This window comes from Phoca vitulina, unplaced genomic scaffold (genome assembly GCF_004348235.1).
Source record: "Phoca vitulina isolate PV1807 unplaced genomic scaffold, GSC_HSeal_1.0 scaffold47, whole genome shotgun sequence".
NCBI lineage: Eukaryota > Metazoa > Chordata > Mammalia > Carnivora > Phocidae > Phoca > Phoca vitulina.
The window spans coordinates 8,698,279-8,842,457 of NW_022589750.1; the positions used below are offsets into that span (position 1 = coordinate 8,698,279).

General features: G+C 43.5%; 2 protein-coding genes and 1 non-coding gene across 3 annotated transcripts; all 3 read right to left on the reverse strand.

The window, feature by feature from the left end:
* Positions 1-619: 619 nt before the first annotated feature.
* On the reverse strand, positions 620-28,269 carry PMP22 (peripheral myelin protein 22). The gene is made up of 5 exons (XM_032431984.1): positions 28,105-28,269; positions 26,303-26,414; positions 25,091-25,190; positions 9,362-9,502; positions 620-1,954 (listed from the first exon to the last, which is right to left on the reverse strand). The coding sequence occupies exons 2-5, from the start codon at positions 26,378-26,380 to the stop codon at positions 1,791-1,793; spliced, it is 483 nt and encodes a 160-aa protein (XP_032287875.1). The 5' UTR covers positions 26,381-26,414; positions 28,105-28,269; the 3' UTR covers positions 620-1,790.
* A 40,286-nt stretch (positions 28,270-68,555) lies between these two features.
* TEKT3 (tektin 3) lies at positions 68,556-106,281 on the reverse strand. The gene is made up of 8 exons (XM_032432120.1): positions 106,217-106,281; positions 97,814-98,421; positions 95,281-95,364; positions 87,183-87,253; positions 83,197-83,340; positions 79,673-79,895; positions 76,488-76,642; positions 68,556-68,772 (listed from the first exon to the last, which is right to left on the reverse strand). Exons 2-8 carry the CDS (start codon positions 98,390-98,392, stop codon positions 68,556-68,558), a joined length of 1,473 nt encoding a protein of 490 aa, XP_032288011.1. The 5' UTR covers positions 98,393-98,421; positions 106,217-106,281.
* LOC116649416 lies at positions 80,713-80,815 on the reverse strand. The gene has a single exon (XR_004302678.1). It is a non-coding gene; the product is annotated as a U6 spliceosomal RNA (small nuclear RNA).
* Positions 106,282-144,179: the final 37,898 nt, after the last annotated feature.

A 144,179-nucleotide genomic window follows, 5' to 3' on the forward strand; every position in this document is an offset into this window, starting at 1 on the left:
GATGTTTTGCACCTGTGCAACGTAACGTCAATGGGTAAAAATATCTATGGGTGAGACGCGGCCCAGAACCCTGGCCCTAGATGACACATGCCCGTGCCCTCCCTCGGGACCCCATCAGGAACTTAGTTGATGCCTACTCATGTTTTATCTGAAAGCCTGGCCTCCCATCATCATCATGGAGACTTTCCGCCATAACATACCTCCTCTTCTTTGACAGGTTAGGGGTCTGTTCCGCTCATGCCAACATTCCCCATATGTTAGGTGAACGCATGACATGCTTCCGCGGCCCCCCATGTGGTTCATCAGAGAAGAGAGCACGAGAGAGGGTTGAGCTAAACAAACACTCAAGTCCCCTCCGGCCCCATTTACGGTTTCTGTTTCAACTGTAATTCCTGGTCCTCTCCAGTGAGCAGACATCTGCGTCCTCCCCAATGAGCAGACATCTGCACAGGCTTATGGAAGGCATGATGTGTTCCCCGTCGCCTGTAAGAAAGCCAAAACGCAACCTAGACCACAAGTTCAAACTTGCTCTCCGTCAAAGCGCTTATTCCCTCCTCTCTGAAAGGCACCTCCCCACCCACGTCGAGGTCCCCACAAAATCCCAAGAGAGATCAGTGAGTTACTCTGATGTTTATTTTAATGCATCTTAGTCCACACAGTTGGTATAAAATCAGAAAAAGCAAAGCCAAAAAAAAAAAAAAAAAAAAAGGTCTGGAGTCTTAGCATCAGAAGGGCACCGTATATACATCTACAGTTGGTGGCCAGTACGAGTCATTGCCAGACAGTCCTTGGAAGCAGAGAACAGTCTAGACCCAGCTGAGCCCTGGGAATGCACAGTCCCAGGCAGGGGGGCGTCTAGAGGCTTGTCCCTATGCTCCGACCGTAAGAAGAATGTGGGAGCGATAAAGGCTGTGTTTATTATTTCTTTATTATTGTAATAACTGCAGCCTAGCTAGGTACAAAAGCAGTTATAAACCATTTATAGTACAGAGAATTATTCAGGTCTCCATTCTACTTTATGTCGTAAAATCGTTAATTGAATTTCCAGTGAGTAGTTTAGATGATTAGTGATAATAAGGAATGGTAAATACATAGCACCATTTCATAGGTTTGTTGTCACCGATTTCTCATCTCGACGTGTGACTGAGACACCCACCGTCAAGGGCAAGTATTCCAAGGCCACAAGCCATGTTTTTGCCGAGGGCTCCAGTTTGGGGGTTTTGTCCATGTGAGTGTGAGGCTTCACACGGAAGTGTGGGCGGTGCTCGTCTCTGTGCGAGATGCACTGGGTCACCCACAATTTAAGGGCTTTTGGCCATTCGGGGTTTCTACCCATACTTTGGTTTTCTAATGAGGTGGCGTGGAAGGGAGGTATCTTCTTTCAGATAAAAGGGAAGGGGCAAGACGGAGTTATTTCGTGTCCGGGCAAAACAAAAAGAACGAAAAACAGAACAAAAATACTGAGCTCGATTACACGGTTAGGACGTAAAGTTCCTTAGCTACTTCTTTAGGATTCAACACAAGGCTGATGGTCAACATAAAAAGCAAACAATACTATGTACATATATGTAAAAAGTGTTATAAATAGGTTTATAAACCATAGATATTATATACATCTTCAGTCAACACTAACCCCCCCTTCAACTGCTTTCTGTTTGGTTTGGTTTGAGTTTGGGTTTTTTGACTAGCTCTTTTTTTTTGTCTTTTCTTCTTTTTTTCTTCTGGTTTCTGGTTTCCTTCCTCCCTTCCCCTATGTATGCTCAGTGCCTCAGACCAGCTGTCTGGGCGCCTCATTCGCGTTTCCGCAAGATCACGTATATGACGCCGCTGAGCAGGGCCAGGGGGAAGGCCACCCAGGCCAGGATGTAGGCGAAGCCATAGGAGTACTCAGAGTTGAAATGCCATTCCGGGTGCCTCACCGTGTAGATGGATGCTGCGCTCATCACGCACAGACCTGGGGAAAGAGAGGGACAAGTAGGGGGAGGGGGAGGTGACAGTGAGGGGTCCCCTGTCCACCACCCCCAGTGCGGATCCCGTAGGACCCTGGGTACCTGCTCTTGACTCACACACACTCACACACACACCCCCCAGGTCACCCAATCTTTGGCAGACAACACTGTGCAAGAAGAGTATTATCTGATTCTGGAAGGAATCCGCTGCCAGATTGAGAGGAAGGGTCTCAAAGATCTAGAAACACAGGAAGCGATCTGCTCTCTGGTTCTGATCTATGTGACCCAGACAAGCATTTCCACAGTCCCTTGTCATCTTTTCTGCCCCATCTCTGTTCCTTTAACTGTCACCAATTCCTAGTCGACAGCAAGAATTTGGGCTGCAAGATAAACCTGGCTAGCTCTTTCCAAGGAGGGTTGGGTGTAGGAGCCCCTGGAAATCCGTGAATGGCTCTACAAATGGGTGGTGGCATCATCTGAACCAGGAAATTGAAATGACACTTTGCCATTACCTGAGTCGTGCGAGGACCAGAGCACTGGGCTCCAGGCAGAACCCGGGGCCCCTTAGCAGGACTGCCATGTAACAGGTCAAGTGTGGGCATCGCTTAGGCATACAAAGGAATGGAGAGAGAGGAAAAAGAAGAGGAGGAGGAAGGACAGGATATGAGTGGGAAGCAGAGGGAGGAGGAAACTATCATTGCACTTGGTCCCTTCCAACAGTTCTAGGTGCCCCCAAGGCTGGGGCTGAAGCCCAAAGAGGAGAGAAAGGTTATTGGATACACAGATAAATCCCCTGCCCACCTCTGCAGCCCTTTGGTGTGGGGAAGACAAGAAAAACCTCCACGTAGGGGCTCTTGAAGCAGGCAAGTTCAAGAGTGATGGCCAATGCCCACAATGGCAGTTGGCATCCCCCTACAGGGAGGGGTCCAGTGATGTCAGCACCCCAGCCCAGAGCTGCACAAAGCCCGCTCTGTTCCCTCTGTTCCCTCCTGAAAACAGGGTCTGTGAGAGGCTCTGAGTGACTCTATTATAAATCCAGCATGCTCTGCGGGATTCCTGTGGTTCCAAAACTCCCAATGCCCCAGACCACCTACACCTAACCTCACTGCTATTTGGGCTGCCATTCTGCAGGACACTGCAACTTTGTTTGAACAAAGTGCATTAAGTGGGAATACGTTACATTCACCACCCTGATAAGACTGTCCTTCTCCAAGTCAAGAGAAGAAAACTCCCACGCGGTTGGCCCCCGCTGAGAACACGCTTTATTTGCCCTGAGGCCGTGATCCCCAATTCTCTTCCCCCCTCCCCACGCCCCCATGGCTCATCTCGGCGAAGTGCAAATTCGTGTCTTTAAGAATGACTGAGGTTGGGGCGCCTGGGTGGCTCAGTCGTTAAGCGGCTGCCTTCGGCTCGGGTCATGATCCCGGGGTCCTGGGATCGAGCCCCGCATCGGGCTCCCTGCTCAGCCGGAAGCCTGTTTCTCCCTCTCCCACTCCCCATGCTTGTGTTCCCGCTCTCGCTGTGTCTCTCTCTGTCAAATAAATAAATAAAATCTTAAAAAAAAAAAAAAGAAAGAAAGACTGAGGTTGTCTCTGGGGCGATACTAACCTACCTAATGAGGGCAGGGCTATGAGAAGAGAAATGTGACCGAGGGAACAGCGTGCAAAAAAAGGCCAGGCCGAGGCTTGGCACGCTGGGAAGGCTTCTAAATGGGCCATGCGTCTACCTGGCCACCGCATGAAAAAAGGCCACGGGGAGCTGTGTAGACCAGCCATGCCCCGATTTCACTGGCAAAGGGCGAACATTCTGTGACCAAGAGGGACAGAGGAGGCAGGATTCACAAGTATAGTGACTACGTAGATGGCCTAGTTTATATGAAACTTGCCTGAGGAGCATCTCAGAAGCCAATGAACCAGAGCTTCGCCACGATCAGCAATGAGTGGAGATATTTTACAAAGCCCGAGAGTGGATACGCGCTTTGTAATTACTGTCGTCGGGAGACTGATGTTTTAGGGAATATGTTATTACAAGGCTGCCTGGCTGTAGAGCATTATAGGTACCCTGGGATACAGGGTAGTTGATGCCACACGGTAGTCCCGAAACAGGTCCCCGTAAGTGGGTGGGAACTTGCTTCCTCACCCACCAGTAGGTGGGGGCGCAGGGATGAAGGCCCCCCATGGGGAAGGTGAGTGAGGTTGCTGCCGCACCAGCAGCCTTGTACCTTCCTTCCCCACGGACGAGCAGTCTGTGCTCTGGAAGTGACGGGGACGCCCTGGTAGGAGCCTGAGTCCGGGAGGGTAGTCAGCAGTCAGTGGCGGCCCCGGACCCCGTCCAGACAACATTCGAGAGTTTCTCCCTGTCAGGACGGCTGGATCTGCAACCAGCCCTTTAAAGCCCCCTTGAAGAGGAGGCCTCAAGCTCCCTTCACAGCAACAACAACCACAGGCGAGCGATCAGAGCCCAGAACCTTTAGAAGGGAGCAACGAAGCAAGAAATGGAGAGAAGTCTCGAAACTTCCTTATCTCCATTCTGCTTGGCTCCGAACACATGTAATGAGCCCCTAGTGTGTGCGGGCACTGTTCTGGCTACTGAGGGCACCAAAATGGATAAGACATGGCCCCTAGCTTCAGGGGGGAGTGTCATTCAGGAGCGGACATGTCCGTAGAAACTTCTGATGTGGTCTGACATGATTGCAAGAGAGGGAGATGCTCTGACAGGATGGACGGGCATGGAGTCCAAACTGGGGGGCCCAGGGAAGCCTGACGGGGCAGACGGCGCTTGACCCGAGTCTACAGGGTGTGGACAAGGTAGTCAGGAGAAGCGGGTCCTGACAAGGATCTCCCTTGACGGGGAGGGGCAGTGTGCGGGGAGGCTGGGAGCCCTGAATGGCACGCTGAGGAAGTTGTGGTGGGAAGCACACCTTCAGCAGAGGGGACACATGATCCGGGGTGTGTTTTAGAAAGATCTCTCTGGCAGCAGCATGGGAAATGGATTTAGGGGTGGCGACAAGGCAGGGGACGGGAAGGCGCCCGAGCTGGCTTTTGCATGAGGGTAGTGGTGCTCATGAGGGCAGGAGGAGAACGGAAGTGGACACAACGTCCACACAAGGGTGGACTGGGTCTGGGGTGAGGGAGAGAGGGGACACCGCCCCCCCCCTGCCCCGGCATGGTCCCCTGGTGGGCTAACATAGCTCACTGGGAAAACAGGGATGTCCGGAGAGCCGGGAGGAGCGAGCAGTCAACAGAATTGAAAGGAGTGGAGGGACTCCGCCAGTGACATCAGGGAGTTATATCAGTGACCTCCGCAGAAGCCGCTCATTCGAGAACCTGGAGCGGAAGCCAGAGGGAAGTTGGCCAGAAAGTCAACGGTGGGTACAAGGTGCCTCATGGCGTTGGTTGGAGGAGTGAGTGACTCTGACTCATTCCCCACCTGGTCCTGAGCGTCATGAGGTGGGGCAGAAAGAGGCTGGAAGTTCCCTTCCTCTGAAAGCATTGGGCTCTCTGTCTGACCTACGCAGAACCTTCTCTGTGCTGCTGGTCTGGTTTCCGATTTCAGCATCCAAGTGACCCTCACTGCCTCGAAAGCCACTCACTGCACTCCTGGATTCCGACCTGGGCTCGGCCAGTGCAACGTCTGGAACGGTTCGCTGCAAGGGGGGTCCCTAAATGTGGCATCTGGCTGCCAACGGCCTTTGAGCCACTCAGAAGAGGGAGGGCACTGTGCTTTTTTATTCATCCCCCAAAGTCTTTCATTCTAAAGCCCTACGTCTGTATCAGTCTGTTTCACAGAAGAAACAGAACAAACAGAAACACTCAGGAGTCTCCTTTTACCGTCTTCTCTGTTCTCGGTAATCACAATAAATAGTAACTACACATGTGACCCGCGTTTGATTCTGCCAAGGGAATACAATTACCCAGTCATCCAACAAGTGGGTTATTCAGGGACTTCTACGTGGTGTGCCCGGAGCTCAGTGCTGGGTGTTAAGTAGTGAAACATAAATCCAAACACGGGGCTCTGTCTTTCAGGTCGGTATCTCTATGAATTTCTCGATGCTTTCTCATCAAGTGCAACCCAGGCCGGCAGACGTAGGATCACGGTAACCACTGTCTGAGAACAGAGCGGTACCAGTTCTGAAAATAAAAAAGACTCCAAAATCCAGGGAGAGGATCAGAATAGCTCTTCTCTAAGAAGGGCGTTTAGAAGAATCTGTGGCTCACGAGTGGGATAAGTCTGTGGCAGAGAAATTCCTAGAAGACCTTACGGTGGGATTAGGGATAGTGTGATGGTTACACCAACAGTTCCCAACCCTGGATGAACATCAGAGTCACCCAGGGAGCAGCCCCACCCAAGAGCTTTCCAGGGATGAAGACTGAGCACTGGCATTTCTTTTAAAGCACCCTCTTTTTAAAAAGGTGATTAAAAAAAGATTTAATTATTTATTTGAGGGGGAGGGGCAGAAGAAGCAGGAGAGAGAATCCCAAGCAGAATCCCCGCTGAGCACAGAGCCTGACACGGGGCTCGATCCCACGCCCCTGAGATCAGGACCTGAGCCGAAACCAAGAGTCAGACGCTCAACCGACTGAGCCACCCAGGTGCCCCTAAAGAGGTGATTCTGATGTACAGCTAAGATTGAAAAGCAATGAACTGGATGGAGCCTCTTGACACATCTCCAGGAAGCAGCCAACCTAAGAAGTATGTAATCAAGGGAAGACAGCTCTTCATTGTGAGACTTGTGGCTTATTATGAAAAGCAGAAGGGGATGAGGCAGCAAAGCAGGCGGACTGATAAGCACCCGCAGAGGTGTAATCTAGATCAAGCAGAGACGGCTCCTAAAGCTACAGTCAGCCCCGAGAGCCCCCCACACCTTGTACCTGCCTTTCCCACACGCTCATGTGTGTGGTCTATGAAGACCGCAGCTGGGCCCTCCAAAGGGGAGCGAGGCAAAGACAGTGCAGCCGAAAACAGCCACCTGGGAGACTCTGAAGATTTTCCAGGGGCTTCCACTTAAAATGCTTCAGTGTGGGGCACCTGGGTGGCTCAGTCGGTTAAGCGTCTGCCTTCGCCTCAGGTCATGATCCCGGGGTCCTGGGATCGAGCCCCGCAGGGAGCCCGCTTCTCCTTCTCCTCCCTGCTTGTGCTCTCTGTCTCTCTCTCTCTCAAATAAATAAATAAAATCTTTTAAAAAGATAATAAAAAATTAAAAAAATAAAATGCTTTGGTTCTTTGAAGAAGCAAGGGAATCTCTAAGGGAAGCCCCTTCCTCTTTTAGTCCTCAACTTGAGTGGCAAAACCCTACAGAGCAAGTTCAAATGCAACATTCTGGAGAGTCTGTGGTTACCAGAGGACTCACTTTCAGCTCAGGTGAACTGGAGTTCAAGTTAGGAACAGAACATTCTTTGGGCTTATAGATCACGACCACTCCTGTGGCTCGACATGGCTAATTCAAGACAACTTGTTCTTGAAATAGGGGCCGCCAGGCTGACAAACTGATAAACTGAAAACTGGATCCCATGAGAGATAAGAAGCTACATGCAAAGAGGAAGAATGAAGAACAAATCATGTGCTTTTAGATTTAGTGGGGTTTTTTTATAGCAGAATTCTAACGGGCTTGCATTGAGTTCAGAGGAGATTCAAAACAGGACGGGTTAGCAAATACATGTTGGAAAAGCAGAGTTTCTGCCTTGGATTTTGGGTTCTGTGGCGATTTTGGTGGATTCTGCATCTCTAACGATCAGGAGGTTCTTAACTAAATATTGAGTCCATGCAGAATGCATTCTGTTGTTCTTGCGTGAGCTGGGCAACCTTGGGTACTCATGACACTCTCCTGGTCTCAGTTTATTTATCAGTAAAGTAACACGCTGGGGCAGGTCAAATATAAACATTTGATGAAAGTTCTGGTTCCTAAGTCTGGATTGTTTTATCTCGAGGACACATCCATTGATGGAACAGGTATGATCATCATTTGACTTGATATCAAACTGTAAATGGTGAGCCGAAAAAGAAATCCCAGAATACATTCTAGTTTTGCGTATGAATTCCGGAAGCGGAGTGACTAATGATAACTCTGCTTCTAACATACCTAGGGATGATATCTTACTCCATAATTCGTGATTTAACAAAACTGGCAACACTCCAGTATATCAAACCTGGCTTGGTATAAAAAAAACTATGCAAGTAGCAAAGCACTATTTGGTTTTGAAATCCTCAAATGGTACATAATGAAATGAAATGCTGTGTTTGAGGATTTAATGAGAAGTAGGTGTCCAGTCTAATTCCTTCTTCCGGGAAAGGGTAACTCTCTGGCTTCTAGAAAAGGTCATCAACATTCAACCTCAGGCTGTGCCTTACAATACAGCCACGTGTAAGCCATTATATCCCCACATCCATCCATCCATCCATCCATCAAGGACATGTGGGCTGTTCTCAACCCTCCAGTGATGCTCCTGAGCACAGCGTGGTGATTCAGCACCATGGACATTCCAACAACCAACCAAGAGATAGCATAGTCCTTTGCCTACTCAGCCAGATACTAAAACATCTCACAGTACATATGGCATATATGGAGTTTGTGACTTATTAACATGGACTCTAGGAGCCACCACCCCATCTGCCTCTTACTTCTCTCTAGTGCTTGCTGACTCAGTCAACTGGTAGTCAACAGACAGAAGAAGGGTAAGTGTCAGTGAAGGAAGACATTGCTCACAATCTAGAGACAAAGTTGGAAGATGTCACCCTCTATAATAGAAGCTTCTCGGCCTCTGCATATTGTACACATGGATAACCCCGCTGGAGGAGTTGAAGGAGACCTCTCATGTGTTGTCATGGCCCCATGTTTGGAAATGATGGCATATTACACAGGGGTGCCAAAATGAAGACACCTGAGGATGACAATAGTAAATCAAAGCCCACCGGAACTCTGGAGGGGGAGTAAAGGAGAGTAAGAATTCACCGTGGCTTCATCACTGTTTAGAGGGAGGAGACACAAGGTCAGCAGCACATCAGGGACCCTTTCCATGCCAAAGCAGGGATAGCTCCTCGGGGCATAACATAACGTACGGCGATACGCCCTCAAGACTGGCCTTGGTCCTACTGATACTCTTGGCATTCACCTCTGATTATGTGTCCAGATTGTAGCTTCGTTCCTGGTGACAGGTCTGGCTGGGTTAGGGACCTTCCTTCCAGAGCCCCTAAGTCTTATTTCCTATGGACCTTGTTCCATGGCATAGTGGAGAGTTCCCAAATTCTAAGGTGTAGGTACACACACACACATACACACACACTTTCCAAAACCATCCAAGGTACAGACTCACAAACATCAGTCCTTCCGGGGCTATGTCCCTCTACTGACTGATCATTCCCCAGCCTTGGACAGGCACAGTCTCCACAGGAACTGGATATCATCTCCAACTTACCGGCAAGGATTTGGAAGACTCCGGTGATGTAAAACCGGCCCCCTTTGGTGAGGGTGAAGAGCTGGCAGAAGAACAGGAACAGGGACAGAATACTGAAGATGATGGACAGGATCATGGTGGCCTGGACAGACTGCAGCCATTCTGGAGGGGAGAGACACCAGGTTAGGAAAAACCCGCCAGGGCTGGGGGAGGGGCTGTGCCATGAGGAACATGGCGCCCAGCGCACCGTGACCCCTAAAACCCACAGTCCTCCAGGTGGCAGAAGCCCTCTTTTATAAGCAGAACTCACTTGTATAATTCACTTGTATAATACCTACGTAATTGTGGTCCTTTTAAGAAAGGGCTGTACGAACACCACGCCCAAGAGTTAAACTCAAGTTAAAATATATTGAACTCCTTCCCAGGCTTTTTGCCAAATGTGTTACTCCCACATAAGTACGCGTGTTAAAGAGGGTCTGAGCCCCGCCCACTGCCTTCTCTCTTCTTGCCCTCAAAGGGCTTTCAAGGGCTTGCTTATTGGAACCCCTGTATTCCAAGAATAATTTAAAACCACTGTTCAAAATATCAGCATCCCCCAAGGAGAGATAGGGATCGTGAGGATGGCTGGGAAGAACAAACAGTATTGATGCCAAAACCAATTTTGTAGTAAATTGGAAGAAAATGCTGATGGAGAAGAGCGAGCTATGAAAATCCATTTGCTCGGCCAAGGTGTATCTTGGTCAGTCTCAACCCCAGTCATGAGCCTCAGCACAGAGCGCTCTGTGCTCAGTCAAATCGCCAGGTGGGATGCTGGGATTCTACTTCCGCAGCTTCGCTGAAACCCCAGCTTGGATCAAATCCCCAAGCTGCCAACTGAAATGCGGGCAGAAAAGGGAATTCTGTAGTTCACTGTCTACTGCAAAATGTCGTCTCAGGAGGGAAGGGAGAAGAGGACACAGTGTGGGCTCAGAACTACAGAGGGAACCTAAGGTGTCCCCCCTAGGAGAGCTGCATTTGGCTTTGCCCACCTGTCACCTGCGTCCTTTCCTCCAAGTGCCAAAGAATCATTGGGGTGGGTGCTGCTCTAAACAAGGCAAAGCAACTGCAGAAGCCACAGGGCTTTATCCTCTCAGCCCAGTAACTGGGTAGTGTGCAAAAGCTTCGAGAAACGCATCGATGCTTAACACAGTACTCCAAGCTATGAAATCTGCATGACTCATAATCAATCACTGAATACGATGAACGTCATTTGAGTCACAAGGAGATCACGGCAGAATTTTAAGGGCGCTGGCAGGGTTAACTGAAGAAATGTCGGAGATCCGCTAATCCAGCGCCTTTGTACTGAAAGAGACTTCCGGAGATGTTCTGATGAGCCCAACAGGCACGGCCCACTCTGGGAGGCCCTTGATTCCAGCCTAGTATTCTTTCCACTGTGACAGAACATTTGCTCCTTTTATGTTTTCAACGTCTTTGTCAATTAAGGTAAGAAAATGATGTCCCGGGTATCGAGCCATCCTGACTTCATTTTTTATATACCTCTTAATTAAATCTGTTTGTCTTTCTCCAGCCCTAGTAATTCCTCTAGGGGAGCAGTCTGCAATAAAGTTAATGTTTCCGTAATGTTATTTTTTCAAAAGTAAACCAATTATCCGGCGCTTTGGTAGGTGAGGCTGGGAACATAAAGATACATGAGACCCAGATCCAGAACGAAAACAGTGATTGAGTTTTTTGGCTGGGAAATGTTCTTCCGGGTACACCCTCCCGGGCAGAGTGGCTGGGGCAGATGACAATTTGGATTTCCTCCTCCAACTCTGAAACCTTTACCTTACTCTTTACCTCCCCTACCACTAACAACAGACCTCACATTTAGAGAAAACTCAAAATCTTTGATGCTAAATCTACAGGAATAAGAAAAATCCCTTAAGACTTAGAAATGCAACTAAAGCCTTCTTGAAACTTCCTTTACCAATAATTTAAACTTGAGTCCCAACCCCATTACAATGGAGTTATTTTGCCATAAGGTGTCAAATCAGATGAGAATTAGGGGGTCAAGGAAGTTTTTATTCAATGGGCATTTATTTGCTGAACACTTACTGTTTTGAGGCCGGCTCTCTGGTAAGCTCTGGGAATACAACGTTGAAGAACTTTTTCAACCATAAGTACAATAAATAAAATACATACATGAAGAGAGTAAATCCAACTACATCATCGATCACAATATATGTAAGTGGGTTCAAGTCACTTGTGAGAAGATGAAGAATTTCACCTTGAATTACATAATTCCCACTGATAGTCTGATACAAGAGATACACCTAAAACAAACGACAGTCAAAAATCGAAAGATTTTAAGAAGAGGTGGCAGGCAAATATTAACAAAAAAGAAAGTAAGCATAGTAATAATAGCATCAGACAACACAGAATTTAAATTGAAAAAGATGAAAGGAGCCAAAGAGGGATACTTCATAGTGAGGAAAGACCCAGTTGACCATGAAGAAATGGTAGTCGTAAACCTTTATGCCTATAAAATAACATGGCCCAGAAAAAGTATAAAGTAAAAGATAATTGGGAGAAGAAACTGACAAAGTCACAATCATAGTGAAAGGTCTTAGCATACCTCTCTCAGAATAAAAAAATCAAGTAACTAAAAAAAAATACAGTAGCAGAGAGATTATTGATAACAGGATCAACCACTTCAATTTAGTAGATATACAGAAAATTTGTGTCCATATAACAAAGACCATGAATTATTTTCAAACGTACAAGGAACAGTCTTACACACTATGTATTAGGCGACAAGTAAGTCTCAATAAATTTCAAAGGAAGCAAAAATGATACAGGCATAAATCGAGGCAAACAGAAAGTAGGAATGAAAAACAAACTGGCCAAAATAAGATTGGAAATTTAAAAATAGTATTTGGACAAAGAAATCAAGATGAGAACTAAAACTTTCTTCAGCAGAGGTTGTGATTCAGAAAGTAGTCAACGTCAAATCTATGGGCGGTGGTCCAAGCCGTACTCTCAGTGGAAAATGTATGCCCTTAGAGCATTTACTAAAAAATACAAGTATTGGCAAAGAATGAGCTAAACTTTCCACTTAAGAAGTTAGAAAAGGAATAATTAAATGAATCCAAAATGAATTGACTCATTACTGATGAGAGCAATTGTTAATAAAATTTAAAAAGGACAAAAATACAATTAATTAAAGAATCATGTTCTTTGGTGGGGGGGCTCAATAAGGCAGACAAATTTTATTAAAGCACATAAAAGAAGTACTAAAGACATAGAAACATACTATGTTTCCAGATAGAAATACTCAAAGTCTTAAAGATGCCGCTTTCCCCCAAAGTAATGTACAAATTCGATGATATCCTAAATAATATCCCAACCGGAACTTGACAAATGCTTTAAAAACTTATCTGAGGGCCACTGGGTGGCTCAGTCGCTTAAGCGTTTGCCTTCGGCTCAGGTCATGACCCCGGGGTCCTGGGATTGAGCCCTGCATCGGGGCTCCCTGCTCAGCAGGGAGTCTGCTTCTCCCTCTCCCTCTGCTCCTCCCCCTGCTCGTGCTCTCTCTCTCTCTCAAATAAATAAATAAAATCTTTAAAGAAGTAAAATAAAAAAATAAAAACTTATCTGAAAGACAATAAGCAATAATAGCCAAAAAAATTTTTGAACCAAACACAAGAAGAAAAGACAAAAATACACAAACAAAAACAATGAGTCAGAACATCACCTACCAGATATCCAAATATAGATATGCAAAGCATGTATTTATATTATAAAGTTCTAGCAGTTCAAAGAGTGTGGTATTAGCCATGAACGAAAAATAAAACAATGGCACAGAGCTAAGACTTTGGGAGCATATTTGTGAATTCAGTATATAACAAACAAAACATATAAATCAGTAGAGAAAAAATACAACAGATACCAAGTGCGGATGGCTATCCATTTGACGAAAAAATAAAAGATCTCTAACTCACATCATTCACAAAGTTCAATTCCAGATGCATCGAAAAGCTCAGTGTAGAATTATTAAGTCATACAGACACATGATTCACAAACGAGAAATAGGAATAGCCAATAAACATCTTTAATGGTGCTCAACCTCATTAGTATCCAGGAAAATGCAAGTGAAATCCAGAAGGAATGTGATGTCAATGTTTATCTATCAAATTTGCAAAAATCAAAAAGGTTGATAATGTCAACAGAGTACATGTATGAGAGATACCGCTGAACACCGTTCAGAGGGATGATTAATATAATCATCCTTCTGTGACTGGCAATTTGGCAGAATATCTTTAAATTGTTAAATGCCAATAACTTGACTCCACAATTTAATCACTACATCGTGGATAAATACTTAAACATATCCTCAAAGAGAAATGAATAAGGATTGCTCACTATACCATCACTCCCATGAGTGGAAATAAATTAGGGTAAATCCCTACAATGGAATATTTTTGCAACAGTTAAAAAGTCACGAGTTAGAAAATGAACAACCTCTGAAAGATCTCCAAGACAACGAAAAGACTAAGGTGCCCACACAACATGATGTCATTATGTAAATACACACCAAAAAAAACTTTATAAATACATGCAAATGTGCAAATACACGCATGAATATGCGTGTGCATGTTCACTGGAAAAAGAGCCAAAGACGTGCCAACTGATATCCACGGTTGCCCCTCAGGAGCTGCACCTAGATGGAGGAGAGTTTGGTCTTTGGTCAATATCTGCATCATCAGATTTATTTTTAATACGGTGAATACTTTCCTATAACATCTGAATAATTAAAACTAACTTAAAAGATCACAAGGCAAAGCAGACAGGGCAGCCCACAAGAAGGATTCCAAAGCTCAAAGAACAGTTGGAATCTGGACGGGACTGGTGTTCCACTCGCCGATAGTCAAGGGACTTCTCCTGCCCTCAAACGCTATCAGATCAGAAGCTACATATGGGAAGGGCAGGGAGATAAAGAACGGAGCCTGGAGGGAGCAGACTCCATCCCAGCTCCGACAGGCTGGCGGAATTATTCAGAAGGGAGCCCACAAGGTCCTGAGGAGATTCTGAAGTGCAGAGGACATTGCTCCAGAGCCAGAATCCCTCACCTGGATTGGACTCGACCAGGAGCTTGGGGCATGGCAGGTGTTTGATCCCATATGAGGACTCGAGCCAAGCCTAAGTGCTGGGCAGCCAGGCACTCTACTCACCACAGCCCAGGGGATGGTTCTGCCACCTACTTCTGCTCACCACCGGCTTCACTTGCCACTTAGCATGTGTTCGGCCTTGAATTTCTCTCCTCTGACAGTGACATACCAACCATCTCGTAGGGCTATCGCAATGATCAAACAAGCTGATAGGAAAGCTCTGTCGGAGGATGATACGAATCACCCCATTTAAAAAGCTGATGTTGAGGACCGGGGCAAATAAGCGTTTACGGACTGTTGCAGGGTACGGTTTCTCCGGGGTAGATTTGGCTGGGTCACTCGGGTAATGATACGTGGGGACCACAGCGTTCGCGCAAGCCACATGATTAGGGCACCAACCAGAGCTCCGAAAGCATTTGCAAGTATTTGCAAATTATCTGGAAAGAGGCAGATTGTGACCATGTTCGGCTTTGCAGGTCAAGGTAGGGTCTCCGTGGCCTTTCCTTGGTCTTGGCATCTTAGCACAAAATCGGTCTTAGTCAATATGTAAATGAACGGGTGGGGCCCACTCATCCAATAACGCCTGACTTACAAAATCAGTAGAGAGACATCTGATGTAAGGGACGGAGCTCTCAATGACAAACCTGTTTTATATGGAGCAAACCTAACACGACACCAACATTCCAAGGGGCAAATCTGAGCTCCTATCCAAGCCCCAGGGCAGGGAGACACTTTCTCTCCAATTGCAAGTTTGTGATCATTCGCTGAGCCAGTAATGAGCACCCACGGTCATCCTCCAGGCCCCACTCAGTGGCTGGCCCCAGGTGGATGCCTGGGTAAATATTTGTGGAATTCCCCGTGGCAACGTTTTAATCTCCAACCTTGGTGCAGAGCATGGGAATTAAACGCCCTAAAACTCTCTGCAGGCTCGGTTTTAATGAGAGTGCCAGGTCCAGGGGCTGCTGACAGCTTTTCTGACATGGGCTGTGGCTGCAGGGAGACCCAGCTCGCCCAGCAGATAAGGGCAAGCTTGAGTTACTCAATGATCAAAGCTCGCCTCAAGGTCAGATGCCTGCTGCCGTGGCAGCTAAGCGGTGAAGGAAGGACATCTGCCCCCTCAGTTGTATTCTTAGCCCAGGCCTGCAGTCCAGTGAGCTACAGGCTCAGAGAGGATGAAGCTACTTTGAAATGAGCCAGATCATCCGAGGCCTTCCGCATCCTTCATTACCAGCGCAGAGCCACCTGCCCCTCCCGTCCCCGGCCCCGCGGGGACTCCGAGTCACTCCTAAAAGCTTTCTGACTCAATCAAGAGAACGGGTTTTCTTGGAAAGGAGAGGAAGGACAGGTGCGGGAAAGTTGGCACACATCGGGAAGGCCAGGAGAGAATAAAGCCTCGAAGAAAGAGACCATTGGAGGGGACGACCGAAAAAAAAAAAAAATCATAATTTAAAAAAATTAAAATTAAAAAAAAAAAGCACGGGACCAACAGGGCCTGGCTCCCCACCCTCAAACCGCCCCACCCACCTGCTATCACACACTGCCATTTTCCTTACTTCTGAGTAGGAATGTCATTCCAGGAATAGCTGACTTACCAAGAGGCCTCCATCCTCAACAATGTGGCCTTTAAAAGGCACTTACGCTTCTCCCACCAGCTGAAGCACGTGCAGGGCCCAGCGTGGGTCCCCCGCCCTGGGGGCTTCAGTTTCATCCTCATCCAGACAAAGCTGACAGCTCTGAAGGGAGGTTCAGGTCTCAGGCTGGATGCAAACCAGAGGGGGAAAGCTGCGTGTGGGCGCTCAGCCCACAGACCGTGGCCCGGAGCTCAGAGAGCCGAGGAAAGCCACATGGGAGGAAGCTCTTCCAACACATATTCGTAGAGGGCATATTAACCAGAGCAAAACCCACGGAAAGAAACTTCACGTCAAGGTGTTTCAGCTAAACCTGACAGAATCAGTCAATTAACCGCACTCCTAATTAAAAGGCTCAGTGGTAGACAGAGGAAGGAGTCTTTCAGAGTCTAACTTACATGTGTGGTTTGAAACCTACAGTCTTACTCTGCTAACTAGTCCTGGGGCTTGAAAAGGAAATATAATATATAATATAGGACGGAAGGTACCTGAAAATAGGAAGCTGCTGGAGGTTTCCTTTATTTTCCGGTTAGAAAACTCTAGTAACTAGAGGATCGGGTTAGGCTAGGCTGTGTTTCTCAAAGAATTTGTTGCGGGACCGCTCAACCCACCGGCTGATTAAAAAAAAAACAAAAGCAGAGGGACTGGGTTGCATGGTCAAGTCCATTATCATCCCTCCTTAGATGTTAATTATAATGTGCAATGAAATACTAAAGGCTAAGGGAATTCTTGCCATATAAGAAGAAGCCTTCTTAACTTTCGAATTTTTGTATTTTTCAAACTGACTCATCAGAAAACTTTTTTGTTTTGTTTTAAGAACAGACCTCTTGGAACCACCGGGTTTGGCAGGAAAAATGGCAGCTGAGGACAGAAAGGCATTGTTTAAGAGCTGTATTATCCGAGAGACTACAGGGGATGAGGGGGATGCCTGCATTATTCTCAGGATCTTTGGGTTTGAAAGGCATTCTCCATATAATAATCACCATATAATCTCCATCTCCATATAATAATCAGAAGCCCCCTCTCCTTTTAATCCTGGAAGTGTTTTCGAAAAGGCCAAGCATCACGGCGATTAAGAGCTAGAATGGAGTCCCTACCCCACCAGGCACAGTAACCCACCTTCCCTTCCCCTAGCACAACGCCCTACTCTCCCCTGCACAGCTACTGAAATTCTACCTAATTCCCAAGGCCCAGCTCAGAGGCCACCCCAACTCAGGACACTCCCCCACCATGTCACAATTATATCCTGAATATGAAGAGGCCCCAGGACATGATGTGGTAGGTGCCAAATCCAGGCCTTACCTCCATGCTCGCTCTGCTAGATAACCAAGGCACGTGCCCCAGGTTCTCAGTTTGCTAGAGGCAGGCCCGGGGCAAAAAAAAAAAAAGCAAGGACTCCTGAGGTCTACTCTACTGGGTTTTCCACCACAACACACGGGGGATACTGAGAGGTTCAATAATGTGTTTGAAATCTAATGAATTAAATGACCCTACCGCCTCTCTTTAGGTTTAGAATTCACAGAAGCTAGGGAGGGAGGAGGGAGAATGGTGTGGTGAGGTAATGGGGTCCCCCCCTTCTCTGCTCATCGACCTGGCAAAGCCAAACCACCGCCCCAGCTTCTGGCGGGGCAAGAAGAGGCTCATGCCCGCTCTGTCTAGAGGTAGAACATGACGTGGCTGGGACTTCCGAAGCCACTGAAGGAAGGAAGCATCACCCAGACAAGGGGAGAGTCTCGAAGACAAGACTGGGGTCTCTGAATATTTGAAGTCAGCCTAGGGACCGTTCAGAAGTTTAAACCAGGCAACCTGGTCAAACCCCAGTCTAGCACATCAGGCAGGAAGGAAGCTGTCAGAAATGAGCGGACCTAAGAGGGGACAGACTTGGGTCTAACAGAGACACCGCTTCATGACAATACCTCAAGGCACCTCTCCCATATCACTGGCCACTCTTTCCCTGTCCCTTCTGCTAACTTCTTCCCGCAACCCATTTACTCACTGGGGTATCCCAACACTCAGCTCTGGACCCTGTGCCTTTCTTCTTGCCCTCCCTCCCACCCCTTCCTCCAGCCAGCACACTCAGCCACACTGGACTCTTTCCATTACCTCCTGGAATATTCTTCCTGTGAATTCTTCCCGTGACCGGTCCCCCTGGTGTCCATCCACAAGACGGGGAAGGAAGAGGCCTTCTGTAACCAGCTCCCCCAACCTTGGCGACTTTCTATGTCATCACTCTGTCTCCTTCAGAATCCTTTCCACTCTCCACACTTGAGTATTTATTGTATATTCTGGGTGTCCCCCCAAGTCACCATAAGCCCTACTAGAGCAACAACTTGGTCTTTCTTGTTCAGCTCTGTGTGGTCGGCGTGTGGATGCGCTCAATATATTTGAGGAATATCAATGAAGGGACCGTGCTGTTAGCTCTTCGAAAATGAAAGAGGCTCTCTTGAAAGGTAGTGAGTTCCCCATCACTGGTAGGATGAACATGGGATGGGCTTAGTGGAGAGGGGTCTGAAGCAAGGTGTGGCGGGAGAGAGGGATGGACTTGATGACCTCCCAGGTCCCTGCCAACATTGGGAGTCTATGTGTGCATGACCACACACTCAGGAGGCTTTGTGCCAGACATCCTTCTCTCGGGCACTGAAAACCAACACCCACAACGTCAGGCCCCATGACAGCCCATCCCTGCTCCTGAAATACAAGAAATGCTTTCTTGACTCTGCTGGAATCCTGGGAATGCAATTTAAATTTCTGAAGAAGCAAAGACTGAGTTTCAAGGGCCCTGTGGTTCAGACCCAGGTTTGAACAAGCATGCAGAATTAACTCCTGGATGTTGGCATCTAATGAGAAACTTTGCAGGTTGCAACATTAGCATTCTGACACCACATCCCATCCCTTGTACCTCCCTCGCCTGGCAGGGCCTCAGCAACCCACAAGGGCCTGTAAAATCAAGAGCCGTTACTTGAGCAGAGATTGTGGGTTGGCCCAGAGAGCCACAAAGATTTTAAATTGCAAAACATGAACCCATAAATGCAGAGGGCCTCCTGTGTTCTCTAAAATCTGACCAAGAGCTGAGCCACAGACGAGGAAATGGTCTGATGCCCTTGCTGAAATGACAAGGCCACCAAACGGATAAAAAAAAGAGAGAGAGAGAGAAATCTGGAATCAAGGAAGACACAGATGACAAGTGACCACCGAGGCTCAAGCTAGGGGCTTCTGAGACTGGCAACATTTATATTTTTCTGATTTTCAATCCAAAGCATCAGTCTGATGCTGGCCACCACCTGACTGCCTTGAGTTCGTTGTTGCCATCGTTGCTTAGAATGGAAAGGAAAAGCATTGACTGCTCACTTTCTTGGCTTGAGATCCCGGCTCCAGCCCAGCTCCAGAACTCTGACCCATTGGGATACCCACCAGGTACACACAGATAAAACAAAGAAGGGGAGAACGCCAGTGTGTATTTGGACCTAAAATGTGCAGAATATGGAGAGTTCAAAACAAAAAGCATTAGTTTGGTCAATTCGAGGCACGTTTTGCCGAACTTTCTGGGTCAGTAGATTTTAAACTCACTCATGGCGATGGCACAAGGGCTCCAAGGAGACAGGCGCCTTCAGATTTGGGGAGAAGGCTTGGTGCATCGCCCCTGCTCCCCAGATCCCAGCCGGAGCTGCTCAGATCTCATTAGTTTGAAAACCAGGGCTCTAGAAACTGGCCTCCTCTGTCTCTGGATGGATGTCTGCTGGTATGGACGCTGCCCCACGGGCCCTGCCTGCCATACCCTGAGGCTCCGCTTTCTTACTCAAAGTAGAAAGAACCGATTTGTTACCAGATACTAATTTCCTACCAGGAAATAACATTTATGGCTATTTTGAAAATTAAATGTGAAATAGGTAAATCCCTACGGGATTTTGTGTGAAAATAAAAGATCTCAATGAGGAAGATGGGCAACGTGGCAGAGGGAAAGAAAAGCAACGATGAAAGTGGTAAGAATCCCACGTCTCGGGACAATGACCTGAAATGCACATCAGTGCATTTCTACTGTGCAAGATTTCTGATGTGTTCTGTCTTATAAATGATCCGGACTGCTGCTGCAACTTGGAATAAAATGGACAGAGATGCATATAAAACACAGCAAGGCTAAATGAGACTGTCAAAAGTAGAAAAGCACCCATATGGACCAAACTGCTTACTAAGGTCTAGAAGGATCTACAGGCCGGCGTGCTATTCTACCCCTCACCCTCTGTCTTCCCACTGTCTGGCCTGCCCTCGGCCCCTCAATGCTGCCAGGCCCCTTCCTTGCCCAGAGAGCCTGTACTGGATGGCCCCTCTGCCTGGAACCTTCCCCAGATGTTCATACGGCTGACTCCTGGTCATCCTCAAGGGGTCATTCCTGCAAAAGGCTCCCTTCTCTACCCCAATCCCTCATGACACATTAGCCTGTTTTGTTCTCTTTGTAGTTCTGATGGCTGCCCCAAATTATCCATGTTTCTTGGCTGTTTATTTCACCTGTTAAAATGCAAACTCTTGCTCACTCTTGCATTCTCAGCGTCTACAATAGTACCTGGTACAGGGTAAGCACCAGCAATCCAGCAAGCTGCTGTGCACCAAAGAACAGAGGAAGGGAGAAAGGGAGAGAGGGGGGACCTTGAGATGGGAAGTTCATGATCAAGGAAGTAAGAGGAGGCTAACATTCCAAGATGAGGGAGGGAGAAGCGATGGGAGATGAGGTTTCATGGGAACAGATCATTCAGGTAGACCCTTTGGGATTTGGTAAAGATCTCCATCTGAAGATTAAGACCAAGGAGGGGCCTCTGAAAGCCTTCAAATCCAGAGTCATAGGCCTGGCTTTGTATTTTTAAAAATATCACCCTGGATTCGATGTGAAACATGAGTTACAAAGAAACAAGCAAGGTGAGGGGTTAGGGCTCTGATAAATCCTGCAGGCATGGCGACCCACAAGGGAATGGTCAATGGCCGGGGCGGGCCATTCAAATCCTAGAAACTATCAAAGAGGTAGGTTCGGTGGAAGAGGATGCAGACTGACTAGTTCGGGGGTGCCTCTGAGACATCCCTGTGGAAATATCTAGTAGATGGCTGGATATGCAGGTCTGCAGTTCAGAAGAGAAGTCAAGGCTGGAAGAAAACCAAGATCCCAAAGACATCATGAAACAAGACTTAAATAAGACTTAATGATGGGAGATGGAGAGAAACAGAGGGAAGTCTAAGGGTTATACACTTTCCAATATGGGGCTCTGTCAGAATGGTGGGGCGGCTGATGGAGCCCAGGACAGAGGAGAGATGAAATATTTGAATAATCCTAAAATAATGGGGCTCTGCTCGGAAACTGCATAGGACCCAGCAGAGCTATGGTAAAACAGTATGAACGGGTACAGAGTGGGGGGATGGTCAAAGTCCTGGAGAGAAGTGTTTCAAGCCAGGCTTACGGAGAAGTGCTTGCTATGACATTTCTAGGAATTGAGAAGCCATGCTTCCCACGAGGCCAAATGACTACATTCTCGGCCTCCCTTGTTAACTAGGTGTGGCTGCATGACTAAGTTCCTGTAAAAGCTAGAAAAAGAAGTGTGTGGTCTATGTGGAGACATTTCATGAAAAGGGAAGGGCACACATTCTTCTCCTCCTCTTTTCTCCACCCTGCTGCCTGAAGCGTGGATGAGATGGCTGGAGCTCCAACAGCCCCTTAGTCTGCGAGGATGAGGACCAAATCTAAGAGATGGCAAAGAAAGGAGCTAGAAAGGGCCTGGGTCTCTGACGCTTTCATACAAGTGCCGTAAACGATCTTAAATTTAAGTCCCTGCCCCTTGAAGATGTTCTGTTACATGCAGTCAATCTTAATCCTAACCGGAATACTAGCCGACGGGTCCGACACATCCCCCTGCATTGCTGTCCCCTTGCTGGTGGTCACGTCATTGCCTGGACAGGGAATATCCTCCTCCTTGCCTGTATTTATTTAAATCCTGCCCATCCTCTGGAGGATGGATCAAATCCCACCTCCCACACAAGACTTCTCTTCCACTTCCTCCCCTGAACTCTGGTCCTGCCTGCCTGCCCCCACTCCTTGGGCATCTGGCCTCTACTGCCTTCACAGTGACTCATCCTTCCACACTTATCCCCTGGCTCCTCAAAGAGGCTCAGGACCCTCAAGGGCGAGGTCCCCAGTTTCCAAGGCCCTGTATTCCCTGGGCTCAAGCGGCATTCAAAGCTAGGTGATGATGCAGAGGCCCCATGAAAGCTCTTTCATCTCGACCTGCAGCCAGGTTCAGGATGGAGCCAGAAGGTGTGTAAATATGTTCAGAAAATACGAAGGCAGGCAGGGTTGAGGGCAGCTCGTAAGAAATCTGAAACCACTTCTAATAGCAAGGGGTAGTTAGGGGGAAAGATCTGAGACATCGCCTTCCGACTACATAACACAGCGGTTTGACCACCATGAGGTTAACGTGGTGAGCGAGGGGCATCGTCCATGCAGAAGACGAAGTGCACGGTAACCCCCCACCCCCCCCACTCCCGGCTCCGAGAGAGGCCACGCTCTGGCCCCATACTTACAAACACGAGCCCCTTCAGGAAAAATTAGCAAGCCAGATCAACCAACGTCGGTTCACATAACACACTTGCAACGTGCTCTTTGCAAATGGATATCAATAGCGAGTTGCTTTTGATCACGTCCATAAAAAGTATGTTTGGAACATCCTGAGGGCCATCGAGGACCAAAGTCGGTGGCTCACAACTTCATATAGTTTCATTCGTAAAGGGCATCTAAGTTTTGTAATTATGTATTTTTGCGCCCACTGTTTGCCACAGAGATTTTTCAGCTGGATCAGCAAGGCAAAGGAGGCCCAGGGGATTCTGCCCCCCATCGGAGCTGACCCACCAGGGAGACGTCAGCAGAGTTAACAGCTACTGGGGAAGCTTCCATGGAAACTTCTAACTTAGAAGAAGCTCAAATCCAAACAAACCCAGCTTACTTAAGGGCGTACCCAGATTCCCTCAAAACATCTGAGAAAGCAGATGTGGAAGAGAACCCATGCTCCCCCCGCAAAGCAACCACGTGGATTTGGAGCCCACAAGAAAGACCCCAAAGTCATTGTCAATGAACCCAAAGAATGAGCTTGGCACATAAAGAGCCAGTTAAGAGACGAGAGGTTTCCTGATGAAAGTAACACTGGTCCCTCTTTGAGATGAACAGGCCCCGAGGTAAGAGCGCCCTTCTTCCCAAACACGGTGGGAGCACAGTTTAGAGGGCTGCTCCTCTGCCCCCGTCCGTGCCAACCCCACATGGCCAATGCCACTTGGGAGGGGCGCCTGTGGACATGCCCCTCCTCGGCGAAAGCCACCCTTTCGGGCCACGTCACCACTTGTGACCACCAGGTGTCAGTAGCGAGTGGGGCGCCTCCCTTCCCGAGGCTTCAGGGAACTTGAGCCAGACCCTGAAAGGGGGGAGACACCGGATCCTGCGGCTTTGGGGACAAGCAGGGCTATGGCTACATTCTCAGGCACGCATATGAGTATTTCATTCCATTTGCCTGGTTGCCAACGCACCATGCAAACTCACTGTGCACCCTCTGGGATGTTTTTAATTCAGTATCTTTCATGCACTCCCGAGAAAAAAAATGACAGAGTCCTTTCTTTTCTTCTCCCCAAGGAAAATGAGAACATAAAGCAGGGTTTTCTACTCCTTGCCTATCCTCCCCACAGAAACTACCAAATAACTAGTCTAGCACTTCCTCCTTATACTGAGGCTCGAGATGTTTGCTTTGTAATGTTTCGGTGACAGCTTGGGTATTATTGGGTGCCAAGCCCACAGGAGGCAAAGTCCAGCAAGGAAACTGCATTGTGCAAAGCTAGAACGAAGGGTCCCTTCACTGCCCACTTTATTGCGCTGGGTCTAAATTGGTCTCTTTCATCGGTTGGAGCATCTTCAACAGATACTGGATCATGAGCACCTTCAGCAACAATGAAAGCTGTACTCTATTGGCCTTTTAAAACTCAGGATGTCAAGAAAGCTCTCTCTGCCCATCCTACAATGACTGCCCCCTCCAGGCTGAGGACATATCCTTTGAAACATGAGACTGTACCAAGCCAAGCCCACTTTGTCCTCAACACCAAGCACTGCGGCCCCTCCCAGGGGCCACGATGCCACTGAACAGCACCCAGCCACCCAAAAGAATACACCCTCTTTACCTTGGCCTCTCCACATCCAAAGACACAAGACTCCCTGCTGAGTACTGCTCCCTCTGAGTATTGAGGTGTCTAGTGGGTACTTGCACTGTCAATTATCCCCTTCACTTGAATCCAAGTAAGCCTGGTTTCAAATATCTCACAAGCAATGACGCGGAGGACAGAGGAGAAACACAGTCCTCCGGATGGAGGGCCCTCCCAGGCTCGGTTTAGCATTCTGCAAATAGCTTCGAGGCCCCATCTTGCCACAAGGAAACACTCAAAGGTTCCGATGCTAAATGGCAGCAGGGAGGCCCACGACCTAGAAAAGCAGTCTTGTAAATGGGGGGCCAACAGCTGGACCAAAGACTACCCTTGGGACCGTCACCGAAACAGGCAGAGGCAGGACATTTCTGGATAGAGACAGCCAGCAGAGCAAAGATGCCAGTTGGATCCAAAGTCCCAACGGGGTTAGCCTAAAGTCTTGCCATTGAGCGGCCTCCGTTGCCTATCTGTGTCTGCATTTCTTTGCTCACAAGGAGCATTACATCAAGTGATAAGGGGGAGCTCTAGGGCATCTTTCCGGGAAGAGATAATGTACAAGGATACCCAGGGTCTTGGCTTAGCCAGAGAAACCTCTGCTCCTCTCCTTTAGTCTTGGATTCCTGGTCCCCCGTTGCATTCCGCCCCACCCCAGCAACAACGCTAGAGCTGTGTGTTCCAAGAACAAGTGTTTCCGGGTCTGGACTGAGAAACACGGCACCCACAGACCAAAACAAGCGTGTGGAGCAAAAACCCAGTCTCACCGTTCGCGGACGATGAGTAACAGTGGTGGACGTTGCCCGGGGAAGACGTGCTACAGTTCTGCCAGAGGTCGGTTGCGTGTCCATTGCCCACGATCCATTGCTAGAAAGAACCAGACATCTTAAATCAGACAAGCTGGGGAGGTGCGAAGGGAAGGGGAGCGTGAAGACGAAGGGAAGGCAGGGAGGTGGGGGTCTGGCTCAGGGAGGCCCAGTGTTTGCAAGTGAAAGCAGCACACGGGCGTATAAGCTAGTATATGCAGAAGTATGTATGGTAGAAGGGGCCTCAGACAGAGCCCAGGACACCTGCATTCAAGCCCGCTCCCCTCCCTGATCTCCTGAGTGTCGCTCCCCCAAAGTACCACCCCTCTGAGCCTCTCTCCTTCCCCATAATTCCTATTAATCCGACAAGATGAATTACGATGCTGTAAAGACACTTACAAATGATAGAACAATCCACAAGCCCCCAACATCAATATTTCTCATTCCAACGTAATTATCTCTCAACCTTTGAAACAGAGGGGAATAGCGTGCCTGGAATTTGCCTTACACTAAGAAGTTAAAGCCACAGTCATAGTTTCAGATCGAATGTGCTTGACGTTGGATGGTTCTGTGACCCAAGTTATATACCCTGATAACCTGTTCCTAGAGTGGAGGCTTAATAGTGGAAGGCGCTGGGTCCACATCACAAAGCAGACCCAGGACTGTGAACTCTTTTCTGGAAGAGCCCATGTTAACCTTCCAATATCCAGCCCTCCAGGGGTGTTGTATGAACTAAGCCGCCCATCTGACCCTATGACATATGGAGAAAAACAAAACTCCATAAATACTCCGCTTCCTTCCTCAACGAATCTACAGCGAGAAAAAAAAAAAAAAAAAAAAAATGCTAAGCAATCTCATCAAATGAAGGTCGGGGAGCCCTGGCTCCGCACCGAAATTTGGCTTAAATGGAGGCCTGCGCAGCTAACCTAGTCCAGCGATTGCTTCCTTCCTACCCCTGAATCTGCTCCGGTTTTCTCAAAACAACTGAAAAGGGGGCAGATTGCCAGAAACTGCAAAACGCCCGCGGGGACGTCTGAGACTTCACGTTGTCTGCAAATAACACGGCGGCGCTGAACTAGGGGGAGTACAGCCGGAATCGCCTGGGGGAGGCCGGAGCACTCTGGGGGGGGGGGGGGGGGGGGAGCTCGGGGGGCCCCGCCCCCCGCCACTCACGCTGACAATCGTGGAGACGAAGAGCAGCACCAGCACTGCGACGTGGAGGACGATGATGCCGAGCAACAGGAGGAGCATTCTGGCGGCGAGCTGCGCTCAGCGGAGTTCCTGCCTGCCAGGAAAGAGAGCCGAAGCTGGACGTGAGGCCGAACCAACTGGCGCGAGCGAGAGACGGAGGAGGAGCGCGCGGAGGGAGGGTCCCGGCGCCGGCGGAATGCAGGGGGCTGGCACCGCGCCCGCCCGCCCGCCCGCCTGGCCCGGCCCCGGGCGCCCGCACGCCTCCCGGCGGCCGGCCGAGAGAGGGCAGCAGCCGACCGCAGCATCCCCGCCCGGCCATCGCCGGGCCCGCCTGCGGCTTTGGGAACAAAGCAAGGGGTACGCACGTCTAAGTCACCCCAGGAGGACAGGGCTTTCCCGAAGGACGAGCGGAGGCCGCGGCGCACCTCCACCCACCCGGGGTTGCCTCCGAGCCCAGCCCCACGTGGGGAAGGGGGCAGAAGGAGGAGAATGTGCCCCTTTCCCCTTCACGGAGGGGGAGGTGGGGGGTCAGGGGGTTGGCGCCCAGATTTCTGCCGGAGGCCTGGGGACACCAGCGGCACGCTGTGAGGGAGAGCGCGCGGCTGCGAGCTGGTTTCCCAGACCCGGTGCTCTCCGCATTCCGTTAGTCTCCGAGTTTCCACCGGCTTCTGCCAGCGCTGGGAGCCGTCCTGGCCCCGGCTCAGCCTGGCATCGGCACGGGCGGCTCCGGAGAGGAGGCGCAGAGCCGGGGGAGTGTGGGCAGGAAAGAGTGGCCGGGAGAGTGGCCCGACCCTGCGCTTCCCGCCCACCGCGCGCTTCCCCAGGCGGCCCCGGCGGGCCGGGCCCTGCGCCCCCGGGCTGGCCCCTCGCCCGATCGCCGGGGTCCCGGCCGCGCCGCCGGCACGCACAGCCGAGACGCAACCCGGTCCAGCCGCGGCGCTCCGGGACGCGCGCCCAGGAGCGTCCATGGAGGGGGCCAGACGTCCGGTGGGAAGGAGAGGCGGAGGATGAAGGGCTGAGTCCCAGGAGAACTGCAGCCCGCCAGAGCCCGCAGGACATCTTCCCTCCGCAGTTGTGCGGTCCTAGCCCCTCATTTTACAGACCTTGGGGAACTGAAGACCCGGGTGAACCGTTAGAGGATACGTATGGCTGTGAAAACCCTGCTGCACTTGGGCGGACCGTTTCAGTACAGGGCCTTGGACCAGGGAGACGACGTTTCAGTAACTCATAAAAGTACCCAGTAACCAGGCCCCTCCGTTGCTCTCCATAAGCAACACATTCAAAAGAACCCTGGAATGCACGGGAAGAAATAAGCCCGGTTTTCCGATGTCTCCCAGAAGGTTTAAATTAAATCCAGTGGCTCCGAGAGCCGGGGAGGGACACAGAAGGATAATCGGAGATAGGGTACGTGGCTAGAAATTGGGGGACCACGGGGGTCCAGTAGCCCTCCCCCCAGGTGTCCACCGCAGGAACCAATTTGCCAATGAGTCCCCAAGAAGGCGCTTCTCCAGCGAGACGAAAACTGCTCAGCCCCTGCCCCACATCCCGACACCACCACCCGCGCCCCTTACGACTTATGCACCATAAGGCAAGCCACGCCGTATCTCCTACAAAGCCCGTAAGACCTATACAAGACAGACTGCGGTCTGTCTGTCTGAGCTCAGAAAGACAGCTCGGAGACCTGACCAGCCCAAAGCCCGCGCCTGCTCCGCGCTTTCTGGCACCATCGACGGAAGATGCCCACGTTTCTCCTCCATCTCCACTTTCCCTAGCAAAGCACTTACAGCCCAAAGGGATGGTTGTCCCCGATCCTCAAAGTGGCCTCCGGCACAAACAACTCCGTGCGTTCGCTCGGCCTATAGCGTCCCCGAAGAGAGCTGCGCTGCCGGGCTGCGCGCGCGAAGCGAGGGGCCAGAGGGAGGCTCCCGGCGTTCCCCTTTAACGGGAACTACGCCCTGTCTGCGTCGCTGCAATAGGGTGTGTCCCTGGGTCAGCGTGTGCAGGGGGGCGGGCCTCGGGGAGGGGAGAGGGCAGGAGGGAGGGAGGGCAAGAGACGGATACTCGGCTTCCACTGCGCCTCAGGAGAAAGTCGATCCCTGCAAAACCGCTGCGACTTCTACTCGAAACTAGGCGGCAGCTGAGCTTTCTCACCTCCGCTTCCTCTGGCTCCCCGAGTTCCTGGAGCCCAAGTGCTGGCCAATAAACTGGTCCCTCCGCCCCCCTAGGCCACGTGGGAAAAGCCCTCTCGAGGTCGCCCCCGCCGGTGCCCAGCGCTGGGCTTTGGGGCGCACGCACGCGGACTGCGCCCACGCGGGGGCCAAGGCTGGAGTCCTCTCCTCCGGGAAGGGGGGAAGCTGACACTTCAGCGCTGGAAGGCGTCCCTCTCCTCCAGGGTCCGGGCGCGCCTGGCCTGCCGTGGCATTTCAGCCGGGCACACCTGCCCCGCGCCCGCCCGCCGTGTCGGTGTCTGCACCTAGGCCGTGTGCCGGGTTCCCAGGACTCGAGGGGACCCACTGGCGGGCCCTGCTTGGGTGAGAATTAGCGGGAGGAGGGAGAGTCCCGCCGACTACAGAACAGCGTGCCCGGGTAGGGGGGCGGTCTGGCTCCTCCTAGCCTGGGCAAAACCAGACCACAACCGGGTAAGCTCCAGGCGAAGTTCGCCTGGCCTGGCTCCCAGCCTCCGCCGGCGTCCCGGGCCGTAGGGTGGGGAGTCGGCCATTGGACGTGGGGGCAGAACAGCTAGGGAAATCCGCTGATTCATAGTCGCCTGAACGTGGTCCGCCCAGCGTCACCCGGAGAGAGGCTAGCCCTGCTGGGCGTGGCACAGGTGGGCCCAAGGAAGGCTCTCGGATGGGAGAGCCCCGAGGCGCCAACAAGGAGCCTTCATGTGGATTCTGAATGTCTTTGCTTACTAATGCAGCACTTTTGCACACCCGGGCACACAGACGTCTCCTGCTGGTGTCCTGTGTCATAAAAGCTTATCCCTCTAAATGAGTCAAACAATTCCATAGGATTTTACTCTTTGAACGTGGCTGCTTAGGAAAGCCGATTGCATATTCTTATCTTTAAGTAAAAGTACATTATTGGAAATATTCCTTGAGCAATGGTCTTTTAAAAATTCTTATGAGATTAAAAAGGTGACATGTAAAAATTTCACTCAATGCCCATTATGTGGCTGGCACTTTAGCAGGACTTTACGCGTGATCTGGGAGGGCAATGCTTAGGCACTCCGGCTCTGGGCTCAGACAAACCTGATTACTCAGGGTTGTGAACTTGCGGGAAAGGCTGAAGTTCAGTGAGCTTCCATTTTCTTATCCGCAAGCAGGACTGGTAATGCCTATTTTATGGGGGTGAGTAAAGGGGATGAAGTGTGTGAACCAGTTAGCATAATGCCTAGAACATAGGGACCAGGACTCAGTAAATTGTCATTGGTTATTATTATATCATCTTTAGCCCTCAAGGCAAGGCAGACACCCCCCACCCCCCACCCCCCGCCCCAGCTAAAATGGCTTAGAAATCCCACAGGTCTGAAGTTCATATGCAAGTAGAAAAACCAACCAGAGGAATAGTGCTGTGTTCTCTCCTCCTGGATCATTTTATAGGTCAGCAGTGCCCCAGGAATCATGGCCTCACTTTATGCCATTTGAGACTTTTATTTTGTTTATTTAACCAACATTTATGTGGTTACTATGTCCCCAGGACCATTCTAAGCACTTCACAAATATTAGCATATTGAACTCGGGATTTTCTTTCTCTTCTTTTCTTTTTGTTCTGAGTAAACTTTTTAATGAAGTATATACATCTAGAAAAGCACACACACTGTAAAGCACAGCTTGTTTCTTCCTCTCCCGGGAACCCAATATTTTAGTCCATGAGCAGGTGATACCGCGCTGTGGGTTTCAGAACACGTGAACCTGAACCCTTTGGTTCAGCCCTTACTGCCTCTCGCCTGCCTCCCGCCTGCCCAGTTCCCAGGGTAGGAAAGGAGACACTGCCCAGGGCAATGTCGACCAGGCTTGGCCATACCCAGGGCCCGGCCAGTGCTTTCTGCAGGTGGAAACTTCTCCCTGACCTGCTTCCCAACCCGAGGTTCCCTGCCAGCCATGTGTGCAGAGCTGTTTCCCATCAGGGAAATAGCATCAGGTCCCCTTTCTGCCTTCAAATCTGGATGCGCTGGGCTTCCTAGATGCTCTCAGATAGTCCTTCTCACCTCCCCAGCAAGAGTATACAGCCAGCTCTTCATCAAGGATTTAAAACATCCTCTGACTCTCTGTCAATTGCAACACAGCGCACCATTTCCACTGCAATCCCTACCAGTCCTGGTTTGCAGGGGGTGGGGGATCGGGCAGTTCTCCCAGAAGCATAAGCACGCACTATCCAGAGAGACAGTTTGCCAAGAAGACTCACCGGGCCAAATGGGGTAACCCCTTCCTCCACGCGGGTTTCTTTGCAGTCAAACACAAGGGATGCCAAGGCAAGGCTCTCCCCACAGGGTGGCGGAGAGACCAGCAGGCAGACTCTAAGCCCCACTGCTTGCAACCAGGCTCCCTGAGATGTTCCCTGGTGGTGCTCCCTGTAACTGAAGCCAGACCAGGCGTCTTTCCAGTTTATTCAGGGGCTGGTCCAATGCAGGGATATGTCATGGTGGCCTGAGAGCTTCTCAGTCTCTACTACTTAAAGAGACAGCACCCTGTTTTGTGTACTTGCCAGAGCACAGTGATCCCAAGGGGCCCTCCCGAGCACGGAGAACCGGGGATCAACAGAGAAAGGACTTGGGGTATGCCCGCAACCTGGGAAGCCAAGCCTATTCCCACTGTGCCAGCCTGAGTGATAACAGAGCACCCCCAGCTCCCAGCGCCCCACCTCTCACCCCTCCAGGGGATTCCACAAGGAGGAAATACACTGTGTGAAGAGTCTGTGTGCATCGTGTCTTATGTGTTACCTGCAGACTCAGTCTCATTTTTAATCGACATCATCGTTTTAAGGAGCTCCGACATTGCACAGATAATGTCGACCTTCACGAGATAATCCAATCCAAGTAAACAAGTCTCTGTTGAAGACATTCCACCCCGTCGGGCAGGACAGGCTAGGAGAGCAATTGCAGAAGTTACGGAGAGGCAGACAAACGACGGTACCGTCTTCTTCAGGCTCTTTGCACTGGATGCTCCTTCAAGCTCTCCGAGAGGGTACTCCATCTCTAGCAAGTTCTCCTGGGTGAAAGCGCCGAGACAGGGCACTTGGTTTTATTGAAGGAGTCCCTTGGAATTCTGGCAATTTCCTCCACCTCTTATGTCGGGGGCGGGGGAGGTAAAGGGGGGTAATCTGTAGTGTTCTGTAGAGTTTGGGGAAGTCTCTCTCTGCCACAAACACTTTAATGTTTTGTTAGGCTCCACAGGCAGAAGGGGTCCCAAGGGCCCGCTCACCGTTCTGCTCCCACCCAGGATCTTTCCGGTCCCGGTGAAACAGTGTAACACGGCCTTGGGTCTCATGAGATCTGACTGCTCGTTAAAATGATGGAGAGCTTTGCATACCGCCTGGCCTGGGCCTGGGCACCGAGTGGCTGACTCAGTGGTCTGGGATGCAGCTCAGGTGTGGGTAATTTTTCACATTCCTCGAGATGTTCCAGTGTCCAGCCAGATTGTCACAAGGCGTCAGATGGTCCCTGGTTTCCTTCTAGCTGCCTTCTGTCATGGGGCCCAAATGGAAGTAAAGCCCAGTGTGGGCTGCAGGGTTAGACAGGGTTTCGGTTCAGTCTTACCAGGTAACTCAGGGGCGTGTGTGTGTATCTGGGGTGTGTGTGTTGTGTGTCTGTGTGTGTGTGTGTGTGTGTGTGTGAGAGAGAGAGAGAGAGAGAGAGAAGCTCCCTCAATCCTCCCCAACATAGGGGCTGAGTGAAGGCCCAGTGAGCATGACTTTGGGCTTCCCCAGATAACCCCCTTCCTAGATGGCCCCCATGATCCTACCTGAAGGCTGCAGGATGAGGTTGCTGCCCCTCAGGCCGGATTAAGCCTGAAGACATCTAACATCATTTCTGCTCCTTCTTCAGAGCAAGAAGCCTAGGGCAGGGTGCAGGTGGGAGGCATAGATTTTTCTTCCGGCTGGATAGTGCCAATCTAATCAGCCCTCTATCCTTCCAAGAGCTGCATGTTCCAGGACCAGCTCTCTTGGCCCTCTGTCTCCTTCGATCCCCCCATCTCCTGCAGCCAAGCCCTGAAAACTTGCTGGCTTTGGCTGAGACCTGTTTGAGGAGCTCCTTGAGGCTTCAATGCAGCAGAGCTGGTCCCTGCTGTGCTCCCCATAGACCCATCCATCGGGCACCAACACACTTGTCTCTACCCACCTGGGCCAGGCTCTCTGCCTCCTCTTGGGCCTCTCTCTCCCCTGTTCTGGAGGCCTTCCTTGGCCAAAAGAAACCCCAGTCCATCTCTGTTGAGCAGTGCATCCTCAGGGCCATGGAGAGTATCCCCCGGGGTCACTTGCCATGATAATGAATAACATATTGACCAAGTCATATTTTACTTCTATTATTATTTCTGCCCATTTTATAAATAGGGACGATGAGAGTCAGGCAGACTGTGAGCCTGATGCGGGGCTCCATCCTAGGACCCTGGGATCATGACCTGAAGCAAAGGCAGACCCTTAACCAACTGAGCCACCCAGATGCCCCTCTTTACAACAACATTCTGAATAGGCACCCTGATCGTCCTTTCTCCATATGAGGGGAAACAGGCACAGCAAGACACTGAGTGGCTTTCTCAGGGACACCCCACCCCACGAGAAAATGGCAAAGCCCAGCTGCGAAGCAGACATCCCGACCACAGAGGCCACACTCTGTACCCCATGTTATCTTGTACCCTAACTTTGGCCGTCACAGAACATCCATACTTTGTCACGATGCTGCCATACACATCACATAATCCAATTTCGTTTTTCTGCCAAAGATACAGTCTATCTATTTCTACATCCGCATTTCTTTTTTCCGTTAAAAAAGAAGGAAAATATCCTAAGACCTCCACTGCTCCCACCAGGTCCGTGAACTCCCCTCGTGGGGGTCCTGCCTGCTTCTGCCCGCAAGGTCTCTGTGTCGCACACCCGTAAAGCTCTGTATCCTGCAGATGACAGTTTGATTTCATCCACGGGGACGGGATCTAAGCAGGTGCTGGAAGTGGAACGCAGCCCCTTTTCCATCTACATTTCGAGTTTCGGAAATGCTTCCGCCCACCCGTGGTAGCTTACTCGACGGGGGGGATGGTTTTTGAGCATCTTCTATATGAAGAAGGCGGAGCTTGGAGAATTGGTGTTTCCTCCAGCCACCGGCGAGTACGTGCCAGGGCTGGGCCCCGAAACCAGTTCCTCTGATTTCCAATCCTGTGATTTTTTTTTCCATCATGTGGACTCCCCAAGGGGAAAAAAAAAAAAAAAAGCAAACAGAGGTGAGTCTTAATTGGACATTTGTCCTGTTGATGAAGCGGTCATCAGAGCCTCGGTGTCGCCAGGCACTGGGTCAATATCTGGGGAAGTGTTTACACCATAAATGAAGCCTTTCCTGTCTCAGGGCAGCCAGCAGCCTGTGTGGGCGTTCTTGCCACTGATTAGATTGGCAGGAGGCCTGCACACATCTGGTCTGGAAAGGTCCTCAAAAGGGAGGTTACTGCCTCATCTACAGTCCTCTGACTCTTCTGAGCAGCTTAGTATTAAGAGCTCAAGCACAGGGGGAAAGAAGGCAGGGGGAAAGGGAGGGAGGCCAAAGAGAAAGAGGAAAGAGGAGGAGAAGGGAGAAGAGAAGGAATGGAAGGAGCCAGTTTGACTTCCCTGAGCAGATCCCTATAAATAGCCATGTTTGGAATGATGGCAAATCCAAGCCCCCAGAAGATGTTCTCCGTGACCAACAGAAGCAGGTAGAAAGCAGCCTGAAGACACACACACACTCAAGTTGGCACAGGGCCTGTCCCCTCAATTACTGTCTTTAAAAATCACAAATTTATCTTGGGACAAACGGCGCTTTAAGCTCCTTCACCTGTGGGAGCGAGAAAGCACAGAACGATTATGCTGTGCCCTTGGAACCATACAGAGTACAAAGAATTCTTTGTTCCCGAACGCTTGTTGCTTAGGAAAGCCAGATTCCATAGATGCAAGCAGAGAGCAAGAGAGCGGGCTTTTCTGATATCTTGTGAGCTAGCGGACAAGGGATCTGGGAGCAATTTAAGCAGGAGAGGGTCCGAAACTGACGTGTGCTTGAGATGGAAAAGTCTGAAACTTTTCTAAGACTCTGAACAACTCAGGGACATTTTTCTGCTCCAGGCCAGGGAGAGGCCCGTGGAGGTGGGGAAGGCCATCAATCTTGCCACATGGCTGGGGCTGGGATAAGCGGGAATGGATGGATTTTCTGCACCCCTCAGACCAGGTACGATAGTGCCGAGGAAGGCAGCCTGGGCGCCATGTTGGAGGTTGTCCTTTTTGAGGGAGGTGGAGAGGAGAGTCCACTATAAGCCAAGGGAATGCTTGAGTCAGGTAGACGAAGCCACACCGAGCCATGCGGGCATTAATCTCCTGCAAGAAAAACAAGATGAGCACCAGCCATCCCAGAAGACAATCCGAGTGAACAAGCCCCAGGATGCATTAATCTCCTGCAAGAAAAACAAGATGAGCACCAACCATCCCAGAAGACAATCCGAGTGAACAAGCCCCAGGATGCAAGCCCCAGGATGCATCATCCTATGAGTGCCTCTGAGCTAAAGGACCAGCAGTTGCACTAAAAATGAACTTGAACACAGATGTTTTCTTCATCTCTGACTCCCTGAACCACTTATCAAGTGTGAAACCTCAGCTGAAGCCAGGGAAGTTCACGGACAAATGTCAGATCCCTTTGAGAGGTCCAAGGCAGAAGTGGGCAAAGCTTCAAACATGTTTACTCTTCCCTGTTAAAGACCAGGGAATATCTATCCAGGGGACTTCAGTGGTAAGCCTGGGCCTCCTGTGGCAATTACCTTTGAAATTTGATCCGGAAATTAAAATTCTAGAAGTGTATCTCACAGGAGTGATGGATATGCAATAATTTGGCCATTAGAACCCTTTATACCATGAAGGAAAATGTGAGCATCCTAAATCTCAAACCATAGGAGAATGACTGGAGAAATTTTGGTGCAGTCCTAAGATGAGGTATTATGTAGATATTAAAAATAACATTGAAGGAGGTTATTTAATGAAATGAGGAAAAGTAAACGATGCATGCTTAGTGGGGGAAAAGTTAGGAAATAATATATCTATGATTTATTGGGTGCTTACCAGGCACTGTGCTAGCCCTCTCATTTAATACCTACAACAATCTCAGGAGGGCTGGACATTTCTGACCCCTACAGCACCAAGAGGTTAAATAATGTCATGGGCACACAGCTGGAATGGTAGAGCCAAAATATAAATGTTGACAATCCGAAAGCAAGACCCTGCGTTCTCAACCACCAGACTCCAACAAATACATACTTTCAGACACATTCCAAGTTCCATGGTGACAAAAAATGAAAGCAAAATCTGAAAGCCTGCAATCAGGGAAATCCAAATCAAAACCTCAATGAGATACCACCTCACACCAGTCAGAATGGCTAAAATTAACAAGTCAGGAAATGACAGATGTTGGCGGGGATGCGGAGAAAGGGGAACCCTCCTACACTGTTGGTGGGAATGCAAGCTGGTGCAGCCACTCTGGAAAACAGTATGGAGGTTCCTCAAAAAGTTGAAAATAGAGCTACCATATGATCCAGCAATTGCACTACTGGGTATTTACCCCAAAGATACAAAAGTAGGGACCCGAAAGGCTACGTGCACCCCGATGTTTATAGCAGCAATGTCCACAATAGCCAAACTGTGGAAAGAGCCAAGATGTCCATCAACAGATGAATGGATAAAGAAGATGTGGTATATATATACAATGGAATATTATGCAGCCATCAAAAGGAATAAGATCTTGCCATTTGCAACGACGTGGATGGAACTGGAGGGTATTATGCTGAGCGAAATAAGTCAAACAGAGAAAGACATGTATCATATGACCTCACTGATATGAGGAATTCTTAATCTCAGGAAACAAACTGAGGGTTGCTGGAGTGGGGGGTGGGGTGGGAGGGATGGGGTGACTGGGTGATGGACACTGGGGAGGGTATGTGTTCTGGTAAGCGCTGTGAATTGTGCAGGACTGTTGAATCTCAGATCTGTACCTCTGAAACAAATAATGCAATATATGTTAAGAAAGAAAAAAAGAAGAAGAATGTAGCAGGAGGGGAAGAATGAAGGGGGGGAAATCGGAGGGGGAGAAGAACCATGAGAGACGATGGACTCTGAAAAACAAACTGAGGGTTCTAGAGGGGAGGGGGTTGGGAGGATGGGTTAGCCTGGTGATGGGTATTGAGGAGGGCACGTTCTGCATGGAGCACTGGGTGTTATGCACAAACAATGAATCATGGAACACTATATCTAAAACTAATGATGTAATGTATGGGGATTAACGTAACAATAAAAAAATTTAAAAAAAAAATCTGAAAGCCTGCAAAGTTTGAGAATGCAATGCAACACTGTGCTTTCGAGTTCAACATCAAGTGGGAAAAACACATTTGCATAGAACAGAACTTATCACAGAGCCAATCGTGACTAATAATCCATCGTCTTAGTCTTGTGCCTCCATCAGCTGAATCTGTGACTTTCTGGCTTCAGTGGAGGAAATGGGCACTAGGCCTACCCCAGGGAGGGGTCAGGAGAGCCACGGGCCAGGCCTTGCTTCATCTCTTGTGCTGTCTCCAAATGGAGTCATACATCCAGACCCAGAGGTAGTATGACAGTATTGAATTCAGTTGTGCATCTTACAAGGAAGCAGGTTGTGCATCTTACAATGTTGATAGTATAATGTAAGCACTTACATGGACCATGAGTTTCATAACTTTATTTTGTACTTATTTAAATACATCAGGAGACTCACAAAAAGGAAGAAGTGTCCTGGACCCTTATTGATCTTGAGGGACCACGAATGAGCCAGCAGTCCATTGGTCTAGGTATGTGACTTTGAATCTGAAGATCCCTATGACTCACAGCAAAAACATGGTCAGATGTAGTTCAGATGAGTAAAAGTGCACTCACTGCTTATGGTCCATTGACCAAGGGGGAAAGCCCTACATGGTTGTCAATGCTCTATCTCCATCCACACTGTTTTCTCTCTCTCTCCCTCCCTCTCATGCATCATCCATCCATTATGGTATGCAACCATAATACAAACAAAATACTATTACTGTCTGAATTTCACTACCTTGTGACCTCCTCAACCATTGGGAGACCTCAACCATTAGGACACCTTCCAAGGAAGGTATTTTCAAGAGGCTTCCCAGAGGGTGGTCTACTGGACACAGTCTTATGCCTCGCTCCTATACAGTCTTGGATTCATTGAATACACAACTCAGCCTTGAGAACCCTTAGGCAGGGACTAGATTATGAAGCATTTTTTAAATTTATTGGACCATTGAATTTTTGTTCCCAGATTCTCTCCAAGATGTAGGTTCCATGGAACTCACTCTTGGAAACACTTTTATTGAAACGCTGGGCTACATGACGTCTCCAGCTCTGATGTTCTAGTCTTTCCCAAATAGAAGAAATGGCATTCCTTCAAATTGACTATAGCCATTTCAGGAAATGAAGAGATAGATTTGATGACAGGAGGCTTCAGCTAAGGACTCCAGGCCAGCTAACTTTCCGCAAGCATGTAAGAGAAAACATCCATGGAGGCCAACTGAGAACTTTATCGCTGTGATCCTGAGTAAGGAATTGGGTGGATGTCCTCTGAGGTCATGCCATGCCATGTCACTCCCAATGGCCACTCAGCCCCTCCGTTGTCATGTGTTTTTTCTCCTTCTGCAGAGACCACAGTATTTCAATTCAGGGGGTGGTCTTTGGAAGAATACCGCAGAAAACCGTTATGGTGTTATATGAGTGACCCAAAGGTGGCCTCTGTGTATTGGTCCCTAGGTTGTGTATTTCTCAAATTTCTCTGTATAGCTCAAAAGCCTGCTGGTGTCTAAGTCAAATTTTTACACATCAAATTATTTTAAAAATTGCCCCAATAAGCAGATTCTTATCCATTTCGAACCTGTCTGCTTTGCATACCCCATGAAACCTCTCTGAGCATCTACAAGCCATTGATGACATAGAGGCCTGTGGTTATAAGACCCCAAGCTGCTAGAGATCCAACCCAGAGGCTCCCCACCGTGTTGATGAGCAACATCTCCTACACATGTAAGCTCCCTTTTATATTCTCCTGTCTTCCAGGATTTCCTTCTCCCTCCTCTTTTTGGATGGTAGCCTCTGTGCCCACCCACCATAGCCACTGGGCAGTCTCATGCTGAGAGGGACCTCCCCTTTCATGTAACCCTACCCAAGCACCACCTAATAAAGTGTGTTACCTGTCACCCCCTCTACTGGTCATATCTTTTCCCCCTAGATCTGTCCCAGAGTCCCTCAAATGAACCCCCACATACATATGGAGAAATGTGAGACACAGAAGAATCCCGGAGCCCGCACACAAAACCCAGCGATGGCCCTAGGATTCATGCATGCAGAGAAGGGCAGAAAATCCTCCAGAGAAGCAGAAGCATCCCAGGCGTATCATCACACAAGCCATTCCAGCTTCCTCAAATACCCAGCTTTATGGGTTTGTTGGTTTGTGTTTGTTTTCCACAGAGGCTAGGGTGCAAGGAGTTGATGTGGATTGCAGTGGTGGACCACCAATGGGAAGACCCTTCTCACTCTCAAGCTGGGAGAGAACACCTGTCGCAAGGCTGAAGGCATGAAGTGCTCCACTATGTAGCTATGGAAAAAGAACAACCTAGTACAGAGCTCTATATGTCATCTGGTGGCAGCCCACGAGAGCCCTGCACCCAGACAGCACACCATTAGGTGGATTCCCGCTTGGGTGACTGATGGACCCACTGTTTATCCAGCAATTTCGGCAACCGATCCTTATCCACAAGGCTATGTGTGAATACCTGGTAGAGCTGAAACCAGCTGGTGTGGTCTTAACAACCGCACAACTGAAGCACCAGCTCCCAGTCTATACCAGCAGTTGCTTCTATAAAGGAAACAAAAGCCATATAGTTCCTCTCACTAAGGTCACTGGATTTTGCTGGCTTCTTCCATGATGAGAGAGTAAACAGAGGATGACTCAGTGTTCTTGGCATCCAAGGCCATCCACAGGCAGAACCAGACTCTGGGAGAAGTGTATTTTGAACATCTTCACCTCAATTACGTGAGGTGGAGGGAAACTAAAACTCCTTGCAACTACATTCATTCAACAGGGATTTATTGAGCAACTACCATAGACCAGAAGCAAGCAACGTCACTTGGCCTCTTCTGTCTCCATTAGAATTCAAAAGATTCCCATCCTCCTAGATGTGCCTCTTTACAATGTAGCTTTTCTATTTCCTCCATCAAAAGGTGCAGCCTGTTCCTCCACTCTTTGCATCTGGACCTGGCCGTGTGACCTGTTGGGGCCAATAGGACATTCTCAGCAGACACAGAAGCTTCAAGAGTTCTTGCACCTTGGGGCTTGCCCTCTTCCTGCCGAGGACGATTCTCCCATCGTCGGAACAAGCCCAAGGAATCTTGCTGGATACTGAGAGATCAGCCATCCCAGCCATCCCACCTAAGGCCCCAGAAATGTGAGCCACCCTGGGGTGGGAAGTGGGGGTGAGAGCAGTTGAGCCTGGCTCAGACCATAAGGGATGCCACCCAAAACCCAGCCAGCACTCATTGCTGAAAACCAATGATTTGTTGTTTCAAGCCACTAAGTTTTGGAGTGCTTTGTTACACATAAAAAGCTAGCTGATACATTAACAATCCTAGAATTGGGGCTAGGTGCCAAATACATTCTTTAGGAGCAGGACTCTATGCCAGCAATTGACTTGCACTCCATCATGGTGCTCTGGGGCTTGGAAAACTGACCTTTATACTGGGCTCATCTGATTCTCTGAGGGAGGAAAGTGGTAAGGTCAGGGAGATTGAACAGATTCCTGGGGCTCTGTGGGGATCGCTTGGCCTCTCTGGAAACTCGCTGGCATTTTCTGAGGGTCTTCTTGTTCTGTGGGGCTGCCACAGGTCTGTAAAGAGCCCTGTGGATTTGTGGGGTGCTCTGAGATGCAGAGTTGAGCAAGACTGCTCAAACTAACTGTGGCAAAGCACCATGCTCGTTTTTCCTTTATTTCTGATCCATTGCAGTCAGCTGCACGACCCCACCCGACGTGCAAGATGGACACGCCGACTGATTGTGTACTTGGATGCCATGCAACACAAAATTGCTATGAAAATTTCTAAATTCTTACTCTCAATTCTGTATTGACCTCACCACCACCCTGTAACAGTTCGTGAGCTGGCACTGGTCCCATGTGTGGACCACGCTTTCGTCGAATTTCTGCAAAGAGGGCCAAGTCTGGCCCTACAATATGCACAGCCCCTGGCCCAGAACCATGAACTCTCATTTGTGGCACGAGCTTAACTATTAAAGTTTTTCTTTGGACATGAAGCCAGATGGCGGTTCTTCAACCCCCAATGCAAGGCCTATGGAAAGTCAAATAACCGGACAACTTTTGTAAAGAACGTAACTCTTACTTGGGAGAGGCGCTGAATAATAAAATAATAACTCTCAACCTTTCGCACCTCATTGGCCAGAAGATGCGGTTATCCTAAGGACATTGTTCTGTGACCATCGGTGAGTCATGGTCTTGACAGCAATGCCAATCTGCATTACCAGCCCTCCACTGAATGCCAATGTGGGAGCTGCTGGGCAGAGTCTGCCCCAGGGGCTGCAGGAAAGGCACCCTGGCCAGGGAGATGATGTACCCTGACTCTCAGCAGTCATTCTCCTCGAAGGAACCCCCACTTTCTTAATCTGCAGACAGCAGGAGCATAAATAAATCCCAGAAAAAAATCTAGAGTGCATTAAGGAGTGTCCCTCGGAGCATCTTCCTGGGGGAGGGTCTTGCAGCATTGGATAGGGGTACCAGGAGCATGCAGAGGGAAGATGCTAAGGACACTTAGTGAGCACCAAAATGCACCAGGCCTTAAGTGGCTGACATATGATTTCTGTATTCTTCACAGCATCCATACAGCCCCAAGCTAACTGAGGCCTGGAGAAATTAAATGAGATGCCCAGAGTCACGCAGTTACCATCTCGATGGTGTAATTTTAGAATTTTTCCCCCTGAATCTTTTTTATGCCTAAAGTGAACAATGTTGGTGCTCTGCCAAAATACCATCAAATCCTCTCTTATCATTTCTGTGCACCTGCTCCTCAACCTGCCTCCATCACTGTGTTTCCAATGGCCAGTACCTGCAAGCTCTTTTTGAAGGGCTGTCCTTGGGCTTCTGGAATTCTCTACTGGCAGGCATGGAGAGCCAGAGATGCCTGGGCGCTCACATACCTGCCTCCCACACCCACCTTGACCATTAACCAGACTGCCAGGTTAAGGAGAATGAAAGCACAGATCCCTTGCTTTGGGTTGGGGCGACTCTGAGGTGTACCTTACCCTCCAGTATTCTATAGGGTGAAGATAATGCTGTCCTCCATGGGATGTTTCCCAAGACAGTGGTGTCTTTGCTTGGCTTCTCTCAACTGCCCTGCATCTCCATCCTTTACCAGTCCGCCATTGGGGGGGGATCTGCTTAGTAAATCACTTGCTCACAAATCCCTATCTCAGTGTTGGCTTCTGGGAAACCCGATCTAAGGCACATTTCCTGAAAGTTGGCAGGGAAGGAAAGGGAAGGAAAGACGGGGGGGGTGGGGGGCGCCAAGAAGGAGAAATACTTTCATTTTGGATTACCCTCCATAGGCCATGGTCTTGTACATTTTAGCTTGAAGTTTCTGAGACATCTACATCCATGCCACTGTGCCACATAATTGTTGCCTGAAATTACAAACATGATACGACATTAAGTTTGTCAAATACTCACATAGACTAGAAGAGACCTTGGAGATCGGAAAATGAGCAACCAATAGGCTGAAGTTACCCCACTGACGTTTGGTTTACACACCATAGGGCCATGATGTTTTCAGATTGAACTCACTGCCAATGTTTCCAACCTGGAGTCACATGAAAAATCTCTATTTCGGGCTGGCCTTGAAAAACTGAGACACTTGGCAACACCAAGCCCATATTACCTCATGGCAGCAACCACCCGCAGCTGAGTAGTGGCTCAAACTTAAATAGTGTATTAAGGAAGATAGAACGGACTCTCATGAAATAGCAAATAAAATCCCAAATCTTAGTGGCTTGACCCAAAAGATTGTTTGTCATTCACTCAGAGTCCAGTTGGGGTCGGTGGGGGCTCTAATCCCAGCGACAACTCAAGGATCCAGGATTTCTGCTTCTTCTTATGAGACATCATATAACTAAGTAGCATCCAAGATCACTGTGGGAAGGCAGGAGAGGTAGAAAAAGGCATGCTGGCTCTGAACCACCTGACTTGACATTTTTCTCCAGCATCCATTGGCCAAAACGAATCGAATGAACCCAACTGAGCTGTAAAGGAGACTCAATGTAAGAGAGTACTCAGTGTCTGGTTAGAATTGTCTCCACCACACACAGCGGAGCTCTCTGTTTTGCCAAATATCCACAAACTCTATTACCTCCCAGACGCTGTCCTTAATCATCTCACACCTCTTGGCTCATCCCATTACCCTGGGGTAAAAGGAACTATATCAAATTGGAAAACCTCCTCCAGGTCTGTAAGGATACCCCAGCTCCTCCTTCAGGACCCACACTGCCAGAAGTAGCCAGGAGCCTTGGACAGGCATCCCTAGGGCGGAAAAAGCCCTCAAACCCTTGGACAAACCCTCCATCCATTGACCAAAACACACCAGTTGCAGAGACAGAAGTGATGCCCAGCTGTTCTCAGAGGCCAGACCTGTCACCCACACCTCTCTGTTTCTATTTCAACAGACATCTGGTAGCTGGTAAAAGGACTTTTTGAACAAACATGGTGTCTTTTCTCTACCCGTCACCCCGCATCGCTCCCGGGCCAACAATATATACGATATATACTGTATCTCCAAACGAGGCCACACAACCTAATTAACACAGAATGTAGTTGAAATTTCCCCCCATGAGGTGAGACAGGCGCTTGCGGGTTAGCTGGGAACGAAACTTCCAAACGATGCTATGGGAAAAGACATTTCAAGGGCAAGCCACCAACGTATGAATGTTTCTTGCTATTACAGCTTTATAAACTAAAATTTCCCTGTATGGAACAATCTGAAAGTGGTTCATTAAGGATCCGCACCGCCCCCACCCCCCACAGCACTGTGTGTTAAAATAGGACATTTCCTTACCCTCAGAATAGGAGAAGCCTTCAGGAGCTACTTAATGTCAATCAAAAGATGGAAAAGCCATTCGAGGTCTTCTAGAATTGGGAAAAAAAAATCCTCTAGATCAGTACTGTCTAGATCAGCACTGCTTATGTCCATCAGTTCCAAATACTTTCTAATTTCCATTTTAATTGATTTCTGGACCTCTGGGTTGTTTAGAGGTATGTCATTTCTTTGACAAATACATGAGGACTTTTCCCGGATCTGATGACTGATCTTTTTATTTAATTCAATTATAGTAAGAGGACATGCTCTGTCTGACGTTAATCATTTTAAATTCATTAAGATTTTTTATGGCCCTTCTATGGCTTATTTTGATTAATGTGCCATGTGCACTTGAAAAGTTTATGTATTTTGCTGTTTCTGGATGGAGAAATGTTCATTATAAATGTTAATTAGATCCCCCCATTAATAGTGTGCTTCAAGTGTTCTGTATGTATCCTTCCTGATTTTCTGTCTTTTTTTTTTTAATATTTTATTTATTTATTTGAGAGAGAGAGAGAGGGAGAGGGAGAAGCAGTCTCCCCGCTGAGCAGGGAGCCCAATGCAGAACTGGATCCCAGGACCCTGGGATCATGACCTGAGCCGAAGGCAGACACTTAACCGACTGAGCCACCCAGGCGCCCCTCTGTCTATTTTTTTCTTCTATCAAATATTTAAAAAGGATGTTGTAACAGCTAACTCTACTGGTGGCTGTGGCTATTTCTTTTTGCAGTTTCATAAGTTTTTGCTTAATTTATTTTGGAGTTCTATTATATGCCTAAGCATTTAGGATTGTTACATCCTCTTGATTGATCCTGTTATTATTGTAAAATGTATCTCTTTGCTCTGAAGTCTGATAGTAACCATCCAATATGAACTGAATCACTTCAGCTTTTTAAAAATTAGTCTTGGTATATCACATCTTTTCCCCTTCTTTTCCTTCTTATTTATGTCTCTATATCTGCAGGGGGTTTCTGGGATCAATGTTCTTTGCTGCCTGATGTCCAGTGTCCAGTTTCTATACATTTTGTCTGGAGTTTTTTTTGTTTTTGTTGTTATTTCTAGTCAGAGGGTAAATCCAGTCCTTATCAATCCTTCTTCGCCAGAAATTAAAGTTCTTTTGTTTGATTTTTTTTATCAGTATTTTCCAAAATGGCATGGGTCCTTCTCATCTCTGGCCAGGACATAACTTACCTACCAAGAATCTGCCCCAAGATCACCTCCTTCCTGAATCTTCCCCTGACTTTTCCCTCCTACCGCTGCACCCTTTGTAGAGAATAGAGCGTTTCTATTCACAGGAATACACTCCGAGTACCTCATGAGTTCCCGCGGTGGGGTCCACCAATAGAGCCTACCTGTTTTTTCTGGATGCTTTTTTTCTGGATAAGAGCAACTTAGACATCTTAGATGTCTACCCAAAGAAATGCTTAGACTAGCTAAGAACTGCTTCCTTAGACATCTTTACTTCTTGTTTTCATCATTGTCATCAGCAGCTGGTTTTTGTCTCAAGATTGTTTCCCACGACAGTAGGATTTTATTACACTGTAAAGATAATCATACCGGGGCCCCTTCCCCACCCCACATAGAAAGCCAAGCCTTTCTGGAACGTGGGTGATGGGCGATCAGCTGGTCTCCTCACTAGTTTGGTGACTTGTTCCTGGCCATGCATTTCACGCTGTGCCCTCAGCAAAATTAAAATTGCTGCATGTCTAAATAAGCTGTGATACATCTAGACAATGGAATATTATTCAACACAAGAAGAAAATGAGCTATCAAGCCATGAAATGACATGGATGAAACTTACGTGCATATCACTAAGTGAAAGAAGCCAGTCTGGAAAGGCTGCATAGTGTATGATGCCAACCATAGGACATTCTGGAAAAAGCAAAAGTATGGAGATAATAAAAGGATCTGTGGTTTCCAGGGGTTTTGGGAAGATGTGAGGGATGAATAGGCAGGGGGGAAAAAAAGACTTTTAGCGCATCGAAATTACTCTGTATGATACTATAATACTGGATCCATGTCATGACACATCTGTCCAAACCCATAGAATGTTCAACGCTGACTGAACCCTAAGGGTAAACTCCAGGCTTTGGGTGATAATGGCGTGTCAATGTAGGTTCATTAATTGTAATAAACGCACCCCCTGGTGGGAGATGTTGATAGTGGAAGAGATGGTGTATGTGTGGGGAAATTTCTGTACCTTCTCAACTTTTCTATAAACTAAAAGTTCTCTTAAAAAATTAAGTCTTATATCGTTCCAATTTTAGTATATGTGCGCCAAAGCGAGCACAAAAAAAATTAAGTCTTATAAAAATCATGTCACAGATCTGTGTGACCAAGATAGGCTGTTGACACCATGAATACTACATCCAGTTGTTAAAATCTAATTATACTTACTGCATTATTTGTTCATTTATTTCTTTACCATATTCCTCCTTCAGTCCATAAGCCTTGGAACGCTGGGACTTGTCTTACTGTTTTCTGATTCCTATGCCTAATTATAGTCCCTGGCATAAAATAAGCACTTTACTAATATTTGTTGAATGAATGAATGAGGGTATAGTTAGAAAAACGTATGAATCTCCAAACCTCCATGTATTTCTAGAATGCCTGCCCTGTGGTGACCCCGTGTTTATATGTACCACACCTGTTGGCTGCTAAACATTGCTTTGAGCTCTTTCACAACTCACTTATTTATATTACTTCAAACATCTTAAATTTCCAACCTAATGGTTCACCTAGGATCCATTCTGTCACTTGGCCTTGAAGACTGGTTTAAAAAAACAGAAACAAAAACAAGAGCAAAGTATAGCAGAATCATAGGATGTCTCAAGAATGCCTAGTGTAGTGACGGCCACAGTGAAAAGGGCCAGCAGGACATTATCCTTCCACCATCTTTCTTTTTTTTTTTACCCCCCCCTTCACCATCTTCTGGGCTGCTTCCTGAGCACCTGTTGTATGCACAGACTTTGTGAGCCTTCCTATGGCAAAGTCAAATGCTTTTTGCTTTTCAATTGGATTAAAAACGTAGGAGCCATGCCTATGAAGACACGCTATTATTATTTTTTTATTTCTTCCACTTTATTTCTCTTTTTCTCAAAATTGTTTTAGTTATTCTAACCCATTTGCCTTTCCATATAAATTTTAGAGTAGTCAGGTTCATATCTATAAAAAAAACTCACCTGGATTTTGATAGGAATTATGTTAAACCTGTATCTAATTTTTTTAATTTAAATTCAATTAGCCAACATATAGCATACCATTAGTTTTTGATGTAGTGTTCAGTGATTCATTAGTTGCATATAACACCCAGTGCTCATCACATCACGTGCCCTCCTTAATACCCATCACCCAGTTACCCCATCCCCTCACCATACTCCCCTCCAGCAACCCTCGGTTTGTTTCCTCGGAATCAAGAGTCTCTCATGGTTTGTCTCCCTCTCTGATTTCTTCCCATTCAGTTTTACCTCCTTTGCCCTATGATCCTCTGTGCTATTTCTTATATTCCACATATGAGTGAAACCATACAATAATTATCTTTCTCTGATTGACTTATTTCGCTTAACATAATACCCTCCAGTTCCATCCACATCGATGTAAATGACACGCTATTATTATTATTATTCCTATTTTACACATGAGGAAAATGATGTTCAGAGTATAAAGACACTTCCCAAGGCCATTAGCCAGAAGATCAGAATTGGACCCTCCTGTGTGAGCACGATACCCCTGCCATTAGCTCAGTCTAAAGCTTTCACTTTCTCAAGGGTTCATTTTATCTCAAAAGAGATGAACACTTGACAGTGTTGGGTCCCCAGAACAGTGGATCTGATAACTTTTTTTAAATTTTTATTGTTATGTTAATCACCATACATCATTAGTATTTGATGTAGTGTTCATGATTCATTGTTTGTGCATAACACCCAGTGCTCCATGCAGAACGTGCCCTCTTTAATACCCATCACCAGGCTAACCCATCCTCCCACCCCCCCTCCCCTCTAGAACCCTCAGTTTGTTTTTCAGAGTCCATCGTCTCTCATGGTGGATCTGATAACTCTTGACCAAGCCACAGCTTGGAACAGGATCAGGATTTTATGTGAACTATTTGAAGACCTCTGATGAAAGGCTGTTCAGTGAGAACATTCAGTCATGCTCAAAACATCTGAGGGACTGAACTATGTTTATCCAGACCTGGCAATTCCTATGTTCAAAACTATTTTCCTGGAGCACTCTAGAGGGCTTAGTCCTTGCCAGGGAGTGTTCCTATAATGTTTCTCTCGAGTCAGAGGGAATTACCACCTCTGCTCTCTACGTGCGGGGACGGCAGCTGCCGGTCCTGCCTCCCTCGCAGGCAGGCTCGCGGGGCTGTAGGAACATGCAGTTTTCATCAAAGCAACACCTCGTTCATGATGCAGCCTTCCCAGCGAGTGCTTAGGGACACCATGGCCATACCGATCCCCAGGATGTCCAGACCGGTTTGTGGACAAACCTGGAGGCTTCGATGCCAGATTCTGTTGCTCTTTTCTTGGCCACACCCCAGCCACAGGCCACCTGTGGTCTGAGGCTTAACCCCCTTCTTTCAGCACAAGTGAGCACGTGGCTCTGTGACAAAATGACAGAGCTGTACTGTGGGGGCTCCCCATCTGAATGCAAGAGGCAGCAACGGGATCCAAAGGCATCCATCCCTGGACACATCCTTTTATAAATGGGATGGGTTGCTGGAGTCTTAGAAAACCAGCCATTTCGCACAGGCTCGATTGCCTCGTTTTATCTTAGTTTGTGGGTTTGGGTCCCCTTTGCTGCCTCCCAAACTTTACAAAAGCCTATTTTAAATGTCTTCTCTCAGCTGTCCTATAAAACATCAAGGGAAGTCAGCTTCAGTACACATTGGATGAGTTTGTGAGGGCTGCCATTCCAAAGTACCACAGGTTGGTTGGCTTGAACAACAGAAGTTAATTTTCTCATGGTTCTGGAGGCTGGAAGTCTGAAACCAAGGTACCTCTTCTGAGGCCTCTTCGTTTGTGGGTGGCCATCTTCTTCCTCTGTCTTCACATGGTCTTCCCTCTGTGCGTGTCTGCATCTAAATTTCCTCCTTTTATAAGGACACCAGTCGTATTGAATGAGGGCCTCCCCTCATGACCACATCTTAACCTGATTGTCTCTTTAGGGACCCTTTCTCCAAACACGTCACATTCGGAGGTACTGGGGTTTAGGACTTGAACATATGAATTTTAGGGGGACACAGTTCAGCCCATTACACATCCCTACACAGAACAGTATGGTGGGGCCTTGGCAATTAATGAGGGATCTCCAAAGGGGAGAGAAATTTGAGAGAAGAGAATGACAGCTTCAAGTCCAGCCATCCCATCCTCCAAAAGAGATTCTCCTTCCAGAGCAATCTTGGAGTTTCTGGGTTTCTTTCTTCCCTTAAATGAAAATACTGAAAATATTTTCTGAAAATGAAAATATATTTCTTTGCAGTCCCTCTCTTAGCCAAACTCACTTCCGGCCAAACCTTATCCCACCAACCACTAACTCTACCACTGCCCAACCCTCCCTTCTTCCACAGACCCCACGACTATGGACAGTGCATCTTCCCAAAACACGGCTCAAACCCTAATGTCTCCTCATGGACTAGTCAGTAAAGTTCAAATCACTCTCCCAAAGGGCCCCAATATATCTTCCCAGGCATGTCCTCCACTACTCCCCCCATAGAACACTTTGTTTCAGCCAATTAGAAAGCACACCTTCTTTCTATACCTTCTTTCATACAATCCCCTTGACATTTTGTCTGTCACAATTCATCCTATTAACCCATCTCCACCTTTAAATCCCACCTCCTGTATTAAGCTTTTCCTGATCTAAAAAGCAAGAGCTCCCCAACTTCCATCCTTACCTCCTAACACCGCTTACTTTGTCTCTCTTGAATGGCACTTATCCTACTTCATAGGATACCTCTGTAGGAACTACTTCCCATGACCCCTTGAGCATGAGGTCAGCCTTGTTTCCTCTTCACATCTCTATGAAGTACCCAGTATAGGACCTGGCCCATAAGGATCCAATACAAGTTCAGTTGCATAGAGTTGCTGCCCCTTCTATGTGAGCCCTACTAACACGTTCAAGTTCTTTACTGCTACTGCTATTATCAGAGACGATGTCTTATATGAAATATCACAGTTAATGAACAACAGAAACTTATTTCTCAAGTTCTAGAGGTTGGAAGTCCAAGATCAAGGTGCCAGCAGGTTTGGTGTCTGGTAAGAACCTGCTTTCGGGTTCGTAGACCGCCATCTTCTTGCTGTGTCTTCACATGCTGGAAGGGACAAGGGAGCTGTCTAGGGCCACTTTTATAAAGACACTGATCCCACTTAGGAGGGTTCCATCTCCCAAAGGCCCCACCTCCTAATACCACCACCTGGGAGGTTAGGTTCCAACATATGAATTTGGGGGGCGATACAAACATTCAAACTAGGGCAGACGATAAACACTAGCACCTGACAGAAGGAACATTTTTCTCTACTTTTTCTTATTTTGGTTCATAGGAGATGGACCTTGCTTTCTCTTCCCTATGGAAGAGTGTTGAAGAGAACACAGCTGGCCTTTCTCTACCCCCTTCCAAGGTCCTTCCTCAGGGAGGAATGGCAATCATGGATTCATCGTGATTCATCATGTTATTGGTTATAAAGTTAAAAGGGGATCAATTAAAAATTGGGGTGTCTCTTACAATAAAGGCCAAACAATGCCCCAAAACCAGTTGGGGATATTTAGGACATTGTTGGATAGAATGGAGAGGGGGAATCACATTCTCTGAGATCACAAGCTTTGAACTTTTCAGATTGTTTACCATTTTCTGAAAATCAAAGAGGTAGGATTTTCTACTTTTATCTGTCTCTGGGGATACAGTGTTCTGCTTATATTGTTTCACAAGTCATCCAAATGCAGGTTCTCCAGGGCACATGAGTTATCCCTCATCTAAATACCTTACTCAGAAATACTCTAAACTTAATTTGCTGGAAAATTATCTTCCCGACCCACACACCCAATGGGAAAACATTTCCTGCTGAAGATTGTAGAAAATGAGATATACTTTAAAGTCAACTTCTACTAAACATGTCCATCCTGTACAATGAGGTCTACCTAATTCATGTAAGCACTTCTTTTTATTTTCTTTGTCCATTACCCTTTGTTTTTTTTATCTTTTTGTTGTTGTTGTTATTGCCCATCTTCTGTTTTAAATCCCCAATTCACAAAAAAGAATCAATGACTCAAAAGTGGTTTGTTAAAGGAGTGTAATGAAAATAGTAATATAAATACTACAGCTCAAAATAAAATCATAAAAGAAAGAGGATTCCAGCCTAACTTAAATATAGACTGTGAGGCTGCATGTGCTAGAGAAAGTGATAGGCTAGTAAATCTCTCACAAACAACCCCCAACTAAAGACGAAGGAGAAACCTGACAATGAATTTTAAAATCGGATTTCACTGGGGACACCTGGCTGACTTAGTCGGGGGAGCATATGACCCTCGATCTTTGGGTCATGAGTTCGAGCCCCATGTTGGGTGTAGAGATTACTTAGAAATATAAAACAATAAATTAAAATCAGATTTCACTGGACCAAGGAACTTACTTGCTTCTAATCTGCAATGATTTGTCTGTTCAGAAATTCTGTTAAATAGGGGACGAAGATTTTGCATCATTTTCCAATAGTGACCTTTTTCACAAACCTGTTGGGAAATTTTTTTTTCTAGGATAAGCACAAGATATGGCTTTCCAGTTGTAAATTGGATATTTTTTATCTAAGGAGTTTAAAACTTCAAAGCCGACATTCAAAGCCTTCTCCAAAGCATAAACAGGTTTGAGTCAAAATATTTTCCCAAAGTTTGGGAAACAAATTTCATAGCTTTTAACATATTTATGCTTGACAAGGAAGTCAAATAAGCATGTGGAAGTCATTAGTACTGTTCACTACCTATTTCCAGTTCTTCCCCTTCTGTGTGCATGACAGCCCCCCATCTCCCTGCTGCCTTTGAAGCCAGGCATGGCCATGTGACCTGCTTTAGTCGAAGAAATGAGAGTGGAAAAACAACTTTAAAAACCAGTGTGCAATTCACCATGTTCTCTCTCCCCCTACCGCCATGACACCTTGTCCATGTTCCAGGAGTGGCTGTCCCACCAGCCTGGATCCCAGAGTGAGGAAGACATGCAGCACCGCCTTCAACTGACATATGCTAGACATGAACTTCACTGGGTGAGATTTGGGGGTCATTTGTCACTGCAGGATAACTCAGCCCATCTCAAGTGATACACAGTGCTGGAATTCTTTAATCAGTGGACACGAGTTGAGCGAAGCAGAGTATTAACAGCATGTAGTATGGAAGAACAACGTCATGAGGGGTGGTGGTAAGGCTTGTGTTTGTTTTTGGTTTGTGGTTGGATTAAACCACCGATGTACCAACATTTGAACTCACTCTTGAAATATGAGTGACGTATTCAAGGAAGCAGAGGCTGGTGACGTTTTTCTGTTGGAAACTATGGTACAGGAGAAGAGGTGTTTATTTTAGTTAACAATTATTTTGTGAGTCATGGCGAGGATTGGAAAATGTGCATCGGGGCCAGGTACATGGAATATTCGCTAAGTAAGTATCGAGGAAGGGAGTTGCCATCAAAATAAAAGTTGCTCCTAAATGTCAGTCTTCTCAGTATTATGCTTACTAAACATCACGCAATAACACGGGAAATGCACTCACGTTGGAAATCGAAATCAAGTGGTGCCCATTTGAAATATGTCTTTTTAGCATGTGGTTTGAAGGTATTGGCAGTAAGTACAAGACTTTATTTTCTACACAGACTGTATGGATTAAAGAAACTCAAGTGAGTATTTGAAATTAGGACTAAGTGGACACCTGGGTGGCTCAGTCGGTTAAGCGTCTGCCTTCGGCTCAGGTCATGATCCTGGAGTCCCAGAATCAAGTCTTGCATCCGGCTCCCTGCTCAGGGAGGATTCTGCTTCTCCCTCTAACCCTCCCTCCTCTTGTGCTTTCTCTCATTCTCTCTCCCAAATGAATAAATAAAATCTTTAAAAAAAAAAAGAAATTAGGACAAAGTTGTTTGGGTTTTTGTTTGTTTGTTTGTTTTAAGCATTACTTCATGGCATTGCTAATGTCAATTAAGGCCATTTCAGTGATGTTAAGTGATTTGCCCATGTGGCATGTGGCATACCTTACCTATATATTTGGCAATATTGAGGATTCTTAAAGAGATGGACACTTGGTGCAAATAACTTAATTGCAAAGAATTTGACTCCTTCCTGGTATTTGATGATTTTCTCCAATTACTAGAGGAAGAGATAGATGATGTTATTGAGTAGATGATATTTTAAAACTGTAATCAAATGATGCCACAAAATTTGGAAAATTCCAAAGCCCAAGTCCACCAAAAAATTCAATAGGGACTATTTACTGCTACCTCCCAGCTTCTGACTTTAATATACTCTTATTGTACTTCTGGATGTTTGAATAGTTTCAGAGAGGATGGAAGGATTTCTCACCACAGCTACTTAGCTCTACATCAGATGCTTTCTAACAGAACCACCTAGAATTTGCTTAGTTTCATTGGCCTGTAGCTGTGAGTTAGAATTTTATGCTTTTGATATGCTTAGATTACTATTAAATTTATGTACATTTTCTTTTAGTATTTTCATGATCTTTAATTTTTTAAAGATTTTATTTATTTTTTTAAAGATTTTATTTATTTATTTGAGTGAGAGCGAGTGCAAGCAGGTGGGTGGGGAAGCAGAGGGAGAGGGATAAGCAGACTCTGCGCTGAGCACAGAGCCCAATGAGGGGCTCAATCTCATGACCCTGGGATCATGACCTGAGCCGAAATCAAGAGTCAGACACTTAAGCAATTGAGCCATCCAGGTGCCCCTGTATTTTCATGGTTTTTAAAACTCCATAACCAGTTAGAATTTATGTCAGTATATCACATGAAATTACAACCTAAAATTTTTTTTTGTAAATAACCAGTTCTTGAATAATCCATTTTTTTTCTCCCACTATTATAAAGTATTGTTTTGTTAGATCCACATATATATGTGGGGCTATTTTGGACTTTCTGTTTCATTGATCTGTCTGCCTATCCCACTTCCAATTACTATAGCTTAAAAATGCTGCTTCAGAATGGGGCACCTGGGTGGCTCAGTAGGTTAAACATCTGATTCTTGATTTCGGCTCAGGTCATGATCTCGAGGTCATGGGATAGAGCCCCACAACAGGCTCTGCACTTAGGGTGGAATTTGCTTGAGAGTCTCAGATTCTCTCCCTTCCCCCCCCCCCCCCCCCCCCCCCCGCCCCGCGTTGGTGGTAGAGTGGTGAGCATAGCTGCCTTCCTTCCCCTCCCCCCCATGCTCACTCACTCTCTCTCTCCCTAAAATAAATAAATAAATAAATCTTGAAAAAGATACTGCTTCAGGAATAATAAACAAGTAAGAAGGGCTGATTTGGTTTTTTTTAACCACGTTGAGAGAACTACGTGCAGTATGATTCTTCCAATACGTTTAATTTCTCACTCTCTCCGCTGGCTTCTTTCCCTTTGCCTACAAATGTGAACACATTTTTTTCTATCTTGAAGAGACTTGCACTGACTTCCTGGTGTTTTTCTGGTTGTTGCTTTTCTGTCCTTCCTTTCACTGCCAATCAACCCCTGCAACCCATAGAACATAATCCTCTTTCCCTTAAATTCCTGTGTTATCTGGCCACGCTGTGCTCCCCAAAGAGGACTATTAAAAGTTATCAGCGACCTCCCTCATGTCCTTCAAGTCTATTTCTGATCTTCAACCTCCTGCAACCCCTGGAACTGTTATACCAGTCAACACACAGCCTGGACTTGCCTTTCTCGTCTCTCGCCCCTGCCCCATTCTGGACCTCCTGTCTCTTCGGAGGCGACTTCCCTGCCTCTTTGCTCTTCCTGTACTTTCTGTAAACACTTCTCTTCCAAGACTGGCTGGCTGGCCTTGCCCAAGTCACTTAACTTTACTTTCCCTCAATTCCAAAGAGCACGGGGTGGTTTGCTCTGTGTTCATCAGGCACCGGCTGGACATTTCCGCAGCTCGGTCCTTGATCAGTTAACACCTTCTGGACCTAAAAATGAGCTGCTGACCTTCCGGTGGACTCCCAGAACAGTTCTGGTCCTTGATGTTCCGATGCTACCACTGTCCTAGGCACCTCTAAGACATCTTCTGGGTGTGAGAGAAAGCAGCCCCTAAGTCACAAAACCTTGATATATGGTTTTTCTTAAAGCCCCCCCATCTCTCCCCTCTAACACCACTACTGGCTTATTCTTCTTACTTCCTACTTCTTCAGTAGCTTCCACTGAGAAGTTCATTAAAAAACTCTCTGGATGACTGCTGCCAGTGGATCAAATCCAAATTTCTTAACCTGGCACTCAAGACCACCGGAGTTAGTGCACAAACTATGTTTGCAACATCTATACCATCTGCTATCCTAATTAATACTGGGGTCAAAAGGATTTAGATTTCAATCCAGACTCAATCTCTTAGTAGCTCTGTGGGCTTAGGTAAATGACTTAGCCTCACTGTCACCAAACCCAAAGACCTTGGTATGGCATAGCGGATGAGATTGACCACCTGTAGTTTGTGTGTGTGTCAAGCACTAAAGAACCTTCAGTGATCAAGAGACTTGTCTATCGAGCACAGAGGCAGAACCCCATCTTGTGAAACCGTCACAGTAACACCTCTGGACTCCTGAAGGTGAACACAGGGACTGTCCCTCTTCTTCTTTGCTCTTAGAGGTCAACAAAGTGATTCTGTCTCCTTATTGCTAACCCCCTTTTGACCAATGGAGCTATCTTATTTCTTTGCATCCCCCAAATACTTGATACACTTAATAGACGGTCTATAAAACTTTGCAAATAAATGCTTGTTGAGACCACCCATCGTGGTATAGAGAAGAGATCACCAAGAAACAGAAGACCCAGGTTTATGTCTGGAGTTGCACTATGCTGGTTCCATGATATGGAACAACTAAATAGCATTCCTGAGCTTTGGTGGCCTAAATTTTCATGTGGAACTCTAATCAGTGTTCAATAGCCATATGTGGTTTGTTGCTACCATTTTGGACAGAGAAGATATAGACTATTTCCATCATCACAGAAATTGCTATTGAACAGGGCTGATAGATAAAACACCACGAGAGAAATGGTGTGGCTGCCAATAATGTCATAAAATAGTATTTATGGGAAATGCCTAGAACAGAAGCTTCACTGACAACAGAAACACAGCTGCATTAAGTGGAAGAGACAGCCAAGTGTCTCTGGGATGGACTCCCATATATCTGAGGAATTAGATTAGTGGAGATTCAGATAAACAACTGAAAAACCTCCTCATAATCCTCTGGGAGTTATCTGGACTCACTGAATGATAGGAAGGAAGAAGGGAAAGTAGCCCCACCTTACACGGGAGTCCCTAGCATTAAGCTGAAGATATGGGGAAATTCCAAAAGCTACTGAGAGACTTCAAATGGGAAATGGTGATTTTTCAGATCTTTAAGCTTCTTGACTAAGAAATCGAGCCTTGAGTTGAAGAGCCAAAAAAGTACTGGATGGTATTTAGCTCAGAGAAGAGAAGTTTGGGAGGAGCCTTGTAGGAGATTATAGCTTTTCCCACCCAAGAGACTTTATTAGATGACCTTCCCCCCAATTTCCCAGGATCCTTTTCAATATATTTCTATAACATATTACTTTTAATAATGACCCTTGGCCAGATTTGGTTTTACCAGCCATACTGTAAGTTCCTAAAGGGCGATAATAGTATTCATCCTTCCATTCTTCATATCACAACCAGAGTGGTCTTTCAGAAATCAAGATATGTCTCTTCTTGCCTAAAACCCTCCCATGGCTACGTATGACAAGCGAAATCAAGATCAAACTCCCACAGCCAGGACTACCTACATACTTTATGGGTCCCGGTGAAAAATGAAAATGCAGAGCTCCCCATTCAAAACTTATTAAGAATTTCAAAATCGTAACAGTAGAGCATAAACCAAGCATGAGCCCTTCCTGAGCCCAGGGCCCTGAGTGGCTGACAGGTTTCATGACCATGAAGCCAGACCTGTTGGTATCTAACCCTTGTATATAACCCCCTCAAGGTTTCAGGGTCTTTTAAAAGGTGATTCTCTCTACCTAGAAAACCCCTGGGGGGCTCTCTCACCCCCACCACATTGCGTATTGATTTTTTACCTTCCAGATAGTTGCTTAAATGTCACAACTTCAAGAAAACCTACCAAGGTCTAATTCCTCTCATAAATTCTCATAACTAACTTAGTTCTTTGTATGATTATCTGATTGTCAGTCTAATCCACTGGTCTGTAAGCTCCATGACCTCAGAGACCATGTCTATCTTGCTCATCATATTATCTCCAGAGTCAGGTAAGTCCCTAGCACATGGAATGTACTCAGCAAAAATCCATGTATTGAGTGAACGAATAGACTGAGTTGCAATTTTCCACATACTATTTCTTCAAAGAATTGGTCGGTGAGAAGAGGAAGAGGACTCTGCAGGAGAACTTATCACTGTTCCCAGTCTATATTCCAGTTCCTAGCTTAGCTTCCTTCCATATGCCTTGCTTTGCTCTCTGCTGAGGAATCAACCAGCCAGCAAGCAGGAACACAGAGTAAAGCCACGGCTCCAATTATTTGTTATTGAACCATCTTGCCATTCCCATTGGGTCTCAGCGTCTTCTCATTTGCCAGTGGATTGGACTTATATTTTGTTTAGGGATTTTTATTGATTACATAAAATACATAATTAGCATATTTCTTTTTAAATTTAAATTCAATTAATATACAGTGTATTATTAGTTTCAGAGGGAGAGTTAATTCGCATATCTCTTAAGGTCCTGTGGGGTTTAAAAAAAGAGTCCTAATGGGTTTTAACCCCTGCACTGAAGGAACATAGTAATGGTTTCCAAAGAGCCAAATTAATTAGTCTTTACAATTAAAAACATGACACTATCTCACCAAACCAATCACAGTACTTGCCTCTAAGGAGAGAGAGGCTGGGACCACAGGTGGTGGTCAAAGGAGAATTTAGCCTCATCTGTAATGTTTCATTATTTTAAAAGGATAACATATTTCTATGTTATCATATAATTGTGAATAATATTAAAATATAAAATATAAATCTTATGCTGCATTGCCCTGGTCATACAAAATTTAGAACTTAAATCCTTAAAGACTAGAATGTCCTAGCCAAAAATAAATAAATAAACATATATATATATAATAAAAAATATATAATATAAATATATCTATAAAACTATATATAAACATATATATGGTTGTTGTATAAATATATATTGTTAGATATATAGTTTAAGTTTTAAAAATAAACAACTGCCTTCATTATATCGGTCACAACTGACTTTACCTAGCTTTTCATCATTGGATTGATTTTGTTGACTAGTTTAATTTCTATGGTCATGCAAGACTATTTGCCACCAGATCCTTCCAAATGATCAGGTTGGAACTTGTACAAAGTCCTTCAACTATGTGTAGCCCATATGTGCCTCTCCCTCTGGTTGCCCTGTTACCACCTCAAACTTATTAACACTAGAGAATGTCAAGCTTCTTTTGTTTTCATAAATGGAATTAAGGTATATATTATCATACCGCTTGTGCAGATTTGGAGGTATGTGTATTTGCATACTGTACTCTGAGTTAGGTCATGTCTCTTGATTTATCATAGCTATGTACATTTTTTTTTTTAAATTACAACACTTAATTGCAGCATCGGCAAAGGTCAGATTTCTGAAGCTGGTGAATATCGGGCAGCATTTCCATGTGAAATGTTACAACTTTACAAGTTTTGTTCTTATTTAATTCTACATGCAGAAACTGAAACATGGTAAAAGAAAAAATGCAAAATAGCTAGAAAAAAAAGATGTAATCAAGTTGTATAGCTATGTACATTTAAAGTTACTTTCTAGGTCTTAGTTCTCCTAAATGGTCTTCAATGCCATCTCCTATTTTTCTATTGGACCATATACTGACTGGTACGATAAACTAAAACTAAAAAATGATGTTGCCTGTCCCCACTGGTGCATTCTTGCATTTCAGGGCTTTGGTTCATCTTACTGTGGTCATCAGCACTATACTTTACAGTGTGAATATAATAAACCTAAGCTCCAGCTCTAAATCAGACTTCCCACCCCACCCCCACAACTTATTGTTAGGTTGTTTTGTAAAATAAACATCTGAAGGTATAGTATTATTATAGGTTTGCCCTCTCTCATCTCTCCAAGCGAAATCCTCCTGACTCTTGCTAAGGTTTGAATCACTGCAACAGAAAGGTGCAGAATCTCCAGCTCCACGAGGCCACCTTCCTGCATGGCAATAATGAGTCAGAGCAGAACAGTGGTTCAAAACACTCTTCACATAGGTAGACTATAAAACAAGTCAGATAGCTATTTGACATATAGCTCAGAAGCATGCCTCTGGTGGGTGACAGGTCCTCAGTATTTTCTTCTGTAAAGCAGGGACAAAACTCCTACCAATAATCACTTTATAATGTGAAAACTCTCAAATGAGTGTAATATGCCAGTTTTAAGTGAAAAGCAAATCAAAGGGGACTCTCCTATATGTCTAACCATACTTTCAGCAAGTGGCTTCCTTTCTCTTTTTCTTTAATAATTGCATTCATTCAAAACCACTATACATTTGAATGAATTTGTAATTGTTAATATTTGAATATAAGCTCTCTTCAAAACCAAGTCCAAATTCCTAATCAGAGTCAGTTGGTTCAAGTCAAACAATCTCTTGCCATCCTTGCACAATTTTAGTTGGGATGGTGGGGTTGGCTTCCTCAGTATCTACTCACACCTTCTGAAAATATACCCTACTATACCATAGAGGCTAAAGCCTTTAAAAAAAAAAAAAAAACTCCATTTCCCAGACTGTCTTGCAGCTCAGGCTCTGGACATGATTGAAGTTGCACTGATCGGGCTGTACGTGTGTGAGGCTTGCCTTTGGAATTCAGCTCCATGGGAAGAGAGGAAGGATGCGAGGCATGAGTTTCGCTGCTGTGGATGACAGAGGTCATGTTGCTGGAGTTGGTAGCTGTGTTTACCACTTCCTGATTTAGCAGAGGTGACTTTCTGATCCCAACAGAAATAGTGCTGGATGTAATAGCTGTTAGTGGTGGCTTCTCAACTCAATGGGAGTTTTCCCAGCCCATAAAAGGCATCTTCTTTGGTGGCCTAGTTTAGCGACTTGGTTTGGGAGTAACTCAGGAAATCAGCCAAGAGTCTGTTTCTTTAGCTTTACCAGTGACCCTAGAAAATATTCAATACCCTGTACAGATGGTCCCCTACTTAAAATGGTTTAACTTATGGTTTTTCAACTTTACGGTGGTGTAAAAGCAATAAGCATTCAGTAGAAATCGTAATTCAGATTTTGAATTGAATCTTTTCCCAAGCTAGTGATGTTGCCTGTCCCCACTGGTGCATTCTTGCATTTCAGGGCTTTGGTACAATCCTCTCTCATGATGCTGAGCAGAGGCAAACTGCAGCTCCCATTCAGGCAGGGATCATGAGGGTAAATGACTTATACACTTACAACCATTCTGCACCCATGTATCCATTCTGTATTTCACTTTCAGTAGAGTATTCAATTAATTACATGAGATATTCAACACTTTATTACAAAATAGGCTTTGCATTAGATGATTTTGCCCAACTGTAAGTTAATGTAAATGTTTTAAACACATTTAAGGTAAGCTAGGCTAAGCTATGATGCTTGGTAGGTTAGGAGTATTAAATGCATTTTCTGACAATATTTTCAACTTACGATGGGTTATCAGAATGTGACCCCATCATAAGTTGAGAAGGATCTGTGTCTCTTTCTGCCTAATGTAGCTGGAGGAGATCATCCTATCATGAAACTGCCCACTAGGGATAGTCATTATTTCACCATTGATGGGTCTCTCTCATCCCTGACCTTTTGAGCTTTCTCCTCAAGAGATAAACATTATCCTTCTCTTCTTGAAGGATGAACAATAAACATCTCAAAACTTCTACCCTCTATGTAGGTAGTTACTCATCCTGAGTACCAATTAACCAGAACAAGGATGATTCTGGAAATCTCACTAGATAGCTCTGTGCTTGTAGATTTAGACTTTTCATCGATTACTCTCTACATTTCATAATTAGACTCCTTTCTACATTCGCTAACACTATCACACCACAATACTTAGTACTCATTATATTAATATGTTCCGGTGTCTCCTGAGCTCCATATGAGCAAAGAAATATGTTGAGAACTAAGGTGGGATGACGAGAGTCCAAACCAACATAACAACGGGAGAGATCTAGTTCTGAATTCTCTTTTCTCTCTAGAGGAAGTTAGGGAGCTATTTTTGTAGCTATAACTTCACCTCAGATGAAAACATAAAATGCACACATATGGGAAAGAACTTACTTTAGTTAACTAGCACGAAATGCTGATGTATGTGGTCCTAAACACAATCACTTCCCATCTGGGACTGAATGTTCTTTAAGAAAAATATGCTGGCAAGACCCAGCACATGGAAGGCAATCCTGCAATCCATCAGTGTCTACGGTTATTGCCGACAGAATTCCAGGAAAGGCTGAATGAAGGAGAATTTGATTTCTAGAACAGAGTACCTTCTATTAAACTGTCAGAGATTTTTTTTCTTCTATCTGAAAAAACAGAGTATACACCCAGTTATTATCCTTAAATTCTACTTAAAGATAGAATCAAGGAAGTTTAGAGCTAAGACTTTGAAATACTATGGTAAAATTAATTTATTGTGTTTATGAGACTGCTCAAAATATTATATCCTCATGAACATCTTTTGGGAAAAATAGCACATTGGTTGCAAAATATTTTTTTAAAAACCCACAACTTTGAGAATGTCTAATTCATTCTAAAGAGTTTAGAAAGCGGCAATGTAGTAATGTATCAGTGAAAAATTTTTTTCAATTTTTTTATTTAAATTCAATTTGTTAACATATACTGTATTATTAGTTTCAGGGGTAGAATTTAGCAATTCATCAGTTGCATATAACACCCAGTGCTCATTACATCAAGTGCCCTCCTTAATGCCCATCACCCAGTTACCCCATCCACCCCCACATCCCCTGCAATAACCCTCAGTTTCTTTCCTATAGTTAAGAGTATTTTATGGTTTGTCTCCCTCTCTGTTTTCATCTTATTTTACTTTTCCTTCCCTTCCCCTATGTTCATCTGTTTTGTTTCTTAAATTCTATATATGAGTGAAATCATATATTTGTCTTTCTCTGACTGACTTATTTCACTTAGCATAATACCCTCTAATTCCATCCATGTCATTGCAAATGGCAAGATTTCATTCTTTTTGATGGCTGAGTAATATTCCATTACACACACACACACACACACACACACACACACACACAGCCACATCTTCTTTACCCATTTATCTGTCGATGGACATCTGGGCTCTTTCCATAGTTCGGCTATTGTGGACATTGCTGCTATAAACATTGGGGTACAGGTGCCCCTTCGAATCAGTATGTTTGGATCCTTTGGATAAGTGCCTAATAGTGCAATTGCTGGGTCATAGAGTAGCTCTATTTTTAATTTTTTGAGGAACCTCCATACTGTTTTCCAGAGTGGCTGTACCAGTCTGCCTTCCCACCAACAGTGTAAGAGGGTTCCCCTTTCTCCCCATCCTCACCAATATCTTTTGTTTCCTGAGTTGTTTATTTTAGCCATTCTGACTGATGTGAAGTGGTATCTTATTGTGGTTTTGATTTTTATTTCTCTGATGCCTAGTGATGTTTGGAAGAGAACCTATCTGAGTTCAGCTCCTGACTCTGAAACTTACTAGTGTCTTGACTCTGGATTATTCTACTTCCCTCAGTCTCAATTTTCTCATTTTTTTAATGTGAATAGTTAAATGTGTGCACCTTAGAGAAGAGCTGTGATTATGAAATAATATTTATAAAGTTCCTCTACTCAGCACAAGTTGACTATCACCGTTTCATTACATGTGTCAATATCAAGAGATGATCATCAACCCAGAGGATGGATGCCACTCATGCTTTAATTTTATGCAAATTTTCCAAAATGAAAGCTTCTTCAATGCCTCTGTTCTCAATTCTAAATCCAACTGTGCCATCATTTTTTTTTTTTTTTAAGATTTTATTTATTTATTTGACACAGAGGGAGACAGCGAGAGAGGGAACACAAGCAGGGGGAGTGGGAGAGGGAGAAGCAGGCTTCCCGCTGAGCAGGGAGCCCGATGCGGGGCTCGATCCCAGGACTCTGGATCATGACCTGAGCCGAAGGCAGACGCTTAACGAGTGAGCCACCCAGGCGCCCTGTGCCATCATTTTACACATTTTGTTGTTGTTGTTATTGCTAAGAAGAACTACCTAGAGACCTTCTAACAGTATAAAATAGTGGTTAAGAGCTCATATTCCAGTGTCAGATAAGGGGGTTGAACACGTAATCCAGCATTTCTATCTGAGTAACCTCAGACTAGTTGCTTAACAACTGTGGGGTTATGCATCCTCTCTGAGCTTCAGTTTCCCCATTTGCAGAGTGGCAATAATAACTCTCTCATGAGATTGTTGTGGTTATGATGAGAACATAGTAATGACCAACTCAAGAAACCTGAGTCATTAAAAATATCCAAGACCTTAGTAGTTTAAGACAACAGTTTATTATTTCTTATGATTCTATAGGTTGGTTGGGCAGTTCTACCTCCCATGGTGTCAGCAGAGGCACTGGGAAGGCAGGAAGATTCAAATGGTCTCATTCACATGACTGGCAGCTGGTGCTGGCCTCCCTACGAGCCCATGTGCAGCTATTGGCTGAAGTTCTGTTCCACATGAGCTTCTCCATGTGGCTGTTTGGGCTCCTTCCCAGTATGGAGATCTCAGGGCAGTCACACTTCTTACGTGGCAGCTAGGTCTCAAGAGCATAAAAGCAGAACCTTCCAGGCCTTCTCAAGGCCTTGGCCTAGAATTGGCACAATGTTAGACTGCATTCTGTTGGGTCAAGTGATCGGAAAGTCAGCCTATATTCAAGGAGAGGAGAGGATTTTGCAAAGATGTGAATACTTGGACGTATGGTTATTTTCCCACAAGACCCTGAGAAATATCTACTACATCTACCTTTTAGGGAACTGAGAAAGTTGGATACCCCTTCCAGCATTATTTTAAAGTGTCAATGCTTTGAGGTTCCTGGGTGGTGCAGTCAGATGAGCATCTGACTCTTGGTTTCGGCTCAGGTCATGATCCATGATCTCAGGGTCCTGGGATCAAGTCCCGAGTCGGGCTCTGCACTCAGCAGGGAGTCTGCTTGAGGATTTCTCTCTCTCCTTCTCTCTCTGCCCCTCCCCCTACTCATGGGCACATGCTCTCTCTCTCTCTCAAATAAATGAATAAATCTAAATAAATAAAATGTCAACGCTTTAATCTTTCATTTGATGGTATGGGTGGTGCTCTTAAATCTTGTCTGTGGCCCTAGCTTATTATTTTCCTCTCAGACTTCCTGGCCTCATCTCTTTTAAAAAGCCTCCATCTTTGCTACACACATCAAGTGACCTGGGGTTGAAAGTTGAAACCGACTAGCTTGTTGCAAATAAAAGAATATCCCCCAATACATATCATGATCTTTGTTATCAGTAAATGCGTAAGTTTCCATAAAGAGCAGGTTCTCAGGCAAGCAGAGCACCATTTGGTGGGGGGCAGGGGAGTAGGAAAAGCATCCTTACGTCTGAGTGACTGAAGAGCTAAAATACCCAAGACAAGAACCTTGAAACTTAGTCCAAAGCTATCACTTCACCTTACAGGGAGGAGGAAAAAGTAATAGAGAAAAACAAGGAATTTGTATGGTTCCCACAGCCTTATCCATCCATACACAATGAGGTACCATTTAGAACAGCAGTAAAATGCTCCCTGTTCCCCAACAAGCTCCCTCCTCACTGTGCCATGATGCCACCAGAGTTGCATTTTGGTCCTGGTGAGCTCTTTAGAAGGTCATTTCACTAAAAGGAAAAAGTTGGCAGCAGAAAGCTCCCAGCAAAATTAGCAAATAGCAAGGTCCAGAGGGAAAGAGCCGTAGTTCACAAAACAGAACCTTTTTGATGTTGACAGAGAAAGATTTGAGCTGAGGAGGATTCAGAACAACTTAGAGCAGGATTTATTGTATTTATGCTGCCTCTTCTCTGCCCTGGATCCCTTGCAGACAACGCTATCCTAGGGCTCCTCTAGATTCTTACCAGTCCAAGCTCACCCGGGACCTGAGAATCCTTCTCAACTCAACACTCCATAAATACACACTACCAAGGTCTGGAGCTGGTCTGCAAGGTGAAATCGATTGTCCGTCTCTGGTGAAGAGATTAAATATTGTCTCTTTTCCCCACGAATTCATGAATATATGGGGTTCCAAAGAGACCATCAGACCACTCTGCACAGAAGGCTGGTCTTGGCAATCATGCCAAGGGTGAACACAGCACTACTGGGAACAGTTGAAGGAAGGGTCAGGTCTAGCAGAGTGGACACCGACAGGGGAACCTGGGGACACGACAATGAGCAGCCACTCTGCCTCTTCGTGTATGCCTTGGGTCAGCCCTGCGCACAAAGGGAAGGACTCCATCCCTGTTTTCAGAGCAAAACAAAAATTATAACCTAAAACCAGACCCCAGCTCAGCTATTTACAGCATGAACTCAGGACTCAAAAGTGCCAGGTGAGGTGTTTATGACAACACTTCCCCGGAGGCATAAATGGAAATTACTAAAATTATAGGTGACTTGGCTATTTAGGGGCAGTTACGCACATTTCTAAATCTGAATGATGCTTGGGGAAGGTGGAAGCCTTTGACATTCCAGCAGCCCTTCTTAAAGCCACATAGTATTAAAGATACTTGGGGCCTGAATATATAAAACCACATCCTGTGTTGATATCTGCAGGCCTGTGATTCTTAAACAGGATCGCACTTTGTGATTCTTAGCTGTTCGTGGATTTCAGCATTAGAATATTTATCCTCGTGAAGTGGCCACAACATTTAAGACTAGTAACCGAATGTTTATTTGTGGAACTTAGCCTTGCCCACGGTTTACCGAAATAACAGGAAAACTGGCCTTTTTCTGTGTCTGAACTATGTTTTCTTCCCAACACGTTCTTGCAATGCCAACAACGTATGTTTAAGGAAAAAAACTCCACAGGCATATAGTCCTTGAAAAAGGTAACAATTCATGGAAAAAGTCGGTAAGATTTTCCCCGAAACATATAACAACTTAGAGACATGTGGGATTTCTTTTTATTCTTACTGTCGTCTAAAAGTGATGACTATCAACGCTTGATTACTCTCATTGCCTAAGTGTTCGAGTGGAACTTATAGATCTTTGTTTCCATTAGAAGTGAAGGGAGAAGGACAAAAACCTACAATTTGATTTCTAAAATGATATACTGAGACCACAAAAATACCCCTGGTCCAAGCTTACCATGTTTACGTCAACTCTACTAGCATTTTGAGATGTTTCATGAAGTTGATTAACCAAGGTCTGAGAGACTTTTAAGGAACAGAAAGAGAGAGAGAGATGGGGTTTGGGGTTAATCAACAGTGCTTAGATGGGAGCAGAGAGGATAGACAGAGAGATGCTAGCTAGCTAATGGGAGAGAGGGGGCTACACCTAAGTGACAAGTAGGATAACAGGCAGAAAACCTTTCCCTCTGGTAACCCCCCATCTCAGGACTTCTGTGTCAAAGGACTCAAAGCCAGAATGCTGTCGACATCCTATCAGGTTGAATTCCAGATGGTTAAATGTAAGTTCAGAAAACACTAGAGGAATTAGAAGAAATTACAAGTAAATAATCTTAAGATGAGGAAGAGCTTTTCCGGTGTAACTCCGAAGGCATAAATAAACCATAATGGAAACATTTGTACACTTCACCCTCTGTACGTTAAAAACCATAAACAAAATGTAAGGGCGAGTGCCGTATAAAGAATCCATGTTTGGTACCTATGGCGAAAGTGTCCTATGGTTGATATACAGGGAATTCTCACAAATAAATGGAAAAAAAAAAAGATAAATACTCAGGGGAAATAGGCAAATAACAAAAACAAGCAATTAACAGAAAAAATTCAAAGGCCCAGGGAACAATGCTCTACATCATTAGGGTCCAAAGAACAAGATGTTAAAGCGATTAAGATCATTTTTATAGTATTGAATGGTAAAAAACAAAAAAAATCAGAAAGAGTTATTAAAGATGCAGAAAGACACACCCTGTCATAGACTGCTGGCAGGAGTACAAAATAACACAATTTTCAGGAGGGCAATATGACAACACACTGTAAAAAAGCTTTTTTTCAAAAAATTGGTGATAGAACATTCTAGAACCTCCATGCAATGGTATGTCAAAAAGCCATTAAAATGAAGTTGTGAAAAGACGTTTAATGACATGGAAAATGTACATATGATTAAGTGGAGAAGCATAAATGGGTTGAGGTGAATGAGGCACTGAGAATGGTATCGGACACATAGTAGGTACTTTATTCAGAATGATTCTGATTTTGAGAGGAGCACCAGTGTATAAATATAGAAATAAAAATCTATGCATATCAAAATACCTAGTTAGTTTAGAAATATAGAAGACATTTATTTTCTTCTTTTGTTGTCTGTATTTTCTCAAGTTCCCACAAGCAATATGAATTGGTTTTTGGAGGTAGAAAGGAAAGGTTTTCGAAAATGATGCTGTGGATAAACAGCCAGTGACATATTTATATATGTAAATAACCATAAACATTACATGATACCCACATGTGTAGATAAATATTATATGCACATAGAGTCAAAGCAAAGGAATTGAGAGCACAAAAAATAAAATGTTGACAAACCTCAGTGACCATTTCTGGGTGTTATGATAACGTGTGCTTTTTAGGAGTTGGTATGTGTGTGTGTTCTCCATTTCCAAAATATGTCATGCAAATGTTTTTCATTTATAATAAAGAAAAAGTTATTTTAAGCAATAACCCCTGGGATACCACAGGACCTCCTGGAATTTAAGCAATGCCCCATTTTGCAACCCATCTAGGGTCAACGCCTCTGTCATCCTGGACCCCTTTGCACTCAGTTCCCACGGAAAGAGTTACCAACTCCTGTTGATTGGTTAGAATATGTTTTGCATCTCTCCTTTCTTTGTTTCTACTGCCATCACTCTAATATCGTTGCTTGATCGCAATTTCATAAGGCCATTTTCCTGCTCAGAGGTGTCCGTCAGCTCTCCCCAACTCCTTGACCTGGAGTTGAAGGCCTCCCCATGTTATATACCCTGCATTATGAATCACAATCAAACCGGTCTCATTATTGTTCCAAATACACTGTGTATTTGTTTCACCCTTGTTTTTGCTCAGACTACCTCCAACCACTACATACCCAAGGGCCTTTCTCCTTTCCTCTGGGTTTCCTCTGAGGCAGAGCTGAAAATCCACCCTATTTGTGATTCCTGCCCCCACTGCCTAGAGGAAATACATTTCTCCTTTCCAGCCCATTCATGTTACACAGAGAACAAGAATAATAATACAAATAATCTTTTTTTTTTTTTACCTTCTCTATTAGATTGATTATATTTCTTTATATCCTTACCATAGCTCAGAAGCCTAGTAAATAGTACAAAATGAAGGTTTGGACGTAAAACAAAACACTCTCCAAGACAGGACGTTGTTTACATTTCTATCAACACAATCCTTTAATAAGTGAAGATATTAGCACTCCATTTAAATTAGCTGCCACAGGGCTGTGGTTCCACTTTGCTGGCTCCTGGTGGGGTCCCCTAACAGAAGCCTTCCAGCCGAAGGGTGTTGGGGAAGGTCTTGCGCATGCTCATGCATTTTTCTTGGTCAATGTACAGGGAGTTGGCTTTGACGGCCAGGTCATGCTCCAGGGTGGCCTTGGTGTGGACCAGCGACTGCAGGGTGTCCTCCGCGTCCCTCAGGCGCTGCTGCAAGGTCTGAATGGTGCTGTCCACCTCGTACACTTCGTTGACAAGGCTGCGTGAGGAAAGAGGCATCAGGTTAGATCAGCAGAAGTCACAGTCTGCAGGCTGGTTATGTGCTGAATCAAGGGCCTGCAGGGTTATTGAAGTCCTACTGGAAGCTGCTGGGCTGAGTGCACACGGAGCTCCCAGAGGCACACGGGTCATCCCAATGTCAGGACAAACATGCAGAGGAAGCAATACTGGGCTTCCTTGTGGTTCTAGAATCAGGCCAGCGCCACTCCCATTTACAACGCCCAGAACCCAAAAGGCAAACTAAGCATATTTTAGGGACACCATCAAATTTACCATCAAGTTTTCATACACACACACACATATTATGGTATTTTTTAAAAAGGGAAAACTTGTAAACACGTGACATTTTTTTAAATAATAAAAATGGGAAAAATCAAAGCTTAGCTGGACTTTCTTACATTTTTATAATCCGAATTATTTTCATTGTTAGGAAGAGGGGGACACCCAAGTTTACTCAGTGGCTAGAATTCAGCACAAGAGCAGTGGGAGGGGTTAGTTAATGGGGCATTCCTGAAATTATAATGCCCCTGCCCCCCAGCAACATCCCAAGGCAATGCCTCAAGTTCCCAGACTAAATATATTTGTAATTGTCGAAAACGTAATAGAACAGGATAAGGCTTGAAATCGGCTGTATAAACAGTGAAATGGGTTGTAGTTCTAATAGTTCTAATTACCCTGTGATGATTTTAAAAAAAAAGACATATTTTTTTCATTAAGACAAAAAAGAAAAAATTCATTTCATGGAAAAGCCTATAGCATCTCCTCAAATTATATTAGTCAATACTGTTTCAATTTTCATTTCCCTGATTATTAGCAAACAGGTGTCTTTTGGCCTTGTTGCTTGTTGCATTTCTTCTGTGAACTGCTTCTCTCCTTTGCTCCCTTTCTACTGAGGTATTACTATTTATCTGACTCATTTGCAAAGAGCTCTTTCCATGTTAGGCATATTGATTTTTTTTTTTTTTTTTTTGGTCTGCTTTGCTTCTGGCAAATGTTTTCCCTAATTCATTTTTTGCCTTTTTAATTTTGGTTATGACGTATTTACTATATGTAAGATTTCAATTTTTTTACAGTAAGCCAAATCTTTCTCTTTCTTTGTGATTTCTTCCATTGTGTTTATATTTAGAAAGTCTTTCTCTTCCTGGGGAGAAATTAAGCAGGGGCTCCTTTACCCACTGATTTGGCCAATTATATTGAGGAGAGATGACTATGTGGTCACTTAAGAAAAAAATTAGGGAACAGTTTATAAAAAGACAATAATAATAATAGCAACACATTTATTAACTACTTTATTATATATATATATGTATATATTATTCTAAGTATTTTACACGATCAGACAATTTAATCCTCATAACAACACCATGAAGTAGATACTACGATTATCCCCATTTTACAGATGACAAAACTGAGGTATAAGAAATTTAGATAACTCTCCTTACAGTTTTGCTTGGAACTACCCATCAGCTGCTTTTAATTACCATGCTGCTCCCCTGCCTAACTCTGGTCAGCTAAAAACACAACTCAAATTTATCAAATTGTAACTAGTGATTCAATATTAAGGGCTTCTTTATTTGGGAATCCATTTATCAGCAGACTGGAGGTGCATGGAATTAATTAAAATATACAGTAATACAGGGGTGCTTGGCTGGCTCATTCAGTAGAGCATGCAACTCTCAATCTCAGGGTCATGAGTTCAAACCCCACATTGGGCGTAGAGCCTACTTAAAAAAAAAATAAAAATAAAACATAAAACATACAGTAATGTAAAGAGAACAGCGACCACATAAAGATATGTGTGTCCTTAGGGATAGAAAGGGTTTTCACCAGCACAGAAGAATATCCAGGCCATGTTAAAATTATTATTAAACCAAGGCAACAGTCTAGCTTCACAGAACTCTGCAGCTGCAAAATAAATGTGAGAGGTCATCAAGCCCAGCTTCCTTGTTTCACAGACAAGGAAACTGAGCTGGGGGACTGATGAGCTTCCCTCCCCACAGGCACGCGGCCCACATGTGTTTATAAGCTTCGCACAGTTATCCAGGAAACTAAGAAGGAAATAAGGAGTCTCACTGGCCATAATAAGGAACTGGGTCCCATTTCCTGCCCCTACCGTCTCAGCTCCCTGCAAGCAAAGGACAGAAGCAGAGACCCGGGATGTTGGCTTCAGCATCCAGGACCCCCTTGGGTAAGACCATTTCTATTTGTAATCCCCACCGTGTAGGGTGGCCAGGTTAATACACAGGATGCCCAGTTAAATTTGAATTTCAGATACATGTGCAATTGTTTTAGTGTAAGTATTTTTTTAACTGTGATCAAAGACACACAACAGAGAATTTACAGTCTTAACCATTTTTGGGTGAACAGTTCCAGCAGCGTTCCCTGCATTCACACTGATGTGCAACCATCACCACCATCCATCCACGGAACTCCTTACCTTGCAAAACTGAAACTCGGTCCTCATGACACACTGACTCCCCATACCCCTGAGCCCCTGGCAATCACCATTCTACTTTCTGTCTCTCTGAATATGTGGGATATATTTATACTGAAAACCATTCATGGTTTACCTGAAACTCAAATTTTACTGGCCATCCTGAGTTTCAATTTGCAAAATTGGGCAACCCCACCAGAGGGGCCCATGTAGTGCTCGGCACGAAGTGGGCGCTCACAGAATATTAAGATGGTACCAAAGCAACAATTTTTCTACCCCAAACCCTCCATGCTCCCTTCTTCTTAGAGGACAAACGGCACATTTTTAAGGAGATGCACCAAATCAGAAGCCGCTGTTTAGGCTGAGTGGAGGGGAGACAAGAGGGCAGGGAAGGGGGTTCTCATTTCGGACTCCCTAGAGATCTGTATTCGGCGAATTCATTTTAACATCAGAAAGCATCTCAATCTTACTTGTGAAATTGAACAAGAAAACTTGCAGGGAAAAATACGGTGAAACGTGTGACATAGAAGAATAAAGGAATAATTTCTTCGCAGTGTTATCTTGTGTTGAGTAGTAGTATGAGAAAACAAGAGGAAACAGCATTCATACCTAATGATAACCTATGCTCTAGCCACATGATGGAAGCAATGCAAGCAACACTTTGGAAAAAAGAGAATTGCCATGAGGGAAGAAACTCACAATATGGTGTTGATTTGAAAAGTCAAGATAGGGGTTAAGCGGTTAAGCGACTGCCTTCGGCTCAAGTCATGATCCTGGAGTCCCAGGATCGAGTCTGGCATCGGGTTCCCTGCTCAGCAGGGAGTCTGCTTCTCCCTCTGACCCTCCTCCCTCTCATGCTCTCTGTCTCTCATTCTCTCTCTCTCAAATAAATAAATAAAATCTTTTAAAAAAAAAAGAAAAAGTCAAGATAGGGGCGCCTGGATGGCTCAGTTAGTTAAGTGTCTGACTTCAGCTCAGGTCATGATCTCGGGGTCCTGGGATGGAGCCCCCATCAGGCTCCCTCTGCCCCTGCCCTCCCCTCTCCTCCCCTCCCCTGCTCATGTGCCCATGCTCTCTCGCTCTCTCTCTTTCTCAAATAAATAATCTTAAAAAAAAAAAATAAAGACAAAGACAGGACAGAAAATCCCATAAGCAGCATGATCACAATTTTTTTAACACGCCTGGTGGCAAATACAAAAAAAACGCTAACCTCGATTATCCCTCGATGGCACAAAGAATCAAGATGGGTTTTATTTTTTACTTCCTTTTTCTGATTTTTTTCTATCATGAACAGATGCTACTTTTAAAGCCAGAAAGAATGCGGTAAATATTTTACCAAAAGGGAACACAATTTTGAGGGACTTAAACTCTCTTTGGCCTTTAGAGACCAACACCACAAGAGGGCAACGGGGCAAATTTATCTGCTCTGCCGTGCCCACCTATACCAGCCCGGAGGGGTCTGCTCCCAAGACACCTGCAGGCAGCCCGAAAGGGGCAAGGTGCTCACAAAAGGCTCACAGAAGCAACAATAAGCTGTGAAGACGCATCCACACAATACATCTCCCTTCATCTTAGAAGCTGCACTGTTAAGAAAACAAAAAGACTTTCAATGGGGCGGGGGAAGGAACTGAAACCTAAGTGCCTAAAGTTTCCTTTGGTCTCCGATTGGTAAACACAAAATCTAAGAACCGATCTAAAAGCCCATTTCTGTTGTTGCTTCGATCCAAGGTGGATTAAAAAGAAGTCTCTTGGAAGATCCCAGGGTATAAAGTATCACTAGCAAAGAAACAGGTACTTGGGGTGGTTGCTGCAACAGTACCAGGGATGGGGTTTATGGAAGTGGGTTGTGTATAATCCCACCGGGCCCGCCTCTCACCTTCCCCTGCACTACTCCGCTGGCTTCAGAAGGAACCCTGAACCCAGAGGCAGGAAACAGAGCACAATGATCTATGAGTCCTTACTCCTAGCTGACAAACACTAGTCTAGTGGAAATTTTATCCCGGTAGAGAACTTTTGAAAATACAGATGTTGAAAGATCAATGATTTTTTTTTAAATTTTTTTTGATTTTCTATTTTTTTGGAAAGGGAAAAGATCTACAAAATGCAGGCTGCTAGTACCCTTCCTCCCACTCCTGCGTGAATACGGCTGGGGGGTCCTGTACTCCCCTCCCCTTGTGCCCTTAGAAACACATTCTCACCCATCAAGGCCACATCTCTGCCTCGGCTTCCTTGTTCTTGGCAGATCACAGAGAGCTGTTCTGCTGAAACCGCTCATTTTGGGGGGAAATTACAGAACTGAAAAAAACATTTTGCATTCAAATACAAATAAAGCTACCGTCGTTTTTTGGTTTTTTGTTTTTGTTTTTTTGTTTTTTTTGTTTTTCGCCCTAAATGTACCAAGATTATTGAAGCAAAGCAGAACCTGGTGTGGCCTGCCACCAAAAATGCCAAAAATGGTTAGAATTGCTTTTGAAAGGACCCGTTCAGAACACTGTAAATGAAAATAAAAGTCTCGGAATGAAAACTGCCATTTTTCTCTGTCCTCGCTCCCCTGAGCCCGTGGTCTTTTTGGCAACAATACTTGAACAAGAAATCCTTACGGAAACAAAAGTAGGTTTTGTCCTAAAGTCAATAAAGGGGCAGAGGAAATGGACATAGTATGGATTCCATAGGAAGCAAAGGGAAAGTAAATTCGTGTAGCTGTGAAGGGGGGAAAAAGTAAAAATAATTCGGCTTCTGTGGAGCAGCCTTCAATGCCTATTGTCTGATAACTCCAACAACAAATTAGACCACTACTCAAAACCCTTTTATTTTTTTTAAGGATTTTATTTATTTATTTGACAGAGAGAGACACAGCGAGAGAGGGAACACAAGCAGGGGGAGTGGGAGAGGGAGAAGCAGGCTTCCCGCTGAGCAGGGAGCCCGATGCGGGGCTCGATCCCAGGACCTGAGCCGAAGGCAGACGCTGAATGACTGAGCCACCCAGGAGCCCCTACTCAAAACCCTTTTAAAAAACAGCCCCGGGTTTGTCCAATGCCAGTCTGAACAACTGATAGATCCCCGTCTCTACTTCTGGTGACTGCAGAAACTCAGAGAATAAAACTTCGCTCAACTTCCCCTAATATGATTTGCAGAAAGCCACAATTCGTGATCTAATCCTAACTGGCCAGATGGCCGTGGACTCACTGCCACACTCTTCGGAAGCACGTGGGCACCGCAGACGGGCCTCTGGAGTGGAGGACAGCTAATCCTAAATAATGAACGGGCTGTGTAGGAAGAGGGGTTCTCTGGAACCCACTTGGGGAAATGTGTAGCCAGCATGGGTGCACACCTATATGGCTATGGCCCAGACAACAGCTCTACAAGGAGAAATGCAGCTAATTCGTTGGCATATATGCCAGAGCATGCTTCTTAGCATCCAACACAGACAACATGCATGCTGTATGGGTAGGGCGTTTTGCTGTAAAGATCTCCTCTGTGACCCTCAGTTTCATCCTCTATGAGAGAGAGATGGGGATACAGTATCCGCTTTGCTGACTCGCTGCATAAGGGCACTGAGGAGGTTGGATGGGATCAGGAGCACGATCGGGGGATGATAAAAGCACCATACGTGTGATGAAAGATGGGGGAAGCAGAAGCAAACGGTTGCTTTGGTTGGATAGGGCTCTGCAGTGGGGCAGGCAAGAACTCAAACCATGCCTCTACTTACCATGTCACGCAACACGCTTCTGCCTCAGTTTCCTTATTTTTGAAATGCAGACGATGAATGAGGTAGTGTAAGGAGCTGAGGATGGAGCTCAGCACAGAATGAGATCCATATATGGCAGCCTACTCTACTCCTGCCACTTCACCATCTTTCTTGTCTTCATCGTTGTTGGCCCAACAAGGATCTCCCTTACCCTCCAAGAAATCCACACTTGCTTCCTTGGCAGGGCTCAAAGCTGATTTATCCCTAGGATCAATCCTTTGTGACGATGAGGGAATCCCATCATGGAACCAGGTAGGAGACGAGACTAGTGGCATTTCCCCACGGCACCAGAAAGGAATTTGGAGTTGAAGTGAGGCACCTTTGTTCCTCCAGTTGCTATAAATTTGATTTGCTTCTGCACAGAGCATTTCATGACCTGAGAAAAGCCATGGAGAAATCCAGAAAGAAAAGACAAGCTGACAGATATTGGGAAATTGGAAATGAAGCCAGAACATCGGCGGGGTTGGGGGCGGGGGGAGTTTTGCCCAATTCCTGAGGAGCCCATCCTAAAAGGAATGTTCAAAGTTAAAATCATCATCATGATGAAAGACGCCTAGTGTTGGGTGGATAAATGGCGGCATGAGAGTCTTGTGGCCATGTCTATGGGGGGATGTGCTTGATGAAGTCCAGCTGTTTTCGATTTCCAATGAGAACAGAACAAACTGAAGTGACCCTGAAGGGGTCCTAGGGGACCATGAGGATGGTCTTAATGGGGACAGTAGATATAAATGCCAAAAAAGGCCAATGAGAACAAATGGGTGAGAACAAATAGAAAGGGGTCAGTGGAGCTGGTACCACAAGTCCCTTTTCTGATGAGTCCCAGGCGCTGAAAACCACACAGCAAGTAATGCACTCTGCTGCTTATAAGAGAGATATTCTGGAAACTCTAGACCCCAGGGAAGCGCAGAGGAACCCAGAGGCCACATTGGCCCCACTGAATGAGGCTTCACGTTTATTATCACTTTTTTTTTTTTGTATATGGTGTTGATATCATTTCCCTTTTTTTATTTATTTTTATTTTTTTTAATTTTATTATGTTATGTTAGTCACCATACAATACATCATTGGTTTTTGATGTGGTGATCCATGATCCATTGTTGTCGTATAACACCCAGTGCTCCATGCAGTACGTGCCCTCCTTAATACCCATTTCCCTTTTTTTTAAATTGTGGTAAAATGTACATAACACAAAAAACTTACCATCTCAACTGTTTTTCAGTGTACAGTTTGGTGGCATTAAGGACTTTCAAACTGTGGTGCGTCTATCACCACCATCCATCTCCAGAACTTATTCATCCTCCCCAACCGAAATTCTACGCCCATTATTAATAATTATTAACACTTCTGAAGAAGGCTCCAACACAATGACTCTTACTATGCTCTTCCATATGACCGGTGTGAAAGCAGAAGGAAGCGCCTTCATAAAGAGCATGGAGCCGCCATGGGGCTGGTGGGTTGCCCCAAGGAGCGCCCCGAGCTTTCCCCTCCTGCTCAGGGCCCACTTCCGTCTCACCGTAGCTGAGCCATGTCCCGACAGAGCTCTATGTTGGGTCTCCTGGTGCGCTCGTCCAGTCTGGTCTGAGCCACCTTCAGGAAGGCAGACTTGTCCTTGATGGCCTTCTTGATGGATTCTATGGTCATTTCAGTCTGGAAGATCTCCTGCAGGGTCTGTGTGAAGAGAAGCAAATGTTTGAGGCCTCTTGCATTTAAGGCCTGAGGCCCACCTTGCCCTTTCCCGTGGGGAGGTAGTTTCTCTGAGGGCCTTTCTCCCCCCACCCCAGCCCCATCCCTGGGAATCTCTGGAGAGCTGACTGTGTGTGTCTCTTCCCAACTCCAGGTGAAATCTGCCAGGCGGAGAGTATTTACACCACAGAAATGAGCAAATATGACAAATTGGAGCCTCCTTCCCACACACAGCCCCCACCGATTGTTAAATAATTACCAGCACATATGTGTGTGTAACTCTGAAAAAAAGTGAGGCCAAGAGGTTTCAATGGCCCTTACATCCCTCCTCACATCAGTATGTCCTGCCTCTTTATCTTCTTACTAGTGTCATAGAGATGTTTTCCTGCTAGTAAGAAGCAAACCAATTCAAGTTTCTGAGTGTTTCCCTTGCAAGGGAGGAGCGCTGGCAGTTTTGGGGAGTCCTGATTTTATATTCTTTTTTTCTTAAAGGAAGATCCTCCAAACTACATAAACCCAGATCCCTCCCTGGTCTCCTCTCCTATGCTCTGACAATTCTTCTTTCTTCTATGACTTTGACCTCTGCACTTGCAATTCTCCACATCTGTCCACCACTCCCCCCTTCCTCAGCCACCTTCCTGTGGCCTGGAGACACACCCCAGTGTCACCCAAATTCTTGTAAAACTTCGTGTCTTGACCACCACGCTCTCACCCAGTCCCACCTGGGCATTCTCCAGTTGGAACCCTCCAACCCTCCCCCCACGATCCCTGCTCTGTGCATTCCACAATGGTCCTGCTCACTCCCTGCACTCCGACCAGCTCATCTGGAGGTGGCCCCTATATTCCTGGACCCAGTGGCCCTTGTGAAACTGTACTCTCAAAGGTGACAATAACCCTCCCCGATGTCTCCCTCTCTTTGAAACCCTTGCCCTGTTTGTCTTCTCCGGCCAGCTGCTGTCCTAATTCCTTGCCTCTCTCTGTAGCTGCTCCTCACCACTTCCCAGTACAAGGCTCTGTCTTGAACCACTTCTCTGCTCCATCCTTTCTCTCCTGCAGAGCTCTCCTGTAACCTCATGGATTCAGCACTTGCATAATCCAGGAGCCCTGAAATCTGTCACTTGAGCTTTGACCTCCCTCCCAAGCCTTCAACAACCTGTTGAAGATCATTGCACTGTTCCTATCCCCGAAGCCACCCTCAGGGGCTCCCTGCTCCCGAAGCCATCCCTGTCTCTCCCCAGTGGAAATAACTCTTCCTTCTGCTAAACTTAACGTTTTATCTGCAGCTCCGAGGAGTTCTTTCTGCACCTTTCTGGTCCTTTCTACTTTCATGTCTTGTCTCGCTCTAAGATACAAGATGGCAGGGCCAGTGTGTTGTTCATGTGTGCATACCCCAAAGCACCCAGCACAGTACCTCCAATGTAGCTGTGCTGGCCTGAATGCTATCCCCTCCCCACCCCCAGGAAAGTTCCTGTGTTGAACTAACCCCCCTAACCCCCCGCCCCAGTATCTTAGAATATGATTGTATTTGGAGATGGAGCCTTTGAGAGAGGTAATTATGTTAAAATGAGATCATTAGGGTACGTCCTAGTGCAATAGGACTGGTGTCCTTATAAGAAGGGGAGATTAGGATGCAGGCATGCATGGAGGGAAGAGCAAGTGAAGACAAAGGGAGATGGCCATCTCAAGCCAAGGAGATAGACCTCAGAAGAGACCAACCCTGCTGACACCTTGATCTTGGACTTCTAGCTTCCAGAATTGTGGGGGGGAAAAAAAAATGACTTTTGTTGTTTATGCCACCCAGTCTATAGTGCTTTGTTGGGATAGCCCCAGGGAACTAATGCAGAGGTAAATAAAAATTTGTTGAACAAAGGGACTCCATCAGGGCAGCCTTCTAGAAGCCATTAGAATAGCTTCATACTGCCCAGTGGATACCTTCCCATCAATGTCCTCTACAGCTTGGCTCCAGGCTGCCTTTGCAAGCTTCTCTCCCAGGACACATGCCCTCCATTTACAGATCCGAACTCAACCTCTGACTGGCTACCTCCTGAGGCTTCGTTCGAGATTTCGTCCCCCCGCCCCAAATGTTCACCTCTTTCTCCAAACCCCAACAACACTTTCTGCATCTGTTATCTGGCAACCGCAATCTGTAATTTTCTATTGTAGTTACTAATTGTTCATGAGCTTGTCCTACGTATGCACATCTTCACAAATATAAGCTTCCTGGGACCAAACCTGCATATTATACTTCTCTCTGCCCTTCTCTCTGTCGTCCAATAAGTATTTGTTGCTCAAAGAAGACACCCTGAGAAAGGAAGTTAAATTGCTGCAGTCTGAGGAAACATGGCGCCCTCAATTGGATAATACTGCCTTCCAGCACACATGGCCGACTGTGTCAGGTTCTTAAAATAAGAAATGAAAACCTATAGGCAGCATAATCCACAGAAATAATAAGAGCTCCAAGACCAATGCTAAGTAAAGAAAGAGCTCCTTGTTTATCTTGAAACACTCAAATTCTGCTTAAATCCTTCATTTTATTGTCATTGTAAAATGCTTATGCTTAGAGCACTTTAAAAAGTTCAATATCTGAAACACTTTGAACTACCTAATAGTTTCCTGTATTTGGTGTTGTATTCCAGAGAAAGGTCCTGAAGTAATTTAACAGAAAACATTCCTACCATATGTTCTAATAATAAATTCACTTCCTAGTTACATACAGTGATTCATTAAACTTTAATCATAATATTTTTGTTTCTATTAAATACTAGGAACCTTTTGGTGCATAGTGCATTCTTTGTACTCCAAAAACCAGTGGATTCCAATTTCATTTTGACACCTGCCTACCTGGATAAAATAAATGGTGTGCTTTGTACTGTTTTTAATTTTTCTTAGTCTATATGGCCAGGAGTTCATGCGTCTTATGGCGTCTCTCCAGGAGTGGTGAGAGATTTGTGGTCCCAGAGGCCCCTGCTCTATCTATCCAGGTCGGCTAAGGGGTACCACTGGCACTTGACTTACCTTCGCTAAGTGAATCTGAATCTTATTTTTAGCATCTGCAGTCTCAGCAATGCGATTGGTGAAAGACAAGTTCACTTTGTTGAATTGATTCCACATCTCATTGGCAGTCACGACCAAGAGGTTTTGAATGTCGTCTCTTAGCTTCGCAGAGGCTGCTCGTTCACTTTGGGAACTGAGAATATTGTCATCTGTAAATTTGGCCCAGGATTCGGGCACTGAGATCCTGGAAAAAAAAAGTAGAACCATACAATGGTGACAATGATGAATCAGCCTAGACAGACTGTAAGCGATCATTCATTTTGTGAAAGGGGAAACCCCCATCACTGAATCCTGGTTTATTGCATAAAGTGTAAACATCAGAGGAAAGCTTATTTAAAACGTTTCTTAATTGTTCCTTATTTTTCTGCTTAGTTTCTGTAAATCCAGAGCATACACTAAGTCCTCTGCCAATCAGCAGGGAGGGGGGGCAGGAGCAGGGAATGGGTGAAGGATATGGGTATTTGGGGCTCATAAGAAATGTGTCTCACTGGCCCGATAAGCATGTGAGAAAATATCCAACCTCAGGAGTAATCAAAGGAGTACTAATGAAAACAGCAACATACTAATAACCCTTCATCAGAATAGCAAAGACTGAAGAGAATGATAATTTTCTGGTGAGCCTGTTTTTAAAAGGTTACTCTCATATCCTGCAGGCAGGAATGTTGAATTGGTAGAACCATGCTAGAAGACAACATACACCAAGACCCTATCAAATGTGTATAACCCAGAAATTCCATTTATGGAAATTTTTACTGAGATATAATTGGCATATAACATTGCATTATTTTCAGGTAGGTGCACAACATAATAATTTGATACATGTCTACATTGTGAATTGATTGTCACAATAAATTTCGTTAACATCCAGCACCATACATAGTTACAATTATTTTTTCTTTGGATGAAAACTGTTATGTTCTACTCTCTTAATAACTTTCCAAAACATACAATGCAGTATCATTAACTATAGTCACGAAGCTCTACTTTACATCTCTAGGACAAAAAATAAGGAGTGCTTCGTGAATTTGTGTGACATCCTTGCCCAAGACCCATGCTCATCTTCTCTGCATCATTCCAATGTTAGTGTATGTGCTGCCAAAGCAAGCAATATAGAAATTTAACATAAGGGGGGCACCTGGGTGGCTCAGTCGTTAAGCGTCTGCCTTCAGCTCAGGTCGTGATCCCAGGGTCCTGAGATTGAGCCCCACATCGGGCTCCCTGCTCAGCGGGAGGCCTGCTTCTCCCTCTCCCACTCCCCCTGCTTGTGTTCCTGCTCTCGCTATCTCTCTCTCTGTCAAATAAATAAATAAAATCTTCAAAAAAAAAAAAAGAAATTTAACATAAGGAAATAATGCACCCAAAAGTGTATATGTGAGGATATTAATTTTCATCAATATTTATGACTATCCTTAAAAAACTGAAAACAGTCTAAGTGTCCAAAAGTAAAGAAAAAGTTGAGTGAATTATGGTACATTTAAATAAGTAACCCATATAGCATGCAAACTTATGTTGCAGAATTTTTTCACAATGTTTTTGACATATCATGAAATGAGAAGTCAGACAGACCATATAAACAGTATGTGTGTAATGCCATTCTTTAAAAATATAAATCTCTATCTACATGTGTGGAACAATATTAGAAGGACTAACAGTTAACATTGGGCATGGTGGGTTTACAGGTGGCATTTCTTTGCTTGTTGATATAATGGGATATCAAATAAGACTCTTACTGTTGACGAGAGGTGTTAGCTCGTGCCACAGTGACCCAAAATAACACCCTACATGCTCCATACCCTGACATTCCATGAAGGATGGCTAAAAATTCATGCTGGAAATAGAGAAGGCCCTTAATGGACGGCAAGGTGCTCAGTGTGTGTGGCTTGATCACAGCACATTCCCCGCCCCAGAAGGAAAAGAGGAAGATGATTCCGGCTCACCTCAAACCAAGTAAGAGGCATTTCAAGAGGACCACTTAGGACATAGAGTCTGAATCTGATTCACACCTGAAGAATCTAAAAATCAAAGTTGGCACCCGCCTGCACTATTACAGGAATGCTAAGAGATGGGGCTGCTTTGGGGGTGACCAGCCCCACAAAAGAGAATCCATGTGGGGGTTACCTTAAAAGGGGGAGGGGGCATAAGCATGGGAAGGAGAACAAGGGAACTCTTTGAGGTGACAAAAATAGTCTTCATCTCAACCGTGGTCGTGGTTATGTAGGCATAGAAATTTGTCAAAACTCACCAAAATGTATATGCTTAGACCAAATGCATTTTAGCGTAGGTGAATTTCACATTGGTGAAGCCAGTTTAACAAGCAGTGGTACATAGGCAAACTGTGGAAAGAGCCAAGATGTCCATCGACAGATGAATGGATAAAGAAGATGTGGTCCATATATACAATGGAATATTATGCAGCCATCAAAAGGAATGAGATCTTGCCATTTGCAACGACATGGATAGAACTGGAGAGTGTTATGCTGAGCGAAATAAGTCAATCAGAGAAAGACATGTATCATATGACCTCACTGATATGAGGAATTCTTAATCTCAGGACACAAACTGAGGGTTGCTGGAGTGGTGGGAAGGATGGGGTGGCTGGGTGATAGACACTGGCGAGGGTATGTGCTATGGTGAGCACTGTGAATTGTGCAAGACTGTTGAATCACAGATCTGTACCTCTGAAACAAATAATGCAATATATGTTAAGAAAAAAAAAAAAGAAGAAGATAGCAGGAGGGAAAGAATGAAGGGGAGGAATCGGAGGGGGAGACGAACCATGAGAGACGATGGACTCTGTAAAACAAACTGAGGGTTCTAGAGGGGAGGGGGGTGGGAGGATGGGTTAGCCTGGTGATGGGTATTGAGGAGGGCACGTTCTGCATGGAGCACTGGGTGTTATGCACAAACAATGAATCATGGAACACTACATCACAAACTGATGATGGAATGTATGGTGATTAACATAACAATAAAAAACCCCAAGCAGTGGTAATAAAATGTGAAGTTGTTTTTCAGCTTGTACCCCGCAGAGTCCAGGGCATCCAACACATTGGCAACACTTTATTTTCTTTATGCTTATCTGTGTTGTCTAGGTTTTTCTGCTTCAAGTAGCTGTTATTTTCATAGTTAGAAATACAAACAACAAATCACTCTTTTTGAGCTTTTTGAGGTATGGTTGACTTACAATGTCCTATTACTTTCAGGTGTACAACACAGTGATTCGACAATTCTATACATTACTCAGTGCTCACCACAATAAGTGTAAACAACAAATATTCTTTTACAAAACAATAGAAGAGGCAAGTGTCAAGGCCTGACAGGAATACACATGCTTACTGAAGACTCGTCCAAAGCAGGGTGTGTCTTTTATCTTCCCCACATCTTCCCATGTTTTCCATTTTAATCTGTAAGCTGCGTCATTTTGAAGGGGGAGAGAATGAATTAAATGACATTGAAATCATAGAAGTCGTTCATGCCTGACTTACGTCGCATCAACCCTCTCCACGCCGCGAAAGTAGCTGATGCCATCCGATGTGTTTCGCAGATGGTGGCACTTATCGTCAATTCGGTAAGCCGCCTGTTTATCACTCAGGTCCTTCTCCAGCTCGTGCTGGGAAGCTCTGTTAGCTCTGTAACACAGAGTGGGGAAATAGAGCTTCAGGTTTAGGAAACAATTTGATATGAGGAAGAGTAATTGGCTCTTCTGTGCTGGGACCCACCCTCTACTGCTGTCTGGGTCTCTCCTCTTTCACACAATGTCCAGCTTCCCAATTAAAAGGAGCCTTCCCTGGAGATGTCCATACAAGTGAGTAATTAGAACCCTGTCCACACTTCCCCTCCCATGGTGTGTAGTGGAGCTTGTGGGGGGGAGAGGTATAGATAAACAGAAGGCAGGTATCTGGAGCCCCAGGGCTGGGACCCGTCTTCCTAACACAAACATTGTTCCAGACAGGACCCTGGTTTAAAGTAATCTGTCCACATCTGTGCCTCTATTTCCTTCTTCTTTTTCCTCTTCTATACCCTAATTCCTCCATTCTTTGAGTGCAATTCCCCAAGAAGTTCTATAGGCTATAGACATTTATAGCCAGCCTCCCTCCTTCCATAAGTGACCTCAGTTTGTGGTCACGTGAGGCCTAAGAAGTTTGCCAGGTGATAGAAACCAAGCATCAATATTGAGCTCTGGGGCCAGAGACAGAGTGATTGAAAGGAGATCAGGAATTGGGGGCCCCCAGGCTCATCTGCTCCAGTAGCCACCCTCCTGGGAAAGAAGAGGCTCTGAGATACATGGTGTTCCCTGCCCTGCCAAACAGAGAGGAGACCCGGCAGCTCACTACCAAGGAGATAGACCCATGGGGTGGGCATGGGTGACAGGTGAGCCATGTCTTTACTCATGCAGTGGTTGATTCAACAAGTAATTACTGCGTGTCTACTACCTGTCAAGCACTGTTCAAGCCTGAATGCATCAATGGACAAAGCAAACATCTCTTCTCTCAAGAAGCGTACATTCTAGAGGGAGGAGAGAGGCAATACCCCTAATGAATTAGCAAATCATGTAGTTTGTTAGAACAGTGCAGAAAACAAAGCAGAAAAAAGGAAACAAGAGTGTGAATGATGATTTAAATAAGATGGTCAGAGTAGGACTCCTTGAGGAGGTAATGTTTGAGCAAAAACTTGCAGAAGGAAGAAGCAGATCACTCAGGGCCTCGTTGGAGGACATTGGAAGGAGTCAAGTTTTCCTCCAAGTGAAATGAGAGACCACTGACTTACAATTTTAAAGGACCATTTGGTGCTGGGTTTAGAACAGATTGTAGGGGGCAGGGAGACCCATTAACAGATAGGTACAGTTACCCAGGTGAGAGATAGTAGTGGCTTGGACCAAGGGGGTAGCAGTGAAGGAGGTGACAAGTGTTCAGATTCTCAGTATGTTTTAAAGAGAGCCAAGAGACTCCCCTAGGAGATTAAACATGAAGGGGTAGGGGAGAGGTGAAGCTGAGTAATTGGAATAGCAGAATTCCATCAACAACGGTGGGAGAGTAGGCTGGGGAGAAGACAGAAGTTCAGCCAACACACTGAGCTTGAGCGTCCATTAAACATCCAAGTGCAGATACCAAGGAGGTTGTTGGAATTTGGGAGAGAGGTCTGGGATGGAAATAAAAATTGGGGGATCATTAGCATATAGATAGTATTTGAAAAAGCAGGACAACCAGATGATCATCATTTTGGTGTTCCTGGCATCCAAAATGGTCTTGGCGTACAGGAGCCACTTGGTAAAGCCACCGTTGAATGGAATAGATAATTCCAGCTGCAGCTTCCCCTTAGCTTAGCTTGTACCTTTAGGTAAGTCACTTATCAGAGCTCTTCTTTTTGTGTGAAATAGAAATGAGGGTAGCAACATGCCAGTAACCTGCATTTTGATCCTGAAACACTTTTGTGAATTCTAAAACACGTGCAAGAGATGAAAGGTGAGAGAGCTGCCTCCCCTTGATATTTCTGTGTTCAATCTCCCATCTCAGGTTATTGTGTTGAAATTCTGGGATTAAAGGCCTTTCTCATTTGTGGTCTGGGACCAAGATGCCCCATACCCTTCCTCTCTTGGGCTGACACACCCTTGACCTCCTCTGACCTAACCTCAAAACCTCCTTAAGGAAGGTGCTTGAGGCAGCACCCCATCCACCTGTCTTATAGCCCAAGATGGGAAGAACCTTGGCTGCCATGTTGGTGCCTAGTGACATTCCATTTTCAACTGAGATCCAAACTCAGGCCTTTGTTGGGTGCTCCAAAGCAAATAGAGTTGAAAAACCCTCCTCCCATCGCCTTCACTGGACCAAGCCCAATGACCACATTAAGGCTTCCATAAACCCTGGAGAAACCATCTCAGGAAATGAGGTAGGCATTTTATCCACTGCGTATTAAATGAAAAGCAAGGTCTTTAAAGGATCACCAACAAAGGTTCCACACAAGTGCATACATGGAGCCAGAACTTTCTGCAAAGACCTGAACAGGGCTGGGAAAATGAGGCGGTTTGTAGCAGAGACTGATATGAAGATGTGGCTGTGGAACAATCTGGGCAAGAAGAGTGAAGAACATGGAGGATGAGCTGCAGATTTTAGATTATAAAAGAAAATAGGATTGGGAACTGGACCCGAAGAAAACAGAACAGGCACCATTCTGTGAACGACGCTAAACTGTGGTTCTATGATTTCTAGGGAGCAGAAGCCAAAAAGTAATATCAGAACTGCACTGCTTTGTATTTATAGCTCAGGTAAACAGTATAGTTAACCAAACCATGTGTAGTAAGTCATCCTTAACTCATCTTCTATCCATCCTCAACATTTCTAGACTAAAGAACACTTCCAATCACAGCGAGGGAGAGATCCCAGCCATCTAAACCTCACCAACCTGTGGAGCATCAATCCTGATGGGCACAGTGGGCAAACAAACAAGCAGAACTGATACCTCCATAACACGTATTCTTTTCAGGGTCTCACACCTTATCCTTGACAAGGTCAGTATAAGCAGAAGCATCCTTTCCTTTGGGTGACATATTCGATGCTGTTTTCCATGGCCATAACCAGATGAACATTCATCTTTCTAGTCATGTTAGGAAAGAGGCTCAACCAATGTGTTTTCTATGCTGATGGTTGTTATCATTGCTTAAGACCTTCTTTTGATTATTATTCTCCCCCGCCCCAATCCCCACCATAAATATTAAGTACCTACTATCTACTATTGCCAAGAAAAGAGGGATTTGTATTCTGGGAGAGAGTAGGATGGGTGAACGATTACAGTGCTGCAATGGGGTATAACCAGAGCACCAGGGAGCAGGTACCAGGGTCCCTGGGAAATCAGAGAAGGCTGAGTCTTTAAGGAGCTATGGAAATAATCATAAAAGTGAGCCACAATTCATTACTTACCCAGCTGCTGGGCTGAATATATACAAGTCAATCTCTCCTCAAAGAATGAAAGTCTTTTGAGTTAAAAGAAATCTTAGCCATACTCCAAGGTAGGGCAGAAATCCTTTCTTTAGCATCTCAAAATTATTTTTTTAAGATTTTATTTATATATTTGAGAGAGAGAGTGCATGTGCCTGCACGCGCAAGTTTGGGGAGAGGCAGAGGGGGAGGGAATCTCAAGCAGACTCATGCTGAGCACAAAGCCCCACACAGGGCTCAGTCTCACAACGCTGAGATCGTGACCTGAGCTGAAACCAAGAGTCTGATGCTTAACTGACTGAGCCACCCAGGCGCCCCTCAAAATTATTTCTTTAGCTATAAATTTAAAGCAAGCACTCCAAGTACTCATCTCAACCTCCAAATAAAAACGTATATGTGCACATGTGTGTGTGTGAGTGTGTGTGTGTATCCATATATAAGAAATCCTTACATAAGAAGCTAAGAGAAATTTGAATGGGAGGCACAAAAGCATAGTTTTGAGATAGATTTTAAATTGTATATAGAGTTAAAGGTCTTACGCAAGTTGAGCAATGGCCTTATCCAAATGCAGCTTCATCCTTTCTTGACAACTCAGAATAATATCAACTTCCTACTCAATTGGAAAAAAAAAAACACACATTAATGTTTTCATCAATGGGTATAACATCCAATGTCAACAATGTAACAAAACATCAACAAAGGAAAACTCTTCCTGGAAAAAAATTGTCAAGCGAAACAAGAAAACAATTTTTACACCCACTTATTTACCTTTATGCCCTCATGGTCCTGCAATCTGAACATTAAACTGAGGTTCACCCCTTTATAGGGTCACAGGAAAATTATATTATGTAACAATTTGGGACAGGAGTAAAACTGTAGGGTTTGTCTTTGTTTTTATCTCTGGCCCGTAACTAAAACAATATAACAATAAGTTAATAAATAAATTCTGGTGATGTGCAAGGTTGAACTTAATGCAGGCTTCTTTTATAATAACTATTCTTCCAAGACAAAGTAAACTGGGGAGGGAAAGGGGCAGCCAAAAAGGGACCTCCCTCTGGCAGTGCATATAACCTCAACAGACCCAGCTCTTTGGTCCAAATAGAAACTTGACTTCCACACCGGGAGGCCAGCCCTCCCTCCGTTGCCTGTACCCTGCAGCTCAGCTCCTACATACACTCAGACAAACACCTCCGTGCACTGCTCTACTTGACCACACACATGGCATTCTGATGCCTCTAGGATATATACGCTATTACACAGCATGTGTTGTATCAGAGACGTATTAAGGAAATATTTCTCGGGGAGCCTGGGTGGCTCAGATGGTTAAGCATCTGCCTTCGGCTCAGGTCATGATCCCAGGATCCTGGGATCGAGGCCCACATTGGGCTCCTGGCTCAGCAGAGAGCCTGCTTCTCCTTCTCCCTCTGCTTCTCTCCCTGCTCATGCTCTCTCTCTCTTTGTATCTCTGTGTCTCAGATGAATAAATAAAATCTTAAAAAAAAAAAGTAACATTTCTCGCTGCCCTCTGAAATTCATATTCACATTAGAAAGTCTAGAAATTCAAAATAGCACTGAGAAGACATTTAAAAAGCGCACATGGTCACTGTTTTCACTTTTTCAAGCACAGAGGGATCACCCTATGTGTATTGTTTTGTGGCCTGCCTTTTCATTTTATTTATTTATTTTTTAAGATTTTATTTATGTATTTAGAGAGAGCAGGGGCAGGGGCAGAGGGAAAGGGAGAAAGAGAATCTCAAGCAGACTCCCTGCTGAGTGCAAGCCCGTGTCGGCTCGATCTCATGACCTTGAGATCATGACCTGAGCTGAGATCAAGAGTGGGACGTTTAACCAACTGAGCCACCCAGGTGCCCCCCACCTTTTCATTCTAAACCTGAACATTTTCCCATGACATTAAACTATACTATGATGAACAACCTCAGTAAATGTTGAGACACCACCAAAGGGGTATGCCTTTTTTCAAGGTTTTGACAAATACAACCAATTGCCCTTCCGAGAAGTTGTACCCATTTACAATAATAAATGAGAGTACGCTTCCTCTCCTCACCTACTAAGCGGTCACTACCAAATCCTCTCCATTTCTGTCAGTGTGGTAGGACCCTCCCCCAAACAACAAACCTGGTGAAATTTGCAAGTTGATTTTTTTTCTTTTTTTTTTCTGTTTTATTATGTTATGTTAGTCACCATACAGTACCTCATCAGTTTTTGATAGTGTTCCATGATTCATTGTTTGCATATAACACCCAGTGCTCCATGCAATACGTGCCCTCCTTAATACCCATTACTGGGCTAACTGCAGGTTGATATTTTAACTATGTATTTGTTCATCATTCAACTTTCTTCTTTTGCAAATTACCTGCTTCTGCACTTTTTCTGTTGTTATTTTTTATTAATTTATAAGTATTCTTATATTTAAAATTTGATCTTTTCCCACCATAAATGTCATAAATGTAAGCATAAATATATATAATATAAAAATATATGTATATTTTTAACCAGTTTGTCCTTTGCCTTTTATTTTTGCATAGTGAGTTCGATATTTAGACATACATGATTTCTTTGATGTCAAATTTATTAAATATCCCCTTTTGGTCTCCACTTTGTTCATTTGATTTTAAAGGCCTTCTCCACTCCAACATAAATTACTACTCAACTATATAGTCTTCTTATTCTTTTATTGCTTCACACAAAAATATTAAATATGCCTGGAATTCATTTCAGTGATAACCCTACCAACTCCTTCTTCAATCCTCTGAATTAATGGAATAAGTGAAAATTACTTCCCACCTCATGTTGTCATCAAGGTTCCCCCTGCCCTTACAGGTAGCAAAGGTTTCTCACACATTCTCACAGTGGGTTGTGCATCAGTCTTTGTTTTTAGTGTTGTTCAATCTTCATCTTTCTCTATGGCTTGATGTGTGTATAGCTATTTCACTAAAGTGTTGCCAAAGGATGCGTGGAATACTGCTTAGAAAATACTATTTAACACCCAAAATCCTAGTGAGCTTTTATACTATGTATACACAAGGCATGTAGTGGGAATGTCCGGGACTTTAATGGGAAAAAAGATGCATTTAATGAGACTCTTGTTATAAAAAATATTCTTCAACAATAATTTCTATATTTGAATTTAAATAATGTCATATGATAAATATCAGATGGTTGGAGGCAGAAGGGTTCATGGAAATAGGGAAGGCCTACCTTTGGAATTGTCTCCCACTGTTAATTTATCTATTAATCTGTACTCAAGGTTCATTTGGCTTTAAAAAGTTCAAGGAGTTAGCCTAGTCTAGGAGGACCAAAAAGATGGTACCCTGATCAATCCCCCAAGAGAAGCCATTCTATAAGAATTTGGTGAATATCACTGATTGAATGTAAAAGTCAACAGAATTCATGAGAAAATATTTCAATGTGGCCACCTTCTTCAAAAGCAGGCCTTTTAAGGCTACTTCTTTTCTTTGCCAATGTTTATTTAGTTATTCAAAAAAATTAGACCAGTGTTGGTTAAAAGATATGCTAATATCACTACTTTGAGTAAGCTAAGGATAAACTCATTACTTGAATTAATTGGCAATGATCAAGGCACCCCTCAGTTGACAAACCATTACTTTAACTGCAGATTTCGTTATTTTGAGATAAAGTAACCTCTGCTACTGGTCTACAAAATATTAAACCCCTAAAGCAGTGGTGGTGGTTGTTTAAAAAATAGATTTATTGAGATATAATTCATGTACAATAGAGCTCACGTATTTGACTGTACAATTCAATGGTTTCCAGTATATTCAGAGTTATGTAACCATCACCAGAACCAACTGTAGAACATCCTCATTACCTCCCAAAGAAACAACATACCCTTTCACTGTCACCCCGTTTCCAGTATCCTGAGCCTGTTTCTCTGAGGCTGCCACTAATCTACTCAGTCTCTATAGATTTCCCTAATCTGGACACTTCATGGAAATGGAATCCTGCAGTGTGCCGTCCTTTGTGCCTGACTGCTTCACTTAGCATAAATTTTCAAGGATCATCCATGTAGTAGAATGGTTTAGCACTTTTTATGGCTAAATAACATTCTACCGTATGGCTACACCACATTTTATATGTCACTGATCAGCTGACGGACATTTGTGTTGTTTCTAAATGGCTGTTATGAATAATGCTGCTATGAACATTCATGTACAAGTTCTTGTGTAGGTATGTACTTACTCTTGGGCAGATACATAGGAGTAGAACTACTGAATCATATGGCTACTCTATATTTAACCATTTTCCAAAGCAGGTGCATCATTTACATCCCAACCGGCACATTCCCACCAACACTTGCTATTATCTGTGTTTCTAAGTATAGCCATTCTAAGGGGTGTGAGGTGGTATTTCATTGTGGTTTTATTTGCATTTCCCTGATGAACTAATGATGAGCATTTTTTTACTGTCCTTATCAGCCATGTGTATATTCATTTTGGAGAACTCTCTGTTCAAATCCTTTGCCTATTTTGAGTTGGGTTATTTGGGGTTTTTTAGCTTTAATTTCAAGAGTTCTTTATATATTATAGATACAAGTCCTTTATCAGATGTATGATTTGAGAAGATTTTCTTCCATTCTATGGATTTTCTTTTCACTTTGTTGGTGATGTTCTTTGAAGCATCCAAGTTTGTCATTTGGTGATGATCAGTTTATCTCTTTTTTCTTATGTTGTGTGTGGTTTGTGCTTTTGGTGTCAGATTTCAGAAATGGTTGCCTACTCCAGTGTCACAAATTTTTTTTTTTAATTTTTTTATTGTTATGTTAATCCCCATACATTACATCATTAGTTTTAGATATAGTGTTCCATGATTCATTGTTTGTGCATAACACCCAGTGCTCCATGCAGAACGTGCCCTCCTCAATACCCATCACCAGGCTAACCCATCCTCCCAACCCCCTCCCCTCTAGAACCCTCAGTTTGTTTTTCAGAGTCCATCGTCTCTCATGGTTCTTCTCCCCCTCCGATTTCCCCCCCTTCATTCTTCCCCTCCTGCTACATTCTTCTTCTTCTTTTTTTCTTTCTTAACATATATTGCATTATTTGTTTCAGAGGTACAGATCTGAGATTCAATAGTCTTGCACAATTCACAGCGCTTACCAGACAGTGTCACAAATATTTATGCCTATGTTTTCTTCTAAGAGTTTTATAATTGTAGCTTTTACATTTAAGTCTTTGATCCACTTTTATTCAATTTTTTATATATGGTGTGATGTAAAAGTCCAACTTCAGTCTTTTGCACACAGACATCCAACTCTCCAATCACCATTTGTTCATGAGAGTATTCCTTTCCCGTTGATCATCTCGGCACCCTTGTTGAAGATGAATTGATTGTAAAAGGGAGGGTTTATTTCTGGATTCTCAAATTCTATTCCATTGATCTATATGTCTATCTTTATTGTCTCATGTATTGTAACTTTGTAGTAAGTTTTTAAATCAAGAAGTGTGTGTCCTCTGAATTTCTTTTTTTTTTTTTAAAGATTTTATTTATTTATTTGAGAGAGAGAGAATGAGAGAGAGCACATGAGAGGGGGGAGGGTCAGAGGGAGAAGCAGACTCCCTGCAGAGCAGGGAGCCCGATGCGGGACTCGATCCAGGGACTCCAGGATCATGACCTGAGCCGAAGGCAGTCGCTTAACCAACTGAGCCACCCAGGCGCCCAGAATTTCTTCTTTTTCAATATTATTTTGGCTATTCTGAATCCCTTGAATTTCCATGTGAATTTCAGGATCAGCTTGTCAGTTTTTACAAAGAAGTCAGCTGGGATTTTGACAAGGATTGTGTTGAATCTATGGTCCATGTTGAGAAGTACAGCCACCTTAACACTATTTAAGTCTTCCAATACATGCGCATATGTCCACTCATTTAGGTCTTCATTAATTCCTATCAACAATATTTTATAGTGGTTCTGAACTCCGGCTGTTCATTAAAATTATCTGGGGAATATTTTTAATACCAATGCCTAGTCCCCACTCCAGATTTGAATCAGAATTTCTGGGTGTGGGACCCAGTCATTGATGTTTTTAAAACCTTCTTCAAGTGATTCTAAGGTGCAGCCAGGTTTGAGAGCTAGAATAATACACTAAAAGTAGTAAAGTTTAAAAAAAAGAAAAACTCTTGTAAATACCAAGAGATATTCTGATGAAGTTAAGAATTGTTAGAACTGATGTATAATTTACTTGATACAAAACATCTCAGGATCAGTGAGAAGAAGAGGCCAAAGGATATTTGCTGGTAAATTCTTCCCGCTTTAGAATGACAAAGTAGATTACAGATTATTTCAAGATGGGAGATTCATCAGAGGCAGGGAAGGAAGAAACAGCAGAGCATCGACCCATCCACATAAAGCTACTTGATTCGGGATCTTGTTCCTAATCACTCATGTGGCAGCAATAGGTACTGTGGCTTTTACAAAATAGATTGCATAGCCTCTTTGTAGTGGCCAAAACTTTCCTGAATTTATTATTTCCATGCATATTTCTTTCAGAGAATCACGCAGTAGAGGAAAGCAAAGAGCAAATTAAAAAAAAAAACTTCTGCTTATCATCCATAATGCAATAGGTCACTAAAAATAATTTAACACAATGTTAAAAGGGACCCTGATGATTTATGAGGATAATATTACTGATGACCAAGTTGCTAGCTCATCACATTTACTTTCTTACCAAGGATTCTTTTTTTTTTTTTTTTTTACCAGGGACCAATCACAGAAAGGCAAACAGGTGGGACCCAGCCATGCTGGTTCAAGGATAGTGAATTGATTTCCTGCTGCAGAAATTCAGCAAGTCAGAGTAGGAAATGGGACTGAGAAGGAGTGAGAGCCAGACAATGGAAGGTCATAGAAATTAGGGAGTCAAGGAAGAGTTTTTAGCGGCTCGAATCACTGGTGGTAATGGTAGTACGGATCCAAGTGAAGGGAAGATATTTGGGGATTTCGCATTAACCAGTTCTGAAGGAGGAAAGGATGGTTTTGAACAATGGTAAGAGAGAACAGAACGGAAAGGAGAGGAACAATTTTACAGGAGCTGGAAACTGATTACAAAGGGTGAAGATAGTCAGCAAGCCATGCCACAAGTGACAGGAGAACCTTGGTACCATCAGTAGGAAGGGGAAGGTGGAAGGCATCGGGGTAGAAGGAAAGTACACTTTCAGGCTTCATGAATATGAACCAAAAAAGCGGGGAGGGGTAGCAGGCTTACCAACATAAATTCATTTGACAGGGACTTAGGGACACAGAACTAATGCACAATAGAGTGTCTGGCCAGAAAAAGAGATTAGGAAGGCCAAAGCATGAAGCGGATGAAATCTTAAGGAATGGCACAGATCTTGTGGGAATAAGTCTGGCAAGTGAAGGCCAGAGAACTTAGACCTAAGTCACATTTAATTGGTGGACATGGAAGGGAGCCTAGCAGGAGAATCAGCATAGTAGTGCGCATATGACTCTCAGCTTCTGGATGACAATTTGGCTATAGAGCAAAACTTCCCAAAAGCATCTGCCTTTTGACCCACCCATTACATTTCTTGAAAAGTATTCTAAGGGAATAATCAGAAATACATACAGTTATCAATAATAATATTTTTGTACACAGCTGTGTTATTATAATAGCAAGAAAACCAAAGGGGGACTGAGATAGGGAAACAACTTAACTATTCAAAAAGAAAGAATTGATTTTTTTTTTAATGGTAGCACCTTCGCATTGTGGAACACAGTGTAACCATTAAAATCATGCATATCATACATATACACATAGAAGTATATCTAATGCTATAGGAAAATTACCCCAACACAATTCTTAAATGAATAAAGCACTTTTAGAGGGGAAGGATGAATAGACAGCACACACAGGATTCTTAGGGAAGTGAAAATACTCTGTATACTACAATGATGGATATGTCATTATACCTTTGTCCAAACCCATAAAATCTGCACCACCAAGAGTGAACCCTAAGGGTATTCCAGACTTTGGATGACAATGATGTATCAATGTAGGTTCATCAATGGTGACAAATGTACCACTCTGGTGGGGGATGTTGGTAATGGGGGAAGCTGTGCCCTAGCAGGGGCTGTATGGGAAATCTCTATGCCTTACCCTCAGTTTTGCTGTGAACCTAAAACTGCTCTAAAAAAATTAAGTCTTTAAAAAGAATGGTGCTGCCTTCCCTACAACCATATTTAAGAATAAACATCGTTGAGCATTTATCCATCAAAAAAAGCACTATTCAAATTATGTATACAGTATAATTCTAATCTTGAAGACATGTTTGTGTGTCTTTTAGTTGGATGGTGTCTAAGTATGATTAATAAAAAGAAATTCTCTGAAATTCTCTGAATAAACTGAAATTCTCCAAAATTAACAGTGATTTCTGTCCAACTGAGCTTCAGATGATTTTTATCTTTCTTTATCCTAGTCTGTATCTTTTGAATTCTCTCAATGAACATCTATTACTTTTATAACCAAAAAAAAAATCTTTTCTAAATGCTATAAACATTTGATACTATAACTTATTTATAAATGGCTTCATATAACATAATTTTTGTTTGTTTCTACACATTAAGCACATGTTTGCAACTACATTTCTTGCTATTGACTGTACTTACCGTCAACAGTTCGGCTTCCACTTCATCGTGAACTAGATCAATCCCCATTCTCTTCTCTCGATGAAATAGACATTCTCTGGCTACCTACAGATACACAAATAATGGAAAGCACTAATACAAAGTAACTAAAATCAGCCATGAGCAGCTCTAAGGATTTGGTTCTAAAACAAGTCAATAGATACTCCCAATACCAATTTACCAACTTTTCAAGCCATTTTGCGGGAAATCTAGCATGAGACCCACCATAACAACTAAGTAAATCCTTATTGCTAGTTAAAAGGTAGAGTTCACTCTTCAAAGTGATTTGGAAAAAAATTCTAATTTGGAAAGGTGACAAAATCAAGCATATGGCATCTACTTGATTCCTACAAATTAACATCGGAGAAAATTACTTAGCATTAATTTCTGCTACAGAAATAATATCCTGAAACATTATTTCCAAATATTTTCTATTGAGATGAGTGAGGAAGAAACAAATTATTATCTTTAAAGAGGCCAAAATATTTGTGTAGCCAAAAATCCAAGTGATTATTTTAAGTACCATTTATTGTTTTCCTAATTACAAAAATAATGTGCCTTATCCATTAAAGAGAAAAAATATAGAAAAGTAGAAAATGATTTAGCCATATTCCTATCACAGTTTGTCCTTACAATTTTATATTATGCTTTTTAGGATTGACATTAAATGGTAGGCCCCGGTCATAAAATATTCTTTGAGACAAAGTATGCTAATGACTCGAGTGGAAAACAGCTTGGATTGCTAACAATAAATTATGTATGAAAGAACATTATGCAAATGTTAAAACACTTTTTTCAAAGACTATTTCATGACATGGAATGACTGTATAATGTTAATGTTTTCGGCATAAAATATAATAGTATGTACACTGTAATGTGGACATGATATTGTTGAACAAAATCTTTGAATGAATGTATATTTTCATTTACTAGAAAATGAATTAATGGGTTGAAGGGAACTCTGATTATTTTCATGTATATTACTAATCTGCTTTTTGTAAGTTTCTACTAACCCAAGTCTAGTAGGATTCTACTCATCTTACCTGCAACATAGAAAAGTATCCATCTTCTTCACTTTGGCCAATTCTAGATGTCATCAGTTTCCACTGTTGCAAATATGATAGGCCAAAGATGGATACTTCATTGATTTAATTTGCATTTTTATTAGGAAATTTTAACTTTTTTTCTTATATTAGTTGATCATCTGGATTTTCCCTTTTGAGATGTTTCTGTTTATGTGACTAATTCTAATTTTAATCAGGACCTTTCTACACTGTGCTGATAGTAAATGTTCGAACACAGAGGAATATTTGGACAAGAATTGCAGAAAAAAATACAAATTAGACCCATCTCACTGAGAGGAGTACTGAAAGGAAGAAACTGGATGTCCTCTGGAAATTCAGAGGGCAAGTGGCTATCATTTTAAGGATACTCTAAAGTGGAGTGGGTAAGGTGGGGTGCAGAATAGACCAGGAAACCTCAAAATGAGCCAGAGCACAAAGAAAGTATGGAAGGGCTTCCGATCCTGAAAAACATCTAATGATAAGTTAATTTAAAAGGACATCATTTGAGAAATCCTTTCTTAGGATTTCTGGAGGTTGTGTGTATTTTTGTGTGCTTGTGTTTGGTGGGGGGACGGGGTGGGAGTGTGCAATAAGAAATAACAACGTTCAGGGGTCTCCAACAAACTCTTCAACCCACTAGACTTCTAGCTCCTTAATTCTCTAAACTCTTCTGCTACAGATGTCATAATAAAGACCTACTGCAAATGCTTATCACATGGGAAGTAAGTCATACAAACATGAAGAAAAATGGTGTTTGCTTCATCAATATATATACACTTCCTGATTTCTGTAATTTGTGCATCTTCAAATTATGGAATGTCTTCTTTCAATGGTGGTGGGTAGAATGGGGTTGGAGCCCCCTCCCCCAATCACACACTTGGTGGGGTGAGCAGTAGCCAGAGGCCAGCAACAAACTAAAATGCTGCCTCCATGACCATAACAACTGGCTTAACCTCAGGCCCATTTCTCTATTCAATCAAACTCACCCCATCTCCTAAGATGGTCTCATTGATCATTTCACTGTGCCCTAAAAAGGAATCATAACATATGCACAGGAGGCATTTCATGACACAGATTAAAAGAATAGTACTTTTTTCCTTCAAATATTATATACAATAATCCAGGGACAGCAATGCCCAGGCAGCCTATTTAATAAATGGGAAGATGACATTCTTACCATAAAACACTGTGGACCCTAAGGGTGTCTCTCTACTTAACCTCCTTTGCTTTGCATTCAGAATTCATTCTACTTAAATAGTTGTTCTGTAGGATGTGTAAAACTGGTCATGGTTTTACCAACTACTGAAAGTAGTTGTAGATGGACTGATAGGACGTTGGCTTCTATAGGTGAAGTGAAGCATAATTCGACAGAGAATAACCACAGTAATTCACTTAGTGGATTATAATCATACAAATATGTAGTGTCTTTTATTATAAGGTCTTATATTTACCTGAAGAGGGGCTTCTGTCTCCATCAAAGCCCTTTCCAATTTTTTCTTAACATCAGTGAGTTCATTTGTCTCTCCAATCATTGCATCCAACTCATGAGTGATTTCAGATTTCCAAAATCCTATGTCATTGACTCGTTCTCCCAAATTTTGGGTGGAGTCTGCTTGAGTTTTTCTTGTTTGCTGATACTTGTCTTGAATCAGGCGAGATGTATCTACCCTTAGTCTCTCTGAATTATGTCGGGAAGTGTTGGATTCTAGATAGTTGGTTAAATTGGACCTGTACCAATCATCAGGAGTATACCTTGTGAAGAGAGTGGTTCTATTGGAAACAAAGGGAACCATGGTACTCTCGCACACCTTCTGAGATCTGGTGCAGTACGGACCCAAGGTCGGCAAGTTGGAGGCTACTTTGTAGTATGTACTTGGTCTCCAAGGAAGGCTCAAGGTATGGGTTAAATTGTAGTGGGGGAAGCGGTCCCTATAGCTTGATGCCATAGTACTGATGGCTGGTAGAAAGTTGGTTGGTGTTGGTCTAGGGTGGGCATAAGTTGCCGTTAACGTAGAACCTAAAGGCTCCATGATGCTCAAACACTATTTGTAAATCTCTCCTGTTTAAAAGGGGGGAGGATGTAAAAACAGACAGTCACATAAATTAATCTTTGGTGAAAATTTACAAATAAAAGCCACATTTGACTTTTAGTAGCAGTACTCCCTAACATATTAGGTATTTGTTCTAATTTGATATCCACCCTTACCAGTGATAATATGTTCCAAAAATATTTTTTCCCATCTCTGTTTCTAGAATATACTAAAAACTACTTTTTTTTTGGATTGGCCACTTGAATTTCTGAAATTTTTTTAAATTATGATTTAAATTTAAGTTATTATTATCTTGTAACAAATCTAAATTAAGAGCCTAAAGTATGCATTTTAACAGGGACTCAAATCTTGGCTCTGCTATTTACTAGCTGTGAGGCATTGGACAAATTACTTAAGCTATCCGTGCCTCAATTTCCTCATCTCTAAAATGGGAATAATAATAGTACTTACTTCCCTGGATTATTATGAGAGGTATTAACAGCAAGATGTTACTTGGCAGCATTTCCCCTACCAAGTCATCCTAAATGAGCACAAAACCTGGATAACAATAGTGTGCTTGGTATGCAAACATAGCTCAAGGCAAATACCTGGCTCCCTTCTCCTGGCAACTTCCCACCTCTAGGCACCTCCGATACAGACACTCTAGAGCAGTTATGAGAGTAAGCAAGACAATGCTAAGCACTTGAAATGCTTATCACAGTTCTGGGCTCAAAATAAATGTTCAATAAATGTGAGCTTTTTAAACTACTAATTCAAAAGAGTATATAAAATAAAAGATAAATATCCATCCCTCCCCCAAAAGGGAACACTTTGAACATTGAATAGTTCATTAATAGCTGTTTCTTTCCAGATTTTCCTATTATATACCAACATATGTATCATTTTTAAAGCTACCTTAAAAATGCATCTACTTATATACAATTTATACATACGAACAGAGCTTTTTAAATACAAATATTGAATTATCTTAATCATTATATGTATTATTTACCATTACTAATCATTATATGTATATATTATTATACATTATTAATCATTATATGTATTATTATTTTTTCTTTTTTTTTTAAGATTTTATTTATTTATTCATGAGAGACAGAGAGAGAGAGAGAGGCAGAGGGAGAAGCAGGCTCCCAAGGAGCAGGGAGCCCAATGCGGGACTCGATCCCAGGACACCGGGATCATGACCTGAGCCGAAGGCAGACGCTTAACCATCTGAGCCACCCAGGTGCCCTAGAACACACATTTTTAAAAATATTTCTGACCTCTCCCCCTGTTAGAACATATAGATCCACTTCATTCTTTTTACCAGTTGAAAAGTATTCTATTGTCTAGAACTTTTGGTTATTATTAGCCCAGAAAGTCAAGATGCCACAGCTGATGACATACTTTTCAGCATGTAAACATCATTCTGTTTGGGGGTTAATGTCTATGGACTCATTTACTGAAAAGGAAAAATAAATCAGATCCAATTCTATAACCATCTCAGGAAAAAAAAAATCATTCGATGATTATTTAAATAGCTATGTCTTAAGGCCTTTGCTCCCTAAACCACAAAATAATCTATTTGTAGAATTGTGGTCAAATTGAAACACAGTCATTCCACATGTGGTGAAACAGCTGCCCATGCCATGGTGGCGGCCCACACAACCCTAGCTCCCTGACCTTTTCCTAATTCTTCCCTCCCTCAGTCCCCAGATACCTTGTACTGGCCAAGCTTATGAGTATGGTGGTGAAAAAGAAATCTTAATAATCACTTGCAGTTCTTCCCCTCAGTTTGGAAGTTAAACAATGTTTTTCAAAAAAGAAAATTCAAAGCAACTTGAGGCCTTAGGGTCCTCATGGCTACTTTCAGTTCTAACCTCTTCTCCAGTCAAATCTAGAAATAATCTTGTCAGTTTTCTTTCAGCAAGAAACTTCAAGTGGGCTTTGGGCCACTCTTACTTGGATTTTCTTAATTCTTGACAATAAAAGCTAGCGACTTACTTGGTCCTTCAACCAAGGAATTCCAAGTGTAGAATTACCACATATGTTTACTCAACACCTATTATGTTGAAGTCTTGAGCCATCTAAACCCATGTTTTTCAAACCATGAGTCATCTACTATGAGTGGTGATTTGTGAAATGCAGAGGTTCATAAGCCAGAGGAGACATATGGATTGAGAAATTCAATATAGTTTACAAAACTTTCCAGTGATATGTTTTTTAATTAGGGATGGGATATAATTTAAAATCTGGAATCTGAAGCATAAAGCTCCATTGTTTAAAGTTCACAGATGTAGAGCTCCTCATGTGTGGCAGTAAGTTTCACATGGAAATACAATATTCTACACAAGACAAAATATTCTATGCAGTTACACAATGGAAGTTCTAGCTCCAGCCAGCCAGCTTATAAGTCATTCAGGAAGACGGATTAAAAGACAATAGCATGGCAACATCTTATATTCTGGGTCATTGTTGGTCAAGGAAACTGAGAGTGTCATGGCCTAAGAAATACTTAAAAATTCAAAATAGACTTCTGATTCCAACCATGATAGAGTAATAAAAACTAGACTTAGACTCTTACATCTAAAACACTAGACAAAATATATGAAACACCTGTTTTGGACAATAGGGAGCACAAGACTCTGATCTCTGAGAAAAGAGAAACAAATAAGGCAAGCCCTCTGATTGTCCTGGCATTCTACCTGGAGGCAATTTCCAGATTACGGGAAAAACAGATGAAAACTGAACAGATCCTGGCAACTTTGTGAGTTGAGGAGGAGATCAGAATTTTGGGAAGCTGAGACAGCTGGAAGTTGTGAAGCAGGATTCCAGAATAATGCAAGCTATGTAGAAAAAGAGCTCCCTGCGTCTATATAGGGGTCCACTTGTGTCTTTGCTAAGCAATAGGATACACATACATCAAGGGACACTGTATGAACTTTGGCAAAGAATGATGGCAGGGTTGTCAGCTGAACAATTTCTAGAGCTCACAGAAGATGGAGAGACATTTTGAACTCAGACCAGTCAGAGTGGAGAGTTGTTGGTGATCAACTAGAGCATTCTGTGGAGACCCCAGAGAAGTCACACATTAGAGACAAGGCTGACCTATCTCTGGAGTGAAAGTACTAAAGATTCATTCCAGCAAAGCTTAAAAAGAGGCACAAAGAGATCCAATTAATCCACAAGTAATTTAATTGCCTGACAACATCAAGACATTCAAATATGTACTATCACAATGTCCAGCACTCAATCAAAATTACCAGACATGCCAAGCAGCAGAAAAAATTGTGACACATAATTAGGAAAAAATCAGTCAACAGGAAAGATTTGATAGAACAAGCAAATAATATACAAGTATTTAAAGGAAAACAAGAACATAATGAACATAAAACAAGAACAGAATCTTTAAAAAAGAACCAAATGTAACTTTAGGAATAAAACATACAACATATACTTATACAGTATATACTTGAACAATTTCACTAGATGGGATTAACAGCAGAGTAGACACTGGAGAAATAAAGATTAGTGAGTTAAAATCTAAACAAACCAAAGCACAGACTTTCTCTAACTGAGAAAAAAAAAAAAAAAGGAGAAAAGCCTCAGTAATATAGGCACAATATCAAGTAACAAACATCACATATTTGGAGTGTCGTATAGAAAGGAGAGGGAGATAAAATATTTGAATAATGGCTGCATATTTTCCAAATTTGATGAAAACTATAAATCCTTAGGTCTAAGAGGCTCCAAACACTCCAAAAGGATAAGCACACACCCATACAAACACACGTGCACACACCACTACCACCACTATCACCTCAAGGATCATCAAATTGCTGAAAATCAGCAATAAAGAGAAAAACTTAAAATCAGAGCAAAAAGACACATTTCATAGAAAGGAACAATGGTAAGAATTAGTGCAGAATTCTTGTCAAAATCTATGCATGCCAGAAGACAATCAAACAACATCTTTAAATGGCTGGGGGGGAAACGTAAGCCTAGAATTGTATGTCCAGTGAAAGTATCCTTCAAAGATGAAGGTGGAATAAAATTTTTTCATAAAAATAAAAGCCAAGATTATTCATCATCAGCAGAACTGCACTAAAAGAATTGTTAAAAGAAATTCTTCAGGCAAAAAGAAACTGTACCAGATGGAGACTTGGATCTACACAAAGAAATAAAGTGCCAGAAATGGTATGTGTGCTAATGTAAGAAATACTCTTTTCTAATTTTTAAATTTCTTTAAAAGACGGTTGTGTAAAGTGAAATAATAAAAAATTATTGTGGAGTTTATAGTAAAAATAGAAGTAAATTATGTGGTCATAATAGCACAAATGTTGGAGAGCTGAAATGGAAATATATTATTCTAAGGGTCATAACTAAAATGGAATAATACTGTTTAAACATATACTGCAACAAGTTTAAAAATGCATATTGTAAACTTTAGAGCATCAGTTCTCAAGATATGACCCAGAACCCACGGACTTGTCCTAAACCTTCTCAGGGGTGACAAGGTCAAAATTATTTTCACAGTAAATGCTCAGGTGCTATTTTCCTTTCTCACTCTAATTCTCTCACAGATTTACAATGGAGTTTTCCAGAGGTGACATGATATGTGATATCACAATAGACTAAATACAGTAGATAGGAGAACCCAGCTGCTAAGACAGAAATCAAAGAACTCTACCACATGTGTAAAATGATGCTACTCTTCTCACTAGATATTTTTTGTTTCAGGAACATAGCTTTTTAATAAAACATTTTATTTATGTTACTATATAATGGATTGTAATGATTATTTTTAAAAGAATTGATGTTTTTAACTGTTCAATTTTAATTTCTAATATAATTAATATTAATGGATGCAATCCACATAAACTAAAGCTCTTTGAGATCCTCAACGTGAGGTTGTTTGAGTACAAAGGGGTCCTGAGACCAAAAATATTTTGAACCACTGACTTGGAACATCTTCTAAAAAAGAAATAAAACAGAATTAAAACTAATCAGCTAAGGGGGGTGGGGAAATGGAAGACTGACAAAGACACATAATTAATCCAAGAGAAAAGAGACAAAAGTAAGACAGAGGAAACAAGTAGCAAGATGGTAGACACAAACCAAATCACATTGTTAATTATATTTATAATAAATGGTTTAAACAATCAAATTAGAAGGCACAGATTCTTAAGCTGGGTTTTATAAAGCAATATTGAACTACATGCTGTCTCAAAAAAAACCCATTTTAAATATAAAACGTAGATAAGTTAAAAATAAAAGTATGGAAAATGGTACACCATGTAAATACAAATCAAAAGAATATTGAAGTGGCTATATTAATAACAAACCAAGCAGACTTCAGGACAATAAATACTATCACAAATAAAGAGAGAAATAAGGATAAAAGGATTAGTCAAGGAGATATAATGATCTTCAATGTCTATGTAACCACCAGTAGAATTTTAAACACATAAAGCAAAAACTGGCAGAACTAAAATGAGAAATAGATCCACAGCTATAGCAGATACTTCAACACTCCTCTGTCAGTAACTGTTAGAACAAATAGAAAATTGGTTAATAAATAGGCTATTTGAACAATACAGGACCTAATTTACATCTATAGAACACACCACTCAAAACAGCAGATTCTTTTGTATCTATATGAGATGACAGATGTTAACTAAACTTATTGTGGTAGACATTTCACAATATATGTAAGGCATTATGCTGTATACCTTAAACTTATACAGTGTTATGTGTTAATTTATCTCAATAAAACTGAAAGAAAAATATTTTTAAACAGCAATTACATACAATTTCCAACTACACAGAGAATATTCACCAAGGTAGACCATATACTGACCCTTAAACAAGTTCTCAATAAACATAAAATACTTAAATGAGACAGAATATGTTCCCTGACCATATTGAACTAAATTAGAAATCAATAAGAGAAAGATATTTGGGAAATTCTCAAATAGTAGGAAATTAAATAACACACTTTTTTTTCTAAGCAGGCTCCACGCCCAGCATGGAGTCCAATGAGAGGCTTGAACTCATGACCCTGAGATCAAGACCTGAGCGGACATCAAGAGTAGAATGCTCAACTGACTGAGCCACCCAGGCACCCCTAAACAACACACTACTAAATATCCTCTAGGCCAATGAAGAAATCACATGGAAAATTAGAAAATATTTGGAACTGAATGAGAATAAAAACAGAGCATATCAAAATTGTGGGATACAGCTAAAATAGTGTTTAGGCAGAAGTATATAACTTTCAATGCTTATACAAAAAAATAAAAATTAGCTAAAATCAATTATCTCAGGGCACCTGGGTGGCTCAGTCAATTAAGCATCTGCCTTCAGCTCAGGTCATGATCCCGGGGTCCTGGGATTGAGCCCCACATTGGGCTCCCTGCTCTGGGGGAGTCTGCTTCTCCTTCTCCCTCTGCCCCACCACCCCCAACTCGTGCTCTCTCTCTGCTCTCTCTCAAATAAATAAATAAAATCTTTTTAAAAATTAAAGATAAAATAAAATCAATGATCTCCACTTTATTCTTAATAAAGTAAGGGAAGCAAAGTAAGACCAAAGTAGAAGGAAAGAAATAATAAAAAGAGAAAAGTCAATGAAATAGAAAATGGACAAACGGGGCAGCGGGGGAAGCAGTGAAACTCTTAACAATAAAATTGGTAGACCTCTCACCAGACTGATCAAGATAAAAAGAGAGGAGACAAATTACTAATATCTGTAATGAAAAAGAGATATTGACACAGACCCTGCAAACATTAGACAGTTAATAAAGCAATGTTACTAACAACTTTATGCCAAGAAATTTGACAACAGAGATGAAATGTACAAAATGCTTTAAAAACACAAATACCCAAAACTGACTAAAGAAGAAATTGATCATCTGAATAGCCCTATGGTAGTTAAAAGAATTGAATCCATAGTTTAAAATATTTCCTCAAAGAAAACTTCATGCCTAAATGTGTTTGTTCAAATTTTAAGGAGGAGTTTTTTTTAAAGCCTATGGTTTATTTGATGATGTGCCTTTTACAACATTTAAATCATTCTCTAAATTCTAACTCAGTCACATCTTAACAGGGCTCGTGCAGCACATACTAAGATCATTAACTGATGCTATAAATGTCTCCTATTTGCAAGCAAACTGAACAAATTCTTTGGGAAAATGACTGAAAATAGCTGTGGAAAAATTCATACCCTAAGTTATGCAATTGTTTTTTTTATTATACTTTTAGGCATGACCAAAAAACATTTTAAGAAATGAAGTCAAATACAGTGTTTGACTCTATTTATTTAATGTGAAGTCAATAGTTATTTACCTACTGAAAAAAAAATGCTATAATTGTCTTCTATAAATATTAACATGCTAAAAATATAATCAATAACACAAAGACTGTAGGTACGGGGAAGCTCCACTTATAATCCCAAAGATGACCTCAAGTTGGATAAACATATTTTATTAGCATATTTAGGCAAGGCTCTAAAATCACAAATATTTTAAGGTATAAAAACCCCGTTGCTGGTTCCGCATTTAGAAATAACTTCTCAATCCTTGAAAAGCGTCAGAAATGTCAGTTACAAAGGCATGGGGTAGGGGGTTGGGTAGCGGGTACCAGTGGGTCTGTAGGGTTTCTATCCTGAAGGGTGGGGGCAGGGAAGTGCAGATTGGGGAGAGGAATTCCAGGGTTTCCACGACTTCACCCCGAATTCTGAGGTCAGACGTTGGGGCCTCACTGGGGAAGGGGACGCTGTAGGGGTCGTCCCAGCGGCAGGTAGGAGCCGACCAGACCACTCACCTGCCAGCGGCTGCGGGCGAGGGGCGGGGAAGGGGCGGTGAGCGGTAAGGATGGCAGCCCCCCACCTACCGCCCTTGATGGCTGGGACCCCGACAGGTCCGGCCCTGGCCCCGCCTTCCCCACCTGTGACGTCAGCTCCCGCGGACCACTCAACGGTCGCCCCCGCCGGCTCGCCGGGAGCCGATTGGCCGGTGGGAGGAAAGGCGGGAGGCGGGAGCGGGCGGAACGGAGGGAAACTCTGCGGCGGGCGGTTGCCATGGACGCTCTCGCGCCTAGTAACCACGGCTCCCGAGTAGACCTGCTCCGTCGCGGACGTGACGGGGTGAAGCGCAACCCGAGGGAGAGGCCGCGGTGATACCCCCGCCGCTCCTGCGGCACCGGAATGGAAACTCTTCCGCGGCAGAGGGCTTGGTGGCCCATTCTAGGTGCAGGACGCGGACAAGCCTCCACATTTACACCTGTCTTCCGCCCAGCCGGGCTTCTCCCGTGGGGGCATTATCTAGTGACCGTCCCCTCCTTCCTCACTTTCTAAGGAAAGGATTTGGGGTTTCCCCCTCTCTCTCTTTAGCTAATATTTCCGTAAACAGTAGCCTCCACTAGTTCATCCAGAGGCTGGGTCACCTGTCTCCCATACATCACTGTTCACCCTTGCAACTTCCTTACAACCATGTGGTAGGAATTTACATTTTACACGAAAAAATTCAAGCTTGGAGAAGTTAATTGACATAGGCAAGGTCACCCAAACGGTAAGTGGCAGAATTACTACTAAAACTCAGATCTGTCCGGCTTCAAGGCGCTCTTTCCACAAGGCAACAGTCTTAGTGGGTGAACAGTGAGGCCATGGAGTTACTATTAGGGCTAAGGAAAATACAGCCCTCAGTTAATCAGTCTTGGTTGGTCTGGGAACCCCTGTGTGACACTCCACCAAAGGGTAACAGCGGGGGACTTGCTGCCAGGATAAGGCACCATTAGGCTGGCCCCTAACAGACCTTAGTGAGGTGACTAAAGGTGAGGGACCTCAGCTTTGCCAATTCAGAAAAGTGTTTTGGTCTCCTTTCCAAGTTTATTAGAGACTAACTCACATTAACTGAACTCATAGGAACCTGAACTAGAAAAGCGGGGGTGGGGGGTGCCACCACAAGGGTTTATATTAAGCAACAAGCACCTCTGACAATGGAGACAAGCCCAGAATATTTACCCCAAGCAGGAAAATCACAGACAACATCCGATGATCAGAAGCTGCTCATTAGCCTGGCCACAGGACTAAATGGCCAAATCTAGGCTCCCAGACCCCACCAGGGTACCAGGGCTCCCCAACCCTGTCCTTCTGTTCTCCTATGTTCCTTACCAGCAACTCTTTCTATTTCTGGCCTCACAAACATTTTACCTTCAGATACCTTTTTTAAAATTACTTTTTCTCATGCAGAGTTTATATTTTGTATTCATTCTCAGAATTCTGGATGGGTCTGTAGGCTGTAGACTTGGTAAATGCTACCATGGGTCTAAAATGGTACCGGTTCATTTGTTCTGGTTTTTAGATTTCACATGTAAGTGAAATCATATGGCATTCGTCTTTCTCTGTCTGACTTATTTCCAAACAAACAAACAAAAACAGAAAGAGACGCATAAATGCAGAGAACAGACTGGTGGTCGCCAGAGGAGAGGGGGTAGGGAAATGGGCAAAATACGTGAAGTGGATTCAGAGGTATAATCTTCCAGATCCAAAATAAATAAGTCACAGGAATGAAAAGTAGGGCATAGGGAATGTATATGCTATATATCATAGTAACTTGGTAGGATGACAGATGGTACCTACACTTTTCATGGTGAACATTGCATAATATATAATTGTCCATTTGCTATGTTATACACCTGAAACTAACATAACACCGTATGTCAACTATGCTTCAACTGGGGAGGGGGGACCCTACCTGTAAATACTACCAGCCAAAAGGCCTGCAATAGTCCTAGAACGGATTTAACTGCCTGTTAAAGATGACACCCAGTCTTTGTGCTTGGCATGTGTTAAAATGCCTAATATCACCACTAATTGAATATCAAATTCATTCAATGTCTGATCTAAAAATAAACAGGTGAAATTATAGCAGAATTTGGTCCTTTGAATGATACATGGAGCCAGTGAAATTTTAAAACCTTCTGATGAAAATTTCCGGTTACACTGGTCAGCTCTGGTCTCCACAGAAAGAATTGAATGATTTTTTAAAAAATAATCCAGATGCCCTCCCCCTAAAATTGCTATGTGATCATCGAGTCTTTGACAGAATGAAGAGGTTAGTTGTCTCCCCCCTCAGCTTTATTTTACAATGGAGAGCCGCTACAATGCTTATTTGTCCCTGTTTATAAAGAGAATATAGCAAAACAATGTACATTCAGCTACTCAACTTCACATTTGTCAGCAGCTTCATGAGTTCAGGGATGAGTCTGTTTCTGTCCATCTCTGTATCTGCCGGACCTGGCTTGGTACCTGCTGCAAAGCAGGTGTGCGATCGATGTTTGTTAAATGGAGTGAATCTGTGATGACTGGCGGGATAGGAGATCATCAAATGTATGGAAGTAGAGAAGCAATAAAGCAGAGTCTCCACACCTGACCACCCCATCTCCCCTCCACACCTGACCACCCCGTCTCCCCCTCTACACCTGACCACCCCATCCCCCACACCTGACCACCCCGTCTCCTCCTCCACACCTGACCACCCCATCTCCCCTCCACACCTGACTACCTCCCATCTCTTCTCTCACTCATGTCTTCATCCTTAGGCAAAGGAGACTTTCTCATTAATGGTCACTCAGAACCACATTGCATCCCACCATTCAGATATCTAAAATATTTCCTTTCCTCTCCAGCATCTTTTACTTCTCTTACTCCCTAGAGAACTTCCCTTCCATCTCCCAACATACTCCAACCATTGCTGTTACTGAATTAAGACCCTAGGCTTTCCTGCATCATGAAGTCATTGACTTATACCTCTCTTCCTTACCCCATCAAGTCCCTAATAAATGGGACCATGACCATGGCCTCTACATAGATTTTTGCCGTGTAGAGTCCAAGGAGTCAAGTTTTGTATATATGTTGTTAGCTCCCGTGTCTACATCTCTGACCCAGTGTTCCAGTCTGGTTTGACATGCTCTGTGCAGGACAGCCTGTTGCCACCACCTTCCACCATGACTCTCTCGGACTTGACAAACACCTCATCTGTCCAAATTATGTCCCATAATCTTTAGCAAAATCTCTTTACATGAAGCAGGGACCCAATGTTCAAAGTAAAACATTGAAGCCCCTTTGTCCCTCTGCTTCCCCATTTCTAGCTATGATAAAAACACAGGCTAGAAATCTCTCATTCATTCATTCAACCATTACTTAATAAGTGCCTACTACCATGTACCAGGCACTGAATAGCAGAGAACAAATAACACAGGGTCCCTGCCCCAAAGCAGCGCCAAGTTGGGAAAGATGGAATATGGGTGAGCTCTCCAACCCTCTCTCCCCACTCCATGACCCCAAACATAGGTGAACACACAACCTCCGCCCCAGTTTCCCATTCTCCATGTGGGCCCCCAAGAACAGCCTGTAATTTTTCTGCATCCATGATTTGTTCGGACTGTCCCCACAACCTGGAGCTCCCTTCCTCCCATCTCTGCCTATATAAACGCTACTCATTGTTTGACGCTAAGGGCAAATGCTACCTCCAAAACATTATATATTTTGCTCATCAAACTGAACTATTCTTCTCTATCCTGTTAGTTTGTATGGCAAGTATGGTATAATTCACTTGATGCTATATTTATTTACTAATGTTTTGGCCTCACTCCCTAGAGTACGCTTTGTATCTGCACACACATGCACACACCCCATTATTGGACTGCAATAATAATCGTAGTTAATATTTAATGAATCCTCACTCTGTGCCATATACCATATCTTATGCTAGGGCTTTACATGCATAATCTCATTTATTTCTCTTACTAGTAGTAAGGAATAGATTATTATTACTTCTATTTTTTAGATGAGGCAATGTAGGTTTGGAGATGTTGGGTGGCTTGCCCGAGGCCACACAGACAGCGAGAGGAAGAGCCATGCTCTGAATCCAGGTCTGTCTGGTCTTAACTTCTATGCTCTTTGCCTCTATATGATAAACAAGTTTGAAATAAGTCATGTGTCAGAAACACAATACCAACCACAAAGAAGTAGTTTTAAAGGATTACACCATGGCAGGCACTAGCCTTCACATCCATGAACTTCAACTCATCAACACCCCTGGGGGAAAGGTACCGCTGCCCCAACACACATTAATACCTGCTGAAGGCCTGGTCTGTAACAACAGGTAAAGCAGGCCCTGGGGCACAGATTCCCTGTTGGGAGGCATTAAAGTCATCTTTTCTATGATCACACCTTTGATAAAGGCAGGCAAAATAATCTTGATACCACCTAGAAGGGAGAATGACAACTCCCCATCTAAGTATCCTGTCTAGGAGTGTGGGAGATGGAGAGGAGGAGGCAAAGGGTAGCTCTTGGAAAACTGATGGAAGAAGGACCGAGAGAGAAAGAGAAGTGAAAGAAGGGTATGGGGGTATGAGTGTAGGGGGAGTAGAGGGAGAATGTTTAGGAAAATGAAATAGAAAATATTGCCTTTATAGCCAGCTGTCTCTAACCTGCCCACTCTTTCTGAATTCTTTTAATTCCATAATTCTGTTTTATGGCTATTTATATGGGGAAACTAGAAATATTGCATTGTAAAAATGTGAGAGTCTCAATTATAGAATAATGTAAGCTCTAAATTGCAGTCTAAAATTAGAGAATAATGTAAATTCTTTTTTTTTATTACCATATAATGTACTATTTGTTTCAGGGGTACAGGTCAGTGATTGATCAGTCTTACACAATTCACAGTGCTCACCATAGCACATACCCTCCCCAATGTCCATCACCCAGCCACCCCATCCCTCCCACCCCCCCCACTCCAGCAACCCTCAGTTTGTTTCCTAAGATTAAGAATCTCTTATTTTTTGTCTCCCTCTCTGGTTTCGTCTTGTTTCATTTTTTCCCTCCCTTCCCCTATGATCCTCTGTTTTGTTTCTCAAATTCCTCATATCAGTGAAATCATATGATACTTGTCTTTCTCTGATTGACTTATTTCGCTTAGCATAATCCCCTCTAGTTCCATCCACCTCGTTGCAAATGGCAAGATTTCATCTGTCGATGGGCATCTAGGCTCTTTCCATAGTTTGGCTATTGTGGACATTGCTGCTATAAACATTGGGGTGCACATGCTCCTTCAGATCACTACATTTGTATCTTTGGGGTAAATACCCAGTAGTGCAATTGCTGGGTCGTTGGGTAGCTCTATTTTCAACTTTTTGAGGAACCTCCATACTGTTTTCCAGAGTGGCTGCACCAGCTTGCATTCCCACAAACAGTGTAAGAGGGTTCCCCTTTCTCCACATCCTCGCCAACATCTGTCCTTTCCTTACTTGTTAATTGTAGCTATTCTGACTGGTGTAAGGTGATATCTCATTTAGGTTTTGATTTGTATTTCCCTGATGCTGAGTGATGTTGAGCACTTTTTCATGTGTCTGTTGGCTGTTGGGATGTCTTCTTTGCAGAAATGCCTGTTCATGTCTTCTGCCCATTTCTTGATTGGATTATTTGTTCTCTGGGTGTTGAGTTTAATAAGTTCTTTATAGATTTTGGATACTAGCCCTTTATCTGATATGTCATTTGCAAATATCTTTTCCCAGAGAATAATGTAAATTCTTGAAATGTATTCTTTATCATTGGTTCTCAGAAATTACTTAGAAACAGATGCACATCGTTTTATTCAAATTTGCGCCATCCATATCAATGGTTTTATTTTCTTTGAGTGCTGTGATGATTATCAGTACTTTTAGAAGCAGCAATATCAACCTATGAACTGGATATGGGATCCACGTTGACTTAATGTGCAGAATACAACACTCATATTTACAGAAAAGTGCTTCACCGAGGACTGATTGGGAAACTTGATTGAATGTGTGATGCATTCGTTGATAATTTTATCATTTACAACCATAGTAAGGCGATATCAGCTTTCACTGTTATGTTTTGCTTTTGTTACTAAGCTATTTGTAGGGGTGTGTATCACCGTCAGCTTTTTTAACTGAATAGACTTTCTCATAGCATGAAATTGCAGGGCACACCTTGTTGGGAGTACCTCCAGAGATCCAAAGGTACATAGACTCAGCCAAGTTTAAATACCATCTAGCTCCCTTGTTTAGCAGTGAGGAGCTGTGATTCTAGAAGCTAAATGACATGCCTAGCATCACATTTTTGCTGTGGCCTCCTGATCAAGTAGGAAATGATAGGCTCCCACGGGACTCTCTTTCCTTGTGTTTCCATCAGTCATTATCCCATTGTCATATGTCTTTATAGATCGTCTCTCCCATGAGATTATGAGGCCTATGAGGACAGGAACGATGTGTCTCCAACCTTAGTCACAAGAACCATTTTGGAAGTCACTCATGCCGTTGAGTGAAGTTCCAACATACATCTTCATTTTTGTCTTACCTGTTAACATAAATGAAGGTATCAACCAACATTCAGGTTGGAACTCCCCTTGTTCATCAACTGCAACTATAGGTTGGCCAGAGATAGAAGAGTTAAGCAAAAATCAATAAAAGCACTCTGTAAAAATCAATTGGCTATGTGGAACTTACAACACAGAGTATTGTATAGCTTGTTATTATTTATAAATTGTGTGCTCTACATCCTTTGTATCGTTAAAACATATAATGAAGTTGTGTATGTATATATGAATACATTTTTCCCAGAGAGCCGGTGGTTAAAAGTTTGTATGGCTGTAAGTGGATCCCTGTTCCTATCTTTAAAGAGATTATTGTCTAGTGGAACATGGGAAAGACCCATGGTGCAGGCTCCAGTGTTGTGAGAGTCCCCAAAAGAGGACTGTCAGCCAGGGATTCCTAAAAGTTTAGTTTATAAATAATATGGAATATAGTGTAGCTCTTTAAACTGAGGAGAGTTTGTGGAAATAAAAATGGAGCTGGCTGTAGACAGATGTGCTATATTTGTATCGGATATTTGAAATGGTATTACTCAGTGATTAATAAGAAAGTTAATTTCTTTTTGTTGATATGGTTGAAAACAGTTCATCTCTTTTTAATACACTTGCCTGAATCTGGCGAGTGTGAACTCTTGTCTGCTCTGTGTTGGTCTTTGTCTGATTTATGTGAGTTTGGTTGACCATTTCTGAAGGTGCCATACTGTAGACACAGGTACCAGATAGCTGACTGCACCTTTTATGTTCCAAACCGAAGTTTTCAGCTCAGGTTTTGTTGTCAGTGAGGTAATATAGGGAAGACTTTAGTCAGCTCAGGGTGTTGGTCATAGTGCCCTGGTGAAGAACACCTCTCTAGCTCATTCTTTAGGGGCAGTAGCAGATGCTGTTAGTGCTACAATCCACTTTCCCTCAGATGTTTTGACCATTTCTTTTTAAGATTTTATTTATTTATTTGAAAGAGAGGGAGCTCACGAGAGAAAGCATGAGCAGAGCAGAGGGGCAGAGAGAGAGAGGGAGAAGCAGACTTCCCACTGAGCAGGAAGCCCAATGAGGGGCTCTGATCCCAGGACCCTGAGATCATGACCTGAGCTGAAGACAGACACTTAACCGACTGAGCCACCCACGTGCCCCCACTTTGACCATTTCTTAAGCACAGCCTGCCAGTGCACTTTCACCCATAACAGTGGACTCTACATCTCCTTGAAGAAGGACTGCCTTTGGCTGCCAACGTCTACTTTGCCAGCATAAGAAAAGCTGGATGTGTCTAGGAATTTGTGCCTTGAGCCAACCCTTGCCCAAAGACTAATGAGTTCAGGGGTATAAATACCCCAGTTCCCTTGCCCTAATTGGACAACACTGAGGGGTGACCTACCCTGTCTCCAGAGCTCCCCCTATGGTATTGAACCAAACCAATCCCTCCTGGGGATTTGGTTTGATACCAAACTCCTGCTTCCCCTGACTTCCCATCTAAATATCTAGATCTCACGTCCTCATTTCTCTACTAGTTTTTCCAGGGCAACACTTTCTGATAAATCATTTTCACACTAATCCTCAGGGGTGGTTTCTTGGGAACCCAACCTATTCACCCACATCCAGCACTCCCTGGCCACAGTTGATTAGACCACAAGTGGGCACCTAGCTCAAAGGTAGCCGATCTATAAACTGGCCAGCAGACTGAGGTGGCCGTAGCACAAAACCAATCTAACTAGATCCTCTCTCTTGGAATGTTTGATTTTGTGTCATATAGAGAGTAGCTGAGTCAACATATTTGATGTTGCAAAATTGTAGTTTAGATTCATAGATTTAGACTGCCAGGGAGCAACAAGACAACCTGGTCATCGAGGCCCTATTGCATCCTCAGCGACTCTCCAGTTTGCAAATATATTCCCATTTCCATGAGATTTCTTATTTCTACATTCTCCTTCCTGTAACCCTCATTATTCAAGGTAATTAGATATCTCTGTTTTCCAAAGAGCCTAAAACACAAGCTAGGAATCACCTCACTGATGGCCCCAATTTTCTGGCCACTCATTGCTAAATTCTTCAGGAAAAGTTTCCTGAGAATTATCTAGGCCGTAATGATTTGAATAGAAGCAACATGAAGCCAAATTAGTATTCAAATAAGTGGAATAATGAAGATGGAAGGAAATCTGATTGAGATATTGAAAGGCTGAAAGGAGGCAGACTAGTGCTCATGCTTGAGGTAGAAAAAGTATTTGAATCCTCTTCAGACTTCCATAACCTCTTCTGTCACTTGCAGCAGCCAAGATGAGGTTTCCAAGCTAGGGAGGAGACAGAGAGGGGAAAAAAAGAGTCAAAAGTCTATCAACCAGGAGTGTGGAGGGAACTATAGAAACCATAAACGTGGAGCCCTTTGGCTTAAAGGTGACTCTTGAGCCTTTGGACACCTTTGATTCAGTGATGAAGGGACCAGACTAGAATGGAAACTGAGGCGTGTTGTCTGGGACTTGCTCCAGGTTTGCTGTATAACTAGATTAAAAAGGAGCTTCTGATCTAGCCCAGCTCATCAGAGCCCAAAAAAGAAACAGGAGCAGAGGGCAGACATCTTTGTTCAGAAATGGAAGTTGAATGACCTTTGAAGTATCAGGCCAGGTAGGACATGGAGATGAGTGGTACCCACAGTACAACCCTCCATGTCAGAAAGGAAGGCCAGAATTTTACAGACGCAACCAAATGCAAACAGAATTCAAGCTTGCCTAGAATCAACATCATCTTTCCCACCCCTACCCCACAGTTCTCTAGAATGCTCATAAAAATACCAGTGCTCTTCATAGGCCGATAATTAGCTCATCTGAGTCACAATGCATAGACATCTTTGCTCTGCTAGAACATTCCCAAGTACTGAGCATGACACATCAGAATTGCCCAGAGGGCTTTTAAAATGCAGATTTCAGGGTCTCATCCCTAGAGGATCTGATTCAGTAAGTCTAGGGTGGGGTCTGGGAATCCATACAAACTTTATTGCAAAGGAATTTACTTGGATTTGAGCAATAATACAATTTTGTTTAGATGACCCTTACTTTAATTTGGGGGATTTTTTTTAATTGAAGTATAACTAACATACAGTGTTTTATAAGTTTCAGGTGTACTTTACAATCAGGGGATTTTTAAAGGCAAAGAAGGCATTCTGTCTTTTGATTTCCTTTGTTTGAGATAGATATTCCTACACTTACCATAACCTATAGTGTAACCAAGTTGTCATTTTTCCTGCTTGTGATTGAGATTTTTTTAAACATATACTTATATTTCTAATTCAAAGTAAGTTTAATTTTTTTTAAGTATCCAGGAGTAATTTTTATGTCTCTCTTGTTTCTCCCTCCCCAGGTTTGGGAGACCCATCACCAACATCCTTTGATGTCTCCCTTACACCCAGGAGGCCTGGTGTGGGCATTCTCGTTGGAGCTTTATTTCTAGTCTCCTGCAAATAGTACTTCTAGGCAAACTGAGCAGGGATGGACGTATTATCTCTGAACAGAGCCTACCTAGGTAGCTCCATCTTCCCTGTTTGATCAGACCCTGGCTACAAAGCATCCACCCCTCACTGCTTTGAAGCTTCCCTAAGGAAGAGCCTTCAAGACTACAATTAAAACCAAAAAGCGAATTTCATCATACCTCAAGATACTGTGAAATATTCTCATTTACATAAATACCTGGAGCCTGCTTACACATACCTGCTGAGAATATATACCTATATATTCTCTCTTGTCTCTCTGTCTCTGTCTCTCTCTATATATATGTGCATACATACATATACACATACATATATACACCTATATATTCTCTACTTCCTTAGAATTTATTTGAGTCCAAAGTGAGAATCATCAATTTCCACACTATAATATTTCTTCTTACTTCATTCAGAACAACGTTTGAATTGTCAACCAATTAGAAGAAAAGGAGAAAAGACAGTGAGCAACTTTATGATCTGTGGGCAATCCCAGGCCACCTCTCCACCCCCAGGGACAAGAGGTATTACAGCTGCCCAAGAAACACAGTGTCCTCCCACTTTCTTCCACCCTACCATTCAAAGTCACCAGTGCTCTCAGGACACTAAGCATGTCATCATGAATTCAAAAAGTGATCATCTCTTGCTTATCCTATGAAGGGATGCAATTCTGCAGAGACCCCACTGCCATGGTGGCTGGTCCTCAAGGATCGTGTTTGAGTTGCACTTGCGCCCTGTGGGTCAGACCGCCATGCTCTGCATGGGTTACAAGTGTGCTGCCTTCAGCAGCTGGGACGACATTGGCCCTTTTGCCTCTAGCCTTGGAATGCTTCTGTATAACCCAAATGCCTGCTTTCCATTTCTCTACATGCTGTGATGCAGAAGTGGTTGGAAAACACTGCTCTAGACACACATCTACTAGGCATTTCTGAAGACCACAGTCATCTACCATGGTGGCTTCCCACACCCCCATCTGGGGTACCGACCACAGCTAGGGAGACATTTTCTACCTAAGGTGGCCCCATGCCTGTTGGAAAGAACATAGCTCCAGTAATAAGACAGACCCAACTAGTAGTCTTGGTTTTGCCCTCCACTGGTGCGCAACAATGACCAAGTTATAACCTCCCTGAGACCTGGTTTCCTTATCTGTAAAGTGGGGATAATAATAACACCTTCGCAGGTGGCTATGCAAATTAAATGGGAACACAGGGGAAATAAGAGCTCCCCTTCTCCTCAGAGGAGCACATCGCTGTTCCTACAGAACAAGAGAGGGGTGACGGTGGAAGGTTCCTGAACCTCCACAGCCACACATGGTGGCTATTTTCTCCTGGCCTCCCCCTCCCGTAGCAGTGTAGCAGAAAAAGAAGCATCACATTATCTTGCAGCAGAAACATGGCAAGACAGAATTTAATTATATGTGGCTGCAAGTTAGCCACAACATTGGATGAGGTCATCAGTTCTTACAGAAAATGACCAAGGCTTCTTGAAAGGTGACAACTATTTTTAAATAACTAGATTTAAAAAAAAAAAAAAAGTGTTTTCTCTCTCCTCTCAGTTTAAGGCAGATTGGCCCAAGGCCTAATTTAGATCAAGGTTTCTTATGAGGGCTAGAGATGATCTTCCCCTGGTTCTCTATCCCTGGAGTTCTTAGGTACTTCCAAGCATGCAACTTAGATATAACAATGGAAATATATAACTTGGTATCTGAGGCAGACATCCAGGAAGTTTAAATAATTTACTGGGTACTGCGCTCTTTCTGGGGGGTATCTAAAAGAGCCAGGAAGAGACTGCAGAAGACAGGGGAACAATGATTCTACCATGGCTCTGAGAGTCGTTCTCAGAAAATGCAGAGCATTGAGAAGGACAGGAATGTCTGCTGGGTCTGGGGCACCAGCGGAGGTGCAACACGGCAGCTTTCACCAGCCCAGCAGAACCTTCTAGACTATTAGGCAAGCCTACCGGAGGCACTGGGATACTTTCCAAGGGGGCATGTCAGCACTCAGATGGTTTTAGAGCATCAATTTCCAGTCTTCAGCTTCAGTACATATTCATTCCTACAACTGATCTGCCTTGAGGGGAGCAGGGTCAAGGGGTCCTCCTGGTTCCCTCACCCTTTCATGAAGACCCTTCTTATTTCAATTGCGTATTGGCCTCAGGTGTGAAACATCCTGGGGTGCCAAACGAAGGGCAACCCAAAGACTTGGCAATGGTTCAGAAAGTGTATCACTGTAATAATTAAGTAATGAATTATTTTGCCAATCTAGTGGGTTTTTAGTTCATTTCCTACAAAATTGAAAGAGGATCCAAACAGCTGTCCATCCATCAAATAATTTTTTATGATAAATGATCTTGTTAATTGGGGCATATCACTCAGAAGGAGTTATATTTTAAATTGAGTAACATTGATATAAGGATTCTCCTTCCAGTCCTATCTAATTGGTATGAACAAAGTTTCTCAACAGCAGCATCCATAAAAATGAGACGTTAGCACAGAAATAACAGTGAAACTCGCTCAGTTTAGCAGTGTTATGTGTGCTAATAGTAAAATAAGTAAATCATGTCCCATCCATCTCATGGAAATGTGCATTTCCAGTAAAATGTTGCTTTGGGAGTTTAAAAATAGGATAAATTTCTGTTTTTTAGGTCAATAGTATACCAGTAATTAAAAGTTTGACATTGGGGCGCCTGGGTGGCTCCGTCGTTAAGCGTCTGCCTTCGGCTCAGGTCATGATCCCAGGGTCCTGGGATCGAGCCCCGCATCAGGTTCCCTGCTCAGCGGGAAGCCTGCTTCTCCCTCTCCCACTCCCCCGCTTGTGTTCCTGCTCTCGCTATCTCTCTTTCTGTGTCAAGTAGATAAATAAAATCTTTAAAAAAAAATTTTTTTTTAATAAAAATAAAAAAAATAAAAGTTTGACATTTTCCCATTCAGAGCCTTATTTGATGGAGTTATAAAGATTTTTAAATTGTTAAATTTCACTTATATACATATTTCTGTTTTGTTTATGTTTTCTTTTTGTTTCATTTATATACAAATTTTGGCAGAGAAACACAGGAGTGTGGTCAATGGGAGATTTTCAAGCCTAAATACACATTACATTAAAATGCATTTCTGTGGGGGAAGTTGAATAGGAAAATGAGCTCAAAGAATTGATGTAAAATTTCTGACCATTAAGATAAGCTTATTTGTTTATTTTTAAATGGGTGATGGTGGATATCATTCATTATGTATTTAACTGAATATATTAAAAAGAATGATGTTATGACTTTATCAATACTGACAGTACATAAAAATTACTTCTTGGGGCGCCTGGGTGGCTCAGTCGTTAAGCGTCTGCCTTCGGCTCAGGTCATGATCCCAGGGTCCTGGGATCGAGCCCCGCATCGGGCTCCCTGCTCGGCGGGAAGCCTGCTTCTCCCTCTGCCACTCCCCCTGCTTGTGTTTCCTCTCTCACTATGTCTCTCTCTGTCAAATAAATAAATAAAATCTTTAAAAAAAATTACTTCTTTGCAACTACTGAAACTTACAGTTTTTTTGCACATCAACTTTAAAAAGTGCAAGAGAGTACAAAATTTTTCAAAAAAATGTTTAAGGTTACATGAGCTCCGTATTTTGAAGACTGTGGCTCTAAGTGCCCAGATGGTGTTGAATTGGCTTCTCCTATCCCTACCTCCTAAGAAATTCCTGCCCACGTTTTAGCATTCAAACCGAAAGCTGCTCATCACTGTCCTGTCACCCAGGGATAGCCCTGGAATGATCTGTTCATGAAGAAGACACATTCTGGTATTATACTTTTCAGTCAATATCTTTCTACAAAAGGTAGGAATAATATGAAAGCTTGTGGTACTCTTTTCAGGACATAACCTTGAGATAAAAGAAGTGACAAAAGTGTTATCCAAAACCAGCTACAGTGAGAGCAGTTCCTGGCAAACACAAACTACATCTGGGATGGAAGAAAAGATTATTCTGGGAGAGGGGGAAGGCTTGGCAGGAACTAGAGGGGAGAGAGCAGGGAAGGGAGGTGGAGGGGACATGCCAAGACAGATGCTGATCACAAGTCCCTCTCCAACCCCTGCTCAGGGTCCCCAGGACTTGCAGATGAACCTGCCCTTTACCAATGTCACCATGAGTCAACCCCATTAGCTCCTACCAAAAAGTGGATATTGGAGTGAATGCAACTGATTGGTAACATTCATTCCAATGTTGAGAAATGAGCAGGAAGTAACAGCAGGAGGCACTGAGCCCCATGAGATCAGGGAGGGGCCTTCGTTTTCCAAAATAAGCCACCAAAAGCAGAAGCTGGATATGCTGTAAGAAAACATCAGCTGCACAGTGTTGCTATGGCCTGACCATGTTTGCTTTCAATGAGGTAGAAGAAGCAAGTAGAATTGTACAGACTGATGGCTTAGATCATGTGAATGATACAAGTACACCATACTACAAAATCCTTGCTCTTCTTACACCAGGCATATTCCTTGAACACCTTCTGAAGAATTTTTGCTTCGACATGGCTGCCTTCATGATTGGAGAATTTTGTTTGCAGGTAATTAGTAATCAAAGCAAGAATGGGCCCACCCCCACCTAATCCATGGCCGCAAACTTGCTGCTCCAAGTGTGGTCTATAGACCAGCAGCAATGGTATCCCCCGGGAGTTTATAAGAAATGCAGAGCCTAAGATTATGCCTTTATGACAGATCGACGGAATCCAAAGTTTTACAGCACATCTATGTGAGCTGTTTGTACGCTAAGGTTTGAGAGGCACTTGACAACATGGTACAGCTACTCTGAACATAGCACAGTAGATGAGATGAGGGTTGAATACTTGATGTACATTGCACAAACCAGTATCTTTCTTGAGACTCATAACTGAGAAACAACAATGATCAGGGAAACTAGATCTTCTTGGTTGTCATCCTTCCTGTGGTATTGTATAATAATATACTTATTGGACAAACATTTTGTTCCTAGTGTCTGGAGCAGCTTGGAATTTTTGTAAATTATAAGTGTGTGTGTGTGTGTGTGCGTGCACGCACAAGCATGCATAGCATAAGATGCACATACACAGCACAAGAAAAGGAAACTACAGACCAATATCCCTTATGAATACAGATGCAAAACTCCTCAACAAAATACTAGCAAACCAAACCTGACAGCATATCAAAAAGATTATACAGGACGATCAAGAGAGATTCATCCCTGAAATTCAAGCGTGATTCAACATTTAAGGAGCAATTGATGTAATACACTACATTAATAAAACAAAGGGGAAAAAACACATGATCATCTCAGTTGATGCACAAAATATTTGACAAAATCTAACACCCTGTCCTGATAAAAACACTGAGGAAACTGGTAGGAGAAGGTAACTTGCTCAACAGGATAAAGGGCATTTATGAAAAACCCATAGCTAACATCACACTCAATGGTGAAAGACTGCATGGTTTCCTCCTAATATGGAGAATAAGACAAGGATGCCCACTTTCACTCCTGCTACTCAACATTGTACTGGAAGTTCTAACCAGAGCAAGTAGGCAATAAAAGAGATAAAAATTATCCAGATAAGAAAGGAAGAAGTAAAACTACCTCTATTCACAAGTGACATGACCCTATATGCAGAAAATCCCAAAGAAAACCTTCTAGAGCAACAAATGAAGTCAGGAAAGTTGTAGGGTACAAGATCAACACCCAAAAATCGGTTGTGATTTTACACACCAACAATGAACAACCTGAAAAGCTAATTAAGAAAACAATTCCATTTACAATAGCATCCAAAAATATAAAATACAAAGGAATAAGTTTAACCAAGGAGATGGGAGACTTGTGAATTGAAAACTGCAAAATATTGCTGAAAGAAATTAAACAAGACCTAAATGAATAGAAAGCAACCACATTCCTGGATAGGTTATTGTTAAGATGTCAGCACTACCCAACGTGATCTACAGAGTCAATTCAATCCCTTTCAAAATTCCAACGGCCTTTTTTGCTGAAATGGAAAAGCCAGTCCTCAAATTCATATGGAATTCCCAGGAGCCCCAAATAGCCAAAACAAATTGAAAATGCCGAAGAAATTTAGAAGACTCACACTTCTTGATTTCAAAATTTACTGCATAGCAACAGTAATCAAGACAGTGTCGTACTGGTGTAAGGAAAGATATACTCAATGGAATAGAACTGAGAGTCCAGAAATCATCCCGGATATCTCTGGCCAGTGGATTTTCAACAAGATCATTTGATGGGAAAAGAACAGTCTCTTCCACAAACTTTCCTGGGTCAACTGGGTATCTACGGGCAAAAGAACGAAGTTGGACACCTACCTCATTTCGTATACAAAAATTAACCAAAATGGTCCAATGACCTAAATACAAAAGTAAAACCATAAGCCTCTTAGAAGAAAACATAATAATAAATCTTTACGACCTTGGATTTGGCAATGGATGAAGGAATTACTTTGTTTGCATACTGATTACAAAATTTTCCACATCTATAAAATTTTACTGAGTACCTTAAGAAACTTGAATTTGCTTAAGACAAGGGCTACAAAATAGCAAGTGTATGTTGAGTGGTCATATGTCCCACACAGGACAGCGTGCTTCACATGTATTATGTCATTGAAATTGAAAAACCGTGTACAAAGGGGGAGTATTATTAACCCCATTTTACAAAGGAGAAAAAACGAGATTTTAGAGCTAAATTAGTCCGTACAGAGTTAAGCAGTTACTGTGTGATTGGGCTAGCATTTGATTCTACATCCCTCTGATACTTACCAGTTTGCTTCCTCATAAGAAACTTGGTTTTTACTTAGTGTTAGCTGTCTGGGGATGCTTGGCTCTTAAATCTTGGTGCAATCCATCAGGCATGCCATCAGGTGTGGCAAGAGAAAGCACACCATCGTCACCTGTCTGGAAACCAGAGCAACCAGTATGGATTATTGTGGGACTCCTTACATGGGATTTCAAGTGATGATACCAGTCAAGAGGGACTAGGGTGTGTTATGAAATATCACATGACCTAGAGCTTGAGGATATTGGGTCAAAGGGGAGGCTTTACCTGTTTTCCACTCAGATGTTTGTTTGGTTAAAAATAACTGTAAGATTTAAGAACGTGTTCTTGATTTAAATATAAACTAATATTTAACAAGTAGTATATTTGGTAGAGATGCCTCAGCCTCTACTATGTCGACCAGAAGGGGCTCAGGCCAACACAAGACCTCAAGAAAGGTGACAATTAGTGCATTTTTACTTGGCTTACTTTGGTTTCACAACAGCCCCACATATAGACCACCCAAAATTTAACTTTGATGGTTACACAAATAAAGGAATAGTAGGCTTCTAGAACTAAAAGAAATGTCAAGTGGCTCTATTTTTCTTTCTATCTTATTCTGGTACCAACATTTTGTTCCACAGGAAGTGGAAAGTATATATACTTACACTTTTCTTCTGGAAAAAGTTAATCACTGACCTCCTCCTCTTGCTCTGTAAAGAATATTAGAAATCTAAGGAAACTCAAAAATTATACAGTTCAGTCTCATTTATTTACAAGCAAAGAAACCGAAATGAAGCCCAGGGAGTTTCAGTTAGTTGCCCAAAGTCAAATTGTTGGAAGACTCTGGAGCAAAACTAAGGTGCTCTGACCCCAGGGAACATTTTCCAATCCAGCAGAATATGTTTTTCACACAGCACATTTGAGCTCCCCTTCACACACCTGACATCCTGAGACTTCCATTGGCCTTTTTTTCTCTCTCTCTCTTTCTATTAAATATTCTCTTTCCTGGCTCCTTTGCTTTTTTCATTTCTAGTTTTCACTCCCACTTCAGTGGAATAAATCCTTATAGCTTCCTATGCAAAAGCTCATGGTCACTAAAATTTGTGATTCCTCATCTATCTGAAAATGACATCAGTCTTCCCTCACTCTTGATTAACCTTTTGACTCAGTATTAAATTTCAGGTTGAAAATAATTTTCCTGCAGGATTTTGTCATCTGCCATCCAGGTTTGTGTGATAGCACTGTGATTCTTAATCCTTCCCTATGTAACCTGGTCCCCCCCCCCTTTTCTTCCTCCCTACTGTTCTGAAATTTTATATAGATTTGTTATACAGTTGTTGTTGTTTGCTTATTTAATTTGTCACAGTACCACACACCTGGCTGGTCCTTACTATGGAGACTGCCATGTCCGTCAATTCCAGAAAATTTTCCACACTATTTCTTTGATAACTTTCCCCCTTCTGTTTCCTCTGGAACTGGTGTTAGGTGGATTTTGTTTCTCCTGAATTGAGCCTCTAATGTTCTTATCATTTCTCTCCTGTTTGCCATTACTTTTTCATTTAATGTTTACACTGTTGGAAGATCTCTTCAACCATATACCCAGACTTCCTGTCACATTTATTTTAGTGATACTTTTCATTTCTAAGAGTTTTTAATTGTGATCCAATTATTTTTTCTCCAAGAGCTATGTTCTTTCGCGAATGCAGTGTCTTTGGAAACATTAGCTGTGCAATATTTTCAGTTTCCTTCTCTTCCTAACATAATTTCTTCCCTCTTTTCTTATGTTCGTTTTGGACACTTGTGTCACTGGTGATCCTTGACTGTCCATTTATGTTTCAGAGCAAGGTGTCGAGAGGCAACTGGGAGCTCTAAGTATGTGAACAAGGCTCATCAGCCAGTAGCCTCCACATTTGGACACCTCCAGATTTCACTGTGTGGATCTGTTCTTCTCTGGGGAAGAATTTCCAAACCCTCACCTTTGTGCAGCTGCTGACACTGTGTGAGCAAAGCATCGTGCCTTAAATGTCCAAGACCAGGACTCCTTCTGTCTAATCTGTCCAGAACATCAATCTGCAGTTTCTTGTGTGGAGCTGGGGAGGCAACCTAGATCAACTTCTCTGGATGAAGAAGGTAGTCCTGTTGCCTATTTGCAGCCCCTGGCCTGCCTCCAACTTTCTGTGGTACCTGATGCCTCTGAGTCCAAGGTATTCAAGGCCTTGAGTCCAAGGTCTTCACTATTTATAGAATTACATAGTTTGTTTTCCTTCAGTATTCCCTGCTTATATCACATTAGAATGTCGTTTCTTCCTCTTTACTAAGTCAGTTCCTCTCTCCCATCTATTTTCCATCATCTAGAAATGTGTTTAATTCTCTGGTCCATGGATGGCTTCTGTCTTGCCTCCTTAGCCTTATGAACATGCACCCTTAGTCCTCCTCGAATATCATTTCAGAGTGGTCTTGGATAGAGAACTGGGAGAGAGAAAGGACACACAAGTATATTTAGTCTGCCACCTTTTGCCAGTTCTTTTTTTCCCTTCTCTTCTTGTCCAATTTCAAAGTTAAGCTCAGAGCAAGCACACATTAGGAAGGTTTATATGTTTTTCTATGTTCTGAGAGATTTCATATAACATATTTCTTGGTAGAATTTGCCCAAAAATGGAACTGGGCCTTGTATCCTTTTAAGGGCTAGATTTTTGACAGTCTTTTCAATTTTTCTATGGTTATTGGTTTCTTTTGGTTTTCTACCTCTTGTCAAACCTTCTCAAAATTTGATGTTTGTTGGGGTGCCTGGGTGGCTCAGTCGGTTAAGTGTCCAACTCTTGATTTTGGCTCAGGTCATGATCTCAGGGTCATGATCTCATGGTCGTGAGATCAAGCCCTGAGTCAGGTTCCCTGCTCATCAGGGAGTCTGCTGGAGATTCTCTCTCTCCCCTGCCCTTCCCACCCACTCTCTCTCACTCTCAAATAAATAAATAAATCTTTTTTAAAAATGGTGTTTGTAGGGCGCCTGGGTGGCTCAGATGGTTAAGGGTCTGCCTTCGGCTCAGGTCAGGATCCCAGGGTCCTGGAATCGAGTTCCGCATCAGGCTCTTTGCTCCTTGGGAGACTGCTTCTCCCTCTGCCTCTCTCTCTCTCTCTCTCTCATGAATAAATAAATAAAATCTTTAAAAAAAATTAAAAAATAGGGCGCCTGGGTGGCTCAGTCGTTAAGCGTCTGCCTTCGGCTCAGGTCATGATCCCAGGGTCCTGGGATCGAGTCCCGCATCGGGCTCCCTGCTCTGCGGAAGCCTGCTTCTCCCTCTCCCACTCCCCCTGCTTGTGTTCCTGCTCTCGCTATGTCTCTCTCTGTCAAAAAAAATAAAAAAAAACCTTTAAAAAAAAAATAAAAAATAAAAAAAAAATAAATAAATAAATAAAATAAAAAAATAAAAAAATAAAAATAAAAAATGGTGTTTGGAGCTTTGGATCTCCAGATCTCTGTTTGTTTTACAGTATAAAAATCCAGAATGTAGAAAGCATTATTCACAATAGGCAAAAGGTAGACACAACCCAAGTGTTCATCAATGGATGAATGGATAAGCAAAATGGGGTATACACATACAGTGGAATATTATTCAGCCTTTCATGAGGAGAAAATTCTGGCACAAGATACAGCATGGATGAACAATGCAGACATTACCTAAGGGAAAACAAGCCAGTCACAAAAGGACAAATACTGGATGATTCCACTTTTATGAAGTCCCCAGAGGAGTCAAATTCAGAGACAGAAAGTAGGATTGTGGCTTCCAGGAACTGGAGGAGAGGGGGAATGGGAAGTTCATGTTGAACGGAGACAGAGTTTCAGTTTCATGAGACGAAGAGTTCTGGAGATGGATGGTAGTAATGATTGCACAACAGTGTGAATGTGCTTAATGCTGCTAACGTGGTTAAAATGGTAAACTGTATGTGTATTTTACCATATTTTTAAAATTTTAATAAAAAAATATTTTTTATCTCCTTAAGTTATTTATTTATTTATTTATTTATTTATTTATTTATTTTAGAGAGAGCACGTGCATGAGAGGGGGGAAAGACAGAGGGAGAGAGAATCTCAAGCGGACTCTGCACTGAGTGCAGAGCCTGATATAAGCCTCGATCTCACCACCCTGAGATCAAGACCTGAGCCAAAATCAAGAGTTTGATGCTTAACTGACTGAGCTACCCAGGTGCCCCCCAGATTTTTTTAAATCAGGGAAAATTTCTTGGTTCAACCATTTGAATCATGGATTTATTTTTTACATAGTTATTTATTCTATGTGTAAAAGTTTTAAAAATCATCTTTTAAATTTATAGAATTCCTACTTGGGTCTTTTTTTACATCAGCTATTCTTATGGGGTGATCATCCAATTAACCTATCATCAGACATTAATTAATTGATTAATCTTTATTTTAAAGTATTTGTCTGTTTTTACGATTTCCTTGGAGGATGATTTCCCCCCACACACATCCTGTTATGCTCAATGGTTCTCCTTCTGGTGTTTGTCTGGAATGGTCATTCTTATGCTTCCTTTCATACTGAGGATTCCCTCCTTGTCTGTCTATGGATGAGGTTTACTTTCACTATACTTTGCTCTTGGTGATTGTAAGGTAGGGTTTTCAAGCCGTGGGCAGGTCTCCATCCTTCTTCAGGTTCAACAGCTTCTGGGGGCACCTCCTTCTCTCTTAGCACCCAGTGCTCACTCTCACTGTCTGAGTCAGGGTACAAAAATCATTGCTTCTGGAAGTAGGAGTTGGGGGAAGGGGCTGCCTGGCCTTCCAAATGCAGCTCTCAAGTTATGCCCCCAAAGAGAGCCCAGGAGTCCCATCTGTGTCTGGGTTTTTATATGGGCACAGGGCTTCCTCCCACCACTACATCTGCAGCCTTTCACCACAATGTCCTCTGGGTGGCTTTTCTGCTGTTCTGTCTTACCCTCCATCTTCAGGAACAGCCCTCCATCCTTATTGACTAATGGAACCCAATCTTCTTTTTTACGTGCTGTTATGGATTTATGACTTCAAGAAACTTTCATATAGGAGTTCAGTCCACCCCCTGTGCCATGCCCTTCATTTGTTCTTCTTTTTAAAAGCCTCTCTGGGGAGGGCCATGTTTCTTCTTAGGTCCACACCCAGCTGGTGGATTTGATATGTTTGAATGGTTTTAATACATTTGAATAATACGTTTGACTGGTTTTCCACACCTGGGCTGAGCCCACAGAGTCCGTCACAGCTACACATGCCCAAACAGACAAAAGGGACCCTTGTGACCAGTCAAAGGTGTTTTCCTCCACAGGCTGCTAGGTAAATGGAGCCTGTTGTTTCTTGCATCCCACAGCCTCACATGCACTTTCCCGGGAGTGCAGGAGACCAAGGTGCTGTGTTCTGTTGCTGCGAAAAGACCACTGGGTGGAAACACTGGCTGTTTTGATACCAACACCATAAAGAATCAATGCACAACCATGGAGTAGAGAGGGACATAGGCATCCTTTTGTTCAGCAGCAATTAGTGCATTCCAGTAGAGCCAGTTCTGGGCAGGGGGCAGAGGGAGTAGCCACAAAATGGCCTTTGTCCCAACTCCCCATAAAAATTCCAGCCAGTGGGAGTGAACACAGGCACAGTCCAGAGAGTCGATTGTAGATGTCCCCGATCTTGGCTTTTACAGTGAAACTATTCCAGGAATTCATGGAGCGTGGTCTATCGAAGGAGGAGGAAAGCAAACACCCTCTCAAAAAAAGGTGCCACTTTCAGAAGAGTTGACTTTATGATCAAGGACTTACTAAGCACTCGATCTCTAGAAAGCTGGGAGGGTTATTTTGTCTTTGGATGGCTGCATATAGATGCAGCACATAGATGCAGCCATCCGAAGACAGCTTTCCCTCTTCATTCAACCCCATGCCCACCCCCAGTTCCCTCATGCACACTTAGAAATAAGGGTTTGGCAGTTTGATTCACCATTAGGTAATCCTGAAACTGTGTTATGCAGTTCTAATTGTAAACATACATGATACATCTTGCTCTCTAGGTAGGTATTATTATCCCCAAGTTAGAACTGGGAATACTGAAGACCCAGGAGGTGAAGTAGCTGGATGAAGGTTAACTGCAAGGACTGAAATTTTAATCCAGATCCGTCTACCTGCATTCCCTGGGTACCGGATCTACCACACAGAAGACCATGCTGCTGAAAGGAAATATTGGCACAGCGGTGTGTCTCCTGGCTCCAAATCTGCCCTCATTGATCACCCATAAGCTACAAGATGAGCACATCACTGTACTTTGCTTTCCTCAGCTTTACAGTGGGCATGCTGATAGTGCCTCAATCGTAGAACTTCACTAGCGCTAAACGATGGGAAATGTGGTGTACTTAGGACAGTACCTGGTACTTAGTAATCAGTAAATGGACCTATTTTAATTATGTCAAGGGCCATAAGTAAGAACCTATCCAGGATCAGTGAGATATGCTTTGAAAGATTTTTCCAGCTTGGAAGGATTTGCACTGATGCACATATTTTTAGTCTCGTTTGGGACTAATCATATGCATTCGGAAGGTGGCTGGTTAGATTAATGGTGCACTTTTTGGCCACTCAGGCATTAACTGAGCTCAGATGTTTTAAATGCTGACCACCTCTGGGCAGAGTAGAGACGATAGATAGGGGACAGCCTAGTGTTTTAATGTCCACCCTAGCTAGGACACCCTAGGAAAAAGGCTTTCCTTTTTTCCAAGAAGGTAGAATTCATTCCATCGGCTCTAGGGAGACAGTGTGCTAACAAGAATCCTGAATGGAGGGGCGCCTGGGTGGCTCAGTCATTAAGCGTCTGCCTTCGGCTCAGGTCACGATCCCAGGGTCCTGGGATCGAGCCCCGCATCAGGCTCCCTGCTCAGCGGGAAGCCTGCTTCTCCCTCTCCCACTCCCCCTGCTTGTGTTCCTGCTCTTGCTACCTCTCTCTCTGTCAAATAAATAAATAAAATCTTTAAAAAAAAAAAAAGAATCCTGAATGGAAGTCACCTGAGACTTCCTCATTCACTAGCTGGTGGGGCCCAGTAGGGGACAGGGCCTTAATTTGTTCATCTGCACAAAGAAGAAGAAAAAACTAATTCACATCTGAGTTTTTTATCATCCTAAAAATTAGAGTGATAAAATTGTGAAAATTAACCCTGGTTTGTCTCAAGGTCAGACTCCAGCCAACCACCACAAAAATGAGCAAATCCAAATCTTTGAATGATACGTGGTAATTTCAATTGTAGTGAACCAACTCTGAGCGGTCAAACCTGAAGTAGTAGGAGCAAACCTTTTGCAAAATAAGTATCATAAGACATATTTGGGTGCTAACTAGGTGGTAAATTCACCTTCTTGCCCTGTACAGGACATTTTTTGAGTGTTCCTCCTCTAATAATTCATTTCCCCTGGACTTCAGCATATAATTTAATTTTTATGAAGTCTGGATTTTTTATTATTGGAAGGGTGGGAATGGGGTGTGGGTTTAATGCCTACACTAGAAAACACTTCGCTGGTCTGTCCCAACCTACCCGAAATGATTCAGAATGTTGTCATCTTCATAATAGCTGTCCTTCACTGGTCATTGTGTCCCAGGGGCTTATGATAGCCTCACACAACACCCAACTCTGCAAGAGAGTCAGTTCCAGTTGAAGAATTGTTTTCCCACCCTCCTGGAGAGTCTTCACTATAATGAAACATTTTAATATTGTTGAAGTTTAATTGGTTTGATAGATATATAGCTAATCGATATAAATACAGTTGGTTCTTGTTATTCATGGTAGCTGTGGTCTATAAAGTCATTGAGAACACTGAATCAGTAAATACTGAACCATTGCTCCTTGGGGAAATACAAGGCTAGGTTCCTGTGAGTCTCTGATCACAATATTTTCATCAACAATTCAATACATAGCCCTATTTTATGTGTGCTCCTGTTTAAAGCCAGTTTATTTAATATATATTGTTGAATCATTCACACTGAATTCATGGCCAACAGTGCTGTAACTCATGCCCCCCAGAGCCTACCTAGCAAATGTACTTTCTCCAGAAGACACATCACAGCTTTCTTGCACTTAGGAACACCAAACAGCATTTCAGCACTATACCTGGAAGCCACTTTAAGCAGCAAAATCACCACCACGACCACCACCACCACAACAACAAAAACATGAAAACATGGAAAATGTGGCACAAAATATACCCCGGAGAGGACACTGGCTTGCAGTACGGAGGTCCAGAACAAGAAGGCGGATGTGACCTTGCGCTCACTTTAGACACCTCACGTGTTTTTGCCCCTTTGTGCAGGTGCATGTCTGAGAAGGACCAGGACAGCGATGAGTACTGATGGAGTTGTTATAAATACATTTGAGCGAGTAGACGAATTCACATATAGGGGATCCACAAGTAATGAGGATAGATTGTAGTTTAGAACACTAGGGTTGCAAATGAAGAGGCAGAATAACACACAGGTTAAGAGCCAGGTTTTAGAGTCAGATCACATATGTTTAAATTCTGGCTCCACCACATACTATTATGTGGGCAAATTCTCCTTTATGTCTTCGCTTTGTCATCTATGACATGAGACTAATAAAAGCACTAACTACCAATGAGTTAAAATATATTAAAGTTCTCAGACTCAGAACCCAGTGCCTAGCATGTAAGAAGTGCTTGATAACTGCTAGCTAATCTTTCTCACCCTTTGCACCCACGTCCCACCTTCTTTGAGGGAAGTGGAAAAAGTAGATTCACCCCAAACTGAGAGGACCCTATTCTGGGCTTCTGTACTTTAAAAAAGTAGAAGCAATTCCACCAGTTTTCCATCTAAGAAGGAAAAAAATTGAATGAAATACTGAAAACACTGCTAGCATTCATTAGGATAATAAATCCACATACCTGTGAGTTTCTAGATGTTTCTGAGTATATTGCCTTTTCACTTTTGTGATAATTTATTTCTACTGGATTTTAACATATAATTTTCTTGTTTTGAAGCTTAATAGTCTTCCCACTAGAAGACTAGGAAATTGGAATGAGGCTAATGTTTACACAGCATGTGGCAACACGCATGTGACCCAGAGCCAGAAGGTATGATTCACTATGTCATACACAGCTGCTTAATCTCTAGATCAATCCTAAATAACACACCTGCCTTACAGTCTGGATCGTGACGCCAAAGGACTGCGGTCAGGTGACAGCTCATCCATATCACAAGTCCGTCTTCTTAGAGAGTAATAAACTTCATTTTAAGGTTGAATTTGCAAACTAAAACTTGTCACTCTGAAATATATGACAAGATAGCAGCTGAGATAGATGAAATAAGAAAAATTACAAATAACATCATTAATAATCATTTCAAGCACTAACGACTAAGTGTACCTAACTCTAGAGGGGGTTATTGAAAGTATCAAAATAATGAAGATGATTGTTATCATCATCCTTATTAACATCTGAGCTGTCCCTGAGGAAAGGAAAGGTCAAGCCAGCTTTAAGGGTAACACAAGGATGATGGTAGTACTTAGCTCCAGCACAGGAATGCAAAAAATGGGTCACATACAACCAGAGTTTGCATTTTCATTGTTTGAAATGATATCATCACGACATCTGGGAAAGGAGAGCACGGAGATAGCAAATAAGGGAACCTCCCATATCAGCGCTTGTTTATTGGGGTGGTCCCTTGGAGCTCTGCTGGGAAGGGTTCTGCTAGAGAGCTCAGTGGGTAACAGTACCAAAACGTACAGTATATAAATATTACTCCATCTGGGTAATGCATTCGTTCATGGATTCCTCACAATGAGCACCATTAATATCACCATTTTATTGACAAAGAAACTAACATAAGATCTCATCGACTAATGAGGCTGGTGGCTAAACAGTGGCCTTGGGTATCGTCAAAGCATCTCACTGGTCAGAATTCTCTAACTGGGAGACAGTACATTTGAATATTGGGGTTCCTGGTCCTAGCACTTAGTGGCCACGAAACCTTGGGCATTTTTTTAAACCTATGTTAAAATACTGTGTTGAACACATTTTAGCCTCTGGTAAGATAATCCATGGTTCCATGTCCTAAGCCACATAATAAAGGTAAAAAGAGCTGCATGATACAGACTTGTCATGATTGGACAGTTCATGGGAAGTGCTTAGCACCATGCCTGCAGTCAGTGCTCAATAAATGTTGCTTACTGTTGTTGTCATTGGTGATCTCCCAAGGAGTACTGTAGGTGGTGACACTCCTAGCCACACCCGAGGAGTCAGTATCCAAAGTCCCTTGATGGGAATATAATGTAAGCTCATCCAAAAGGGATGGAGTTGACTCTTATCTGCTAAACCTTGATTAGACTAAGTAATCTGCCCATCAGGTCATCTTTCTTTTTGAAAAATCATCAAACTAAAATTTTATGTGGAGGGATTTTTGCTAGAGTAGTACATCTATCTTCTTTCCCTAATATTTACAGTTCCCAGAAAAGAAGAATCTGATTGCCAATGGTATGAGTATCTCTATGCTTCTCACTGATAGAATTAATCTATTAAAAATCTGAAAACAAAAAAAGGAAAAATCATCAAACTATACCAAACAGTACAAAAATTCTTTCCCAAATACTCTAGAAATTACACTATACACACACGCACATATATAACTTGAATGTGTTTTTATTGCAGAAATGATCCTATTACACAGTAGCAAACAGAAAATGCACATGAACAAAAAGAAATCTAAAACCCATCCACAACACCCTCGCTGAGATAACCACCATCAACATGTTTGTGTATATCTTTCCAGACCTTCTCTATACATTCTACCTATAAGTGTATTAATTTTTCACAACAACGTGATCATATAAGTTTTTTAGCTTACATTATTTCACTTGATGCATTTCATCTGTTCATGTGAATTGCTCATTCTTGCCATTTTGGGGCCCTGGTGGCCTATCAGCAGCTGTCCTGAGCATTTGTCAAATTTTTTCTGACCCAATGAGATTGGCATCATTATAACTACTTTACAAATGGAAAAATTAATGTTTTGAGAACTTTGAGTAAACTTGCCGAAGTCTACCAGCAAGCATCTTGCCAGGCTTCAATTCCTCACAGGCATCAAGGCCTATCCTCTAAACCAAATGTTCTTTCAGTACAGCATTTGCCATGGCTACACGTATCCACTGGGGGTGAACCATACTTTGATTGTGCAGTCCCCCATTATTGTGCATTCAGAATGTTGTCAGTTTTTTCACTATTATAATCACTATGGTACCAAATATCCTTATATATTCTTTGCCTGGTTCTTTTCTTTTTTTTTTTTTAGATTTATTTATTTATTTGAGGTGGGGAGGGATGGAGGGAGAGGGAGAGGGAGAGAGAATCCCAAGCAGACTCTATCCTGAGCAGGGGCTCAATCCTACAACCCTGAGATCATGCCCTGAAACCAAGAGTTGGACGCTCAGCCGACTGAGCCACTCAGGTATCCCCTGGTTATTTTCTTAGGAAAAAAAATCTTACAACTAGAATTGCCAGATTAAAAGACTTGTAAATTTTAAAGCTCTTGATAAATAGTGCTAGGTTGGCCTCCAAAAATGTTGTACTATTTAAAACAATAAACCCCACGAACAATAAAAAGGAGTGTTCCTTTCTCTCTCCCACATTATATATTCCTTTAATCAACAAATACTTATTTAGCACCTCTTAGATGCAAGGCTCTGATTAAACATTGCATATTTATATTCACTGGATTATATTCTTATAATGGGTAGAAGAATATGTATTTGTTTAGTATTGATGGTCACAATAGTCTAGGAGAAAAGCAAATAAAGGAATTCTGCAGAAGAGGAAACTGACACCCAGTGAGTTTCAGGAGCCCATCCAAAGTCATGCAGCTGGTGAGGGACAGAGCTAGGATCAGAGCCAAGCCCATCAGGCTCCAAAAGCCATGTTCTTGCTTTTCTGCCACTCTGCCAACCCCAGACACCCAGGATCATCTGAGGGTTTTGTGCAATTTCCTGTCCCTTCCCCACAAGCTGCGTATTTTGACCCAAGGCCATTAAAGGGAAACAAGCCGAATAGCTGACTAAAGAGAAAGTTGCAAATGGGGTGATAGTCCCCGAGCTTTGAGGCTGCCACACGTTGTGGATGTGCTGATTCTGTCTGAGGAAACCCAGCGACAGATTCACGTCAATGTGATGGCGATACACCCCAGTTGCAAATAATATTGAAACTGGAAGAGACACTAGAAATCATCTGGACTAAATCCTTTATTTTAACACTGTCTAAGTGGAGACTCTGAGGGAATGGTTGCCTTGTCCAACGTTAGGCTGCTGGGTGTTAGCAGCATGGGGATTAGAACCCAGGGCTCTGTAACCAGCAGGTCTGCTTTCTTTCCATAAATCTGTTCTGAACAAGCCCAGATGGTTCCCAATCCTTTCCCTTACTACCCAGAGCCTCTTCTCATCCCAGCAAGCCACCAATACCAAAGGAAACGTGCAGTTCCTGTGAAGTATCTGGACCTTTACCTCCATTTCTCACTTTTAAAATCCTGCTTATAAAATGTTTAACTCCTACATGAAAAACCACCAACAAAACAAAACATCAAACTGGCACCCAAAAAAAATTCGCAAGTCATATGGAAACATATATACAAATATTACATATTTGGAAACATATATACAAATACGGGCCATATGAATCAACATCCACAACAGCAAAAGACAAACAAATCCCACAGAAAAATGTGAATGAGATGAATAGACATTTCAGAGAAAAAAACCCACAAATGGTCAATCCGATAAAAATATGTTAGATCTCACTCATAATTAAAGCCAAATCAGAGTAACAGCAATTATTCAATGATAAAACAGCAAAAAAGCTGAAAAATAACTAATTAGCAAAATACTAAATAACTAGTTAGCTAAAATTAGGGAATATTTCAGAAACATTCATCCATCTTTGGATTATCCTTGCTTCCTTTCCCTGTCATTCCAGTAACACGGGACGAAATGCCTTCCACTATTTGCCATATTAATCCAACAATTTAATCTCCCCAGTCTTAATGAATAGAATATTTTATTTTTCTCCTGAGAAATAAGATGAAATCCAGTTCTTATAAGGAAAAGATGTATCTTCGGACATAGCCCCCTAGCCACAGACTAGGACACAATATTTGTAAAACATATCCAACAAGTGATTTATACCAAGATATATAAAGGACTCTCACAACATAAGAAGAAGACAAACAACCCAATAAAAATGGGCAAAATACCCGGGCAAACACTTGACCAAGGAAGATGCTTGGTGAATAACAATAGCCAAACTGTGGAAAGAGCCAAGATGTCCATCAACAGATGAATGGCTAAAGAAGATGTGGTATATATTTACAATGGAATATTATGCAGCCATCAAAAGGAATAAGATCTTGCCATTTGCAACGACGTGGATGGAACTGGAGGGTATTATGCTGAGCGAAATAAGTCAAACAGAGAAAGACATGTATCATAGGACCTCACTGATATGAGGAATTCTTAATCTCAGGAAACAAACTGAGGGTTGCTGGAGTGGGGGGTGGGGTGGGAGGGATGGGGTGACTGGGTGATGGACACTGGGGAGGGTATGTGTTCTGGTAAGCACTGTGAATTGTGCAAGACTATTGAATCTCAGATCTGTACCTCTGAAACAAATAATGCAATATATGTTAAGAAAGAAAAAAAGAAGAAGAAGAATGTAGCAGGAGGGGAAGAATGAAGGGGGGGAGAGGGGGGGGGGAGAAGAACCATGGGAGACGGGGGATTCTGGAAACAAACTGGAGGGTTCTAGAGGGGAGGGGGTTGGGAGGATGGGTTAGCCTGGTGATGGGTATTGAGGAGGGCACGTTCTGCATGGAGCACTGGGTGTTATGCACAAACAATGAATCATGGAACACTATATCTAAAACTAATGATGTAATGTATGGGGATTAACATAACAATAAAAAAATTAAAAAAAAAAAAAAAAGATGCTTGGTGAATAAATGCATCAAAAGGCATTCAACATCATTAGCCATGAGGGAAAACTGTGCTGAAATGTCCCTACCCGTTCAGCACAATATCTGCAATTCAAAAGACTGACTATACCACACCTCATGCCATCTACCCTCTTATTCAGATGCTAGGAACAGGGGAGAATATTTCCCCCTTGTCCCCACACTTCACCTCAGCCCAAGATCAAGGAATTATTGAAACCTCCAGCCTAGAACTAGATTATTCCCAAGAGGGGAGGGGTTGACAATCTGATCAGTGAGAGTCTGAGACAGTCACTGGTCAGGTTTGACAAGAGAGTAAGATCACTGCATAAAAGGTGGGGGATATTCATGCACAGACTCTCACCTTTCCCAGTCCTCTGCATCCCAGGCTGGATGAGTCAGTCCAGTCTTATCTGCTCTGCATTCACCACCCTAGATTCCAGAGGGCAGGAGTCAATGAGGACTCCTGGCCAAGGGTACATTCACCCATTCAGTTTTACCAGGGAGTTCTGCCTTGGGAGTGGGGAGTATCTACAACATTCTTGTATGTTTCTCTCCATCTCAGAGGGGACAAGGATATGCATCAGAACTGAAGCACCAAAACAACTTTGCAAATCCCTAAGTGTACATCTCCATCCCTCTACCACAGCCCTTGTCCCCAAATCTTGATACCTTACAGCTCATTCACACCTTCCCTTATGGGAGAGGTGTGTAGAATCTTAAGTAATATTAATTTTATGATACAAATAGACTCCCCAGAATGCCTCAAATGAGGTTAGTGTGTCAAAAACTACTGGTTGACCACATAAACATCCATTTTCCCTTCCTTCCTTCGTAATAGAATGCCAACTTTTTGTTGGGAACATTGCTAACCATTCCCCCCAAAAAAGACTATTTCTAGCCACCTTTATAGCTAGGTATGGCCAGGAGACTAAGTTCTAGCCACCAAGACTTGAGCAGGAATGCTGTCTTGGCAAGAAGGCTGCTAAAAGAACTGTCTGAGATGAGAGAGGCTTGTCTTTCCTCCTTTCCATTGCCTGGAATGCAGGTGTCTTGGCTGACGCTCTGTTAGTCATCAAGGACAAGATGATGAGGAAGCCACAGCCAAAGATGGCAGAGCAGAAGACAAAAGTCTGGGCTCCTAATGCGGGTGAGCCATCATACCAGCCCAGGATTGCCCACTTCTGGACATTTTTTATGTGCAAGAGAAATAAACCTCCATCTTATGTAAGCCACTATTATTTTAAGGGTTTCTGTCATACACTCGTGTTCCTGATCTTAAATAATGCAGTTAGTCTTCACTCTTTGTTTCCCTAGCCCTTTGGGGGCTTATTGCATTTTGTTGGAAATGTCTCTCTATATTCACATTTCTCCACTAGACTGTGAATTTTAGTAGTCTCTAGATGCCTAGTGCCCTCCTGCCTAACATATAGCAGGTGCCTGTTGAATATTTTTCAATATTTGAAAACACGAATTTCCAAGGTAAAATCAAAAACTGTCTGCAGTTGGAATGCCCTATAATATTCGCCTCTGGGGTAACTCTTTCTCCTCTACAGATGACTCATGATGTCTGGCCCCAGGGCTTCCCTTGCTGGCAAACCAAACTAGCAGGGGGCCAGAAATATGGTGTAAAAAAGCCATTGTTGGCCCTCCTCCCCCTCACCCGGGATCTTCCCCCTCACTCACAGATGACAAACTGAGGCTTTGTTTAGGAAAAGTGCAGTGTTACATTTCTGACCTCTTAGACCCCAAAACTCCAGGAATGGAGGGAAAAAAAAATGTCCTCATTTTACCATTATTCCTTGTACATCCAAGCCAACATTTATTTAAAACATCCAAACACTACTATTTTAGTATATTTTTCTCTCTCTCAGGTTTCTACCAAGTCATTGAACCTTCCATTTACCCTCCTACCAGAGCCATGGCCAACCTCTCCACTTCTTTATTTACTACTCTCCTTTTTTCTGTACATCGGTTAATTTTATAGAAGATTTGTTGGACACCTAATAAATGACGAGCACTATGTAAGGTGCTGGGACGGTGAAGATGGAAATGAGATTACAATTTGGGTTTCTCCACTAGGTGTAAACAAACGAAACAGTTTGGCAGTTGTTCTGGTGGAGATATGTGCCGGACACAGTGGTGGCCTTGATGAAGACAATTGGGAAAGGCTTCATGAGACAATAGTGATTGGGCAGATCCTTGAAAGACAAGCAGTACTTCAGCAGGAGAAGAGGGGAGAGGGCAAGTATTTTTTGCAAATATGAGTAAAGTGAGAAATATCCTAGGAAGCCTGGGGTCTGTGATGAATGAGGTAGATTGTGCCATGGCAGGTGGTTAGACATAAGTCTGAACTGATGGGCAAGAGCTAGGCCAAGCAAGACCCCAAAAGCATTGTCTCTCAGTTTGGACCACCACCTTTAGGCACTGGAGAGAAATGGAAAGGATTTGTGCAATGGAGTCATGCCCATAATCCGTCTTACTTTAGACAGATCTGTCTGGAAGGGGTAGAGAAGATGCACAGGGGTATGGCCAGAGTAGGCTGTCATTGTAATACTTCAAATGAGAGGGGGGAGTGGGTATGAATTGGAGAAAAGTAGATTTGAAAGACGTTAAGTTCTTGGAGACAATGGGACTTGGTGCCCACTAAATGTGGGGTGAGAGCTCTGACTTTGTGACAGCCTGCGTGGCTGATAAATTTGAGATGGAAAGCACCCCATTATTTCCCCTTCTCTTTGATATTACCTCATCTAGAATAAGAGGTTATGGGTAGAGGGAGGGTTCTCCCCAGGCGCAGGCACCACTCAGCAGAGGCTAAACAGAGGGCAGATGCCGGGCTTTCGTCTACACTGCCCCTCCCTATTTTATCCTAACCCACATTGATCTCCACCTGCTTTGACTTCAGTCTTTGTTGCCCATGCCCTCTTAATCCCTCATTTCCAGTAACTCTCATTTGCAGAGAATGCATAGTAGATGATGCTCTGGCTCCATCATCTGAGCACCTCAGAAGAAGGGGGACTGGCTCTTCACTTCTTTACTGGCAGATGGCTGACACATGGTGGCCAGCACTCTTTGAATACCAGAGAAGGCCATAGTTGGCTTGAACACCTGCCCAAGAGAAAGAGGTATGAGAAATGTATCACACTGGGGAGCTGGAGGAGGACCATCACGGTTGGCCAGAGACAAGCTGGGGGTGGGGCGATGTGTGCCATGTGGGCAACCATGGGCCTTGGGAACTGTGGATTGGGGGATGGGCGACAAAATAGTTACCTGAGCCAGGCCCATGCTTCAACTAGACCAGTCTCTTCACAGTCTCCTCTCACAGGCCCCCTAGTGAGAGAAAAATCATTGTACTCCCTGGGGAAGAAAAGAGAATGTGGGGACAAGTTGAATCCTTCTTAGGCAGCCAAAATAGAAAGGGTACATTTGCATACTAACGCAACTTGGATATTCATATCTTGCTTCATGAAGATATGGTAGGTGGTCCAGGTGTACAATGTTTTAGACTTCTTTCAGCCTCTTTTATCCATCCATTTCTGGAAAGTTCTGGTCAAAGCATAATAACCGTGAAGAAACCTGATCAGGAACCAATGGGACCCTCCAAATTCAGCAGACTGTTCTGATTACCCAGAGTCAAGCCGAATTAGAGTGTAGGGGGCCACTGTGGGTAAAACACTCTCATGACTCCAAGAAAACTGTCAAAGCAACTGTTGCCAAGGGTATCTCTCAGCTGCTGTGTCCTGGAGATCCAACAAGAAGGAGTGGCTTAACTCTGTGACTCCAGTTCCTGACTCAGTCCTTCGATTTCCCTTGGGCACTCCCTTGGATTTAGGAATGGACATCATGCTCTTTACCCTGATGCCCCCAAGGTAGTAAGATGTGTTCACAGCATCCTGGAGTGTTGGGGCTGGAATTAACTTCATCATGATGTGGTCAGTCCCTTCATTTTATAGAGGAGGAATCTATAGCCCAGAGAAGTGATATGACTGATTCTATGAACTAAGAACTATGCCCTGGCCAAGTAATGCTGCCATCAAAGATGGGAGGTCCGAACAGTCTAGAAAGTGCATCTGTGTTTCTCCATCCCTGTACTGTGGAAGGAGATGCAAGCGCCCCAAGCCCTATACCAGTGTAGCCTGTGGAATAACATACCCCGCAGCCTATGCCAGGCACTCTCTAAAACTAATTCTCATGGTTCTGAGTTCGTGTTCACAAAACACTCTTTTCCAATAGATCCCAAGCTACCTTGAGACTAGAACAGAAGTTCCTTGGATGAAAATATGAATACCCAGAGGTAGGTCTCCCATTATAACCTTGTATTTGTTGACACATCAGACACTTGTCAGTTGGGTAAACATCACTTTCCCCAGGGTGGGATGACCCCTATTTTCATCCTTCTGCAAGGGTGACCCCACAGGCTCTGCCTGGAGGAGCCAATTGTATCTTCTCACTCTGCTACTTTTGACAACAAGCAGCAGATAACTTCCCTCCCCTAATGAAGGTTAGTGCTGTCTCCAATTTTTTGGAGTAGGGAGTAGGTATTTATGTCTCATGGACCTTAAATGCAAAGACTGATCATACATAAACCATCTCATAATAGCACCCTGTTTTTTATACAGTAGGTAAATAAGGTAGGTAAACTTCAGATGTCCCCAATGCCCCATTCTGTGCCCTACCTTCTCCCAAGTGACGTCCCCTTCACCTCTTCTTCCTGTGCTCAAGCTTCCATATGTTTTCTTAGTCTCCCTTCCCAAATAAAACTCCTCTCAGAAAGCATTTCCTGGAGAACATTTGGGGGACAATATCTGAGGATCTTCCCTCTCCTTTCTATTCCCTCTGTCCCTGCCATTATTGAGACCCACTCTTTCTCCTGCCCAGATATTACAATAGTCCTACAGTTGGTATCACTGCCTTCACTGCTCTCTGATTCATTTTCCCAAAGTTCTGTTCCTATCAGGACACTTCCTCACCCAAAAATATTCAGTGGCTCCCCATCACACACAGAATAAAGTCCAGACTCCTTTATCCGTTGTTCAAAGTCTTGCATTACTCGGACCCAGTGATATTTTTCTGACCTTACCCCTCTCTCCTCCCCTTCACTGGCCTTACCTGCCCAGCAGAGCCCCAAGGTTCTTCCCATTCTTCCTCACATGTCCCCCATATTGTCTTCTTGCCATCACTCTGCCTGGAATATTCATTCCCTGAACCCCACTTCCATTTATCTAAATCTTGCCCATCTGGTATCAGTTAGGATTGTTGTTAAGAACAATAGAGACCAAAAATAACAGGCTTAAACAAGATCCGATTTTATTTCTCTTCATATAGAAGTTTAGAGACCCAGGCTCTTTCCTGCTCATTGCTCCCTCATCCACATGGTCCGAGGTAGAACCCAGAGTTCCTCCATCATATCCATATTCCATGAATCACAGTGCAGGAAGGGGCAAAGAAAAAGAGGGCAAAAGATGAATACCAGCTGTCTTTTAGGGACTATTCCTGGAAACTGCCACCTAACAGTTCACTGACATCTCTTTGAACTCGGTCATGTGGTCACACCTAGCTGCACGGGCGGCTGGAAAATGTCTTTATTTGTGAGTGACCATATTTCCAATTAAATTTGGGAGTTGTGTTAATGTGGAAGGTAAGGAGAACTGAACTGGAGGACAGATATCAATGTCAGCTATTCCATTGTTCTGGGCTACCTGTGTGACCCAACCTTTGCTCCCGCCCACACCTCCTCTATAAGCCGTCTTTCCACTTCCTGAATGGCTAGAGTAGTTTATCTGGCCCTCCCTCCTAGCACATGGCAATTCCTGCCCCCTCATGGCCACTTATGTTGTGTTTCTTTCTTTTAATCTCCTGCTGAACTTTGGCCACTCATTAGGCAGTATTCTGTGTTGAATTCATTTGAATTTCTCCTGTCCTCACTACCAATGGGTACAGATGGGGCAACATTTACCACAATAATCCACAGTTCCCTGGCTCTTGGCCAACCTCCTCATTCTGACCCACTGCCTATGAGCATTCTTAGTAACATAGCTCCATTTTTACTTTCAAATCCTCTCTTTTCTTGGACCCAGATGTATGTCTACATGCTGTACTAGGGATGGATTTGAGCGAAACCCACGCAGAATCACCCCTCCCTTGCAATGATTGGAAAGAGCTTTATCATACCTGGCTCCTCATGGTTTAGGATGGGCACCCTCCCACGATGCCCTCAGCCTCTTGTGGAAATACCCTCGCTAGAGTCCAACCCATCCCTCTTCCGCCAACATGTCTGGATTCCATCTTAGGCTCATAAGCTGTTACATAATCATAAGCTGTTACATAAATAATCACAGACTGTTGTATAAACAATGCCCAAAGCCTCTAGCTCTTCTGTGCAAATACATAGTGTTATAAACATTGGAGGGGTGGATGATTATTGCCTCCAATTTACCAACTCTCTGGATCATTTTCATCAGGCATAAGTGCAAACTTGTTTTTGAAATGTGAACGGATACTATAGACTCTTCGGTTGAATGTACATCTGTTGACAGTGAAGGGGATCAGCTATAGATAAATAGAAACCTTGTCACATGAAGTAAAGTGAGGGGTGCCAGTGATGTGCAGAGAGAGAGGTCTTTTCTGTCCTTAAACAAAAATGATTTCCAGAGTCTCTTGAGTTCCATGGACGATGTGGGGTGTTTGTTATGCATTATTTCTTAGCCTCACTGCAACTTGAGGGTAGGATCCCCACTTTACAGAAGAGGAACTAAAGCTCAAAGAATGGATTTGCCCTGGGGCACATCAATAGATTTTTAGATTTGAACTCAGATCTGTCTGACTACAGAGCCAGTTGGGTTTCTGCTACCCCGTGACCTTTTGGATATTTGACGAACTTTCCGGCAGCACAGGTAAGAGCCTTCTGGAATGTGCTCAAGCAGGCTGAGCAGCAGCCAATGGGCAAGAGTATAGAGAGGCCAGTGGGCTTGGTGGCATAAGTGTGTCCCATGAGGGAAACGGTCTAGCTCACTCAGTGGTGAACTTCTCCTCAGGCACAGGTTTGAGCAGAAGTCAGGAGGCTGCAGGGAGGGTTGCATCTGGTTGGAGGTTAGAACAACACAATCTCTAAGGCTCTACGGACTCCAAGACTGCAAGCAGGATGAGAGGGGCAGGAGAGAGCAGGCTTTTCCTGAAGAATG

Excerpts from the sequence above, each read along its gene's own strand:
- PMP22 (XM_032431984.1), bottom strand. The coding sequence starts at position 26,380 with ATGCTCCTCCTGTTGCTCGGCATCATCGTCCTCCACGTCGCAGTGCTG. Across the intron at positions 25,191-26,302 it reads TCGTCTCCACGATTGTCAGC|CAATGGATCGTGGGCAATGG; the intron begins GTGAGTGGCGGG and ends GGTTCTTTCTAG. Across the intron at positions 9,503-25,090 it reads TTACTCATCGTCCGCGAACG|AATGGCTGCAGTCTGTCCAG; the intron begins GTGAGACTGGGT and ends TCTCCCCTCCAG.
- TEKT3 (XM_032432120.1), bottom strand. The coding sequence starts at position 98,392 with ATGGAGCCTTTAGGTTCTACGTTAACGGCAACTTATGCCCACCCTAGA. Across the intron at positions 83,341-87,182 it reads AAGGCCATTGCTCAACTTGC|AGCTAACAGAGCTTCCCAGC; the intron begins GTAAGACCTTTA and ends TCTGTGTTACAG. Across the intron at positions 68,773-76,487 it reads CGGGACATGGCTCAGCTACG|CCTTGTCAACGAAGTGTACG; the intron begins GTGAGACGGAAG and ends TTCCTCACGCAG.